At 39.8% G+C, this 144,179-nt stretch overlaps 2 non-coding genes and 1 pseudogene across 2 annotated transcripts; 1 reads left to right on the forward strand and 2 right to left on the reverse strand.

The window, feature by feature from the left end:
- The first annotated feature begins 2,752 nt into the window (after positions 1-2,752).
- LOC148581320 (uncharacterized) lies at positions 2,753-91,688 on the forward strand (annotated as a pseudogene).
- On the reverse strand, positions 49,860-49,966 carry LOC148581321 (small nucleolar RNA R71). Its single transcript, XR_015896600.1, has one exon. It is a non-coding gene; the product is annotated as a small nucleolar RNA R71 (small nucleolar RNA).
- Positions 77,531-77,638, reverse strand: LOC148581322 (small nucleolar RNA R71). The gene has a single exon (XR_015895660.1). It is a non-coding gene; the product is annotated as a small nucleolar RNA R71 (small nucleolar RNA).
- Positions 91,689-144,179: the final 52,491 nt, after the last annotated feature.

Consider the following 144,179-nt stretch of genomic DNA (forward strand, 5'->3'; position numbering starts at 1 on the left):
TAGTTACTACTACACCTAATGTTTACAAATTTAGAGCATAGACACTTGTTTAATTTAAAGCTTCAACTTACAACTACTCTAGTGAAGGTTTTGAATTGAATGATTGGTTTTATTTATGTTACCCTTGAGATGATTTCTCTTATGAAAATACATGAAGCATGTCTATAGATGTCAGAACGACATACATTTAACTATTTCTCAATCAATCTCATAATGTGTGTCAGGGACACTGAAAGATGCCAAAGGAGTCGCCATCTCTAAGATTCCTTTACCTTATCATCTTGCCTTGCTCTTTATCAACATTTTCCTGAGGATCTTGGGATATTAGCATGCGCGCTTTTTTGCTTCCATCGGTCCCATCCCCATCCCAGTGTGTTTACAGGGCAATTTTAACTTTTAAAGTTGCTGCTTGTTTTCATAAGCTATATTATACACTGTTATAAGATAATTTGTTAGTTAAATCTTATTATATAATAATTATATGTTGTCCCTTTTTCTTTGGTTAATGGACACATGTGTGGTAACTCATGGTTTGGACTAATACCATTTTGACTGTGTTTACGAGATGTGTTGTTTATATGTTTAAAATTGGAGGTAAGTCAAAGAATGAATAATGGTTTGAATATTACAATATGGAGTATATTAACTTATTAAATATGGTTTGAATGTTACTTAATTTTGTTTTCTTTAGAAGCTCTATATTGTTATTCTTCTCTCAACATGGGACAAAGGATTTGAGATTTTACTTTGTTAATTATTAGGTCCAACAAGTGATATAATTGTAACTATTTTTTGAAGAAATTGTTGAGGGACTCCAAACAAAATTCTTTCGGCAGAAGAAATCATGTGAAGATAAAAATAATCATTTTATTTCTTCTTATTACTTTTTTGTTTGTTTCCTTCTTACATGATTTTAATTTCATTAATTGTTAGTGCTGATGATGTTATTAATTAATAGTATTTATTTAATAGAGCAGATCTCATATGAGAAGATAGCCACTAATAATAATAATAACAGAGGCATAATTTTATACTTCACCAATTTCTTGCTATTGCTTTTGAACAAAGTTTGTTGAGGTAAGATAAGAATTATGATATCATTTTTAATATTAGTTTTAATTATTTGTTTGGCTTTAAATGCAAGTGGGTTTTTTGGTTCCATTCTTTAGGCTGGGTTGCCAGTAGACCACACTGGTGTATGCCTTGTGTAAATAAAATTTCAAATTAATTCTATTAACAAATCTGTTGTGAACTTATGCACCTTTATTCACAACAAATACGTTGGTATTAGAGGATTAGCAGTTGAGATTTGAGAATAAGAATTTGTAAGAGAGAATTTGTAACATTTGTCAATTTTGTAACTTCATTCGTAAAAAACTTGTAACTTAATAATAATTTTTTGTGACAGGTTAAGAAATGAGTGAGAATCAATGGAGACTAGATGTAACTCATAACTAGATGTTCATTATCTCTTATATATGAGCTATGTTCCTCTAGTTAGATGTGGTTAGAGCGTTAAGTTGTGTTTCTACTAATTTTATCTATCATTTTAAATTACCTCAACTTTATTTATAACAATCAGAACCAGCTTTAATTGAAGGAGCTTAAAGTCTCCTGCTGAAATTGCACTGAGGAATTGATTGGTTGGTTGCATCATTTTGAAGTACATTTTCCTTTTCTATAATATTTTGAAAGGTGATAATCAGTTTCATTTAGGACTTTAGAAGTTCTTTTTACCAGCATATTCTTCTTATTTTATACACACTGTGTCTTATCTTTCTTCCACTTGCATCACCTTTCTTAATCATAGCTAACTCGACTTGTTGGGATAATGCTCGATATTCTTTAGTCCTCTATTACTAACTATATTAGTGTACCGTTATACTTAATTTTTATGCCTCTCATAACTAGAACTTTTTTATCTTAGCGTATTAAGTATTAACAAGCACTAGTATTTTTTATTAGATGCTTGTCGCAATAACATATGTATAATGTTATTTTAAAAAATATAATATATATGTTGAAGAGTATTTTAAGAAAGAAAATTAAGTATAAGTGAGAATCATTTATGCTATTAGGTTGAACATGTCCTGATCCATAATCATTTATGCTAGCTTTTTTTGTTAGAGAGGCCGAGTTGTTGAACACAAAACAAATGTTTTTTGGATTTTTAATTTAGTAGTATAGAATTAAAAGATTGAGAGAAAAGGTAGAAAGCTGGGTCTAAAACCTTTTTTTACTGCTTTTGTTTGCTTGAGATCGTATACAACTGTAATGTAAAAGCATATCTCCCAACTCTATCTATATAGCTAAAGTGAGTTCAACCTCATATATTGTTTTCCCCTTAATTCATTATTCTTGTTCTATATCTATGCTTATTTATCTATCATAGTTATGTTGTACTTAATAACTGATGCTTTTATTCTTGAGTTTGAGGACTAGTTGTTACTCTAGCTTGGAAAATTCAATATTGAACTGGGTACTGATTTTATTTCTGATTTTATTATGCATTTGCTTAGGTTTCTTCTATTTTTGGGATTAAAGTGGGTACTAATTTTTCTCTCACCAGTTTCTTGCTATTGCTTTTCAACAAGCGCTTGTTGAGGTAAGATAATAATTATATCCTGTTTTGTTTTAAATATGTTAGAAGTCAATTATAGCTTTGTATTTTATTATGTTAGAAGTCCCATATATATTTTTTAGTAGTACACGTCTAGTAATTTTTTTTCTACTTGAAGTTTAACTAGAAACAATGGATAAATCTTGGATTGCTAAGCCACGAAACTCAGATGAATACATAGTCGGTCTAAAAAACTTCTTGGATTTTGCATTTCAACATAGAGTAATTGAGAATAGTAAGATAATATGTCCATGTCCAAGTTGTGGGTTTCGCAAATGGCATGCTCAAAAAGATGTTAGAGATAATTTACTTTACAAACCATTCCTTAAGAATTATGTTGTATGGAACTTTCATGGCGAGAAAGAAGTAACCGAATTCTCAACAAGTGCACATGTCATGCGCGAGACATTGGCAACTGAACATCCCCTAGATAACATGGTAAATGATGCTTTCTGGATACATATGGATTAGGAGAGCAGTGAAGATTCAGGCACGGAAGATTTTGTAAACGATGAGCCAAGAGAAAATTGTAGAGACTTTAATGAGTTTCTCAAGGAAGGCAATCAAAAGCTACAGGAAGGAAGCGACTTCACAAAGCTAGAATTCATAGTCAAATTGTATCATATTAAAGTCTTGTGTGGACTAAGTGACAAGGCCATTACCATGATACTTGATTTGGTAAGGGATGCTTTTAGTTGTGTGAATTTGCTTACGACTTTTGATCAGGCAAAGAAACTAATTCGAAAACTAAGTCTTGACTATGTTAAGATAGATGCTTGCCCCAATGATTGTATGTTGTTCGAGGATGAAGACCCAAACAACATCCAACAAACATGCAGTCATTGTGGTGCTTCTAGGTGGAATTCTAAGAAGAAGAAGAAGAAAAAGCAAGCTGCCAAGGTTTTGAGATACTTTCCGTTGAAACCAAGGTTGCAAAGATTGTTCATGTGTCGTAAAACTGCAGAGCATATGTTATGACATGCAACAACGAAGGGAGAAAATGACAAAATGGTGCATCCAAGGGATGGTGAGGCGTGGAAGACTTTTGATTTGACACACAGAGAGTTTGGATTGCAACCTAGAAATGTTCGCTTAGGACTTGCTAGTGATGGTTTCAATCCTTATAGATCAATGAGTTCTACTAATAGCATTTGGCCTGTGTTTCTGATTCCATATAATCTTCCTCCTTGGATGTGTATGAAACATACTTTCTTTATCCTGTCAATGGTTATACCAGGCAATCATAGTCCCGGAAATAATATAGACATATATCTTAAACCACTTGTCAGAGAGTTAAAAGAATTATGGGATGAGGGTGTGAAAATTTATGATGCATCAGAACATAAAATGTTTAAGATTCATGCAGCTCTTACATGGACAGTTAGTGATTTTCCTGGCCTAAGCATGCTCTCTGGATGGAACACATATACTGGTTTGGCTTGCCCAACTTATAATTTTGATGTAAAACCTTGTTATCTTAATCATAGTAAAAAATGGTGTTATATAGGTCATCGACATTTTCTTGGTAGACAACATCGATTCAGGTTAAGTAGAGTTCATTTTGATGGACACACAAAAGAACGTGATCCCCTGGCTAAATTATCAGGATCTGAAATTCTAGCACAAGTAGAAAATCTTGATGTTACATTCGAGAAGAAAGAAAAGTTGAACAAGAAAGGAAAAAGAGGTAGGCAGGAAACTATGCAGTGGAGAAAGAGAAGCATCTTTTTTGAACTTCCATATTGGAAAACCAACTTGTTGCGTCATAACCTTGACTTTATGCACATTGAGAAAAATGTATGCGATAATATTTTGTATACTTTGCTCAATGAGAAATCTAAAGCAAAAGATAATCTCAATGCCCGAAAAGATCTACAAGACATGGGGATAAGGCGTGATCTTTGGCCAGATGATAATGAAAAATATCACCTTGCTTTGTATTCACTAACACGAGATGCTAAAAAGGTCTTTCTTGCAACTTTGAAGAATGTTAGGGTGCCCGATGGTTACTCAAGTAATATATCTCGATGTATTGATGAGGCACAACAAAAAATCATTGGACTTAAAAGTCATGACTGTCATATTTTGATTGAGCAGTTGCTGCCACTAGCAATCCGTAATGTGCTACCAAACCAAGTTACCTCAGTTTTAATTAAGTTCTGCTCATTTTTTAGAATTCTTTGTGGTAAGAGTCTAAGTTGTACAGAACTTGATAAGCTCCAAGATCACATTGTGATTACTCTTTGCCATTTGGAAATGTTATTTCCTCCATCATTCTTTACCATTATGGTGCATCTAACAGTCCATCTTGTTGAGGAAGCAAAACTTGGGGGTCAGTCCATTACCGATACATGTATCCCATCGAAAGGTACAATAATGCTTTCCCTTTTTAAAATAAAAATCATTTGATGAAATTGTAGTACACTGACAATTCATCCATATAGGAAATTGGGACACTTGAAGTCCTTTGTACGAAATAAAGCACATCCAAAAGGTTCTATTGCTGAGGGTTATTTAGCTAAAGAGTCTCGTACTTTTTGTTCTCGGTATATTGATGACATGGAGACTAGATTTAACAGGCCTAGTCGTCTTTGTTATGATCCCTCTTATGAAATGTCTTCAGTCTTGCCCAAGTTAGGTACTCCACATGGAGGTCATTCAAACTTCAATTTAACTAAAATAGAGAAGTTGCAAGCTCATCGTTATGTGGTTTACAATCGCGAAGGTGTGAAACTATATATCAACGCCTTTAGAGACCACATTAGGAGAACTTTAAAAGGAAGAAGACTCTCACCTACAGAGATAGAAAATAAAGTTAATAAAGACTTTGTTGATTGGTTTCAAGCATTGGTAAGTGAAAATTCATACTTTATAAAGTATACATTGTATATTAGTCAACTAAATAATCTTGACGGATACTTTTTGTTTTACTTCGTAGAGTGTGAATTTAGATAATCCATACGAAATGTCAACTGATATAAAGTTTCTTGCACGAGGCCCAATGATGAATGCAAAGAGATTTTCTGTTTATGACATCAATGGGTATAGATTTCGAACTTTGACTAGAGAATTTGGTCTTAAGACACAAAATAGTGGATTATTCTTAGTCTCTATCACACCCTGCATTGCAAGTATTGCTGATAGAAATATGAGACAAGCAAATTTGCCATATTATGGCAAGTTAGAAGATATAATTGAACTTAACTACTGTTCATGCCCGAATCCAAGATGTGCGACCCGGGCTGATTGACGACAAGTCGACTGACCTGTTTAGACCAGGATTATCCAACCTCTTTGTAAAAGAGGTCGGCCAAATCACTACAGAGGCCCAAGAAGGCCCAGACAAAGGAACACGGCCCAAATCTAAAAGCAGCCAAAGCCTAGAAAGATAAGGACGGTTCCCCTAAAGATAAGATGACTTCACTCAAAGATAAGATAAGATAACTATCTTATCTCCAGAAAAGATCACTCTACAACATTATAAATACACTGGAGTACCCATGTATAACTCATACTCTGATTCTACAAAAAACCTACTTAATACCCTTGCTAACTTAAGCATCGGAGGCCCTTGCAGGTACCACCACCCTCCGGTGACAAAGGATCAACAGCATCGCCAGTTCAACAAGTCAGACACGACATCTTCGGCCACCGCCCACAAGTCAGACACGTCATCTTCGACCAGCATAGAAGATCTCATCCGAGATCGACCTACAGTTTCAGGTAACCCTCGGAACTTTGGCGCTGTTGCCGGGGAACCTGGAAGTTATCCCATCATCATGGCGGACAACCTTGACAATGACCACAATTTTGATTTGGAAAACATAACACCACATAAGAACACAGATGTCACACCAGACGATGCTTCTCAGCCTAACAAAGACAAAAATTCACCAAACACAGGAGTCATGGAGGCACTTCAATATCGCCTAAAACAACTCGAAAAAGAGGTCGAATATCAACGAGAAGCCGAGAGAGACCTACGAAGGGAAGCTAGGCGACGCTGAAAATTAGAAGACAAGCTCCTAAAGCTTGAAGCCGATCTCAAAGCTAAAACAACTCGAGCCAGCCACGAAGATAGCCCCCGCAAAGACCAAGACCCATTCACCAAAGAGATCATGAAGGCCAAAATACCAAAAGACTTCAAACCCCCTGACATGACTCCGTATGACGGCACATCAGATTCCAGCCATCATCTCAGTAATTTCAAAAGTAGAATGTATCTCACCGATGCCTCAGACGCAATTTAATGCAAAGCCTTCCCGACTACCTTAACGAAGACAGCAATTAAATGGTTTGACAATCTGCCCCCTAGGTCCATCTCAAGCTTTGACGACTTAGCCAAGAAGTTTCTAGCCAGATTCTCCATCCAGAAGGACAAAACTAAACACGCCCCAAGCCTATTAGGGATCAAGCAAGGAGATCGGAAAAGCCTTTGCAGCTACATGGAAAGATTCAACAAAGCATGTCTGTACATACAAAGTTTGCCAACAGAAGCAGCCATTATGGGTCTCGTCAATGGCTTACGAGAGGGATCTTTTAGTCACTCCATATCGAAAAAATATCCCACATCTCTGAATGAAGTGCAAAAACGAGCAGAGAAATACATCAACATGGAGGAAAACTCTCGACTAGGAGAGACCTCAAAGTCCGGATTCTCCTACTCCTCCCGAGATAAGGATAAAGAGTCCAAGAGAAAAGAAGATCAGCATGGAGAAAAGATCAAGAAATACCACAATTACACCCCTCTTCGAGTGTCTCTTGTAGATGTCTATCGAGAAGTATGCCATACTGAAAAGATACCCCCATCTCGCCCACTCAAAAGCAAGAAAGGAGGAGGAAATCGGACAGAATACTGTGAATACCATTGAATCTATGGACATCCCACCAACGAGTGCTTCGATTTGAAGAATGTCATAGAAAAATTGGTAAGAGAGGGGAGACTAGATCGGTACTTAGCCAGCAAAACAGATGAGCTAAAAAAAAGAAGAAGGGACGAAGAGGTCGGACGAACTGAACGACCACCTCGTACCCCGGAGAGACATGTCCACATGATACATGGAGGATTTGCAGGAGGAGGAATCTCCAAATCATCTTGCAAAAGACATCTTAAAGAAGTATATCATGTCGAAGGAAGAAAAGGAGCACCCGACCTCCCTACTATCACTTTCACTAAAGAGGACGCAGCTGGCATCATCTCGGGACATGATGATCCCATGGTCATCACTATCATATTGGCCAACGCTAATCTCCACCACACACTGGTGGACCAGGGAAGCTCGGCTGACATATTGTTCAAAACCGCCTTCGACAAACTCGGCCTAGAGGAAAAAGAACTAAGAGCATATCCGAACAGTTTATTTGGGCTAGGAGACACTCCAATCTAACCACTTGCATACATCTCACTGTACACAATCTTTGGAAAAGGAAACCGGTCAAGGACGCTCAACAAAGACTACATCGTGGTCGACGTGAGTACAACCTATAATGCCTTGATAGATCGGACAACACTAAATCAGCTCGGCATAGTAGTCTCGACTCCACATCTGTGCATGAAGTTTCCAACCACAGAAGGGATCGCTACGATAAAAGCAGACCAAAAAATAGCGCACCGCTATTACAACAAAAGTCTGAACCTCAGAGGCAAAGTAGAAGAAATCCACACCATCGAACTCGAGGGAGTTCGAGGGCAGGAAGAACTTCGTCCACAACCTGAAGGCGAGATAGAAAAAGTCCATATCGGAGATGTCCCAGATAAAACAACTGTTCCGAGGGTTACCTGAAACTGTAGACTGATCTTAGACGAGATCTTCTGTGCTGGTCGGAGCTGACGTGTCCGACTGGTAGATGGTGGCCAAAACGGTTGTATCCAACTTGTTGGACTGGCTATGCTGTTGATCCTTCGTCACCGGAGGGTAGTGGTACCTGAAAAGGACTCCGATGCTTAAGTTAGCAAGGGTATTAAGCAAGTTTTTTAGTAGAATCAGAGTATGAGTTATAGCTGGGTACTCCAGTGTATTTATAATGGTGTGGAGTGACCTTTCTGGAGATAAGATAGTTATTTTATCTTATCTTATCTTATCTTTGTGCAAGGTCATATTATCTTTAAGGGAACCGCCCTTATCTCTATAGGCTTTGGGCTGCCTTTGGATTTGGGTCGTGTTCCTTTATCTGGGCTCTTTATTGGGCTTTCCTGGCAATTTGGCCGAGCTCTTTGAGAAGAGGTCGGATAGTCTGACCTGAAGAGGTCGGTCGTCTTGTCGCTAAAACATCCCGGGTCGGACAGCTCGACCCAGGGTATGAACAGTGCCCCTGCTCGAGCTCGGTCCTTTTTGTGGTCGAGTCTTAGTTTTAGGACTTCGATCCTTCTCTGGTGAGGCTGAACTCGAGCATTTTGTCGACTTCATTGAAGCTTTCGAATGTGAAGTATTTTCCTCTTCGTTTTCTTCTAAAAGCGTGCGCTTTTGTGTTTAGCGTTCTTGTCTTGGGAATGCGCGAGGATTTAATATCCTCATTAATTGATTTTAATGCCCCGTTTCTCTTCTTCATTTATTTTGAATTTTACACTCAAAAAATGGTTTTCTCTTTCTCTGTAACTTCCCCTCTTTTCTCTCTGTCTTTCTGTTTTGCATTTTCGCATTTTTCTCTGCGACGCTTGTTTGGTACTTTGCTGGTGCTTTGCTTGAGAGGCGTTTTCCAGATTTGTCGCTCCGGCTTTCAACTTTCTTCAGAGCTTTCTCCTTTTTCTTTAGGTTGGCTTCTTGTTTCTTTTACTTCCCTCATAAAAGTATAATTTTTGCTTGATTACATTGTTTGAAAAGCTTGAACCTTTTCGTGTTTTGGTGCCTGCCTGCCATTGTGATGTATCTTTCTGGCTTATGTATGCTTTGGTATTTCTTCTGATGATTAGGGCTAATCTTAGGGCTTTGCATTTTTTCTGTATTACTACCTGATTTTGTGGCTTCTGTGGGATAATGGCTTGTTTGTTTCTGGGAAAGGTTGCATCTTTGATGATTTTCCTTGGTATATTTGTTGTTTGGTTGTTCTTTGTAGACTGAGACTGTAGTTGCGAGGTAGCTTTAGCAATCCTTTTTTCTCTTCGGAGTGTTGATTGGGAGGGAGTTTTTCTCTGTTGTGATAGCTTTGTAGAGAACGATGGTCTTTTTGGTGGTCTTGCTCTGACTTGCGTCTTTTTGCTTAGAGTCTTTTGCTAGGTTGTTTCAGTTTCTGTAGGTTTTCTTGAGTCTTTTGCTCTGTGTTACTATCTCCAAAGGATGCCCCTGGGCCTTGCTGGGTGTCTTGGGGCTTTTCTTTTACTGTTTGTATTGCTCTGGATCATGTTGTCCGAGTTGTTTTGATATCGCCCAGGCTATTTTTTGGTTAGTAATCTATTTTTCTTTCTTGTTTGTAGGACTAGTTGACCCATGTCGTCTCGCAAAAATATTGTCGAGACCTCTTTCAGAGTCCCTGAGGGTATGTCGAACTGGCTGGACTCCCTCGTGTTGATGTGTGTTTCTGTGGTAAATTCTGAATTCTGTGTGGAGCTGAGAAAACATCACAGAATTTGTAGTAATCGGGAGCAGGAGAAAAATTATGAGCTAGTAGCACCTGATTCTGATGAGAGGGTCTGTTTCCCGACTTTAGTCCAGGGAGAACGTCCTTTCTTTTATGCCTATGACTATTTTTTAGTCAAATGAGTATTACTTTTCCCTTTACTCCCTTTGAAACCAATTTGTTGTGGTCATGCAATGTGTCTCCATCCCAACTTCATCCAAATTCATGGGATTTTGTTAAGATTTTCCAGTTGTTGTGTCAGGAATTGGATGTTAAGCCCTCTCAAACTCTCTTTCTTTACCTTTTCATTTTGACTAAGCCTGGGATTTTTGCCAAAAAGAAAGCTTCCTGGGTTTCTTTTCGGTCTGCCCAAGGAAAGAAAGTTTTTTCGATGTATGATGAGTCTTTTAGAGACTTCAAGAATTATTTCTTTAAGGTTCGAGCTGTTGAAGGAGCTCGTCCCTTTTTTCTGGATGAGAACGACGAGCCCGCCTTTCTCTTAGAGTGGCAAAAGAATGTTGTAGTGTCGAGGTATACGTGGGAGATGTTGGATGAGGTCGAACAGGCCTTTGTTAACGTGTTGGAGGAGAACTGCAGACAACCTCCTTATCTTGACACAAAAAGGTTTTTAGGGGATCCTTCGCTTCTCCGAGCTGAGCTAGGTAGTGGTTGTCTTATCTTGTTTTTGTTTTGTTTCCTTTTTGTCGAGCTTTATTCTTTTTCTCTTAATTTGTAACAATCTTTGTGTTTTTTTTAGAGATGGTGAAAAACAGTGACTCTATGAAGGCCTTTAAGAAGGCGAGAAAAGCTACTGCTGCTCAGAACATCTCGGCGAAGGTGGCCAGGGAGGGGTCCTCTCAGGTTCAGTCGAAGCCATCCGTACCGAGCTCTCTTGGACCGAGGAGGATGATCCCTACTCCTCGGGTTCATTTGGTGGACCCTCCACAGGCTTCATTCACTACCTCTGGCGCTCCTCCTCCGAAAAAGCAGAAGACAGCTGAGCCCTTTAACCTTGATACCCCTGAATTCGATGCTGTTGAGTTCGTCGACCAGCACATCGGTCCTTATGGTACCGTCCCTACTGACGATGTTTCTCTTCTTCGCCATCTGAATTTTATTACTCGAAGTAGTATCAAGATGGCACACATGGGGGGCTTTATATCGGACTGTCCAGGATCTTCCCATTCACGCTACAAAGGCCTTTATGGAGAAGGCCAAGTTGGAGTTCGATCGGATGAAGGGTTTGAAGGAGGAGCTTGAGGTGAAGGTGACCAAGTTGGAGAAAGAGTTGGAAGGTGAAAAGGCTAGTTCTATTGCCTTGGCGGCTTCTGCGAAGTTGGCTGAAGACACGGCGTTGAAGCACAAGGAGAGCTACGTCACGACTTATAGGGAAATGATGCGTCTCAGGGATGATTTAGAGTCTGCCTGAGCTGATTATGCCAAGCTCCAGGGTCACCAAGTAGGCAGCGTAAATGCTGCTTATGAGAACCTGAAGGAGCAGGTTTGGGTGATAGAAGGGAATTGTCGTGTCGGTATAGAATTTCACAATTGAAATCTCGTTGCAAGTATAGTTCTACACCAATAAACAATCCTCTCAATCAAAAATTTGATTGTCACAAAGAACAAACCCCAAATAAGAAATAACCGGAGTATTTTGGACTTCGGGTCGTCTCACGAAGAGTTGCAATGAAGTGATCAATTATTGGCTATGAAGATCAAGGGGGGCTTGGTTGATAAGTGGACAAGAAAATAAATGACAAGAAAGTAAATTAAGCAAGTAATTAAAGAAAGCAATTAATAAAGAGAGACATTCATGGCAATGGATTGAGGTCATAGGCTTTCTATCCTAGTCATGCATGATTAATTCATCTTATTTAGTTAACTCACACATCGGGAGAATGTCAAACAAGACTAATTAATCATGTCACAAATATAAACAAGAATTTATCTCATTACGTCAACTCCAACAAATAGGGAGAAAGTCTAACGAGACTAGCTAATATCAATCCAAAAGTCCTAACCAACTTACTAATTAAACTAGCAAAAGATTAGCGTCAATGGAAACAATATTCCATAAGTCCTAATCAACTCACTAATTTAATTAGCAAAAGGTTAGCATCAATGGAAACAATACTAGCTAACAACTCTAGATCACCAACATAAGTTGGGTTTTCATGACTCAAGATTACCCAATCACTCTTTCCAAGCCAAGAATGCTCAAAATCTACTCTAACATCCTTCCAAGCATTTTATCAAACACTTGGAAGGCATAAAAGGAAAGCATAATAAATGGCAAGAAATAGTAAAATCTACCAACTACAATTTGCAAGGAAAGTAAAATCTCAACTTAAATCAACAATAAAAACAACATCAAACATAAAATTGCATTAAAGAAAATTAAGATCCAACAATTGTTCATAAACATAAAAGAGGACAAAATAAAGGGAATGACAAGTAAAAATAGAAGAGTAGAGATGTAACAACAAGAAATTAAAAAGGAGGAACTAAATCAAAACAAGAATTAAAACTTGGATTTAAGAAAATTAAACCTAAACTACCCTAAATTCTAGAGAGAAGGGAGAGCTTCTCTCTCTAGAATTCTACCCTAAAACATGATGAAAACTAAAACTATGACTACTTGCCTCCATTCCCCCTTCAATCCTTGGGTTCAATAGCATCAGAAATGGGTTGGATTGGGCCCAAAATGAGCTGTAAAATCGCTGGGGACGATTTCATAAAAGTGGGCCACAGACAGCATCGGCGAAGTGTAAAATCGCTGGGGGCGATTTCATAAAAGTGGCCCAAAATGAGCTGCAAAGTGCGCGTGCGCGCTCCTGAACGCGAAGCAACATATGGCAAAATTTATATCATTTCGAAGCCCCGGATATTAGCTTTCCAACGCAACTAGAACCGCCTCATTTGAACCTCTGTAGCTCGAGTTATGGTCGATTGAGTGCGAAGAGGTCGGACTTGACAGCTTTACAGTTCCTTCATTTCTTCATGAGCTCTCCCACTTTGCATGCTTTTCTCCTCATTTCTTCCATCCGATACTTGCCTTATGAATATGAAATCACTCAACAAACATATCAAGGCATCGAATGGAATTAAAGTGAGTTAAATTTAGCTATTTTAAGGCCTAAAAAGCATGTTTTCACATTTAAGCACAAATCAAGAGAGAATTACAAAACCATGCTATTTCATTGAATAAATGTGAGAAAAGGTGATAAAATCCCCCAAAATAAGCACAAGATAAACCACGAAATCGGGGTTTATCAAATCTCCCCACACTTAAACTAAGCATGTCCTCATGCTAAAATCAAGAGAGAACAAAGGGTATCAACATTTATTCAATGTAAATAAACTATATGCAACCTAAACTATAAGAATGCAACTAAATGCAAAATGATTCTACCTACTTGGTTAAAAATAATCAATCTCCAAGAGCATGTATGAACAAGTAGGGCAAAGGTCATATGACGACTCACGAATCCTACCAATTCAAATATAAAAATGAAGTACAAGTAGACTTGCAAAAAGAACGCTCATGAAAGCCGGAAACAAGGAATTGAGCATCGAACCCTCACCGGAAGTGTATCCGCTCTAGTCGCTCTAGTGTATAGGGTCGATCACTCAATTCTCTTCTAATCATGCTTTCTATGATTTGTTTTTCTTCTAACAATCAACAATTATTCAATGTATGCATACATTCATCATGAGGACTTATTCATAGGTTGTAATGGGGCTAGGGTAAAGGTAAGGATGCATATGGTCAAGTGAGCTTGAAATTTGTGTCTTTGATTAGCCTAAGCTCTCACCTAACACATGTAACAACCTATACAATTCTAATAAACAACCTAGCTACCCATGATTCCTACTTTTTCACATACTCATGCATCCTCTTTAATTCACATTCCATATGCATTAATTTTTATTGAACTTTACTTTGGGGCATTTTTGTCCCCTTTTTATTGTATTCTTTTCCTATATATTTTTCTTTTTTTTATTATTTTTTTTATACATTTTTTTTATCAAATTTTTTTTAGTATATACAAATGTATCAATGCATATGGTTTTACATATAGTGCATGAATATGTACCCAATTCCCAATATTTTTAACAGAAATAAAAATTACACTTTTACCTCAACCAATGTCCCAAGTTTCCCATACCCAAATGATAAACACTTTCACTAGCCTAAGCTAATCAAAAATCCAAATTAAGGACATTTATTATTTTTCACTTAGGGGTAATGATGTGCTATAATTAAGAACAAAAGGGATTAAATAGGCTCAAATTTGGCTAACAATGGTTGATGAAAGGTAGGTTATTTGGATAAGTGAGCTAAATGAAATGATGGCCTCAATCATATAAATGCATGTATACATGGAATAATGGACATAAAGAATCAAACAAATCAAAGATTACAATCATAGAAAGAGAACAATGCACACAAGAATGGAAATAAGTGGTTATATGATGTAACCACACAATTAAGCTCAAAATTCACATGCTTGTGTTCTTAGCTCAAAAACCATGTTCCAAAATAAATTCTTCAAGCAAGTTTGTCACAAAATTTTTTTTTTCAAATTGGTGGGGTGCCCTAAAAACAGTTTTCTTGGAAAAGAAATCATCACCCTAACCAAGTAGTCCTAACATAAAAAAAATTGCTCAAATATGTACAAATTTTAACTATCATGCAACCTATCATGCAATGCAACAACTAATCTAACAATGACAAAAATTAAAATTTGGTGTTAAAAAAGGAAGTTGTTACCCATGGAGGTCGGTCGGACGACCTCCCCACACTTAGAAATTTGCACCGTCCTCGGTGCATGCAAAGAAGAGCAAGGTGGACGGGTTGCTACAACTGATGATTTTTTTTCAAAAGGTTGTGCGGGTGAACTTGTTTGTTGCCCCATTTAGAAGCCCTTCCATTCTTTTCCTTCTTGGTGGCCAACCTAAAAGGAAAGAAAAAGAAAGAAAATTATGCCTACAATAAAGATAGCGAAGCAAGTAGAACATAGGCAGGGGCTAATGCTAAATAAGAGTAAGGTTCTCACCACATGTTAGCTACGCATGTAAGTGAGAAACAATATAGGTAAAGGGCATATCAATTAATACTTGATGCAAGAGTGAAGTCAAAGCATAGGTACATGAGATGAAAAACATGTTGCATCAAGCTTAATCAACAATCGACACGAACAAGATTAGTGATAAGCATGAGAGCATTTGGTCCCATCCTAACTCAACGATAATAAGGTATAAAAATAAAGGATCATGAGTTAGGAAGGACTAAAGCACTAATCTTTTGTGTAGAGCAAATATTACAATTAATGTCAAACAAGTCACAAAGCACCAAGATTAACCAAGAAATTCTCAACAATTGAATATAAGAATCCAACACCATTATTAAAATAAGAAACGTAGAAAATAAAAGGAAAAACAAGTTACAAAAAAAATAAAAAAATAAAATTAAAATGCAATGCATGAAAACAAGGAAATGCAATAAAAGAAAATGGAAGAAAAGAAAAGAAAAAAAAATTTTTAATTTTTTTTAATAATAATTTTTTTTCTTTTTATATTTTTAAAAGAAAGAAAAAAATTTTTTCAAGAGAGGAAGAAGAAAGAAAGAAAAAGGAAAGAAGAAAGAAGGATAAAGGAGAAAGGAGAAAAACATGGTGCAAATCCGCGCATATGCGCCATGCGTGCTTAGGCACGGATGCAGCACGGACAATCCGCGCGCACGCGCCATGCGTGCTTGGGCGCGGAGGCAGCAAAAACAATCCGCGCGCGCGCGCCATGCGTGCTAAGGCGCGGATGCGACAGGGACAATCGGCGCGTGCGCGTGCCATGAATGCTTACGCGCGGATCACCTGGCACAAAGTAGGCATAAAGTGGGCACAACTCTCTGGTTTTTGTACCAGGAGTGTGATATGCACCACCCGTGCGCGCGCACTGCGCGCTTGGGCGCCGATTCCCATTTTTTTTTTTTTTAAAGAAGCACAAACACAGAATTTAATACTCTCCTAATCTATAAACATTCTAAAGCAAGCAAAATTCAAATTTAACAACAAATCTTTTTGTTTTTTTTTGTTTTTGAAAAATTTTCAAATACACTAAAAACAAAACTTATACTACAAGCAAAATGCAATCTAACTACAACTATTCTAAGCAAAGCATGAATGCAATAAACAACCTACCAACAAAAGCAAAATGCATAAGAGTATATAAAATAAGAAAAACTACCTACAATGGCAACTCCAATCACTTATTGACCAAATCTAAAAGAGAGTGGAAAGAGTTTACCATGGTGGGGTGTCTCCCACCTAGCACTTTTAGTTTAAGTCCTTAAGTTGGACATTTGGGAGGCTCCTTGTCATGGTGGCTTATGCTTGTATTCATCCTTGATCTTCCAAGAATGCTTGCTCCTCAATTGGTTGTCAGAATTTCCAACCATTTCCACCAAGCTTGGGTGAGATTCTTCCCAAGATATGAGCTCCCAAAATTGATCCTCATATATTCCCAGATCCCAAATCTTGTTTTTGCACCCATCTTCAAGTTGATCATCATAGCTCTAATTGGGTGGTTTAGCCTTGGAATTCTCAAAGAAGCCTCCAAACAACTTCCTAGACCCATGAAATTTGGTTCTACACCAACCATTTCCATTCAAATTTGAGCATGCAACCATTATGAACTTAGAGTAATGTTTCCAACCACTACACAACTCTCTCTTACTCTTAACTCCACAAAGAGCTCTAAGTTGACCATCATTTTCAATCAAACCATATTCAAGTGAGAATGTGAAGCTTAGGGATAAGAATTTTACCCACTTGAATGTTGTATTGGATGGTGACTTAGGAAGGGATGTCTCCAATGATCTTTCAAGCTCCACTCCCTTGTATTCTTCCTTGATTACCTCCACCTCTTTACAACTTTTCTTAACTTCAACCTCTTCCTCTTGGTGGCTTGCTTCCAATTCAATTTCTTCTTTATTTCTCACCAAGGGCATGAGAGGTTGTGCATCTTCTTCTTTGATCTCCATGTCAAGCCCAATGGAAGAGGGTTCAACAACTTCCACAAAATCATCAACAATGTTACTTGGTGTGGAAGTGTTCTCAAGTTTGAAATTCACCTCTTGTTCAACTTCCTCTAACTCTTCAACCACTTCTTCTTCTTTAACAATCTCTCCCTCCTCCACTTGTTGTAAGACATACCCCATCTCCTTGTCCTCATGTTGAGATTCTAAAATCTCCTTCATGCTCCTTTCTTCGGTTGATTTCTCACACTCATCCGTGGAGATGCTTTGCTTGTTGCATGAGTCCCATGAGTCCAAGTTGGCTTTAATTTTGGCAAGGTTAGCCTCAATAGCTTCATAATTCCTCCTTTGGGCTTCCTCTTGCTCCTTTTGATGGATTATTGCTTGAAGCCGATCCATTTCTTCCTTGAGATGATCCATTGACTCTTTGATGGATGGATGTGGGTGTTCTTCCTTGGAGGGTTGTGGTGAAAAGGGAAATTCATTATGTGGTTGAAAGTTATCATATATGAGAGGTGATTCATCTTGGTAAGGGTAGTGAGGTGGTGGTTCTTGAGGGTATTGGTGGTGGAATTGGGGTGGTTCTTCATATGGTTCATATGGTTCACAAGGTGGTTGGTATGGTGGATATGGGTTGGGGTCATATAGAGGTGGTTGGTGAAAAGGGGCTTGTGAGTAAGGTGGTTCAAAATCATGTTGAGGAGGTGGTTCAAAGGCATATGGTGGTGGTTGTTGACAATCATAATAAGGGTCCCCATATCCATTAGATTGATATGCATTAGGATGAGAGTTATACCCATAAGAATCCGGAGGGGGTTGTTGCCAAGAAGGTTGATCAATCCCTTGAGGCTCCTCCCATCTTTGATTGTTCCATCCTTGATGCGTATTGTCATTATAGTCCCCATTTCCTACAACATAATTTGAGCCAAAATCATAGCCAAAGTGATGAGAATTCATGATAGCAAATAAAAACAAAAGCTAACAAAAATAAGCAACTAGTCCTAAGGCTAACAAAAACTAACAAATAAGCAAAAGGCAAACATATTCACAATATTCACAATAGCCAACAATATAACACCAGTGCAACTCCCCGGCAACGGCGCCATTTTGATAGAAGGGAATTGTCGTGTCGGTATAGAATTTCACAATTGAAATCTCGTTGCAAGTATAGTTCTACACCAACAAACAATCCTCTCAATCAAAAATTTGATTGTCACAAAGAACAAACCCCAAATAAGAAATAACCGGAGTATTTTGGACTCCGGGTCGTCTCACGAAGAGTTGCAATGAAGTGATCAATTATTGGCTATGAAGATCAAGGGGGGTTTGGTTGATAAGTGGACAAGAAAATAAATGACAAGAAAGTAAATTAAGCAAGTAATTAAAGAAAGCAATTAATAAAGAGAGACATTCATGGCAATGGATTGAGGTCATAGGCTTTCTATCCTAGTCATGCATGATTAATTCATCTTATTTAGTTAACTCACACATCGGGAGAATGTCAAACAAGACTAATTAATCATGTCACAAATATAAACAAGAATTTATCTCATTACGTCAACTCCAACAAATAGGGAGAAAGTCTAACGTGACTAGCTAATCTCAATCCAAAAGTCCTAACCAACTTACTAATTAAACTAGCAAAAGATTAGCGTCAATGGAAACAATATTCCATAAGTCCTAATCAACTCACTAATTTAATTAGCAAAAGGTTAGCGTCAATGGAAACAATACTAGCTAACAACTCTAGATCACCAACATAAGTTGGGTTTTCATGACTCAAGATTACCCAATCACTCTTTCCAAGCCAAGAATGCTCAAAATCTACTCTAACATCCTTCCAAGCATTTTATCAAACACTTGGAAGGCATAAAAGGAAAGCATAATAAATGGCAAGAAATAGTAAAATCTACCAACTACAATTTGCAAGGAAAGTAAAATCTCAACTCAAATCAACAATAAAAACAACATCAAACATAAAATTGCATTAAAGAAAATTAAGATCCAACAATTGTTCATAAACATAAAAGAGGACAAAATAAAGGGAATGACAAGTAAAAATAGAAGAGTAGAGATGTAACAACAAGAAATTAAAAAGGAGGAACTAAATCAAAACAAGAATTAAAACTTGGATTTAAGAAAATTAAACCTAAACTACCCAAAATTCTAGAGAGAAGGGAGAGCTTCTCTCTCTAGAATTCTACCCTAAAACATGATGAAAACTAAAACTATGACTACTTGCCTCCATTCCCCCTTCAATACTTGGGTTCAATAGCATCAGAAATGGGTTGGATTGGGCCCAAAATGAGCTGCAAAATCGCTGGGGGCGATTTCATAAAAGTGGGCCACGGATAGCATCGGCGTGCGCGCGCAAAGTGTGCGTGCGCTCCCCTGAACGCGAAGCAACATATGGCAAAATTTATATCATTTCGAAGCCCCGGATGTTAGCTTTCCAACGCAACTGGAACCGCCTCATTTGGACCTCTGTAGCTCGAGTTATGGTCGATTGAGTGCAAAGAGGTCGGACTTGACAGCTTTACGGTTCCTTCATTTCTTCATGAGTTCTCCCACTTTGCATGCTTTTCTCCTCATTTTTTCCATCTGATACTTGCCTTATGAACATGAAATCACTCAACAAACATATCAAGGCATCGAATGGAATTAAAGTGAGTTAAATTTAGCTATTTTAAGGCCTAAAAAGCATGTTTTCACATTTAAGCACAAATTAAGGGAGAATTACAAAACCATGCTATTTCATTGAATAAATGTGAGAAAAGGTGATAAAATCCCCCAAAATAAGCACAAGATAAACCACAAAATCGGGGTTTATCATTGGGTTCTTGCACCCGAGCTCGACCTTACTCTCTTCAGCTTAGACAACGTTGTGAAGGATGGCAAAACTGTCCCTGATAACCCTGATGATGATGATGTCGAACCTCCTTCTGTGCCTGCCGCCAAAGCTTCTGTTGTGCCGACTTCTTCACCTCCTGCAGCTTTTCATCCCGAGTCGGATCCTGATTGTCAAATCTTGAACCGGGATGATGGGACGGTGGATGCGGTGCCCCTTCAGACTCGATCTCCTTCGCCCCGAGATGCTACCATTGGAGAATCCTTGAACCCCATGTAGTTTTATGAAATTTTGGATGTGTATGGCCCGGTCTGTGGGTCTTCAAACTCTTTTCGATTTGTAGTTTTGTTGTTTTGTTTTCTAAACACTTTGAGTTGCTTTGCTGTTAGCAACTTTATTTTGGGAGAACAAAGTATTTTCTTGGGCTTCTTTGAGGTCGACTTTGGGTGGCCTCTTTGAGCTTTGTTAATATTATAACTTTGTTTCTTTTCATGACATGTTGGTCTGCATCTGTCTGGTATCTTTTAGGTTTTTGGGGGTGTTGGAGCCGTGTTGTCCGACCTCTTGTGATTGCCTTTGTATTTTCATACTTGTGGCTTAATTCTTTTGAGGTTGTGGATGTTTGGGTCCAACTTGTATGTCGACTTTCTTACTTCGGCCTGAAGTTGTTCTTAGTAATCCATTTTGTTTGGACCTTTGTTAGGTCTCTTGTTGGGGATAACGTTTTAGTTTTTTAAACCGCCTTCATCGTGTCGGTCTCTGATGAGCAGATAATTTATACGCTTTTTGGCATTGTTTTTAGTATGTTTTTAGTATATTTTAATTAGTTTTTATTATATTTTTATTAGTTTTTATTTAAAAATCACATTTCTGGACTTTACTATGAGTTTGTGTATTTTTCTGTGATTTTAAGTATTTTCTGGCTGAAATTGAGGGACCTGAAAAAGGACTGCAGATGCTGTTGGATTCTGACCTCCCTGTACTCGAAGTGGATTTTCTAGAGCTACAGAAGCCCGATTGGCGCGCTATGAATTGCGTTGGAAAGTAGATATCCTGGGCTTTCCAGCAATATATAATAGTCCATACTTTGTCCGATATTTGGTGGCCCAAACTGGCGTTCCAAGTCAGCTCAAGAATTCTGGCGTTTAACTCCAAAACTGGCACAAAAGCTGGAGTTAAACGCCCAAACTGGCACAAAAGCTGGCGTTTAACTCCAAGAAATGTCTCTACACATGGAAGCTTCAATGCTCAGCCCAAGCACACACCAAGTAGGCCCGGAAGAAGATTTCTGCATTAATTACTGATTTCTGTAAACCCTAGGCTACTAGTTCTCTATAAATAGGACCTTATACTATTGTACTTTTAATCTTTGATAAGTCTTAGGCTATCTTAGACACGTTTGAAGGCTGGCCATTCGGCCATGCCTAGACCTTGTTCTTATATATTCTCAACGGTGGAGTTTCTACACACCATAGATTAAGGTGTGGAGCTCTGCTGTTCTTCATGAATTAATGCAAAGTACTACTGTTTTTCTATTCAATTCACGCCTACTTCTTCTCTAAGATATTCATTCGTTCTTCAACTTGATGAATGTGATGATCCGTGACACTCATCATCATTCTCACCTATGAACATGTGCCTAACAACCACCTCTGTTCCACTAGCAATGGCTTGAATGCGTATCTCTTGGGTTTCTAATCTAAGATTGGAACCTTCGTGGTATAGGCTAGAATTATTGGCGGCCATTCCTGAGATCCGGAACGTCTAAACCTTGTCTGTGGTATTCTGAGTAGGATCTGGGAAGGGATGACTGTGACGAGCTTCAAACTCGCGATTGTTGGGCGTGTGACAGACGCAAAAGGATCAAGGGATCCTATTCCAACATGATCGAGAACCGACAGATGATTAGCCGTGCGGTGACAGCACATTTGGAACATTTTCACTAAGAGGACGGGAAGTAGCCATTGACAACAGTGATTCCCAATATAAAGCTTGCCATGGAAAGGAGTATGAATGATTGGAAGAAGGCAATAGGAAAGCAGAGGTTCAGGAGGAACAAAGCATCTTCATACGCTTATCTGAAATTCCAACCGAAGAATTACATAAGTATCTCTATCTTTATTTTATGTTTTATTTATCTTTTAATTATCAATCCTCCATAACCATTTGAATCCGCCTGACTGAGATTTACAAGATGACTATAGCTTGCTTCAAGCCGACAATCTCCATGGGATCGACCCTTACTCACGTAAGGTATTACTTGGACGACCCAGTGAACTTGCTGGTTAGTTGTGCGGAATTGTGACAAAGTGTGATTCACGTTTAAGAGCTCCAAGTCCTTTGGCACCATTGTTGATGATCACAATTTCGCATACCAAGTTTTTGGCGCCGTTGCCGGGGATTGTTCGAGTTTGGACAACTGACGGTTCATCTTGTTGCTTAGATTAGGTACTTTTCAGAATTTTTAAGAATGGATTCTAGAGTTTCAAGGTGATGTTCTTATCATCAGAAAAGCTGATTGATTCTCATCAATTTAGCTGCTGAATGTAATGTCCTGCTGAAACTTGGCCAAACATGTCTAATCTTTTAGACTGAAGCTTTAGACTAACAATGCATGATTCTTGGAATTCTTCTTAAAAGTTTTGATTCTCTTTATTTTCTTTTCCATATAATTTTCGAAAATCACAAAAAAATGTATAAAACCATAAAAATCAAAAATATTTTATGTTTCTTGTTTGAGTCTAGAATCAATTTTTAAGTTTGGTGTCAATTGCATGTTTTTATTCTTCTTGCATTTTTCGAATATATGCATTATGTTCTTCATTGATCTTCAAGTTGTTCTTGATGATTTCAGTGCTCTGATCTTTAAATTCTCTTGTTTTGTGTGTTTTGTTGTTTTTCTTATGCATTCTCAATTTGTTAAAGCCTCTAATACAAAATTTCTAAGTTTGGTGTCTTGCATGCATTGTTCATTTGATCTTAGTTGCATTTTTTTTATTTCTCATCATTAAAAAAAATTCAAAAATATTTTCAAAATTGTGTCTTTTCAAGCTAATAATACAGAGAATTGAAGATTCAGAACATTCAGCAGAGGAATCAAACAGAAAAAGCTGGGCGTTCAAAACGCCCAGTGAAGAAGGAAAACTGGCGTTTAAACGCCAGCCAGGGTACCTGGCTGGGCGTTTAACGCCCAAAAAGGTAGGATTTTGGGCGTTAAACGCCAGGATGACACTAGAGGGAAGATTTTGTTTTTAATTTAGATTTTTTTCAAATCTTCATAATTTTTCAAAATCAAATCTTTTTCAAATAATATCTTTTCAATCATATCTCTTCAAAATCAATTTCTTTCCGTTTTTTTTATTACTATTTTCGAAAATCCTTGCTAAAATTAATAATTTACTTCAAAATTTTCAAGTTGTTACTTGCCTATTAAGAAAGGATCAAATTTTAAATTTTAAGAATCATATCTTCTAAATTCTTGTTAGTCAAGTAATCAACTTTAATTTTAAAATTTTCTTTTTTTTAAATTGATTTTCAATCATATATTCTCAATCATATCTTTTCAATCGCATCTTTTTCAAAATTAATTTTCAATCATATCTTTTTAATTTCTAACTTCAAAATCTTTTTCAAAAATCACTTAATTTCTTTCCCAATTTTAGTTTTCAAAAATCATCAACTAATTTTTCAAAATCTTTTACTTTATTCTTCCCCTCTTCTCACATCCTTCTATTTAAAGGACTAACACTCTTCCTCAAGGTGCAATTCGAACTCCCTCCTTCTTTATATGTTCGAATTCTCTTCTATCTACCTCCTCCTTCTATTCTTATTTTCCTCTGACACCTCAAGGAATCTCTATACTGTGACATAGAGGATTCCCTACTTTCTTGTTCTCTTCTCTTTCATATGAGCAGGAACAAAGATAAAGGCATACTTGTTCAAGCTGATCCTGAACCTGAAAGGACCTTGAAGAGAAAGCTAAGAGAAGCTAAAGAACATCTCTCTTTAGAGGGCCTAACAGAGCTTTTCAAGGAAAAAGAAACCATGGCAACCGAAAACAACAATACCAACAATGCAAGGAAGGTGCTTGGTGACTTTACTGCACCTACTCCCGACTTCTATGGTAGAAGCATCTCAATCCCTGCCATTGGAGCAAACAACTTTGAGCTTAAGCCTCAATTAGTTTCTCTAATGCAACAGAGTTGCAAGTTTCATGGACTTCCATTGGAAGATCCTCATCAGTTCTTAGCTGAATTCTTGCAAATCTGTGACACTGTCAAGACCAATGGGGTTGACCCTGAAGTCTACAGACTTATGCTTTTTCCTTTTGCCGTAAGAGACAGAGCTAGGACATGGTTGGATTCACAACCTAAAAAAAGCCTGAACTCTTGGGAAAATCTAGTCAATACCTTCTTGGCAAAGTTCTTTTCACCTCAAAAATTGAGCAAGCTTAGAGTGGAAGTCCAAACCTTCAGACAAAAGGAAAGAGAATCCCTCTATGAAGCCTGAAAAAGATACAAGCAATTGATCAGAAGATGTCCTTCCGACATGCTTTCTGAATGGAGCATCATAGGTATTTTCTATGATGGTCTGTCTGAAATATCCAAGATGTCATTGGATAGCTCTGCTGGAGGATCTCTTCATCTGAAGAAGACGCCTGCAGAAGCTCAGGAACTCATTGAAATGGTTGCAAATAACCAATTCAAGTACACTTCTAAAAGGAATCCTGTGAATAATGGGACAAATCAGAAGAAAGGAGTTCTTGAAATTGATACTCTGAATGCTATATTGGCTCAGAATAAAATATTGACTTAGCAAGTCAATATGATTTCTCAGAGTCAGTCTGGAATGCAAGCTGCACCAGGTAGTACTAAGGAAGCTTTCTCTGAAGAAGAAGCTTATGATCCTGAGAACCCAGCAATGGAAGAGGTGAATTACATGGGAGAACCCTATGAAAAAACCTATAATCCTTCATGGAGAAATCATCCAAATCTCTCATGGAAAGATCAACAGAGACCTCAACAAGGTTTCAACAACAATAATGGTGGAAGAAACAGGTTTAGCAATAGCAAGCCTTTTCTATCATCTTCTCAGCAACAGACAGAGAACTCTAAGCAAAGCCATTCTGACTTAGCAACCATTGTCTCTGATCTAATTAAAACCACTCAAAGTTTCATGACTGAAACAAGGTCCTCCATTAGAAATTTAGAGGCACAAGTGGGTCAGCTGAGTAAGAAAATTACTGAACTCCCTCCTAGTACTCTCCCAAGCAATACAGAAGAGAATCCAAAGAGAGAGTGCAAGGCCATAAATATGTCTCACATGGCCGAACCTAGAGAGGAGGAAGAGGCAGTGATCTCCACTGAGGAAGACCTCAATGGATGTTCACTGGCCTCCATGGAGTTCCCTGATAAGGAACCATGGGAATCTGAGGCTCATACTGAGACTATAGAGATTCCATTGAATTTACTTCTGCCATTCATGAGCTCTGATGAGTATTCTTCCTCTGAAGAGGATGAAGATGTTACTGAAGAGCAAGTTGCTAAGTACCTTGGAGCAATCATGAAGCTAAATGCCAAGTTGTTTGGTAATGAGACTTGGGAGGATGAACCTCCATTGCTCACCAAAGAACTGGATGACTTGACTAGGCAGAAATTACCTCTGAAGAGACAAGACCCTGGAAAATTCTCAATCCCTTGTACCATAGGCACCATGACCTTTGAGAAGGCTCTATGTGACCTAGGGTCAAGTATAAACCTCATGCCTCTCTCTGTAATGGAGAAGCTAGGGATCATTGAGGTACAAGCTGCAAGAATCTCACTGGAGATGGCAGACAATTCAAAGAAACAGGCTTATGGACTTGTAGAGGATGTCTTGGTAAAGGTTGAAGGCCACTACATCCCTGCTGACTTCATAATCCTAGAGACTGGGAAGTGTATGGATGAATCCATCATCCTTGGCAGACCCTTCTTAGCCACAGCAAAAGGTGTGATTGATGTTGACAGAGGAGAATTGATCATTCAAGTGAATGGAGACTCCCTTGTGTTTAAAGCTCAAGGATATCCCTCTGTCACCATGGAGAGGAAGCATGAAGAGCTTCTCTCAATACAGAGTCAAACAGAGCCCCCACAGTCAAACTCTAAGTTTGGTGTTGGGAGGCCACAACCAAACTTTAAGTTTGGTGTTGAACCCCCACATTCAAACTCTAAGTTTGGTGTTGGGAGGTTTCAACATTACTCTGAACATCTGTGAGGCTCCATGAGAGCCACTGTCAAGCTATTGACATTAAAGAAGCGCTTGTTGTGAGGTAACCCAATTTTTACTTATCTATGTTAAATTTCTATTTTCTTTTGTTATTTTATGTTTTCTGTAGGTTGATGATCATGAGAAGTCACAAAAATAATTGAAAAAGTAAAAAAAGAAGGAAAAACAGAATGAAAAATAAAACACCCTGGAGGAGAAACTTACTGGCATTTAAACGCCAGTAAGGGTAGCAGAATGGGCGTTAAACTCCCAGTCTGGCACCATTCTGGGCGTTTAACGCCAAAAATGGGCACCAGACTGGAATTTAACGCCAGGAATCGGTAAGAAGCTGGCGTTAAATGCCAGAAATGGGCAGCAGCCTGGCATTTAACGCCAGGATTGGCAACAAGGGGCGTTTTGCACGCCACATGGTGCAGGGATGAGAAATCCTTGACACCTCAGGATCTGTGGACCCCACAGGATCCCCACCTACCCCACCTCTCTCTCTCTCTTCTTCACCCATTCACCAATCACCTCAATACCTCTTCCCTAAAAACCCCTCACCTATCAAATCCCACCATTCTCTTCACCACTCACATCCATCCTTCATATCACTCCACCTACCTCACCATTCAAATTCAAACCACTTTCCCACCCAAACCCACCCATAATGGCCGAACCACACCCCCCTCTCCACTCCTATATAAACCCATCTTCACTCCTTCATTTTCACACAACCTAAACACTACCCATCCCCCTTGGCCGAAACACAAAGCCCCCTCTGTTTCGGGGGTTACCTGAAACTGGAGGTCGATCTCGGATGAGATCTTCGGTACTGGTCGGAGATGATGTGTCTGGCTGGCTGGTGGCGGCCGGAGCTGTTGTGTCCGACTTGTTGGACTTGTTGCACTGCTGATCCTTGGCCACCGGAGGGTAGGGGGTACCTGCAAGAGACTCCGATGCTTAAGTTAGCACGGGTATTAAGCAGGTTTTATGTAGAATCAGAGTATGAGTTATACCTGGGTGCTCCAGTGTATTTATAGTAGTGTGGGCTGACCTTTCTGATAAGATAAGTTAGTTATCTTATCTTATCTTATCCTGTTTTGGATGAAGTCAGCTTATCTTCAAGGGAATCGCCTTTATCTCTATAAGCTGGGATTGCCTTTGGATTTGGGTCGTGTTCCTCTATTTGGGCCCTTTATTGGGCTTTCCTGTCGATATGGCCGAGTTCTTTGTAACAAAGTTGGTCCGCTTGACCTTAACAGGTCGGTCGTTGCATCGCAGGTCGGATAGCTCGACCCAGGGTATGAACAGTGCCCCTGCTTGAGCTCGGTCTTCTTTGTCGAGGTCGAGTCCTTGACTTCGGTCCTTCTCGTAGCGAAGCCGAACTCAAGCATTTTGTCGACTTCTTTTGTAGCAGCTTTTGAATGTAGAACGTTTTTCCTCTACAGGCACGCGCTTTTATATTGGTGCTTTGGGAACGTGCGAGGGTTTAATGCCTTTTAATTTTAGCATTAATTGCCCCGTTTCCTTTTGGCTCTTTATTTTAATTTTGAAAACCCAGAAACGATTTCTCTTCTTTCGCCCTTTTCATAACTTCTTCGCATTTTTCCCTTCATTCTCTCGCTTTCAACTTTTCTTTGTGTTGCGGCCTTTGTTTGATTTTTCTGAAGCCTCTGCCTGGAGTTCGTGGTTTCGCGTTTCAGCCCAACGACGTTTTTTTTTTTTGCTCGTGTCTTTTCTTTTGCTTCGAGGTAGTGATTCCAGATTTCGCCATCCCTCTTCACCTTCCCTGAAGTCTTGCTGCCTTTTCAGGTTGGTACTAACTTTCTTGCTTCTTTCACAGCTTCATCTTTAGTTTTTTGGTGAAGCTTTTGCTTTTGCATGTTTTGAAAGTTTGAACCTTTTCGTGATTTTGCATCTGTTTGTCGCTGTAAATGCGTTTTTCTTGGCTTTCTTTTGTGTGTTCCTCTGGTATTTCCATCGAGGCTTTATATGGTTTTTGTTTGTTGCTTCTGATTTTTTACTATCTGGTAGAAACTCTGCATCCGTTCCTTGCTTTGCTTGATTGCTTTTTGTCTGATTTCTCAAAAGTTCGTACCTTTGATGATTTCCATTTGACGTGTTTTGATGTTTTGGGAATGCTTTTTGCTTGGTTGACTGTGATGACTTATGCTTCTGGAAATGCTTGCTTGTTTGAAGTATTTTTCTTATTTGTAAGATGCTGGGGTGAGAGCTGTAGATTTTCCTGGAAACCTTGCTTTGTTACTGCCTCCAAAGGATGCCCCAAGATTTTGGTTTGAGTCTTGGGGTTTTCCTTTTCTGTGTGATCACCTGCATCGTATTGAGTTGTTTTCTCCCTTGTCTGAGATGTTTTTAGTAATCCCCTCTTCTTTTCTTACTTGTAGGATTAGTTGGCCTCATGTCTTCTCGCAATAACATTGTAGAGATGTCTTCCAGAGTTCCCGAGGGGATGTCCGATTAGCTGGACTCCCTTATTTTGTTGTGTGTTTCTATTGTGGATGCTGAATTTTGCACAGAGCTGAGGAAGCGCCATAGGATTTGTGCTAACAGTGCCTGCGAGGGTGATTATGAGCTTGTTGCTCCTGATTCCGATGAGAGAGTTTGTTTTCCGACTTCTGTCGAGGGGGAGCGTCCCTCTTTCTATGCTTATGAATACTTCTTCAGCCAATTGAATGTTACTTTCCCTTTTACTGCTTTTGAAACTGACTTGTTGTGGTCCTGCAATATTGCTCCGTCCCAGCTTCATCCAAACTCTTGGGGTTTTATCAAAATATTTCAACTTCTTTGTCAGGAGTTGGACATAACACCTTCTGAAACTCTTTTCCTTTATCTTTTTGTCTCGGCCAAACCTGGAGGTTCCTCCAAAAAGAAAGCTTCCTGGGTCTCTTTCAGGTCGGCCCAGGGGCATAAAGTTTTTGCCATGTATGATGAGTCGTTTAAAGATTTTAAGAACTATTTCTTTCGAGTCCGTGCCGTTGAGGGGGTTCGCCCCTTTTTTCTTGATGAAAATGATGAGCCTGCTTTTCCTCTAGAGTGGCAAAAGAATGTAAGAGTGCCACGTTACACATGGGAAATGCTTAGTGAGGTTGAGCGGGCCTTTGTAGTTGTTCTTGAAGATTTGTGGGGGAAGCCACCCCACCTGGACACGAAGAGATTTTTTAGTGATCCATCTTTGGTTCGGGCTGCTTTGGGTACTGCCTGATTTATTTTTATACTTGCTCCCGAGCTTTGTTTCTCCTGTGTTGTAAGTTGTCTTTGTTTTTTGTGTTTTTCAGAGATGTCGAAGAATAATGATTCTATGAGAGCCTATAAGAAGGCGAAGAAGGCGACCGCTGCTTTAAATATCTCGGCCAAGGCGGCCGGAGAGGGGTCTTCTCAGCCTCTAGTTAAACCTCCTATACCGGGTTCTCTCGGGCCGAGGAGAGCAATTCCTACTCCTCGGGTCCGTCTGGTCGATCCTCCACAATCTTCCATTGCAGCTTCCGGTGCCCCTCCTAGTAAAAAGCAAAGAACAACTGAGCCTTTCAACCTTGATGCTCCTGACTTTGATGCGGTTGAGTTTGTAGATCAACAAATCGGCCCTTATGGTGTTCTTCCTATGGACGATGTGTCGATTCTTCATCATTTTGATTATATCACCCGGAGTGGTATCAAGTTGGCACATATGGGGGCGGCCCTATATCGAACTGCTCAAAGCCTTCCTCTCCATGCCACTAAAACTTTTATGGAGGAGACCAAACAGGAGTTTGATCGGATGAAGGACTTGAAGGGGGAGCTTGAAGTAAGGGTGGCCAGGTTGGAGAAAGACTTGGAAAATGAAAAGGCTATTTCTACCTCCCTGGCTGGTTCTCTGAAACTGGCCGAGGACACGGCTATGCAGCATAAGGATAGTTATTTGACGTCTTACCGAGAGGTGTTACGTCTGAGAGAAGAGTTGGAGAATGCCCGGGAGAATTATTCCGAACTCCAAGGTCATCTTGTTGGCAGTGTAACTGCTGCCTATGAGAACCTGAATGAACAAGTTCGGGTTATTGCTCCCGAGGCCGACCTGACCCTCTTTAGCTTGGAGAACGTTGTCAGGGATGGCAAGGTTGTCCCTGATGACGAGGATGAGGATGATGTCAATCCTCCCCCTGTAACCTCTACCAAGGTGTCGACTTCTGCTGCCCCTGCCGAGGTTGGTCCTCCCGCTTCTGATCCCAACTGCCAGATCTTGAACCGGGATGACGGTACTGTAGATGCCATTCCTCTCCAGACTCGGCCTCCGTCTCCTCGGCCTGATGCTGCTAAAAAATCTTCTGACCCTTAGCTTTATCTTTATTCTGGATATGTAGTTAGCCCGGCTTGTGGGCTTTTTTAAACTCTTTATGTTTTGTTAGTTTGCTGACACTTTCCCGTTGCTTGCCTAGCAACTTTTGTTTTTTATGAAAAACAAATGGTAGCATGCTTTAGCTTTTTTGAGATAGATTTTGGTGGCCTCTGAGGCTATTATAACCTTGTGGATGATATTGCACTTTTTGTGCTTGACTTTGGTATCTCTTTTTCTGCGAATATTGGAACCTTGCGGCTTAACCTTTTTTGGATTGCTTTGTACTTTGTATCTTGAATCCTTTGTGGTTGTGACTAGGTAGGTCTAACTTGCTTTTTGGTTCATTCTCGCTTCGGCTTGCATTTCTGACGATTTGTAGCCGATTTCTTCAAGTTAGTCCTCCGATTTGTTTTCGCAGTCCTTTTTTAAGTTATTTTTGTAATCCTCTTTCTTGGATCTTTGTCCGATCTCTTTCAGGGATTACTTTTATAACTTTTTAGTTGTAGGAGTCCGACTTGGTTATATCGGTCTCCTTTAAGTTATTTGTAGTCCTCTTTCTTGGATCTTTGTCAGATCTCTTTCAGGGACTGCTTTGATAACTTTTAAGTAGTAGAAGTCCGACTTGGTTATATAGGTCTCCTTTAAGTTATTCATAGCCCTCTTTCTTGGATCTTTGTTCGATCTCTTTCAGGGACTACTTTGATAACTTTTAAGTAATAGGAGTCCGACTTAGTTATATCGGTCTCCTTTAAGTTATTCGTAGTCCTCTTTCTTGGATCTTTGTCAGATCTCTTTCAGGGACTACTTTGATAACTTTTAAGCGGTAGGAGTCCGACTTGGTTATATCGGTCTCCTTTAAGTTATTTGTAGTCCTCTTTCTTGGATCTTTGTCAGATCTCTTTCAGGGACTACTTTGATAACTTTTAGGTGGTAGGAGTCCGACTTGGTTATATCGGTCTCCTTTAAGTTATTCGTAGCCCTCTTTCTTGGATCTTTGTCAGATCTCTTTCAGGGACTACTTTGATAACTTTCCATTTTGGGCCGACTTTGTCAGGTCGAGCCCTTCTAAGTTAAAGTAATCCTCTTTAATAGGGTTGGCCAGACCTCTTTCCAGGGTTTACTTATAACTTGGGTTGACTTGGTCTGACTTCTCGACGTCGGCCAGTCTTTAAGTTATTATTTTAGCAATCCGTAAGACCTCGTCAGGTTCTTTCTTGGATCACTTTCGATAACTTCTTACATTATTCTGTGTTCATCTTTGCCGATTTGTAGAAAGTGGTTGTCATCTCTAGATCGTCCTTTGGGTGAATCGCGTTTTCACCTTTATCGGACGGTTGTCTTTATCGTGATCCTGCAGTGAAATTGTTTTTCACTTTCTGCCGATCTGTTGCTTTATAATCGGACGATGAATGCTTCAGATTAATGCGTCTTGAAATCTTTGTAGGATATCTAAAATATATTTTATTTAAAGGAAAAGTGCGAATATATACATATGGGGTTGTCTGAGTCTCAACTTGGTGCCTCATTAAAAAGCCTTTTCAGGAAAAAGAGTGCGTCTAATGATGAGATCTTTTATCTTTTCTAACTGTAGTACCTTCTGAGGTTGCAGGCGTGCCATGACCTGGGAAGCTCTCGTCCATCGAGTTCAAACAGTCTGTAGTAGCCCTTTCCAAGTACTTCTACAATTCGGTAGGGTCCTTTCCAGTTTGCTGTCAGCTTTCCCTCTCCTGGTCGAGTTGTTCCGATATCATTTCGGATTAGGATGAGATCATTTTCTGTGAATTTTCTCGGCACTACCCTTTGATTATATCTAGAAGCCATTCGGCGTTTTAGAGCTTCTTCCCTGATCCGAGCTCTTTCTTGGATTTCGGGTAACAAGTCGAGCTCTTCCCTCTGAAGTTGGAAGTTTGCTTCCTCATTGTAGTGAACTACTCTGAGCGCCCCTTCCTCAATCTCTATTGGAATCATCGCCTCTGTTCCGTATGCTAATCGGAAGGGGGATTCCTTCGTGGTGGAATGTGGCGTTGTTCGATATGCCCACAGGACCTGTGGGAGCTCTTCTGCCCAGGCTCCCTTTGCATCTTGTAATCTCCGTTTTAATCCAGCCAATATGACTTTGTTAGCAGCTTCAGCCTGCCCATTGGCTTGTGGATATTCGACGGAGGTGTACTGGTGCTTTATATTCAAGTCGGCTACTAGTTTTCTAAAGCATGCATCTGTGAATTGGGTGCCATTGTCTGTGGTTATTGAATATGGAACCCCGAACCTTGTGACAATGCTTCGATATAAGAATTTCCGGCTTCTTTGAGCGGTGGCATTGGCTAGGGGCTCTGCCTCGATCCACTTTGTAAAGTAATCTACTCCCACTATGAGAAATTTAACTTGTCCTGATCCCTGTGGGAAGGGGCCGAGAAGATCGAGTCCCCATTTTGCAAATGGCCAAGGCGAAGTCACGCTGATGAGCTCCTCTGGCGGGGCGATGTGAAAGTTGGCATGTTTTTGACATGGTGGACATGTCTTTACAAATTCTGTGGCTTCTTTCTGTAGAGTTGGCCAATAAAATCCCGCCCGGAGTACTTTTTTGGCGAGAGCTCGTGCTCCGAGATGATTGCCACAAATGCCGCTGTGTATTTCTTCTAGCACTTCCCTTGTGTTAGAGGTCGGCACGCATTTTAGTAAAGGTATTGAGATACCTCTTTTGTACAGAGTGTTGTTTATGATGGTATAGTACTGTGCCTCCCTTTTTAACTTCTTTGCCTCCTTTTCTTCTGCGGGGAGTGTTCCTTCTTTGAGGTAGTTGATTATGGGGGTCATCCATCCTTGGTCCTGACTTGTTATGGCCAGGATTTTTTCCTCTTCCGAGATTGACGGGTTTTGCAACATTTCCTGAATGAGGCTTCTATTGTTGCCCCCTGGTTTGGTGCTGGCTAGTTTTGAGAGTGCATCAGCTCGGGCATTTTGTTCGCGGGGTATGTGGCAGATCTTATATTCCTCAATTTATCCGAGTAGTTCCTTGGTTTTATCCAAATATTTTTTTATGGTGGGGTCTTTGGCTTGGTAGCTCCCTGTTATTTGTGATGTGACCACTTGTGAATCGCTATAAATGTTGAGTTTTTGAGCTCCGACCTCTTTAGCCAGCTTCAAACCAGCTAATAATGCTTCATATTCCGCTTGGTTATTGGAGGACGGGAACCCGAACTTGAGGGAGAGCTCAACTTGGGTTCCTTGGTTGCTTTCTATTATCACGCCTGCGCCGCTTCCAGTTTTATTTGAGGAACCGTCCACGTAGAGATTCCATTCTTTGGGAGTTTCTAGGGTATCTGTGAATTCTGCGATGAAGTCGGCCAGATACTGTGATTTGATGGCCATCCAGCTTCATATTGGAGGTCGAATTCTGACAACTCGACTGCCCATTGTAGAATTCTGCCTGCTAAATCTGTTTTCTGTAATATTCCTTTTATGGGCTGGTTAGTTCTAACCTTAATGGTGTGAGCCTAGAAGTACGGGCGGAGTCGTCGAGATGTTAGGATGAGAGTATAGGCAAAATTTTCTATTTTCTAGTAGTTCAGCTCGGATCCCTGTAGTGCTTTGCTAATGAAGTAGACGGGTTGTTGCCCATTTTTGTCTTCTCTGACTACTGCTGAGGCTATCGCCTGGCTTCCTACTGCGAGATATAATATGAGTGGTTCTCCTTCTCGTGGTCGAGATAGGATAGGTGGCCGTCCTAAGAACTCCTTGAAGTCTCGGAAAGCTTGCTCACATTCTGTCGTCCATTCGAACTGTTTTCCCTTTCTTAAAGTAGCATAGAAGGGGAGAGATCTTATCGCAGCTCCTGCTAAGAATCGGGATAGGGCGGCCAGTCTCCCGTTGAGTTGTTGTACTTATTTGACACAGGTTGGGCTTTTCATGTTGAGTATAGCTTGACATTTGTCTGGATTTGCTTCAATTCCCCTTTGTGTGAGCATGAAGCCCAAGAATTTGCCTGCTTCAACTGCGAAGGTGCATTTTACGGGGTTGAGTCGCATGTTATGCTTCCTTATAGTGTCAAACACTTGAGCCAGGTCGGACAATAATGTATCTTCGCTTTGTGTTTTTATCAACATGTCGTCCACATAGACTTCCATGATTTTTTCGATGTGATCTGAGAAGACTTTATTCATTAGCCTTTGATAAGTAGCTCCCGTGTTCTTGAGACCGAAAGGCATCACGATGTAGCAGTAGTTCGCCTTTGGTGTTAAGAACGAGGTCTTTTCTTGATCTGGTGGATACATGGGGATTTGGTTGTATCCCGAATAGGCGTCCATAAACGAGAGGTATCTATATCCGGAAGAAGCATCTACCAGAGCGTCAATACTTGGGAGTGGGTATGGATCTTTTGGGCAGGCTTTGTTGAGATCGGTGTAATCGGTACACATGCGCCACTTCCCGTTTGATTTTTTCACCAAGACGACGTTGGCTAGCCGTAGTGGGTACTTGACTTCTCTTATGAATCCTGCCTCCAGTAATGTTTGTACTTGTTCTTCCACAGCTTGGGATCATTCTGGTCCGAGTTTTCTTCGCTTCTGCTGCACCGGCCGAGATCCTGGATAGACCGCCAACTTGTGGCACATTAGCTTAGGGTCTATGCCTGGCATGTCTGCGGCTTTCCATGCGAAGAGGTCGACATTATCTCGTAAGAATTGTATCAGTATTTCTTTTGAGTCTCCTCTTAGGACCGTGCCGATATTAGTCGTTTTGTCCGAAGTGTCTCCAATCTGAACCTTCTCTACCTCACCTTCCGGGTGCGGACGGAGTTCTTCTCGATGCTGAGCTCTGCCAAGCTCAACGGTATGAAACTCTTCTCCTCTACCTTTGAGGTTTAAGCTCTCGTTATAACAGCGACGTGCCATCTTTTGATCTGCTTTTATCGTGGCTATCCCCTCTGTAGTTGGGAATTTCATGCATAGATACGGAGTTGAGACTATTGCGCCGAGTTGATTGAGTGTTGTCCGACCTATGAGAGCATTGTAGGCCGAACTTACGTCGACCACAATGTAGTCTATTTTGAGGGTCCTAGATTGGTTCCCTTTTCCAAAAGTAGTGTGTAGCGATACGTATCCCAGCGGTTGTATCGGAGTGTCTCCTAGTCCAAACAGATTGTTCGAATATGCTCTAAGTTCCTTTTCGTCTAAGCCGAGCTTGTCGAAGGCTATTTTGAATAAGATGTTTGCAGAACTCCCTTGGTCTACTAGTGTGCGGTGTAGATTGGCATTTGCCAGTATAATAGTGATGACCATGGGATCGTCATGTCCCGAGATGATGCCGGATGCGTCCTCTTTAGTAAATGTTATCGCCGGGATGTCGGGTGCTTCCTCCTTTCCCTCAACATGATATACTTCTTTGAAATATCTCTTTCGGGATGATTTGGAGATCCCTCGCCCTGCGAATCCGCTGTGTATCATGTGGACGTGTCTTTCTGGTGTCCGAGGTGACCGTTCAGCTCGTCCATCATCTTCGTCTCTCTGTCTTTTTCTTTGGTCATCATCTCGGGTGGCCAGAAATCGATCTAATTTTCCATCTCTTACCAATTTTTCTATGATATTTTTCAAGTCGAAGCACTCGTTGGTAGAGTGCCCTCGAATTCGATGGTATTCACAATATTCCTCCGGTTTCCTCCTCCCCTTTTGCCTTTGAGTGGCCGCGCTGGGGGGATTTTTTCTGTATGGCAGACTTCTTTGTACACGTCGACCAGGGATGCTTTGAGAGGAGTGTAGTTGTGGTATTTTTTGATTTTCTCACCCTGTCGATCTTCTTTCCTTTTGGAGTCCTTGTCTTTGTCTCGGTAGGAGGTTCCGAATTTTGAGGTTTCTCCTAGCCGAGCGTTTTCTTCCATGTTGATGTATTTTTCTGCTCGCTCCTGTACTTCGTCTAAGGAGGTGGGATACTTTTTTGATATAGATTGGCTGAATGGTCCCTCTCGTAAGCCATTAATAAGCCCCATGATGGCAGCCTCTGTTGGTAAACTTTGTATGTCCATGCATGTTTTGTTGAATCTTTCCATGTAGTTGCGGAGGCTCTCCCGATCTCCTTGCTTGATCCCTAGTAAGCTGGGTGCGTGCTTGGCCTTATCTTTCTGGATGGAGAATCTGGCCAGGAACTTTTTGGCCAGGTCGTCGAAGTTTGAGATGGACTTCGGAGGTAAGTTGTCGAACCATCTGATCGCCGTTTTTGTAAGAGTTGTCAGAAAAGCTTTGTAGCGAACGGCATCTGAGGCATCGGTAAGGTACATTCTGCTTCTAAAATTGCTGAGATGATGGTTGGGATCTGCAGTGCCTTCATACAAAACCATATCCGGGAGCTTGAACTCCTTTGGGATTTTGGTCTTCATGATTTCCCTGGTGTATGGATCCTGTTCTTTGCGTGAATTTTCCTCAGGAGTGGTCTGAGGAGCTTTTGATTTGAGGTCGGCCTCTAACTGTTGTAGTTTTTCTTCTAGTTCTCGACGTCGCCGTACCTCTCTTTGTAGATCCTTTCCGATCTCTCGTTGTTGCTGGGTTTCTCTCTCAAGTTGCTTTAAGCGATCTTGAAGTGCTTCCATGGCTCCCGGATTTGATGAGTTTTTGTTCCCGTTGGGTTCCGGAGTATCCTTTAGCGTAGTGTTCGCATTCTTGTGCGGTGTTCTGTTCTCCAGATCAGAATCGTGGTCGTTGTCATGGCCGTCCGCTATGGTTTTGGGATGACTTTCAGGTTCCCCGGCAACGGCGCCAATGTTCCGGGGGTTACCTGAAACTGGAGGTCGATCTCGGATGAGATCTTCGGTACTGGTCGGAGATGATGTGTCCGGCTGGCTGGTGGCGGCCGGAGCTGTTGTGTCCGACTTGTTGGACTTGCCGCACTGCTGATCCTTGGCCACCAGAGGGTGGGGGGTACCTGCAAGAGACTCCGATGCTTAAGTTAGCACGGGTATTAAGCAGGTTTTATGTAGAATCAGAGTATGAGTTATACCTGGGTGCTCCAGTGTATTTATAGTAGTGTGGGCTGACCTTTCTAATAAGATAAGTTAGTTATCTTATCTTATCTTATCCTGTTTTGGATGAAGTTAGCTTATCTTCAAGGGAACCGCCTTTATCTCTATAGGCTGGGATTGCCTTTGGATTTGGGTCGTGTTCCTCTATTCCTGTCGACATGGCCGAGTTCTTTGTAACGAAGTCGGTCCGCTTGACCTTAACAGGTTGGTCGCTGCATCGTTGATCATCCCAGGTCGGATAGCTCGACCCAGGGTATGAACACCCTCCATCTCCTCTGTTTCTTCTTCTTCTACTCTCTTCTTTCTTATTTTGCTCGAGGACGAGCAAACCTTCTAAGTTTAGTGTGGTAAAAGCTAAAGCTTTTTTTGTTTTTCTATAACCATTAATGGCACCAAAGGCTGGAGAAACCTCTAGAAAGAGAAAAGGGAAGGCAAAAGCTTCCACCTCCGAGTCATGGGAGATGGAGAGATTTCTCTCAAGGGTGCATCAAGACCACTTCTATAAAGTTGTGGCCAAGAAGAAGGTGACCCCCGAGGTCCCTTTTAAGCTCAAAAAGGGCAAATATCTAGAGATCCGACATGAGATCCGAAGAAGAGGTTGGGAAGTTCTCACCAACCCCATTCAACAAGTCGGAATCTTAATGGTTCAAGAGTTCTATGCCAATGCATGGATCACCAAGAACCATGATCAAAGTGTGAACCCGGACCCTAAGAATTGGCTTACAATGGTCCGGGGGAAATACTTAGATTTTAGTCCGGAAAATGTAAGGTTGGCGTTCAACTTGCCCATGATGCAAGAAGATGCACACCCATACACTAGAAGGGTCAACTTTGATCAAAGGTTGGACCAATTCCTCATGGACATATGTGAAGAGGGCGCTCAATGGAAGAGAGATTCAAGAGGGAAACCGGTTCAACTAAGAAGGCATGACCTCAAGCCCGTGGCTAGGGGATGGTTGGAGTTCATCCAACGCTCAGTCATTCCTACTAGCAACCGGTCTGAAGTTACTATAGACCGGGCTATCATGATTCATAGCATCATGATTAGAGAGGAAGTAGAAGTTCATGAGGTTATATCCCAAGAACTCTACAAGGTAGCAGACAAGTCCTCTACTATGGCAAGGTTAGCCTTCCCTCATCTCATTTGTCACCTCTGCAATTCAGCTGGAATTGACATAGAGGAAAACATCCTCATTGATGAGAACAAGCCCATCACTAAGAAAAGGATGGAGCAAACAAGAGATCCTACTCATGGACAAGAGCATGAGGAAACTCCTCATCATGAATCCCTGAGATGCCTCAAGGGATGCATTTTCCTCCACAAAACTATTGGGAGCAAATCAACACCTCCCTAGGAAAATTAAGTTCCAACATGAGACAACTAAGGGTGGAGCACCAAGAGCATTCCATCCTCCTCCATGAAATTAGAGAAGACCAAAGAACCATGAGAGAGGAGCAACAAAGGCAAGGAAGAGACATTGAGGAGCTCAAGCACTCCATAAGATCTTCAAGAGGAAGAACAAGCCGCCATCACTAAGGTGGACCTGTTCTTTAATTTTCTTGTTCTTTATTTTCTATTTTTCGAAAATTGTACTTTATGTTTATTTATGTTTGTGTCTTTATTACATGATCATTAGTGTCTTAGTGTCTATGCCTTGAAGTTATGAAAATGAATCCATCACCTTTCTTAAATGAAAAGCGTTTTTAATTGAAAAAGAAAAAGAAGTGCATGAATTTCGAATTTTAAAACAGTTTAGTTATTTTGATGTGGTGGCAATACTATTATTTTTCTGAATGAATGCTTGAACAGTGCATATTTTTGAATTTGATTGTTCATGAATGTTAAAATTGTTGGCTCTTGAAAGAATGATGGGAAGAGGAGAAATGTTATCTGATGATCTGAAAAATCATAAAATTGATTCTTGAAGCAAGAAAAAGCAGTGAAAAGCTTGCAGAAAAAAAAGGATATATGCGAAAAAAAATAGAGAAAAGCAAAAGAAAGAAAAAAGAAAAGCAAGCAGAAAAAGCCAATAACCCTTTAAACCAAAAGGCAAGGGTGATAAAAAGGATCCAAGGCTTTGAGCATCAGTGGATAGGAGGGCCCACAGGAATAAAATCCTGGCCTAAGCGGCTCAACCAAGCTGTCCCTAACCATGTGCTTGTGGCGTGAAGGTGTCAAGTGAAAACTTGAGACTGAGCGGTTAAAGTCGAGGTCCAAAGCAAAAAGAAGAGTGTGCTTAAGAACCCTGGACACCTCTAATTGGGGACTCTAGCAAAGCTAAGTCACAATCTGAAAAGGTTCACCCAGTTATGTGTCTGTGGCATTTATGTATCCGGTGGTAATACTGGAAAACAAAGTGCTTAGGGTCACGGCCAAGACTCATAAAGTAGCTGTGTTCAAGAATCAACATACTTAACTAGGAGAATCAATAACACTATCTAGATTCTGAGTTCCTATAAAAGCCAATCATTCTGAACTTCAAAGGATAAAGTGAGATGCCAAAACTGTTCAGAAGCAAAAAGCTAAAAGCCCCGCTCATCTAATTAATACTGATCTTCATAGATGTTTTTGGAATTCATTGTATATTCTCTTCTTTTTATCCTATTTTATTTTCAGTTGCTTGGGGACAAGCAACAATTTAAGTTTGGTGTTGTGATGAGCGGATAATTTATATGCTTTTTGGCATTGTTTTTAGTATATTTTAATTAGTTTTTATTATATTTTTATTAGTTTTTATTTAAAAATCACATTTCTGGACTTTACTATGAGTTTGTGTGTTTTTCTATGATTTCAGGTATTTTCTGGCTGAAATTGAGGGACCTGAGCAAAAATCTGATTCAGAGGCTGAAAAAGGACTGCAGATGCTATTAGATTCTGACCTCTCTGCACTCGAAGTAGATTTTCTGGAGCTACAGATGCCTAATTGGCGTGCTCTCAATTGCGTTAGAAAGTAGACATTCTGGGCTTTCCAGCAATACATAATAGTCCATACTTTGCCCGAGATTTGATGGTCCGAACCGGCGTTTCAAGTCAGCTCAAGAATTCTGGCGTTTAACTCGAAAACCGGCACAAAAGCTGGAGTTAAACGCCCAAACTGGCAAAAAAGCTGGCGTGTAACTCCAAGAAATGTCTCTACACATGGAAGCTTCAATGCTCAGCCCAAGCACACATCAAGTGGGCCCGAAAGAAGATTTCTGCATTAATTACTGATTTCTGTAATCCCTAGGCTACTAGTTCTCTATAAATAGGACCTTATACTATTGTACTTTTAATCTTTGATAAGTCTTAGGCTATCTTAGACACGTTTGAAGGCTGGCCATTCGGCCATGCCTAGACCTTGTTCTTATGTATTCTCAACGGTGGAGTTTCTACACACCATAGATTAAGGTGTGGAGCTCTGCTGTTCTTCATGAATTAATGCAAAGTACTACTATTTTTCTATTCAATTCACGCCTACTTCTTCTCTAAGATATTCATTTGTTCTTCAACTTGATGAATGTGATGATCTGTGACACTCATCATCATTCTCACCTATGAACATGTGCCTGACAACCACCTCTGTTCTACTAGCAATGGCTTGAATGCGTATCTCTTGGGTTTCTAATCTAAGATTGGAACCTTCGTGGTATAGGCTAGAATTATTGGCGTCCATTCCTGAGATCTGGAACGTCTAAGCCTTGTCTGTGGTATTCTGAGTAGGATCTGGGAAGGGATGACTGTGACGAGCTTCAAACTCGCGATTGTTGGGCGTGTGACAGACGCAAAAGGATCAATGGATCCTATTCCAACATGATCGAGAACCGACAGATGATTAGCCGTGCAGTGACAGCGCATTTGGAACGTTTTCACTGAGAGGACGGGAAGTAGCCATTGACAACGGTGATGCCCAAAATAAAGCTTGCCATGGAAAGGAGTATGAATGATTGGAAGAAGGCAATAGGAAAGCAGAGGTTCAGGAGGAACAAAGCATCTTCATACGCTTATCTGAAATTCCAACCGAAGAATTACATAAGTATCTCTATCTTTATTTTATGTTTTATTTATCTTTTAATTATCAATCCTCCATAACCATTTGAATCCGCCTGACTGAGATTTACAAGATGACAATAGCTTGCTTCAAGCCGACAATCTCCGTGGGATCGACCCTTACTCACGTAAGGTATTACTTGGACGACCCAGTGCACTTGCTGGTTAGTTGTGCGGAATTGTGACAAAGTGTGATTCACGTTTAAGAGCTCCAAGTCCTTTGGCGCCATTGTTGATGATCACAATTTCGCATACCAGTCTCTTCTAAGTTATTTCTAGTAATCCTCTTTTTGGACCTTTGTCAGGTCTCTTTTAGGGATTACTTTTTATAACTTGTTTGTGGGGGCCGACTTCATCACGTTGGTCTCTTCTAAATTATTTCTAGTAATCCTCTTTTGGACCTTTGTCAGGTCTCTTTTAGGGATTACTTTTTATAACTTGTTTGTGGGAGGCTGACTTCATCATGTCGATCTCTTCTAAGTTTATTTCTAGTAATCCTCTTTTTGGACCTTTGTCAGGTCTCTTTTAGGGATTACTTTTTATAACTTATTTGTGGGAGGCCGACTTCATCATGTCGGTCTCTTCTAAGTTATTTCTAGTAATCCTCTTTTTGGACCTTTATCAGGTCTCTTTTAGGGATTACTTTTTATAACTTGTTTGTGGGAGGCCGACTTCATCATGTTGGTCTCTTCTAAGTTATTTCTCGAAATCCTCTTTTTAAGGCTGGCCAGACCTCTTTCCAGGGATTGACTTTTATAACTTTGGTTATTGTGGTCAACCGGTCTGACTTCTTTATGTCGGCCTGTCTTTTAAGTTATTTTTAGCAACCCATTTTATTAAGACCTCGTCAGGTCCTTTCTATGGATCACTTTCGATAACTTCTTGCATTATTCTATTTTTGTCGCTTTTTCATCTTTGCCGATTTTGTCAAAGTTAGGTTTGATCCTTGTTTGGTCGACCTTTTGATGAATTCAGTTTTCATCTTCTTGGGTCTTTATTATGGTCGGACAATGAATTTGATCTTCACTTTTTACCGATCTTGTAGCTTTATAATCGGGCAATGAATTTTCTAGCGTTTCAAACTAATGCGTCTTGAGATTTTGTAGAAAATCTAAAAAACTTTATTCAAAAGAAAATGCAGATATATACATGTGGGTGTTTTATCCCTCTAAGTCGGACAATTTGTAGATCTTGGCTTGGCACCTCATTAAAAAACCTTTTCAGGAAAAAGAGTGTGCCTCATCCTAAGATCTTTATTACCTCTAACTATAGTACCTTCTTAGGTTGCAGGCGTGCCATGACCTTGGAAGCTCTCGCCCTTCGAGTTCGGATAGTCTGTAGTAGCCCTTTCCAAGTACTTCTATGACTCGGTAGGGTACTTTCCAGTTTGCTGCCAGCTTTCCTTCTCCAGGTCGAGTTGTTCCGATATCATTTCGGATTAGGATGAGGTCGTTCTCGAAAAAACCTCGTGGCACTACCTTTTGATTGTATCTTGAAGCCATTCGATGTTTTAATGCCTCTTCCCTGATCCGATCTCTTTCTCAGATTTTTGGAAGTAGGTCGAGTTCTTCCCTTTGAAGTTGGGAGTTGGCTTCTTCATTATAGTGGATCATTCTGGGCGACCCTTCTTCGACCTCCACTGGGATCATTGCCTCTATTCCGTAAGCTAATCGGAAGGGTGATTCTTTTGTGGTAGAGTGTGGTATTGTTCGGTATGCCCATAGGACTTGTGGGAGCTCTTCAGCTCAGGCTCCCTTTACGTCTTGTAATATCCGTTTTAGCCCAGCCAATATGACTTTGTTGGCAGCTTCGGCTTGTCCATTGGCCTGGGGATGTTCTACAGAAGTGAATTGGTGTTTTATGTTCAAGTCGGCTACTAACTATCTAAAGCCTGCATCTGTGAATTGGGTGCCATTGTCCGTGGTGATGGAGTATGGAACCCCGAACCTTGTGAAAATGTTTCTATATAGGAATTTTTGACTTCTTTGAGCAGTGACATTAGCTAGAGGTTCTACCTCGATCCATTTTGTGAAATAGTCTACCCCTACTATGAGGAATTTGACTTGTCCTGATCCCTGAGGGAAAGGTCCGAGAAGGTCGAGTCCCCATTTTGCGAATGGCCAGGGTGAGGTTACACTGATGAGCTCCTCTGGCGGGGCGATGTGAAAGTTGGCATGTTTCTGACATGGTGGACATGTCTTTACGAACTCTGTGGCTTCTTTTTGTAGAGTTGGCCAATAAAATCCGACCCGGAGTACTTTTTTGGTAAGTGCCTGTGCTCCAAGATGATTGCCACAGATGCCACTGTATACTTCTTCTAAAACTTCCTTTGTGTTGGAAGTCGGCACACATTTTAATAATGGTATTGAAATCCCTCTTTTGTATAGAGTATTATTTATGATAGTGTAGTATTGTGCCTCCCTTTTTAACCTCTTTGCCTCCTTCTTATCTGTGGGGAGTGTTCCTGTTTTGAGGTAGTTAATTGTGGGAGTCATCCATCCTTGATCCAGACCTGTTATGGCTAGGACTTTTTCTTCTTCCGAGATTGACGGGTTCTGCAGCATTTCCTGGATGAGGCTTCTATTGTTGCCCCTTGGTTTAGTGCTGGCTAGTTTTGAGAGTGCATCAGCTCGGGCATTCTGTTCTCGGGGTATATGGCGGACCTCATATTCCCCGAATTGTCCGAGTTGTTCCCTGGTTTTGTCCAAGTACTTTTTCATGGTGGGATCCTTGGCTTGGTAGCTCCCTGCTATTTATGAAGTGACCACCTGTGAGTCGCTGAAGATGATGAGCTTTTGAGCTCCAACCTCTTTAGCCAGCTTCAAACCAGCTAGTGCCTCATACTCAGCTTGGTTATTTGAGGAAGGAAACCCGAATTTGAGGGAAAGTTCGATTTGGATTCCCTGATCGCTTTCAATAATCACACCCGCGCCGCTTCCAGTTTTGTTTGAGGAATCGTCTACATAGACATTCCATTCTGTAGGAATTTTCGGGGAGTCTGTAAATTCTACAATGAAGTCAGCCAAATATTGGGATTTGATGGCTGTCTGAGCTTCATATTGAAGGTCAAATTCAGACAACTCGACTGCCTATTGTAAGATTCTTCCTGCTAAATCTGTTTTCTGCAGAATGCCTTTTATTGGCTGATTGGTCCGAACCTTGATACTGTGGGCTTGGAAATATGGACGAAGTCATCGAGATGTTAATTTGAGAGCATAAGCGAATTTTTCTATTTTTTGGTAGTTCAGCTCGGATCCTTGTAGTGCCTTGCTAATGAAGTATACAGGTTGTTGTCCACTGTCGTTTTCTCGGACCAATGCTGAGGCTACTGCCCGACTTCCTACTGCGAGATATAATACAAGAGGTTCTCCTTCCCGTGGCCGAGTTAGGATAGGAGGTTGTCCCAGAAACCTTTTGAAATCTTGGAAGGCCTGCTCGCACTATGTTGTCCATTCGAACCTCTTTCCCTTTCTTAGAGTGGCGTAAAAGGGGAGAGATCTTATTGCCGATCCAGCTAAAAATCTGGACAAGGCTGCCAACCTTCCATTGAGTTATTGTATCTCTTTGACACAAGTCGGGCTTTTCATGTCGAGTATGGCCCGGCATTTATCCGGATTTGCCTCGATTCCTCTTTGTGTGAGCATAAAACCCAAGAATTTGCCAGCTTCTACTGCGAATGTGCATTTTGCAGGATTAAGTCGCATACCATGCCTTCTTATAGTGTTGAACACTTGGGTGAGGTTGGATAGTAACGTCTCTTCACTTTGTGTCTTTATTAACATGTCGTCCACATAGACTTCTGTTCATACCCTGGGTCGAGCTACCCGACCTGGGATGACTGGCGACAAAGCGACCGACCTCTTCAGGTCAGGCTACCCGACCTCTTCTCAAGGAGGTCGGCCAAATCAACAGGAGAGCCCAATAAAGGGCCCAAACAGAGGAACACGATCCAAATCCACAGGCCGTACGAGCCTATAGAGATAAAGGCGGTTCCCTTGAAGATAAGCTGACCTCAACTCAAAAGATAAAGATAAGATAAAGATAACTAACTTATCTTATCTAAAAAGGTCACTATCACACCATTATAAATACACTGGAGCACCCAGGTTTAACTCATACTCTGATTCTATGTAAAAACCTGCTTAATACCTGTGCTAACTTAAGCATCGGAGTCTCTTGAAGGTACCCCCCACCCTCCGGTGGCCAAGGATCAGTAGTGCAGCAAGTCCAATAAGTCGGATACAACAACTCCGGCCGTCATCGGCCAGCCGGACACGTTATCTCCGACCAGTATGGAAGATCTCGTCCGAGATCGACCTCCAGTTTCAGGTAACCCTCGGAACATTGGCGCCGTTGCCGGGGAACCTGGAAGTCAACCCATCACCATGGCGGACAACCATAACAACGACCACGATTCAGGTCTGGAAGAGAGAACGCCACACAAGAATGCGGATGTCACACTACAAGACACTCCGGAGATCAACAAAGACAACGACTCACTAAATTCAGGGGCAATAGAAGCGCTCCTAGATCGCCTAAAACAACTGGAAAAAGAAACTCAACAACGGGAAATCGGAAGGGATCTACAAAGAGAGATGCGGCGACGTCGGGAGTTGGAAGAAAAACTACAGCAATTAGAAACCGATCTCAAATTAAAAGCTCCCCGGGCCAATCTTGAAGAAAACTCACGCAAAGAGCAAGACCCGTTCACCAGGGAAATCATGAAAACCAAAATTCCAAAAGACTTCAAACTCCCGGATATGACCCTGTATGATGGCACCACGGATCCCAACCACCACCTCAGTAACTTCAGAAGCAGAATGTACCTCACCGACGCCCCAGATGTTATTCGCTGCAAAGCCTTCCCAACAACTCTCACAAAGACAGCCATTCAATGGTTCGAAAACCTACCCCCAAAGTCCATCTCAAGCTTTGACGATCTAGCTAAAAAATTCCTAGCCAGATTCTCCATTCAGAAAGATAAAGCCAAGCACGTCCCCAGTTTACTAGGGATCAAACAAGGAGATCGGGAGAGCCTCCGCAACTATATGGAGAGATTCAACAAAACATGCATGGACATACAAAGTTTACCCACAGAGGCCGCCATCATGGGACTCATCAACGGCCTACGAGAAGGACCCTTCAGCCAATCTATATCAAAAAGGTATCCGACCTCCTTGGATGAAGTGCAGGAACGAGCAGAAAAATACATCAATATGGAAGAAAACGCTCGGTTAAGAGAGACCTCAAAATCGGGGGCCCCCTACCGAGACAGAGACAAGAAATCCAAGAGGAAAGAAGATCTGATGCCAGGGCATCTTGGCCAATTTCACTGACCTTTTCTTTACTGTTTTTAGGTTATTTTCATGCATTCTCTTAGGAAATAAGCTAGTTTTGGGTAGATATTCACTTACACCTTGATTCAAGCATACATTGTGCATTTTACATTATTTCATGAAAAGGGGAATTTGAGTCAACGTTAGTGACACTTAACATTGTCACTAACGTTGGCAAATGCTCATAAGTGGCCACGTTAGAGTCCACGTTAACTTAGTTAACGTGGCCTCTAACGTTAAAAGGGGGGAAGAAACGCCAACGTTAGTTACATTCAACATTGTCACTAACGTTGGCCTAAGGAGAAACATACCACGTTAACTCCCACGTTAACTTGGTTAACGTGGGAGCTAACGTTGGAAGCAACTACACAACCCCCCAAGGAGCCAGGTTAACTTCCACGTGGAAGCTAACGTTGATGAGTGAAAGAAATGCCAACGTTAGTGACATTCAACATTGTCACTAACGTTGAGGATGGCTAAGCATGGCCACGTTAGAAGCCACGTTAACCTAGTTAACGTGGACTCTAACGTGAGACATAGGGGCACCTTGGAACGTTAGTGACAATGTTGAGTGTCACTAAAATTCTCGAAGGATGGCAAGCCCACGTTAAAGAGCCACGTTAACTAAGTTAACGTGGGCTCTAACGTGGGAACAAAGGGGTCTTTTCAAAGTTATTGGGAATGTTAAGTCTCAATAACGTGTGCGAAGGACTTAGAGGCAACGTTAGTGGCAACGTTTGTGCCACTAACGTTGAAGTTAACGTGGCTTTTACTTAGGAACGTTAGTGAGAAAGTTGATTGTCACTAACGTTCTCGAACTCATATTTTTACTAAATGTTAACACCCCTAACATCTTGAGCTAAAGTCTCTGTGCACTTCACACTTTCTCTCTGCAAGTAAAGCCAAGCCCAAATGAAGAAGAGAACTGCTTCAAACTCAAGATCCAAAGGCCCAAGACTTGAAGAGCCAACTAGAAGCTGAGAAAAGTAGTATATATAGGAGTAGCTTTGAATTGTTTAGGGAGTTCTAAAAAGAGGGGAAAAAGAGAACTACTCTCTGTATTTTACCTTCTCTGCATTCTTCTAGTTTTATGATGTATTCTCCATCTTTGTTTTCATTTTCTAGAGCTATGAACAACTAAACCCCTTTCATTGGGTTAGGGAGCTCTGTTGTAATTTGATGGATCAATACTAATTTTCATTATTCTTCTTCTATCTTTTCTCTTGATTTTACTTGAAAGCTTTCGATCTTCATCCAATTGAGTAGTTATCTTGGAAAAGAAGCTATTCAAACTTAGTTCTCTTCTGAACCTTGAAAGAGGAATGAAGAGATCAAGCTAGAAATACTTTCTCATGCTGGACCAAATTGGGTTTGGATGGGTATGTGACTATAACCCTCTCAATGCTTGATTTGGGAAATGCATGTGGTATAATCAGTGACCATACTTCATCTCTTCTCATGAGCAATTGACCAAGGAATTGGCTATTGATCAAGATTTGAGAGATTGAATTGCAAGAAATTGTAATTCAATCAATTAAGATTGCCAAGGAGATCAATGAGTGCATTGATTGAGGAAGAGATGAAAATGAACTTGATCCGGAGAATTGCAACATCTCCTGAGCCCAATGAACTCTCCATCTCTGATCTTACCCATTCTCTTTAATTTCTGCCATTTACTTTTATGAGCAAATCCCCCATTCCCATTTACAATTCTGCAATTTACTTTCAGTCATTTACTTCCAGTCCTTTAATTCTAGCATTTACTTTTCTGTTATTTACATTTCCGCCATTTTATTTTCTACAGCTCTCAACCCAAATTCTAGATTCGCTCAACTAGAACATTCTTCTAATTAAAGTTGCTTGATCAATCAATCCATGTGGGACTCGACCTCACTCTATTGTGAGTTTTTACTTGACGACAAATTCGGTACACTTGCCGAAGGAAATTTGTTGAGAGACAGTTTCCACCCGCATCAAGTTTATGGTGCCGTTGCCGGGGATTGATTGTGCATCAACAATGATTAAATTGGAAGATCACTAGATTGAGCATTTTTATTTTGTGAATTTCATTTTTTGTTTGAGTGATTTACTTTCTGTTTTAGTTAAACTTTTTCCCTTCCCCCTCTACTCTTTTGTTTTTCTTTGTTATTTTCAAATTCTATTTGCTAACCCACTAACTGTTTGATATATTGCATCACCCACAACTAACAGTAATTCTGACAAAAATACTTTCTGCACCTATCTTTTCTTGCTTGCACTTGATGGTTGTATGACAGGGAGAAGAAGCGGGGCTTCAACTTCCTTCGATTCTGAACCTGAGAGGACCCTCCTTAGATTAAGGAGGGAGGCAAGAGGAAAGAAAGTGGTTGGTGCTGAGGAAGAAGAGGAATTCTTTGAACCAAACATGGAAGACAACATGGAAAACCATCATGAAAGGAGGATCACAACCACGGGGGATGAGGTAGAGCAAATCATGCTGGGGAGGATAGAAGAGTTTTGGGCTCTTACATCAATCCAAACCCAGGAAATTGTGGAAGTAGCATCCAAAAGCCAACAATCCATGTCAACAACTTTGAACTTAAACCACAGCTCATCACCCTTGTTCAGAACAACTGTTCGTTTGGAGGAGGTGTTCAAGAAGACCCCAATCTTTATTTAACCACCTTCCTAAGAATATGTGACACAGTGAAGTCTAATGGTGTTCATCCTGACGCCTATAGACTGCTCTTATTTCCATTCTCACTCAGGGACAAAGCAGCCAAGTGGCTGGAATCTTTCCCAAGGGAAAGCTTGACAACTTGGGAAGACGTGGTGAACAAATTCTTAGCAAGATTTTACCCTCCTCAACGAATCAATAGGCTGAGAGTTGAGGTCCAAACTTTCAGGCAACAAGATGGTGAGACTCTATATGAAGCATGGGAGAGGTTTAAAGACCTAACAAGGAGGTGCCCACCAGATATGTTCAACAAATGGGTGCAGCTGCACATTTTCTATGAAGGGCTCTCTTATGAGTCAAAGAAGGCCGTAGACCATTCATCAGGAGGATCTTTGAACAAGAAGAAGACTATTGAGGAAGCCATAGATGTTATTGAAACAGTAGCAGAGAACGACTACTTCTATGCTTCCGAAAGAGGGAACACAAGAGGAGTAATGGAGCTAAACAATGTAGATGCTCTGTTGGCCCAAAACAAGCTCATTACCCAACAGCTGGCTAACCTTACCAAGAAGATGGAGAGGAACCAAGTAGCAGCAATCTCCACTTCATCAACAACCCAAGAAGGAGTGAATGAAGAAGCAGAGGGTAGTCAGGAGCAAGCCAACTACATTGGGAATTCACCAAGGCAAAACTATGATCCATACTCCAAGACCTACAACCCTGGATGGAGAAACCACCCAAACTTTGGGTGGGGAAGTCAGCAAGATCAAAACCAAGACCAGAGATGTTACAACTCCAACAACAATGCAGCTCACCAACAATTCACACAAAGGACATCTCAACACCCCCACAACAACACTTCTCCACAAGCCTATCAAAACCAAAACAGCACATCTGCTCTGAATCAACCATCACTTGATGACAAGCTCTCTAAGATTGAAACCTTACTTGAAGGAATATGCCAAGAGATTCAAGAAAATAAGGTGTTCAAAGAGGAGGTGCGAGCCAATATTAAGAACCAGGGAGAGACCATTAGGAAGCTGGAATTCCAAGTGGGATGTTTAACTGAGAAGATTCCCAAACCTACTGATGGCTTCCCAAGTGACACGGAGAAAAACCCCAAAGGAGAGCAAAGAAAGTAAGATGGGAAGATTGCAAAATGGTCACTACAAGTGATCAAGAGACTGAAGACAAGCAAGACAAACTTTTCGAACAACCTGAAGATAACTCAACAAAGGAGGAGGATAGAGATCACCAAGAACCAGAAATCTCACAACAAGAGCTGCTGAAGCTCTATGCACCCTTCCCTCAACTGCTCAATGGTGATGTGGGAAAGAGAATATACTCAAGGTTCCTAGACCTGTTTGCATCTCTGCATGTAAACATACCATTCATCAAGGCAATTCAACAAATGCCTGCATTCATCAAGTATATGAAGGAACTTCTTCCCAGGAAAAGCTCACTCAAAGGAGGCCAGACTATAGTGATGAACAAGGAATGTAGTGCCATTATTCAACCTGAGTTGCCTACAAAAAGAAGAGACCCAGGGAGTTTTCACATCCCTTGTGCCATAGGTAAAACTATGTTCGATAGAGCACTATGTGATCTGGGGGCCAGCATCAACTTACTGCCCTTATCCCTGGTGAAGAGGCTGCAGATCAATGAGATAATGCCCACAGATGTAATCATCAGACTGGCTGACAAAACTCAAAAGCAAGCAATAGGAGTGGTGGAAAATGTGTTGCTAAAGGTTGGGAAATACTTTCTCCCAACAGACTTTGTCATCCTGGACATGGAAGAGAGTCACACTCACCCAATCATATTGGGAAGACCATTCCTAGCTACGGCCAGAGCACTTATCGATGTAGAGAAAGGGGAGCTAATATTGAGAATCCATGATGAACGACTCAGCTTCAATGTTTTCAAACTCTCACAAGAAACAGATCAAGAGGACAAGGAACTAAGCACAAATGATAATGAGACACTGAAAGAGGAGACAAGCACTGAAGCACAGCCAGTTCATTCTGAGATCCCCTTAATTGATAAACAAGGAAAACAGCAATTGCCATAGCTCAAGGAAAAATTGGAGGAACCTAAACCTCTAGAGGCAGGTAAAGAAAGCATCACAACTCCTTTAGAAAAAGAGGTCACCGAGGGCAAGGCAATCTCAAAAGAAACAAAGAAGAAGGTACCAAGGAGGTGGAGGAACAAGAAGATCCCTACGGAAGACTTCTCTCCAGGGGATAGAGTTGTCTCAGCTTACTTCCCAGATATTACCCCTAATCTCCCCACTGTACCATCTCAGTTACCTAAGGTCTTCACTATCAACAGAGTTCTTTCCCTGGAACATGTAGAAATCATTGATCCAACCAATGGATATAAGTCCACAGCAAGAGGGGAGGACTTTAAGCACTACCAACCACCCTGATGAGGGAAAAACGTCAAGCTAATGACGCTAAAGAAGCGCTTCATGGGAGGCAACCCATGTTTTATATGTTTTTAAAAAATAGTAAAAAAAAAGCAATATTCATAAATTCTAACCCAAACTTGGTGATGTCCTTATTGTGCAGTATATAGTGAGGAACAAGTTTGGTGTTCAAAGCAAACCAAGATGCATGCTAATCTTGGGAGCTTTGAACAAAATTTTTCATCACAATGCTTCAAACTAAGTTTGGTGTCACCCCATGGTGCCACCAAAATGCATAAAGGGACACACACTTAGTTAGTTAATTATAGCCGTAAAGGCTAAATTGTCTTTTTGATATTATGTCTCACTTTCCTTATGTTATCTTTATAGGAAAAGAAAAGAAGCATTAAAAGGGATGGATTGGACAACTAAACAAAGAAGGATCGGACACTACAAAAGGAAGGGCTACACACTTGTTCTAAAAAGGGAATACATTGGAAAATGTTGCCATGCAACATTGGAAAAATGGAACCCCTGAAAGACCGAGCAATCTCATTCATAAAGTGATGATCCTTGTCTTTTATCCATGCATCTCCCCAACCGTCCATCAAGTAACCACTCCATCAATCCACACCCTCCATTCTCTCACAACTTCTCTATATAAATGACCCTTGTTCCGTACCCACCTTCATTGTCATTACCCAATCTTCACCACTCTCCATTTTGGTACAAGACACTCCCTACCCCATTAAAAACCTTTTTCCCACCTCACTCTCTTCATTGCAATAAAACCCTAAACAACCAAAAATCTCCACAACTTTGCCACCTTCACATATTAACTATCATTCATGGTGTCTTCGGGTTCTAAAAGAAGGAAGGGAAAGGAACCCATGGAAGAACACCCATATGATGAAAAGAGATTTAGAAGCTTGCATCATGCATTGCAATACGGGTGGATGGTTGATAAGGAAATTATTTATGAGCTGGGATTTCAAGTTAAAAAGACTGAGTGCCCCGAAATCACAGAGAAGATAGAAAGGAGAAGATGGGAGCTCCTCACTGACCCGATCATTAAGGTGAATGCAAACCTCATAAGAGAATTTTATGCAAATGCGGTTCGATATGATAAGAAGGATGAGTCTTATACAAGCTTTGTGAGAGGAAAGATGGTGGACTTTGGTCCCATGAGTGTCATGAGGGCATTAAAGTTACGGTCTATACAGTTTGAAGAAGAAAGCTATCACTCAAGATTGGACAACCCCAATTATGACCAGATTCTGCAAGATATTTGTGTACCAGGAGCTGACTAGGAAAGGGGTGCGGGAAATAAACCAAAGTTCATCAAGAGAACAGATCTCACTCCTGAAGCCAAGGGGTGGTTTGAGCTAGTGAGAAGGTCTATTCTCCCAGCTGCAAACAACTCGGAGGTGAATGTCAAGAGAGCCACAATGGTGCACTGTATACTGAAGGGAAGAGAAATCAAGGTCCATGAACTCATAGCTGAAGGTATTAGAAAGATGGCAGAGAAAAGCGACTCAAGAGGAACGTTAGGTTACCCCAGCACTATTTACCGAATATGCAAGAAAGCTGGGGTGGTTTTTGAAGATGAGAACCCCATGTGGATAAAGGAAGGCATCCCAATAACTGTACGAAGGATGAATGCTGCAGCATCCCCTTTGCCTCAACGGAAGCAAAGGAAGAGGACAGCCCCTCAAGTAGTGGAAGGACAAGTCTTAGAGGGTCAAGCACAACAGACCTTGGACATGCACCAATTGCAGGAAGCCATTGATGGCTTGTCTAGACAATATTTGGAAAGCCAAGGAGCACAGAAAGAGCTTCAACTACAGATGATGGGGCAGCAAGAGGAAGCACTCTCAAGATGGATGACTCAGCAAGGTGAGTGGCAAAGGCAAATGATGGAACAACAACTAAGTCAAGGATAACAATGGGGAGAAACATTCAACAGGATGGAACAAAGGCAAAACGAGCAACAAGAATCCATCCAGAGGCTAATCAACATCCAAGCACATCAAAGGGCACACATACATGAGATGCATCGAAGACAAATAGAACAGGCAGAACTATTAGACGAGCAAAGGGCATTCGCAGAAGGAGTTTACATGAGCGAGACAGGACATCACATAAACACTCAAGCCAGGCTCGGATACTTAGTGGGACAGCTGCCAATACTGCATCCAAGAATAGCCAGGTATGAAGAAATGAAGGATGAATTAGCACGAGAGGAAAGACAAAGGGTGGAAGAGAGTCATGAGTCAGTGAGGAAGGCACTTGAGGATTGGAAGCAAGCAAGATTGGCACGGATGCAAGGAAATGCAAGAGGAAACAAGGAGGACAAGTAAGGAAAAGAGCATGGACATCCACAACATTAAAAGGTGGTGGAGTTCCTTCTTTATTCCACCTTTCTCTGTGTTTTAAATAAGGAAGATCTTGTATGAAATAGAACTTGCTTCCATGTTATGTTTAAATCTTTTTAAATTCTGTCTTTTAAGTTTTCTTTCTGAATAGGTGTATGTGTGCTAGTCTTTATGTCACTGCATCCTCCTTAACTTACTTGTATGCTTGTCCCTTTAAATCAAATGAAGAGAGAATGTTTATGTTTCAAAAGACCAGAGTGGAGTTCATACTATGGAGTACATTCATGAGTTTGTGGTATGATCATAAGTTAGCTAAGTTGGTTCAACCATAAGGTGGGATGACAACTATCTGGCCTGAATACTTTGCTTTGAATATACTCATGAGACTAAGTATATGACAAGATCCTAATAAGAGAAAGAGAAAAGAATAATGAAAGTGGAAAAATAAAAGAAAAAAGAGTAAGTAATAAGGCTAGGCACCAATGGTTTTGATCTTAAGATATGTGTCTGTGGTGTTCCTGTGTGAGGGATCTACTTGGATGAATAAGCTCTTAGGGGTGCTTTATCACTTGGTAACTTGGGTTAACTAACCCGGGATTATCAGCTGAAAGTCCATTATCAAGAGTAACCCTCACCACAGAGCATTTAGTAACCCAAAGAGGTACTGGACACCAAGGTCTCAAGAAGGAAAATAAATGAACTATATGCCTGTGGTGTGTATGTATGGGGGAGAGACTTGAGGGAGTAAGTCCTTAGGGGTGCTTCAACACCTAGCACCTTGAACCAACTGGTTTGGGAGTGTTAGCTGAAAGCTTATCTTAAAAAGTTGCCCCCTTACAGAGCACTTAGCCTAAGAACACCAATAAGCTCTGAAATGACAATAAAGGGATCAATGAATAAAAGTCTCATGGGATGTAAGCAAAGTGAGTGTTTTAGGACATGATAAAGGTCTGAAAGCTAGTAAAGGAATGAACCTAAGTTGCTATGCATGAAACCACCATAAAATCAGTGATATGACTTCCACAAGAATGACTCATCTCTCTTGGCATTCCATTCATCATTCTCTTGTTCCAGTACTTGCTTAGGGACAAGCAAGCTTTAAGTTTGGTGTTGTGATGCCAGGGAATCTTGGCCAGTTTCACTGACCTTTTCTTTACTGTTTTTAGGTTAGTTTCATGCATTCCCTTAGGAAATAAGCTAGTTTTGGGTAGATATTCACTTACACCTTGATTCAAGCATACATTGTGCATTTTACATTATTTTATGAGGATTTTGCATGAGTTTAGTGACAAATTATATGTTGCATTGCCCATGACTTGGACTAGAACTTTGATGCACTCTATTGCTTGATTTCAGGACCAAAGGAAGCAAGGAATGGGAGGTAACTTGCAAAGTTAATGAGAAAAGTGATTGCCAATAACGCTCTCGAAGCCATCATTGACCAAGTTAAGAGTCACGTTAACTAAGTTAACGTGAACTCTAACGTGGAGAGGGGAAGTTGAGCCAACGTTAGTGACACTTAACATTGTCACTAACGTTGGCAAATGCTCATAAGTGGCCACGTTAGAGTGCACGTTAACTTAGTTAACGTGGCCTCTAACGTTAAAAGGGGGGAAGAAATGCCAACGTTAGTGACATTCAACATTGTCACTAACGTTGGCCTAAGGAGAAACATACCACGTTAACTCCCACGTTAACTTGGTTAACGTGGGAGCTAATGTAAGAAGCAAGAGTGGTCGACAACGTTAGTGACACCCAACATTGTCGCTAACGTTGGAAGCAACCACACAACCCCCCCAAGGAGCCACGTTAACTTCCACGTGGAAGCTAACATTGATGAGTGAAAGAAACGCCAACGTTAGTGACATTCAACATTGTCACTAACGTTGAGGATGGCTAAGCATGGCCACGTTAGAAGCCACGTTAACCTAGTTAACGTGGACTCTAACGTGAGACATAGGGGCACCTTGGAACGTTAGTGACAATGTTGAGTGTTACTAACGTTCTCGAAGGATGGCAAGCCCACGTTAAAGAGCCACGTTAACTAAGTTAATGTGGGCTCTAACGTGGGAACAAAGGGGTCTTTTCAAAGTTATTGGGAATGTTAAGTCTCAATAACGTGTGCGAAGGACTTAGAGGCAACGTTAGTGGCAACATTTGTGCCACTAACGTTGAAGTTAACGTGGCTTTCACTTAGGAACGTTAGTGAGAAAGTTGATTGTCACTAACGTTCTCGAACTTATATTTTCACTAAACGTTAACACCCCTAACGTCCTGAGCTAAAGTCTCTGCCCACTTCACACTTTCTCTCTGCAAGTAAAGCCAAGCCCAAATGAAGAAGAGAACTGCTTCAAACTCAAGATCCAAAGGCCCAAGACTTGAAGAGCCAACTAGAAGCTGAGAAAAGTAGTATATATAGGAGTAGCTTTGAATTTTTTAGGGAGTTCTAAAAAGAGGGGAAAAAGAGAACTACTCTCTGTATTTTACCTTCTCTGCATTCTTCTAGTTTTATGATGTATTCTCCATCTTTGTTTTCATTTTCTAGAGCTTTGAACAACTAAACCCCTTTCATTGGGTTAGGGAGCTCTGTTGTAATTTGATGGATCAATACTAATTTTCATTATTCTTCTTCTATCTTTTCTCTTGATTTTACTTGAAAGCTTTCGATCTTCATCCAATTGAGTAGTTATCTTGGAAAAGAAGCTATTCAAACTTAGATCTCTTCTGAACCTTGAAAGAAGAATGAAGAGATCAAGCTAGAAATGCTTTCTCATGCTGGACCAAATTGGGTTTGGATGGGTATGTGACTATAACCCTCTCAATACTTGATTTGGGAAATGCATATGGTATAATCAGTGACCATACTTCATCTCTTCTCATGAGCAATTGACCAAGGAATTGGCTATTGATCAAGGTTTGAGAGATTGAATTGCAAGAAATTGTAATTCAATCAATTAAGATTGCCAAGGAGATCAACGAGTGCATTGATTGAGGAAGAGATGAAAATGAACTTGATCCGGAGAATTGCAACATCTCCTGAGCACAATGAACTCCCCATCTCTGATCTTACCCATTCTCTTTAATTTCTGCCATTTACTTTTATGAGCAAATTCCCCATTCCCATTTACAATTCTGCAATTTACCTTCAGTCATTTACTTCCAGTCCTTTAATTCTAGCATTTACTTTTCTGTTATTTACATTCCCGCCATTTTATTTTCTGCAACTCTCAACCCAAATTCTGGATTCGCTCAACTAGAACATTCTTCTAATTAAAGTTGCTTGATCAATCAATCCCTGTGGGATTCGACCTCACTCTATTGTGAGTTTTTACTTGACGACAAATTCGGTACACTTGCCGAAGGAAATTTGTTGAGAGACAGTTTCCACCCGCATCAAGATCGACAAGGGGAGAAAATCAAAAAGTACCATAATTACACTCCTCTCAGGGCATCCCTGGTCGAGATATACAAAGAAGTATACCATACAGAAAAAATCCCCCCAGCACGGCCACTCAAAGGCAAAAAGGGAGGAGGAAACCGGAAAGAATATTGTGAATACCACCGAGTCCGAGGACACTCTACAAACGAATGTTTCGACTTAAAAAATATCATAGAAAAATTAGTGAGAGAAGGAAAGTTAGATCGATTCCTGGCCACCCGAGATGATGATCAAAGAAAGAGAGGAAGAGATGAGGATACTGAACGAACAGAACGATCACCTCGGACACCAGAAAGACATGTCCACATGATACATGGCGGATTCACAGCAGGTGGGATCTCCAAATCCTCTCGCAAAAGATATCTCAAAGAAGTATATCATGTCGAAGGAAAGGAGGAAGCACTCAACATCCCAGCAATAACATTCACTAAAGAGGATGCATCCGGCGTCATCGCAGGACACGACGATCCCATGGTCATCACCATCATATTAGCAAACGCCAACCTACACCGCACCTTAATAGACCAAGGGAGTTCTGCCGACATCTTATTCAAAACAGCCTTTGATAAACTCGGCTTGGAGGAAAAAGAACTTCAAGCATATCCAAACAGTCTGTTTGGACCAGGAGACACCCCGGTTCGACCACTAGGATACATACCACTACACACAACCTTCGGAAGAGGGAACCAATCCAGGACCCTCAAAATAGATTACATTGTGGTCGACGTAAGTTCAGCTTACAATGCTCTCATAGGTCGGACAACACTCAACGAACTCGGCGCGATAGTTTCGACCCCACACCTATGTATGAATTCTCAACACCAAAGGGGATAGCCACGATAAAAGCAGATCAAAAAATGGCACGTTGCTGTTACAACGAAAGCCTAAACCTCAGAGGCAAATGAGAAGAGTTCCACACAATCGAGCTGGGCGGAGTTCAACGACGAGAAGAACTTCATCCCCAGCCAGAGGGTGAGATAGAAAAGATTCAGATCGGGGACACCTCGGAAAAAATAACCAATATCGGCACAATCCTAAAAGGAGACTCAAAGGAATTACTAATACAGTTCCTGCGAGATAATGTCGATCTCTTTGCATGAAAAGCCGTAGATATGCCTGGCATAGATCCTAAGCTGATGTGTCATAAGTTGGCGATCTATCCAGGATCTCGACCGGTACAGCAAAGACGAAGAAAACTTGGGCCAGAACGATCCTAGGCTGTGGAAGAACAAGTACATGCACTACTGGAAGCAGGATTCATAAGAGAAGTCAAATACCCACTATGGCTAGCCAACGTTGTCTTGGTGAAAAAATCAGATGGGAAGTGGCGAATGTGCACCGATTACACCGATCTCAACAAGGCTTGTCCAAAGGACCCTTACCCACTCCCAAATATCGACGCTCTGGTAGACGCTTCCTCCGGATATAAATATCTCTCGTTTATAGATGCATACTCGGGATACAATCAGATCCCCATGTATCCACCAGATCAAGAAAAGACCTCGTTCCTAACACCGAAAGCAAACTACTGCTACATTGTGATGCCTTTCGGTCTCAAGAACGCGGGAGCTACTTATCAAAGGCTAATGAATAAAGTCTTCTCGGATCACATCGGAAAGATCATGGAAGTCTACGTCGACGACATGTTAATAAAAACACAAAGTGAAGAGACATTATTGTCCGACCTGGCCCAAGTATTCGACACCATAAGGAAGCATGACATGCGACTCAATCCAGCAAAATGCACCTTTGCGGTAGAAGCAGGCAAATTCTTAGGTTTCATGCTCACACAAAGAGGAATTGAAGCAAATCCGGACAAATGTCAGGCCATACTCAACATGAAGAGCCCAACCTGTGTCAAAGAAGTGCAGCAACTCAACGGGAGATTGGCAGCCCTATCCCGATTCTTAGTAGGAGCTGCGATAAGATCTCTCCCCTTCTATGCTACTTTAAGAAAGGGAAGGCAGTTCGAGTGGACGACAGAATGTGAGCAAGCCTTCCAAGACTTTAAAAAGTTCTTAGGATAGCCACCTATCCTCTCCCGACCACAAAAAGGAGAACCACTCATATTATATCTCGCAGTAGGAAGCCGGGCAGTAGCGTCAGCACTAGTCAGAGAAGACGAAGACGGACAACAACCCGTCTACTTCATTAATAAAGCACTACAGGGATCCGAGCTGAACTACCAGAAAATAGAAAAATTTGCATATACTCTCATTCTAACATCTAGACGACTCCGCCTTTACTTCCAGGCCCACACCATCAAAGTTCGCACCAACCAGCCCTTGAAAGGAATATTGCAGAAAACAGATTTAGCAGGTAGAATTCTACAATGGGCAGTCGAGTTGTCAGAGTTCGACCTCCAATATGAAGCTTGGACGGCCATTAAGTCACAATATCTGGCCGATTTTATCGCAGAATTCACAGATGCCCTAAAAACCCTCACAGAGTGGAATCTCTATGTGGACGGTTCTTCAAATAAAACTAGAAGCGGTGCAGGAGTGATAATAGAAAGCAACCAGGGAACCCAAGTTGAGCTCTCCCTCAAGTTCGGGTTCCCGGCTTCGAATAACCAAGCAGAATACGAAGCACTGCTAGCTGGTTTGAAGCTGGCTGAAGAAGTTGGAGCTTGGAAACTCAACATCTACAGCGATTAACAAGTTGTCACATCACAAATAACAGGGAGCTACCAAGCCAAAGATCCCACCATGAAAAGGTATTTAGATAAGACCAAGCAACAACTCAGACAAATCGGGGAATATAAGATATACCACATACCCCGAGAACAAAATGCCCGAGCTGACGCACTCTCGAAACTAGCCAGCACCAAACCAGGGGGCAACAATAGAAGCCTCATCCAGGAAATGTTACAGAACCCGTCAATCTCAGAAGAGGAAAAAGTCCTAGCCATAACAAACCAGGACCAAGGATGGATGACTCCCAAAATTAACTACCTCAGAGTAGGAACACTCTCCACAGAAGAAAAAGAGGCAAAAAGGCTAAAAAGGGAGGCACAGTACTACACCATTATAAACAACATCCTGTACAAAAGGGGGATCTCAGTACCATTACTGAAATGCGTACCGACCTCCCACACAAAGGAAGTGTTAGAAGAAGTACACGGCGGCATTTGTGGCAATCACCTCGGAGCACGAGCTCTAGCCAAAAAAGTGCTCCGGGCGGGGTTTTATTGGCCAACTCTACAGAAAGAAGCTACAGAATTTGTAAAGACATGCTCACCATGTCAGAAACACACCAACTTTCACATTGCCCCACCAGAAGAGCTCATCAGTGTAACTTTCCCTTGGCCGTTTGCAAGGTGGGGGCTCGACCTTCTTGGCCCCTTCCCCCAGGGGTCAGGACAAGTTAAATTTCTCATAGTAGGGGTAGAATATTTCACAAAATGTATTGAGGCAGAGCCCCTAGCCAATGCCACCGCTCAAAGAAGCTGGAAATTCCTATATAGAAACATTGTCACAAGGTTTGAGGTTCCACACTCTATCACCACGGACAATGGCACCCAATTCACAGACACAGGCTTCAGGAGACTAGTAGCCGACTTAAATATAAAGCACCAATTCACCTCTGTCGAACACCCTCAAGCCAATGGACAGGCCAAAGCCACCAACAAAGTCATATTGGCTGGGTTGAAACGGAGACTACAAGATGCAAAGGGAGCTTGGGCCGAAGAACTTCCACAAGTCCTATGGGCATATCGAATAATGCCACACTCCACCACAAATGAATCACCATTTCGACTAGCATATGGAGTGGAGGCAATGATCCCAGTAGAGATCGAGGAAGGGTCATCCAGAGTGGTCCACTACAACGAAGAAGCCAACTCCCAAATTTAGAGGGAAGAACTCGACCTACTACCTGAAATTCAAGAAAGAGCCCGGATCAGGAAAGAAGCACTAAAACGACGGATGGCTTTCAGATATAATCAAAGGGTAGTGCCGAGAAGTTTCGCAGAGAATGATCTCATCTTAATCTGAAATGATATCGGAACAACTCAACCAGGAGAAGGAAAGTTGACAGCAAACTGGAAAGGACCCTACCGAGTTGTAGAAGTACTCGGGAAGGGCTATTACAGACTGTCCGAACTCAACGGACGAGAGCTTCCCAGGTCATGGCATGCTTGCAACCTAAGAAGGTACTACAGTTAGCAAGGTAACAGATCTCATTATTGGATGCACTCTTTTTCCTGAAAAAGTTTTTTTAATGAGGCACCAAGTTGAGACCCAGACACTATCCGACCTGAAGGGATGAAAAAATTCCCACATGTATATATTTTGCACTTTTACTTCGAATAAAGTTTATTTAGATATTTCTACAAGAATTCAAGACGCATTAATCTGAAGAATTCATCGTCCGATTATAAAGCGACAGGTCGGCAGAAAGTGAAAAACAATTTCACTGCACGACCACGATAAAGACAAACCGTCTGATAAAGGTGAAAGCGCGATTCACCCAAAGGACGATCTAAAGATGCCAACCACTTTCTACAAATTGGCAAAAATGAACACAGAATAATGTAAGAAGTTATCGAAAGCAATCCAAAAAAGAACCTGACGAGGTCTTATGGATAGCTAAAATAATAACTTAAAGACTGGCCGACGTCCAGAAGTCGGACTAAGTCAACCCAAGTTATAAGTAAACCCTGGAAAGAGGTCTGGCCAACCCTATTAAAGAGGATTACTTTAACTTAGAAGGTCTCGACCTAACAAAGTCAGCCCAAAATAAAAAGGGTTATAAAAGTAATCCTTGAAAGAGACCTGATAAAGGTCCAAGAAAGATTATTACAAAAATAACCTAGAAAGAGATCGACCTAACGAAGTCGGTCTCCTACAACGAAAAGTTACAAAAGTAATCCCTGAAAGAGACCTGACCAAGGTCCAAGAAAGAGGATTACGAAGTAACTTAGAAGAGATCGACACAAAGAAGTCGGTCTCCTACAACGAAATGTTAGAAAAGTAATCCCTGAAAGAGAACTGACAAAGGTCCAAGAAAGAGGATTACGAAGTAACTTAGAAGAGATCGACATAAAGAAGTCGGTCTCCTACAACGGAAAGTTATAAAAGTAATCCCTAAAAAAGACTTGACAAAGGTCCAAAAAAGAGGATTACGAAGTAACTTAGAAGAGATCAACACAAAGAAGTCGGTCTCCTACAACGGAAAGTTATAAAAGTAATCCCTGAAAGAGACCTGACAAAGGTCCAAGAAAGAGGATTATGAAGTAACTTAGAAGAGATCAACATAAAGAAGTCGGTCTCCCACAAATCGGTTATAAAAGTAATCTCTAAAAGAGACCTGACCAAGGTCCAAAAAGGAAGATTACTCTAAATACTTGAAAAAGATCGACATCGGTCGACTACTTGGAAAAAGATAAAGAAGTCGGGCATGGATTGTTAAATCGGATCCACACATCGACAACAAGCCCTCAAAGAAGCCAAGATAGGCGCAAGCAAATGTGACGTAAAAGCCTCAGGGTCAGACCCAAAAGCTCAGAAGCTATTCGTTGTGTTTTTAAATAATGTTGCTAAACAAGCAACCAGAAAGAGTGTCAATAAAATAAACTAAAGAGTTTTAAAGCCCACAAGCCGGGCCAACTACAAAAATATCCAACATAAATCAGCTAAAGGTTAGAAGGCTTCTTAGCAGCATCAGTCTGAGGAGAAGGAGGGCGAGCCTGGAGGGGAACAGCATCCACAGTACCATCGTCCCAGTTTAAAATCTGACAGTCAGGATCAGAAGCAGGAGGGTCGACCTTGGCAGGAGGAACAATAGGCGCTGACGCCTTGGCAGAAGACACAGGGAGGGGATCGACCTCATCATCATCATCCCCATCATCAGGGACAATCTTGCCATCCCTGACAATGTTGTCCAAGCTAAAGGGAGTGAGATCGGCTTCGGGAGTAATAAACCGAACTTGCTCCTTCAAGTTCTCGTAAGCAGCAGTCACACTGCCAACGAGATGACTTTGGAGCTCAGAATAATCTTCCCGGACACTGTCGAGCTCCCCCCTCAGACGCAACATCTCCCAATAGGATGTAACGTAACTATCCTTGTGCATCATGGCTGTGTCCTCAGCCAACCTCAAAGAAGCTGCCAGTGATTGAGAACTCGCCTTCTCGTTCTCTAAGTCCTTCTCCAGTTTGGCTACCTTTACCTCAAGTTTCTCCTTCAACTCCCTCATCCGATCAAACTCTTGTTTTGCCTCCTCCATAAATGCTTTAGTGGCATGGAGAGGGAGATTCTGAGCAGTCCGATATATGGCGGCCGCCATAGACGCCATCTTTACGTGATTTTGGGCCTTAAATTCCAAGTGATGGAGGATGGACACATCATCCGTAGAGAGGGAGCCATAAGGACCGATTTGTTGATCCACAAACTCAATGGCATTGAAATCAGGAGCATCAAGGTCAAAGGGCTCGGCTGTTTTTTGTTTTTATTGGGAGGAGCAACAGATGGAGCGGCCGAAGTAGGGTGAGGATCCACCAAACGGACTCGGGGTGTAGGGACCATCTTCTTCACCCCAGGAGAACTCGGCACTGATGGCTTCTCGCGGATTTGGGAGGACCCCTCCCCAGCCGCCTTGGCCGCAATATTCCTAGCAACAGTCGCCCTCTACGCCCTCTTAAAAGCTTTCATAGCTTCATTATTCTTCATTGTCTCTGCAAATAAAACAGAAGTCAAGCTACAAGTCGGATAAGTCAGAAAGACAGCTACAAGCAACATAAACAGATAAACACAAGATACCCAGTTCAGTTTGAAGAAGAGAAGGATTGTTTAGAAATTTCTGTGTCGAGATGGGGAGGATGACCCCAGTGATCTTCCAAGACAGTCACGAAGGCTCGTTTAGCCTCATCCAGCGTTTCCCACGCATATCTAGAGACCCTCACATCTTTTTGCCATTCCAAGGGAAAAGCAGGTTCGTCATTTTCATCCAGAAAAAAGGGGCGAGCTCCTTCAACAGCTCGAACTTTGAAAAAGTAGTTTTTAAAATCACAGAACGACTCGTCAAACATGGAAAAGACCTTCTTTCCCTGGGTGGAACGGAAGGAGACCCAAGCTGACTTCTTTTTTACCACACCGGGCTTAGTCAAGACAAACAAATAGAAAAAGAGAGATTGGGAAGCAGGAATACTAAAACCATTGCACAACAATTGGAAAATTTTTATGAAACCCCAGGAATTGGGGTGAAGTTGAGAGGGGGCAACATTACAGGACCATAACAGATCGGTTTCAAATGGAGTAAAAGGAAGGGTGATACCCAGCGGACCGAAGAAAAAATCATAAACATAAAAGAAGGGGCGATCATCAATAACCCGAGTAGAAAAGCAGACTCTTTCATCAGAAGAGGGAGGGACAAGCTCATAGTTCTTCTCATCACTGGAATTACTACAAACACTATGAAACTGTCTAAGCTGTGCACAAAATTCAGAATCAACCAGAGAGACACACATAAGAACCATCGAGTCCACCCAATTGGCTATACCCTCAGGAACCCGGGAAGGCATCTCTACAACGTTATTTCAGGAAGACATGAGGCCAACTAAACCCTACAAAAGAAAAGAAGAACGAATTACTCAAAAACATCTCGGCGGGCGAATACACAGAAAAAGGAAGCCCCAAGACTCAAACTAAAACTCCTGGGGCATCCTTTGGAGGCAGTAACAAGGTGAGGTATCAAGAAAAATCTACTTACGTCCCGGCATCCCGCAAACAAGAATAGAAGACCTCAAAACAGCAAGCATTTTTCATAGGAGAAAGACAAAACACAAACAAAACAGAAAATTATCTTCCTACAGTCTATCAGCAAGAAACAACAGCAAACATACCAGGCAAAAATCATCAAAGATGCAACCTTTTTTCAGAATCAAACAAAATTATCATTCCCAAAGCTTCAAAATCAAAAGCATTTCACAACATGCAAAAACCCTAAAGGTATCAAGCAACAGGAAAAGCAACAAAGACCATGCAAAATATGAAGAAACTACGAAACGCACAGTGATCAGGCACAGCAGAAAGTAGAAAGATCCAAACTTTTCCCAACTAAGATAAAAACTTTCTCAAAACAGGCATAAAAATGACAGAGGAGGAAAAATCGAACCTGGAAAATAGAAGAAAACCTCGAAAGAAAGCTGAAGAGCAAGAAGCGATAGAGCCACCCTTCGAACGGAAAAAATTCGCCGGAAGAAGACAGAAGGAGAAACCCAGAATCACTCCTTTTCCACAGAAAGCAGTAGAAGAGCAGGCGTCGCAGGAAGAAACTATGAAACGCTAAGGAAAAACAGAAAATGAGAGAGTAAAGGGAGAAGTTACGAAGAGAAACGAAGAAGAGAAACCATTTCTGATGACAAAATTCAAAATAAAACCAAGGGAAACGGGGCATTTGAAGTCAATTAATGAGGGTATTAAACCCTCGCACGTTTCCAAAGCGCCGATATAAAAGCGCGCACTTTTAAAGGAAAACGTTCCACATTCAAAAAGACTCTACAAAGAAAGAAATCGACAAAATGCTTGAGTTCGGCTTCGCCAGAGAAGGACAGAAGTCAAAGACTCGACCTCAGCAAAAAGACCGAGCTCAAGCAGGGGCATTGTTCATACCCTGGGTCGAGCTACCTGACCTGGGATGACTGGTGGTGCACGAAATTGTGATCTCCAGGCTCGAACAAATCCTGGTAATGGCTCCAAAGCTTGGTGCTCTGATCTTAATTCATGATTGTCACAACTTCGATACAACTAACCAGCAAGTGCACTGGGTCGTCCAAGTAATACCTTACGTGAGTAAGGGTCGAATCCCACGGAGAATGTTGGTATGAAGCAAGCTATGGTCACCTTGTAAATCTCAGTCAGGCAGATATAAAGTGATAATGGTGTTTTTGAATATTATATAATAAAATAGAGATAGAGATACTTATGTAAATCATTGGTAGGAATTTCAGATAAGCGAATGGAGATGCTTTTCGTTCCTCTGAACCTCTGCTTTCCTGCTATCTTCATCCAATCAGTCTTACTCCTTTCTATGGCTGGCTTTATGCAAGGGCATCACCGTTGTCAGTGGCTACATCCCCTCCTCTCAGTGAATAATATGCTCACGCACCCTGTCACGGCACGGCTATTCATCTGTCGGTTCTCGATCATGCTGGAATAGGATTCACCCTCCTTTTGCGTCTGTCACTAACGCCCAACAATCGCGAGTTTGAAGCTCGTCACAGTCATTCAATCATTGAATCCTACTCAGAATACCACAGACAAGGTTTAGACCTTCCGAGTTCTCTTGAATGCCGCCATCATTCTAGCTTACGCCACGAAGATTCTGGTTAGGAGATCTAAGAGATATTCATTCTAGCTTAATTCATGTAGAACAGAAGTGTTTGTCAGGCACGCGTTCATAAGGGAGAAGGATGATGAGCGTCACACATAATCATCACCTTCATCACGTTCTTGGGTGCGAATGGATATCTTAGAAGAGAAATAAGAAGAATTGAATAAAAAACAGTAGTACTTTGCATTAATCTTTGAGGAACAGCAGAGCTCCACACCTTAATCTATGGAGTGTAGAAACTCTACCGTTGAAAATACATAAGTGAAGGTCCAGGCATGGCCGAGATGGCCAGCCCCCTAAAACGTGATCAATAGTCTCCTAAGATGAACAATGGATTAAAACTGAGACCAAAGATTCCTAATACAATAGTAAGAGGTCCTATTTATAATAAACTAGCTACTAGGGTTTACATGAGTAAGTAATTGATGCATAAATCCACTTCCTGGGCCCACTTGGTGTGTGTTTGGGCTGAGCCTGAGTGTTACACGTGCAGAGGCCATTTGTGGAGTTGAACGCCAGTTTCTGTGCCAGTTTGGGCGTTCAACTCTGGTTTTGGATCCTTTTCTGGCGCTGGACGCCAGATTTGGGCAGAAGGCTGGCGTTGAACGCCAGTTTACGTCGTCAATTCTTGGCCAAAGTATGGACTATTATATATTGCTGGAAAGCCCTGGATGTCTACTTTCCAACGCAATTGGAAGCGCGCCATTTCGAGTTCTGTAGCTCCAGAAAATCCACTTTGAGTGCAGGGAGGTCAGAATCCAACAGCATCAGCAGTCCTTTTTCAACCTCTGAATCTGATTTCTGCTCAAGTCCCTCAATTTCAGCCAGAAAATACCTGAAATCACAGAAAAACACACAAACTCATAGTAAAGTCCAAAAATGTGAATTTATCATAAAAACTAATGAAAACATCCCTAAAAGTAACTAGATCCTACTAAAGACATACTAAAAACAATGCCAAAAAGCGTATAAATTATCCGCTCATCAACTGGCGACAAAGCGACCGACCTCTTCAGGTCAGGCTACCCGACCTCTTCTCAAGGAGGTTGGCCAAATCAACAGGAGAGCCCAATAAAGGGCCCAAACAGAGGAACACGACCCAAATCCACAGGCCGTACGAGCTTATAGAGATAAAGGCGGTTCCCTTGAAGATAAGCTGACCTCAACTCAAAAGATAAAGATAACTAACTTATCTTATCTAAAAAGGTCACTATCACACCATTATAAATACACTGGAGCACCCAGGTATAACTCATACTCTGATTCTATGTAAAAACCTGCTTAATATCCGTGCTAACTTAAGCATCGGAGTCTCTTGCAGGTACCCCCCCACCCTCCGGTGGCCAAGGATCAGTAGTGCAGCAAGTCCAACAAGTTGAATACAACAGCTCCGGCTGTCATCAGCCAACCGGACACGTTATCTCCGACCAGTACGGAAGATCTCGTCCGAGATCGACCTCCAGTTTCAGGTAACCCTCGGAACAACTTCCATGATTTTTCCGATGTGATCTATAAAGACCTTATTCATTAATCTCTGATAAGTAGCTCCTGTGTTTTTAAGTCCGAAAGGCATGACTATGTAGCAGTAGTTTGCTTTTGGGGTTAAGAATGAAGTTTTTTCTTGGTCGGACAGGTACATCGGGATTTGATTGTATCCTGAATATGCATCCATAAACGAGAGGTATTTATATTCAGAGGAGGCATCCACCAAAGCGTCGATACTTGGGAGTGGGTAAGGATCTTTAAGGCAAGCTTTGTTGAGATCAGTGTAGTCGGTGCACATCCGCCACTTCCCATTTGATTTCTTCACCAAGACGACGTTAGCTAGCCATAGTGGGTACTTGACTTCTCTTATGAATCCTACCTCCAGTAGAGCTTGTACCTGCTCTTCCATAGCTTGGGATCGTTCTGGTCCGAGCTTTCTATGTTTCTGTTGTACTGGCTGAGATCCTGGGTAGACTGCTAGCTTGTGGCACATTAACTTGGGGTCTATGCCTGGCATGTCTACAGCCTTCCATGCAAAGAGGTCGACGTTATCTTGTAAGAATTGTACGAGTGATTCCTTTGTGTCTCCTTTTAGGATTGTACCGATATTGGTTGTTTTGTCCGGGATATCTCCGATCTGGACTTTTTCTACTTTACCTTCGGGTTGTAGGTGGAGTTCTTCTCGCCTCTGAACTCCACCGAGTTCGATAGTGTGGAATTCTTCTCCTCTGCCTCTGAGGTTTAGACTTTTGTTGTAGCAGCGGCGCGCCGTCTTCTGGTCTGCCTTTATTGTAGCTATCCCTTCTGTAGTTGGGAACTTCATGCATAGATGTGGAGTCAAGACTACTGCGCCGAGCTGATTTAATGTTGTCTGACCTATTAAGGCATTATAAGATGAACTCACGTCGACCACGATGTAGTCTATCTTGAGTGTTCTTGACTGGTTTCTTTTTCCAAAGGTCGTGTGTAGTGAGTTGTATCCAAGTGGCTGAACTGGAGTGTCTCCTAGTCCGAACAGGCTGTTCGGATATGCTCTGAGTTCTTTTTCTTCCAGGTCGAGTTTGTCAAAGGTAGTTTTGAACAAGATGTCGGCGGAGCTTCCTTGGTCTATCAGTGTGCAGTGGAGATTTGCGTTTGCTAGTATGATAGTGATAACCATGGGATCGTCATGTCCTGAGATGATGCCAGATGCATCCTCTTTGGTAAAAGTAATTATGAGGATGTCGGGTGCTTCCTCTGTTCCCTCGACGTGATATACTTCTTTAAGATATCTTTTGCGAGATGATCTGGAGATCCCTCCTCCCACAAATCATCCGTGTATCATGTGGACATGTCTCTCGGGCGTACGAGGTGGTCGTTCAGCCCGTCCGACATCTTCATCCCTTCTTCTTTTTCTGGGATCGTCTGCTCGGTTCGCTAAATACCGATCTAACTTTTCTTCTCTTACCAGTTTTTCTATGATATTTTTTAGGTCGAAACATTCATTGGTGGAATGTCCATAGATTCGATGATATTCACAATATTCAGCCCGGTTTCCTCCTCTTTTTTTGCTTTTAAGTGGTCGAGCTGGAGGTATCTTTTCGGTATGGCATACTTCTCTGTAGAGATCCACAAGGGACACTCGAAGAGGGGTGTAATTGTGGTATTTTTTGATCTTTTCCCCATGTTGATATTCTTTCTTTTTGGACTCTTTCTCCTTATCTCGGGAAGAGTAGGAGAATCCGGTTTTTGAGGTCTCTCCTAGTCGAGATTTTTCCTCCATGTTGATGTACTTCTCTGCTCGTTCTTGTACTTCGTTCAGAGATGTGGGATGTTTTTTTGATATAGATTGGCTAAAAGGTCCCTCTCGCAAGCCATTAATGACACCCATAATAGCGGCCTCTGTTGGTAGACTTTGTATGTCCAGACATGCTTTATTGAATCTTTTCATGTAGCTACGGAGACTTTTCCGATCTCCTTGCTTGATTTCTAATAAACTTGGGGCGTGCTTAGCTTTGTCTTTCTGGATGGAGAACCTGGCTAGAAACATCTTGGCTAAGTCGTCGAAGCTGGAGATGGACCTAGGGGGTAGGTTGTCAAAACATTTAATTGCCATCTTTGTTAAAGTAGTCGGGAAGGCTTTGCAACGGACTGCATCTGAGGTGTCAATAAGGTACATTCGACTTCTAAAATTGCTAAGATGATAACTAGGATCTGCTGTGCCATCGAATAAAGTTATGTTGGGAAGTTTGAAGTCCTTTGGGATTTTGGTCCTCATGATCTCCTTGGTGAATGGGTCTTGATCCTTATGGGAGCTATCTTCGTGACCGGATCGAGTAGTTTTGGCTTTGAGATCTGCTTCGAGTTTTAGGAGCTTGTCTTCTAACTCGCGGCGTCGCGTAACTTCCCTCCGTAAGTCTCTCCCCGCTTCTCGTTGATGCTCCACCTCTTTTTCAAGCTATTTTAAGTGATCTTGAAGTGCCTCCACGACTCCCGTATTTGGTGAATTCTTGTCGTTGTTAGGTTGAGGAATAACTTTTGGTGTGGTATCCACATTTTTGTTCGGCGTCCGGTCTTCTAGATCAGAGTCGTGATCGTTGTCATGGTCGTCCGCCATGGTGATGGGATGACTTCCAGGTCCCCGGCAACGGTGCCAATGTTCCGAGGGTTACCTGAAACTGTAGACTGATTTCGGACGAGATCTTCTATGCTGGTCAGAGCTGACGTGTCTGGCTGGTGGATGGTGGCCGAAACGTTTGTATCCGACTTGTTGGACTGGCTATGCTGCTGATCCTTCGTCACCGGAGGGTGGTGGTACCTACAAGGGACTCCGATGCTTAAGTTAGCAAGGGTATTAAGCAGGTTTTTTAGTAGAATCAGAGTATGAGTTATAGCTGGGTGCTCCAGTGTATTTATAATGGTGTGGATTGACCTTTTTGGAGATAAGATAGTTATTTTATCTTATCTTATCTTATCTTTGTGCGAGGTCATCTTATCTTTAAGGGAACCACCCTTATCTCTATAGGCTTTGGGCTGCCTTTGGATTTGGGTCGTGTTCCTCTATCTGGGCCCTTTATTGGGCTTTCCTGGCAATTTGGCCGAGCTCTTTGAGAAGAGGTCGGATAGTTTGACCTAAAGAGGTCGGTCCTCTTGTCGCTAAAACATCCCGGGTCGGACAGCTCGACCCAGGGTATGAACAACAACCAATATTGGCACAATCCTAAAAGGAGACGTAAAGGAGTCCCTCATACAGTTCTTAAGAGATAATGTCAACCTCTTCACATGGAAGGCCACAGACATGCCGGGCATAGACCCCAAACTAATGTGCCACAAACTGGCAGTATATCCAGGATCTCAGCTAGTACAGCAGAGACGTAGAAAGCTCGGACCAGAAAGATCCCAAGCTGTGGAAGAACAGGTGCAAGCTCTACTAGAGGCAGGATTCATAAGAGAAGTCAAATACCCACTATGGCTAGCCAACGTCGTCCTAGTAAAGAAATCAAATGGAAAGTGGCAGATGTGCACCGACTATACCGATCTCAACAAAGCTTGCCCAAAAGATTCACATCCACTCCCAAGTATCGACACCCTAGTGGATGCTTACTCCGGTTACAAATACCTCTCGTTTATGGATGCTTATTCGGGATACAATCAAATCCTGATGTATCCACCCGATCAAGAAAAAAACCTCATTCTTAACCCCAAGAGCAAACTACTGCTACATCGTCATGCCATTCGGACTCAAAAATGCAGGAGCCACGTATCAAAGATTAATGAACAAGGTCTTCGCAGACCATATCGAGAAACTTATGGAGGTATATGTGGACGACATGTTAGTGAAAACATAAAGCGAGGAGACATTACTATCCGACCCCGCCCAAGTTTTCAAAACCATACGTAAGCATGGAATGAGACTTAATCCAGCAAAATGCACCTTCGCAGTAGAAGCCGGCAAATTTCTGGGATTCATGCTCACACAAAGAGGAATAGAAGCAAACCTGGACAAGTGCCAGGTCATAATCGACATGAAAAGCCCGAGCTGTGTTACAGAGGTGTAACAACTCAATGAAAGATTGGCAGCCTTGTCCAGATTTCTAGCCAGATCAGTAATAAGATCTCTCCCCTTCTACGCCACTCTAAGGAAGGGAAAGAGGTTTGAATGGACAACGGAGTGCGAGCAGGCTTTCCAGGATTTCAAAAGGTTCCTGGTACAACCACCTATTCTAACTCAGCCACGGGAAGGAGAACCACTTGTATTGTACCTCGCTGTAGGAAATCGGGCAGTAGCCTCAGCACTGGTCAGAGAGGACGAAAGTGGACAACAACCTATATACTTCATCAGCAAAGCACTACAAGGGTCCGAACTGAACTACCAAAAAATAGAAAAATTTGCCTATGTTCTCATACTAACATCTCGACGACTTCGCCCATATTTTCAAGCCCACATCATCAAGGTTCGGACTAACCAGCCCATTAAAGGCATTTTACAGAAAACAGATTTGGCGAGAAGAATCTTACAGTGGGCAGTCGAGTTGTCTGAATTCGACATTCAATATGAAGCTCGAACAGCCATCAAATCACAGTACCTGGCCGACTTTATTGCAGAGTTTACTGACACCCTGAAAATCTCTACAGAATGGAATCTCTATGTAGACAGCTACTTGATGAGCGGATAATTTATACGCTTTTTGACATTGTTTTTAGTATATTTTTAGTAGGATCTAGTTACTTTTAGGGATGTTTTCATTAGTTTTTGTTAAATTCACATTTCTGGACTTTACTATGAGTTTGTGTGTTTTTCTGTGATTTCAGGTATTTTCTGGCTGAAATTGAGGGACTTGAGCAAAAATCAGATTCAGAGGTTGAAGAAGGACTGCTGATGCTGTTGGATTCTGACCTCCCTGCACTCAAAGTGGATTTTCTGGAGCTACCGAACTCGAAATGGCGCGCTTCCAATTGCGTTGGAAAATAGACATCTAAGGCTTTCCAGCAATATATAATAGTCCATACTTTGGCCAAGAATAAACGACGTAAACTGGCGTTCAACGCCAGCTTTCTGCCCAAATCTGGCGTCCAGCGCCAGAAAAGGAGCCAAAACCAGAGTTGAACGCCCAAACTGGCACAAAAGCTGGCGTTCAACTCCAAGAAGGACCTCTACACGTGCAACACTCAAGCTCAGCCCAAGCACACACCAAGTGGGCCCCGGAAGTGGATTTATGCATCAATTACTTACTTCTGTAAACCCTAGTAGCTAGTTTATTATAAATAAGACCTTTCACTATTGTATTAGACGTCTTTTTGACCATCTTTGATCAGTTGTATGCTATCTTAGATCACGTTTGAGGGCTGGCCTCTCGGCCATGCCTGGACTTTCACTTATGTATTTTTAACGGTAGAGTTTCTACACTCCATAGATTAAGGTGTGGAGCTCTGCTTTTCCTCAAAGATTAATGCAAAGTACTACTGTTTTCTATTCAATTCATCTTGTTTCGCTTCTAAGATATTCATTCATACTTCAATCTGAATGTGATGAACGTGACAATCATCATCATTCCCTATGAACGCGTGCCTGACAACCACTTCCGTTCTACATTAGATTGAATGAGTATCTCTTAGATCTCCTAACTAGAATCTTCGTGGCGTAAGCTAGAATGATGGCAGCATTCAAGAGAATCCAGAAGGTCTAAACTTTGTCTGTGGTATTCCAAGTAGGATTCAATGAATAAATGACTGTGACGAGATCCAAACTCGCGATTGCGGGGCGTTAGTGACAGACGCAAAAGGATAGTAAATCCTATTCCAGCATGATCGAGAACCGACAGATGAATAGCCGTGCCGTGACAGGGTGCGTTGACCATTTTCAATGAGAGGATAAGATGAAGCCATTGACAAGGGTGATGCCTCCATACGATTAGCCGTGCCGTGACAGGGCATTGGATCATTTTCCCGAGAGATGACCAAAAGTAGCCATTGACAGTGGTGATGTATCACATAAAGCCAGCCATGGAAAGGAGTAAGACTGATTGGATGAAGATAGCAAGAAAGCAAAGGTTCAGAGGAACGAAAGCATCTCCATTCGCTTATCTGAAATTCTCACCAATGAATTACATAAGTATTTCTATCCCTATTCTATTAATTATTATTCGAAAACACCATTATCAATTTATATCTGCCTAACTAAGGTATTACTTGGACGACCCAGTGCACTTGCTGGTCAGTTGTGCGAAGTTGTGAACCGTGGTTTTGGCATCATGTTTTTGGCGTCATTACCAGGGAAAGAAAGAGCGATGAATTTTACATAAGCAAAGTGTAATCACGATTCCGCATACCAAGTTTTTGGCGCCGTTGCCGGGGATTGTTTGAGTTTTTGGCAAGCTTTTGGTCCGGTAACATCAGTGCCAAGTTTGATCCGGCAACAGCACCAAGTTTTTGGCGCCGTTGCCGGGGATTGTTCGAGTTTGGACAACTGACGGTTCATCCGGTTGCTCAGATTAGGTAATTTTCTTTTTTGTTTTGTTTTCAAAAAAAAAATTTTCAAAAATCTTTCAAAAATTTTTCTTTTGTTTTCGAAAAAAATAAAAAAAATATAATGTTTTCAAAAATAAATTATTCTATGACTTCAAAATTTTTAAGAATGAATTCTAGTGTTTCATGAAGCATGTGAAGCCTGGCTGGCTGTAAAGCCATGTCTAAATTCGTTTGGACTAAGGCTTCCAAACCATCAGCATAGAGGCAAGTTACATATTTGATAAGTAATGAGCAGTATATTCTGATATCTTTCTAAAGCTTGGCTGGCTAGTGAGCCATGTCTAATTCCTGGACTGAAGCTTTAGACTAAGAATGCAAGATTCTTGGAATTCATATTAAAAATTTTGGAATCCTTATTTTTCTTTTTCATAATAATTTTCGAAAATAATACAAAAAAATTATAAAATCATAAAAATCAAAAATATTTTTTGTTTCTTGTTTGAGTCTTGAGTCATATCATAAGTTTGGTGTCAATTGCATGTGCATCTTGCATTTTTCGAAAATTCATGCATTCATAGTGTTCTTCATGATCTTCAAGTTGTTCTTGGTAAGTCTTCTTGTTTGATCTTTGCATTTGCATGTTTTGTATCTTTTCTTGTTTTACATGTGCATTTTTCGTTTCTTAGAGTCTAAACATGAAAGATTTCTAAGTTTGGTGTCTTACATGTTTTCTTTGCATCAAAAAATTTTTCAAAAATATGTTCTTGATGTTCATCTTGACATTCAAAGTCTTCTTGGTGTTCATCTTGATATTCATATCATTCATGCATGCATTCATTGTTTTGATTCAAAATTTTCATGCATTGAGTCTTTTTGTTGTTTTTCTTTCTCATCATAAAAATTCAAAAATAAAAAAAAATATCTTTCCCTTGTTCTCTCATCAAATTCGAAAATTTGGATTGACTTTTTCAAAAATTTTTAAAATCAAATTGTTTCTCATGAGTCAAATCAAATTTTCAATTTGAAAATCTTATCTTTTTCAAAATCTTTTTCAAAAATCAAATCTTTTTCAAAATTCTTAGTTATTTTCGAAAATTCCAAAAATATTTTTCAAAAATCTTTTTCTTATTTTTATACCAAATTTTCGAAAATAACAATAACAATTAATGTTTTGATTCAAAAATTTCAAGTTTGTTACTTACTTGTTAAGAAAGATTCAAACATTGAGTTCTAGAATCATATCTTGTGATTTCTTATGAATCAAGTCATTAATTGTGATTTTAAAAATCAAATCTTTTTTCAAAAACTAATTTCTATCATATCTTTTCAAAAATATCTTCTCATCTTATCTTTTTCAAAAATCTAATTTCAAAATATCTTTTCCAACTTCCTAACTTCTTATCTTTTCAAAATTTGTTTCAACTAACTAACTAACTTTTTGTTTTTTTCTTAACTTTTTCAAAACCACCTAACTAACTCTCTCTCTCTCTAATTTTCGAAAATATATCCCCTCTTTTTTAAAAATTTCTTTTTTATTAACTAATTATTTTTATTTTTGATTTTAAAAAAAATTTCGAAAAAAATACTAACCTTTTTCAAAAACTATTTTCGAAAATCACTAACTCTTTTTCAAAAATTATTTTCGAAAATTCTCCCTCTCCCATCTTATTCTATTTATTTATTCATTTACTAACATCTCATCTCACATCTCTGCCCTCCTCACAGTTGTGTTTCTTTCTTTACATCACATTCTTTGTCTCCCTCTTTTCTTCCACTCACAAAGGGATCCCTATACTGTGGTATAAAGGATCTATATTATTATTATTATTTTTTTGTGCCCTCTTCTTTGTCATATGAGCAGGAGCAAGGACAAGAATATTCTTGTTGAAGCAGATCCAGAACCTGAAAGGACTCTGAAGAGAAAACTAAGAGAAGCTAAATTACAACAATCCAGAGATAACCTTTCAAAAATTTTCGAACAGGAAGAGGAGATGGCAGCCGAAAATAATAATAATGCAAGGAGGATGCTTGGTGACTTTACTGCACCTAATTCCAATTTATATGGAAGAAGCATCTCCATTCCTGCCATTGGAGCAAACAACTTTGAGCTGAAACCTCAATTAGTTTCTCTGATGCAGCAGAACTGCAAGTTTCATGGACTTCCATCTGAAGATCCTTTTCAGTTCTTAACTGAATTGTTGCAGATCTGTGATACTGTTAAGACTAATGGAGTAGATCCTGAAGTCTACAGGCTCATGCTTTTCCCTTTTGCTGTAAGAGACAGAGCTAGAGTATGGTTGGACTCTCAACCTAAGGATAGCCTGAACTCTTGGGATAAGCTGGTCAAGGCCTTCCTAGCCAAGTTCTTTCCTCCTCAAAAGCTGAGCAAGCTTAGAGTGAATGTTCAAACCTTCAGATAGAAAGAAGGTGAATCCCTCTATGAAGCTTGGGAGAGATACAAAGGACTGACCAAAAAGTGTCCTTCTGACATGCTTTCAGAATGGACCATCCTGGATATATTCTATGATGGTCTGTCTGAGTTATCTAAGATGTCATTGGATACCTCTGCAGGTGGATCCATTCACCTGAAGAAAACGCCTGCAGAAGCTCAAGAACTCATTGACATGATTGCAAATAACCAATTCATGTACACTTTTGAAAGGAATCCTGTGAATAATGGGACGCCTATGAAGAAGGGAGTTCTTGAGATTGATACTCTGAATGCCATATTGGCTCAGAATAAAATATTGACTCAGCAAGTCAATATGATTTCTCAGAGTCTGAATGGAATGCAAGCTGCATCCAACAGTACTCAAGAGGCTTCTTATGCAGAAGAAGCTTATGATCTTGAGAACCCTGCAATAGCAGAGGTAAATTATTTAGGTGAACCTTATGGAAACACCTATAACTCATCATGGAGAAATCATCCAAATTTCTCATGGAAGGATCAAAAGCCTCAACAAGGCTTTAATAATGGTGGAAGAAACAAGTTTAGCAATAGCAAGCCTTTTCCATCATCCACTCAGCAACAGACAGAGAACTCTGAACAAAATACTTCTAATTTAGCAAACTTAGTCTCTGATCTATCTAAGGCCACTATAAGTTTCATGAATGAAACAAGATCTTCCATTAGAAATCTGGAAGCACAAGTGGGCCAGCTGAGTAAAAGGATCACTGAAATCCCTCCTAGTACTCTCCCAAGCAATACAGAAGAGAATCCAAAAGGAGAGTGCAAGGCCATTGACATAAGCACCATGGCCGAACCCAAAGAAGAAGAGGAGGACGTGAATCCCAAAGAGAAAGACCTCCTGGGACGTCCAGTGGTCAATAAGGAGCTTCCCTCTGAGGAACCAAAGGACTCTGAGGCTCATCTAGAGACCATAGAGATTCCATTGAACCTCCTTATGCCCTTCATGAGCTCTGATGAGTATTCCTCTTCTGAAGAGAATGAGGATGTTACTGAAGAGCAAACTGCCAAGTTTCTTGGTGCAATCATGAAGCTGAATGCCAAATTATTTGGCATTGATACTTGGGAAGTTGAACCTCCCTTGTTCATCAATGAACTAAGTGATCTGGATCAAGTGACATTGCCTCAGAAGAGACAGGATCCTGGAAAGTTCATAATACCCTGTACCATAGGCACCATGATCTTTAAGGCTCTATGTGACCTTAGTTCAGGAATAAACCTCATGCCCCTCTCTGTAATAGAGAAACTGGGAATCTATGGGGTGCAAGCTGCTAAAATCTCATTAGAGATGGCAGACAATTCAAGAAAACAGGCATATGGACAAGTAGAGGACGTGTTAGTAAAGGTTGAAGGCCTTTACATCCCTGCTGATTTCATAGTCCTGGATACTGGAAAGGAAGAGGATGAATCCATCATCCTAGGAAGACCTTTCCTGGCCACAGCAAGAGCTGTGATTGATGTTGACAGAGGTGAACTAGTCCTTCAATGGAATGAGGACTCCCTTGTGTTTAAAACTCAAGGATCTCCCTCTGCAACCATGGAGAGGAAGCATGAAAAGCTTCTCTCAAAGCAGAGTCAACCCAAGCCCCCACAGTCAAACTCTAAGTTTGGTGTTGGGAGGCCACAACCAAACTCTAAGTTTGGTGTTGAACTCCCATATCCAAACTCTAAGTTTGGTGTTGGAGAGTCTCAACAATGCTCTGAACATCTGTGAGGCTCCATGAGAGCCCACTGTCAAGCTATTGACATTAAAGAAGCACTTGTTGGGAGGCAACCCAATTTCTATTTATCTAACTATATTTTTCTTAGTTATATGTCTCTATAGGTTCATGATCATGTGGAGTCACAAAATAAACAAAAAAATCAAAAACAGAATCAAAAACAGCAGAAGAAAAATCACACCCTGGAGGAGCATCTGTCTGGCGTTCAACGCCAGAACAGAGCATGGTTCTGGCGCTGAACACCCAAAATGGGCAGCATCCTGGCACTGAACGCCCAGAACAAGCATGGTTCTGGCGTTCAACACCAGACATGGCAACAAATGGGCATTGAACGCCCAAAATGGGCACCAACCTGGCGCTGAACGCCCAGAGTTGTGTGCAAGGGCATTTTACATGCCTAAATTGGTGCAGGGATGTAAATGCCTTGACACCTCAGGATCTGTGGACCCCACAGGATCCCCACCTACCTCATCATCTCTCTTTCCATTCATGATCATCCCTTCTGTTTTCCATTTACCACTCACATCCATACACCCACTACCTTCAAAATTCAACATCTCTCTCCCACCCAATCCCACCCATATGGCCGAATACACACATCCATCCATCTCCTTCATATCTTCTTCTTCTTCTTCTGTTCTTTCTTCTTTTGCTCGAGGGCGAGCAACATTCTAAGTTTGGTGTGGTAAAAGCATAGCTTTTTTGTTTTTTTCCATAACCATTGATGGCACCTAAGGCCAGAGAAACCTCTAGAAAGAGGAAAGGGAAGACAAAAGCTTCAATCAAGGGTCTATAGCTCAGTGGTAGAACATTTGACTGCAAATCAAGAGATCCCTGAGATACCTCAGGGGATACATTTTCTTCCACACAATTATTGGAAGCAACTAAGGGTGGAACATCAAGAGCACTCCATCATCCTTCATGAAATCAGAGAAGATCTAAAAGCAATGAAGGAGGAGCAACAAAGACAAGGAAGAGACATAGAAGAGCTCAAGGACATCATTGGTTCCTCAAGAAGGAAACGCCACCATTACTAAGGTGGATTCATTCCTTGTTCTTATTTCTTCTGTTTTTCGTTTTCTATGTTATGTGCTTATCTATGTTTGTGTCTTCATTACATGATCATTAGTAGTTAGTAACTTTGTCTTAAAGTTATGAATGTCCTATGAATCCATCACCTCTCTTAAATGAAAAATGTTTTAATTCAAAAGAACAAGAAGTACATGAGTTTCAAATTTATCCTTGAACTTAGCTTAATTATATTAATGTGGTGACAATGCTTCTTGTTTTCTGAATGTATGCTTGAACAATGCATATATCTTTTGAAGTTGTTGTTTAAGAATGTTAAATATGTTGGCTCTTGAAAGAATGATGACTAGGAGACATGTTATTTGATAATCTGAAAAATCATAAAAATGATTCTTGAAGCAAGAAAAAGCAGCAAAGAACAAAGCTTGCAGAAAAAAAAATAGGCAAAAAAAAAGAAAAAGAAAAAGAAAAAGCAAGCAGAAAAAGCCAAAAGCTCTTAAAACCAAGAGGCAAGAGCAAAAAGCCAATAACCCTTAAAACCAAAAGGCAAGGGTAAATAAAAAGGATCCCAAGGCTTTGAGCATCAGTGGATAGGAGGGCCTAAAGGAATAAAATCCTGGTCTAAGCGGCTAAACCAAGCTGTCCCTAACCATGTGCTTGTGGCGTGTAGGTGTCAAGTGAAAACTTGAGACTGAGCGGTTAAAGTCAAGGTCCAAAGCAAAAAAAGAGTGTGCTTAAGAACCCTGGACACCTCTAATTGGGGACTTTAGCAAAGCTGAGTCACAATCTGAAAAGGTTCACCCAATTATGTGTCTGTGGCATTTATGTATCCGGTAGTAATACTGGAAAACAAAGTGCTTAGGGCCACGGCCAAGACTCATAAAGAAGCTGTGTTCAAGAATCATCATACTGAACTAGGAGAATCAATAACACTATCTGAACTCTGAGTTCCTATAGATGCCAATCATTCTGAACCTCAATGGATAGAGTGAGATGCCAAAACTATTCAAGAGGCAAAAAGCTATAAGTCCCGCTCATATGATTGAAGCTCTGTTTCATTGATAGTTTGGAATTTATAGTATATTCTCTTCTTTTTATCCTAAGTGATTTTCAGTTGCTTGGGGACAAGCAACAATTTAAGTTTGGTGTTGTGATGAGCGGATAATTTATACGCTTTTTGACATTGTTTTTAGTATGTTTTTAGTAGGATCTAGTTACTTTTAGGGATGTTTTCATTAGTTTTTATGTTAAATTCACATTTCTGGACTTTACTATGAGTTTGTGTATTTTTCTGTGATTTCAGGTATTTTCTGGCTGAAATTGAGGGACTTGAGCAAAAATCAGATTCAGAGGTTGAAGAAGGACTGCTGATGCTGTTGGATTCTGACCTCCCTGCACCCAAAGTGGATTTTCTGGAGCTACAGAACTCGAAATGGCGCGCTTCGAATTGCGTTGGAAAATAGACATCCAGGGCTTTCCAGAAATATATAATAGTCCATACTTTGGCCAAGAATAGACGACGTAAACTGGTGTTCAACGCCAGCTTTCTGCCCAAATCTGGCATCCAGCGCCAGAAAAGGAGCCAAAACCAGAGTTGAACGCCCAAACTGGCACAAAAGCTGGCGTTCAAAGATTAATGAACAAGGTCTTCGCAGACCATATCGGGAAACTTATGGAGGTATATGTGGACGACATGTTAGTGAAAACATAAAGCGAGGAGACATTACTATCCGACCCCGCCCAAGTTTTCAAAACCATACGTAAGCATGGAATGAGACTTAATCCAGCAAAATACACCTTCGCAGTAGAAGCCAGCAAATTTCTGGGATTCATGCTCACAAAAAGAGGAATAGAAGCAAACCCGGACAAGTGCCAGGTCATAATCGACATGAAAAGCCCGAGCTGTGTTACAGAGGTGCAACAACTCAACGAAAGATTGGCAGCCTTGTCCAGATTTCTAGCCAGATCAGCAATAAGATCTCTCCCCTTCTACGCCACTCTAAGGAAGGGAAAGAGGTTTGAATGGACAACGGAGTGCGAGCAGGCTTTCCAGGATTTCAAAAGGTTCCTGGTACAACCACCTATTCTAACTCAGCCACGGGAAGGAGAACCACTTGTATTGTACCTCGCTGTAGGAAATCGGGCAGTAGCCTCAGCACTGGTCAGAGAGGATGAAAGTGGACAACAACCTATATACTTCATCAGCAAAGCACTACAAGGGTCCGAACTGAACTACCAAAAAATAGAAAAATTTGCCTATGTTCTCATACTAACATCTCGACGACTTCGCCCATATTTTCAAGCCCACATCATCAAGGTTCGGACTAACCATCCCATTAAAGGCATTTTACAGAAAACAGATTTGGCGAGAAGAATCTTACAGTGGGCAGTCGAGTTGTCTGAATTCGACATTCAATATGAAGCTCGAACAGCCATCAAATCACAGTACCTGGCCGACTTTATTGCAGAGTTTACTGACACCCCGAAAATCTCTACAGAATGGAATCTCTACGTAGACAGCTCCTTGATGAGCGGATAATTTATACGCTTTTTGACATTGTTTTTAGTATGTTTTTAGTAGGATCTAGTTACTTTTAGGGATGTTTTCATTAGTTTTTATGTTAAATTCACATTTCTGGACTTTACTATGAGTTTGTGCGTTTTTCTGTGATTTCAGGTATTTTCTGGCTGAAATTGAGGGACTTGAGCAAAAATCAGATTCAGAGGTTGAAGAAGGACTGCTGATGCTGTTGGATTCTGACCTTCCTGCACTCAAAGTGGATTTTCTGGAGCTACCGAACTCGAAATGGCGCGCTTCCAATTGCGTTGGAAAATAGACATCCAGGACTTTCCAGCAATATATAATTGTCCATACTTTGGCCAAGAATAGATGACGTAAACTGGCGTTCAACGCCAGCTTTCTGCCCAAATCTGGCGTCCAGCGCCAGAAAAGGAGCCAAAACCAGAGTTGAACGCCCAAACTGGCACAAAAGCTGGCGTTCAACTCCAAGAAGGACCTCTACACGTGCAACACTCAAGCTCAGCCCAAGCACACACCAAGTGGGCCCTGGAAGTGGATTTATGCATCAATTACTTACTTCTGTAAACCCTAGTAGCTAGTTTATTATAAATAAGACCTTTCACTATTGTATTAGACGTCTTTTTGACCATCTTTGATCAGTTGTATGCTATCTTAGATCATGTTTGAGGGCTGGCCTCTCGGCCATGCCTGGACTTTCACTTATGTATTTTTAACGGTAGAGTTTCTACACTCCATAGATTAAGGTGTGGAGCTCTGCTGTTCCTCAAAGATTAATGCAAAGTACTACTATTTTCTATTCAATTCATCTTGTTTCGCTTCTAAGATATTCATTCGTACTTCAATCTGAATGTGATGAACGTGACAATCATCATCATTCCCTATGAACGCGTGCCTGACAACCACTTCCGTTCTACATTAGATTGAATGAGTATCTCTTAGATCTCCTAACCAGAATCTTCGTGGCGTAAGCTAGAATGATGGCGGCATTCAAGAGAATCCGAAAGGTCTAAACCTTGTCTGTGGTATTCCAAGTAGGATTCAATGAATGAATGACTGTGACGAGCTCCAAACTCGCGATTGCGGGGCGTTAGTGACAGACGCAAAGGATAGTAAATCCTATTCCAGCATGATCGAGAACCGACAGATGAATAGCCGTGCCGTGACAGGGTGCGTTGACCATTTTCACTGAGAGGATAAGATGAAGCCATTGACAAGGGTGATGCCTCCAGACGATTAGCCGTGCCGTGACAGGGCATTGGATCATTTTCCCGAGAGATGACCGAAAGTAGCCATTGACAGTGGTGATGTATCACATAAAGCCATCCATGGAAATGAGTAAGACTGATTGGATGAAGATAGCAGGAAAGCAGAGGTTCAGAGGAACGAAAGCATCTACATTCGCTTATCTGAAATTCTCACCAATGAATTACATAAGTATTTCTATCCCTATTCTATTAATTATTATTCGAAAACACCATTATCAATTTATATATGTCTAACTGAGATTTGCAAGGTGACCATAGCTTGCTTCATACCAACAATCTCCGTGGGATTCGACCCTTACTCACGTAAGGTATTACTTGGACGACCCAGTGCACTTGCTGGTCAGTTGTGCGAAGTTGTGAACCGTGGTTTTGGCATCATGTTTTTGGCGCCATTACCAGGGAAAGAAAGAGCAATGAACTTTACATAAGCAAAGTGTAATCACAATTTCTGCGCACCACTCCTCTAACAAAACCGAGAGCGGAGCAGGCGTGATAATAGAAAGCAATCAGGGAACCCAAATTGAACTCTCCCTAATGTTCGAGTTCCCTGCTTCAAACAATCAGGTCAAATATGAGGTATTACTAGCTGGTTTGAAGCTGGCTAAGGAGGTTGGAGCTCAAAAACTTATCATCTTCAGTGACTCACAAGTAGTCACCTCACAAATAGCAGGGAGCTACGAAGCCAAGGATCCCACCATGAAAAAGTACTTGGACAAATCCAGGGAATAGCTCGGACAACTCGGGGAATATGAGGTCCGCCACATACCTCGGGGACAGAATGTTCGAGCTGATGCACTCTCAAAACTAGCCAGCACCAAACCAGCGGGCAACAATAGAAGCCTCATCCAAGAAATACTGCAGAACCCGTCAATTTCGGAAGAAGAAAAGGTCCTAGCCATAACAAGTCTGGGTCAAGGATGGATGACTCCCATAATTAACTATCTCAAAATAGAAACACTCCCTGCAGATAAGAATGAGGCGAATAGGTTAAAACGGGAGGCACAATACTACACCATTATAAACAATACTCTATACAAGAGAGGGATTTTAACACCACTGTTAAAATGTGTGCCGACTTCCAACACAAAGGAAGTTTTAGAAGAAATACACAGTGGCATCTATGGCAATCATCTCGGAGCACAAGCTCTCACCAAAAAAGTACTTCGAGGCGGATTCTATAGGCCGACTTTACAAAAGGAAGCAACAGAGTTCGTAAAGACATGTCCACCATGTCAGAAACATGCTAATTTCCACATCGTCCCACCAGAGGAACTCATTCGTGTAACCTCACTCTGGCCATTTGCAAAATGGGGACTCGACTTCCTTGGGCCCTTCCCTCAAGGATCAGGACAGGTCAAGTTCTTCATCGTAGGGGTAGACTATTTCACAAAGTGGATTGAGGCAGAGCCCCTAGCTAACGCCACTGCTCAAAGAAGTCGAAAATTCCTATATAGAAACATTGTCACAAGGTTTGGGGTTCTATACTCCATTATCACAGACAAAGGCACTCAATTCACAGACGCAGGCTTCAAAAAATTGGTGGCTGACTTGAAAATAAAGCACCAATTCACGTCCGTAGAACACCCCCAAGCCAACGAACAGGCAGAAGCCGCCAATAAAGTTATATTAGCCGGGCTAAAACGGAGATTACAGGATGCAAAGGGAGCTGGGCTGAAGAGTTCCTACAAGTCCTATGGGCATATCGGGCAACTCCACACTCCACGACAGGGGAGTCACCTTTCCGACTAGCTTATGGAATGGAGGCAATGATCCCAGTAGAAATTGAAGAAGGGTCCCCTAGAACGATCTTCTACAGTGAAGAGGCCAACTCCCAACTTCAAAAAGAAGAGCTCGACTTACTTTCAAAAATACGGGAAAGAGCTCAGATCAGGGAGGAGGCGCTAAAACGTCGAATGGCCTCAAGATACAATAAAAAGGTAGTACAACGAAGTTTTGCCAACAACGACCTCATCCTAATCTGAAATGATATTGGAACAAGTCGACCTGGAGAGGGAAAACTCGCGGCAAACTGGAAGGGACCCTACCGAGTCATAGAAGTACTTGGAAATGGCTACTATAGGCTGTCTGAACTCGAAGGGCGAGAGCTGCCAAGGTCATGGCATGCCTGCAACCTAAGAAGGTATTATAGTTAGGAGGTAATAAAGATCTTAGGATAAAGTGCACTCTTTTTCCTGAAAAAGTTTTTTAACGAGGCACCGAGCCAAGATCTATGAACTACCTGACTTAGAAAGATAAAGCACCCACATGTATATATTTGCATATTTTCTATTTTGAATAAAGTTTTTTCAGATTTTCTACAAATCTTCTTTATCAAGATGTATTAATCTGAAACGCAAGAATTCATCACCCGATTATAAAGCTACAGATCGGCAAAAGTGAAAATCAAAACTCACTGCTCGATCATGATAAAGCCGGCGAAGATGAAAACCGAATTCATCAAAGGTCAGGCCAAGCGAGGATTAAAATCGGCAAGATGAAAAGCGACAAAAACAGAATAATGCAAGAAGTTATAAAAAGCGATCCATGAATAGAGACCTGACGAGGTCTGAAACAAAAAATGGACTGCTAGAAATAACTTAAAATGGACCGACATAAAAGAAGTTGGACCAGATCAAAGCGACAAAAAGTTATAAAAAGTAACCCATAGAAAAGAGTCCTGGCCAGCCCTTAAAATGGATTACTAGAAATAACTTAGAAGAGACCGACATGATGAAGTCGGCCCAACAAAACTACAAAAAGTTATAAAAGTAATCCATAAAAAGAGATCTGACAAGGTCCAAATAAAATGGATTACTAGAAATAACTTAATTAGAAGAGACCGACATGTTGATGTCGGCCCAACAAAACTACAAAAAGTTATAAAAAGTAACTCATAAAAAGAGACCTGACAAGGTCCAAATAAAATGGATTAGTAGAAATAACTTAGAAGAGACCGACATGAAGAAGTCGGCCCAAACCAACTAAAGCTATAAAAAGGTAATCCACAAAGAGAGACCTGGCAGGGGTCCAACTAAAAAATGGATTACCAAAAATAGCTTAGAAGGGACCGACATGAAGAAGTCGGATCAAAACAACAGAGTTATAAAAAGTAAATCCCAAGGGATTACTAAAAATAATTCGCAAAGAAATCGACCAACAGAAGGCGTGCGCTATAAGGGACTTAAGTCGGACCCAGAAAGCCATAACCTCAATAAAATCAATCTGCAAGTATTCTACTAAAGAATGCGAAGAAAAATAGTTGAACAAAGCTAGCCTCGACTAAAGCAGGAAATAAAGCACAAAGGCAATCAAAAGAGGTCAGACAGCAAAACTCCAACACTCTAAAGATTCCTGAAAAGTGTCAAGAAGATGCAAACAAACATATAACAAAGCTACTATAAATCGAAAAGCCACCTAAAAAGGCGACTTCAAGAATTGAAAGGGCATTTGTTTTTCTAAATAAATTGCTAAGGAAAGCAACTAAAAAATCCAAGTCAACCAAAACACAAACAAGAGTTCAAAAGCCCACAGACTGGGCTATACACAATACATCAAGAAAGACTATAAAGGATTCAAAGACTCCCCAGTAGCAGTATCTCGGGGTGAAGGAGGACGAGTCTGAAGGGGAATTGCATCTACAGTCCCATCATCCCAGTTCAAGATCTGGACATCAGGGTCAGAGTCGGGCTGGCCGACCTCAGTAGTAGGAGTTGAAGAAGCCGGGGTAGCAGAGGCTTTTGCAAATGGCACAGGAGGAGGGTCTACATCTACATCGTCATCATCCGGGCCATCAGGGACAATCTTACCATCTTCTACAATGTTGTCCAAGCTGAATAGGGTGAGGTCGAGCTCGGGCGCAAGAACTCGAACCTGAGCCTTCAAATTCTCATAAGCAGCATTCATGCTACCTACAAGATGGCCCTGGAGCTCGGTATAGTCGGCCTGAGCAGATTTCAACCTCTCCCTGAGCTCTATCATCTCGCCATAGGCCAGGACATAGCTCTCCTTATGCTTATGCGCCATCTCCTCAGCCAGATTTGCAGAAGCCACCGCAGCAGTAGCCCGAGTCTTCTCATCCTCCAACTCCTTTTCCAGTTTAGCCACCTTCACCTCGAGATCCTCCTTTAACCCCTTGATCCTGTCATATTCTGACTTAGCCTCTTCTATAAAAGCCTTTGTCGTGTGGACTGGAACATCCTGGGCAGTTCGAAATAATGCTGCCAACATGTGTGCCATTTTTATACCGCTCCGAGTAATGAAGTCCAAATGACGAAGGATGGATACATGGTCAATAGGAACAACACCATAAGGAGCAATTTGTTGATCAACAAACTCGACAGCATCAAAGTCGGGGGCATCCATATTGAAAGGCTCAACAGTCCTCTGTCTTTTTGGAGGAGGGATGGCAGTAGGAGAAGAGGTAGTAGCAGAAGCCTGGGGAGGATCAACCAAGTGGACTTGAGGAGTAGGAATCATCTTCCTTGGCCCAGAAGTGCTCGATATCGGCTTTTTAGGAGGAACCTGGGAAGATCCTTCCCCAGCCCCCTTTGTCGAGATGTTCTGGGCTGCTGTAGCCTTTCTTGCCTTCTTGAAGGCCTTCATGGAGTCATTGTTCTAATCATCTCTGAACATGCACAGCTCGACAAAATAAACAAGTACAACAAGATGCAAAAGAAGTCGACCACTACCCAGCTCAGCTCGGAGAAGTGAGGGATTTCCTAGAAATCTCTTTGTATCAAGATGAGGAGGCTGCCCCCAGTTCTCTTCCAACATAGTTACAAAGGCTTGATCGACTTCATCCAACATCTCTCAAGTTTATCTAGATACCACTACATTCTTTTGCCATTCTAAAGGAAAGCTGGGCTCGCTATTCTCATCCAAAAAGAAAGGCCGGGCTCCTTCAACAGCTCAGACCTTGAAAAAATAGTTCTTGAAATCGCAAAAAGACTCATCATACATTGAAAAAACTTTCTTTCCCTGGGTAGCTCAGAAAGATACCCAAGCAGCCTTCTTCTTAGCCACCCCGGGTTTAGTCAAAACAAAGAGGTAAAGAAAAAAGGGTTTGAGATGGTTTAACACCCAACTCTTGACACAGTAATTGAAAAATCTTAAGGAAACCCCACAAATTCGGATGAAGCTGGGATGGAGATACATTGCACGACCATAACAAATTGGTCTCAAAAGGAGTAAAAGGAAAAGTAATGTTCAGCTGGCTGAAAAAATAGTCATAGACATAGAAGAAGGGACGCTCCCCCCGGAACGAGGTCGGGAAACAAACCCTCTCATCAGGATCAGGTGCTACTAGCTCATAATTTTTCTCTTGTTCCTGCCTACTACAAATCCTGTGATGTTTCCTCAGCTCTACACAATACTCAGCATTTACCACAGAGATACACATCAACACGAGGGAGTCCAGCTAATCCGACATGCTCTCGGGGACTCTGGAAGAGGTCTCGACAATGTTTTTGCGAGACAACATGGGTCAACTAATCCTACAGTAAGAAAAAGAAAATGGATTACTAACCAAAACATCTCAGACAAATATGGATACAACTCGGGCTAAAGCATACAAACAGTAAAAGGAGACCCCAGGACTCACACCAAGGTCCAGGGGTACCCTTTGGAGGCAACAACGGAGTAAGGGTTCAAAAGAATGCGACCTATGTCCCGACATCCCTCAAACAAGAAAACAACCCTCCTTTGACAGTGACATTCCACAAGAGAAAACACAAAATAATCTATCAAAGTCATCACCTTTTATAGCCTATCAGCAAAAGCGAAATAATCAAACATCAAAGCATGCAAAGGAGAAATCATCAAGGGCGCAACCTTTCTCAGAATCAAACGGTTCGGCATTTCAAAGGGGAAATCATCAAAGGCGCAAATCAAGAAAGATACAATCAGAGATAATACCAACATTCAAAACCCTAACCAGCAGGAAGCACAAAAAAGTTATGCACATCAAAGAAACTCTTAAAGCACACATTTGATTAGATTCACGACAAAGGCAGAAAAAGATTCAAGCTTTCTAAACACGAAACCAAGCAAAGATAAAAAATTTTCAAACATAAAATAGTGCGAAAAGAAAGCAGAAGAAAAAAGGACCAACCTGTAAAGTAAGAAGGTAATGAAGACGAAAACAAACAGCAAGCTCACACTGGCAATCACCTCCGAGAAAAGCGCGAAAATGGTTAAAAACTGGGGAGTAAGCGAAAATGGAGAAGTCACAGACGAGCCAAAAAATGCAAGAAGGAAGAAAGTTGCAGTGAAGCAAAAAGAGGAGAAGCGGAGAAAAGAAACTCTTTGAACAAATTTGAAAAGAAGTAGAAGCAAAGGAAACGGTGAAGAGGGAGGTTAATAAGCAATTAAAACCCTCGCACGTTACCAAGACAGTGCGAAAATGTGCGCTACAAGGAAAAACGTTCCGCATTTAAAGCTACTAAATTGAAGTCCTACAAAAAAAAACAACAAATCCAACAAAAATGCTCGAGCTCGTCTTCTCAAGAAGAGGTCGAAAGACCAAAAGGACACAACCTCAAAAGGAAGACCACACTTAAGCAGGGGCACTGTTCATGCCCGGATCCGAGATGTGCGACCCGGGCTGATTGACGACAAGTCGACCGACCTGTTCAGACCAGGATTATCCGACCTCTTTGTAAAAGAGGTCAGCCAAATCACTACAGAGGCCCAAGAAGGCCAGACAAAGGAACACGTCCCAAATCTAAAGGTAGCCAAAGCCTAGAAAGATAAGGACGGTTCCCCTAAAGATGAGATGACTTCACTCAAAGATAAGATAAGATAACTATCTCATCTCCAGAAAATATCACTCTACAACATTATAAATGCACTGGAGTACCCAGGTATAACTCATACTCTGATTCTACAAAAACCCTGCTTAATACCCTTGCTAACTTAAGCATCGGAGTCTCTTGCAGGTACCACCACCCTCCGGTGACAAAGGATCAACAGCATCGCCAGTTCAACAAGTCGGACACGACAGCTCTGGCCACCGCCCACAAGTCAGAAACGTCATCTCCGACCAGCATAGAAGATCTCGTCCGAGATCGACCTACAGTTTCAGGTAACCCTCGGAACAACTACCATGGACAATTTGCTGTTGTTCTTTTTAAATGCAAATGGTCTGATACTACTAGGGACAGAGGTTATAAAAAAGACCATTGGAATTTCAATTGCGTCAATTTCGATAAATTAATTCACATGGGTGAGCGTGAAGAACATGAACCTTATATTGAAGCATCTCAAGCACAAATGGTGTATTATGTTGATGATATGGTAAATAAAGGGTGGAGTATTGCTGTGCATGTCAAGCCAAGGGATATATATGACATGGGTCAAGGAAATGAAGATGTAGTGTACGAAAATGAGCCGTATCAAGAGCATGAACTTGAACAATTATTTGACCCCAATAATGAGTACATCCAATTAGCTACCAATTTATTAGATAGCGATGCTATTGAAGATAATATAGCTACTAACTTGGCAAGAGATATGTTTGAATGAAAATTTGTACAAAATTTTACCAAAGGTAACATTTTAAGCTTTTTATTTATTATGCATGCATTTGTGTGTATAGAAAGGAAATAGTGTTTGATTGGTGATTTTTTTCTGTGTTTGATTGGTGATTCGTTTGCAAAACTCTTCTGTTTGTAGCAGTGGTGGGAGTTCTTCTGATCTGAGAGAACGAGGATGTCGAAACTCTTAAGAAGCTTTGGGAGGAGACAACATTTTATGACAAACAATGGCAAGCAACTTGGCAGGAGGATGAGAACTCAAGCACTTCCAAAAAAGAGTAGTTGAATTAATGTTTCCTAGTTCTTCCTACCCTCATCTGTCTCTTAATATATTGCTCTATAGAGACTAGTCAAAAACAATGGCAGGAATATGAATTTGACATTGTATTAAATTCCAACTCTCATATTAGTGCAGAAGAATTACCCATATAGATTTTGTACGTTCGGAATGCAAGAATTTTTTGTTGTGTCCTTGAAATTGTTATTAGACTGAGAAGTTCACTTCATTCGATTCCTAGAAAGTAATAGTGCTGAGGCAAATTCTTCAATGGACCATTAAATTTTTGAGTTATATAATCTTAGACGAAATGGTGGAGCAGAACCAGAAGCAAATTGCTCATAGAAAATTTATTGATACATTTGGCCAGAGAACATCTCAATATAGAGGTGTTACAAGGTTGGTGCTTTTGTTGCTGTTAAAAACACTAGTGTTTGAACAATAATAGGTTCAATGATTTGCATATATAATTGCTTTCTTATTTATAAATTTTTATTAAATTATTTAGGCATAGGTGGACTGGTAGATATGAAGCTCATCTATGTTCAAACTGGTCCTTTTAATGTCACTGAACTATTTCTTTCAGGATATTGTGAGGCTCAATCCCTGCTTGGACTTTCTCTCCGAGGTTGGCCCTTACAAGATTATGGATGAAATATTGTAGCCAATTTTAGAGGTAGTAACGTCGGCATTGGAGGAGATGAACTTGTCAAAGGACACTATAATAAAGAGACAAAGAACTGTGTAAGGACTTGTTATTTATACTGCTTGAAGTCATGTATCAAGTGCCTTGAGAAGGAATACAGAGCTCTTTGTCAAGTATAGCATCTTTTGTTTTTTGTAAAATTAGCTTTACTGTTTTCTTTTATTCAGAGTTTATATATTTACTTATTCTGCTGAATTAAAACTATATGCTTGTATGTTTGTATCATTTCATTTGTTCCCTTTCAGACTTTTATTTCTTGTTGAATTTTGTGCATCTCGAATGGATAATTTGATGTTGCAGCTTATAAAAGATACAAGTTGATTCATGAAAGAAGACATTTTCTTTGTATATTTTTTATTTTATTCCTTCTATTTTTAATTTGAGAATATGTAAATGAGATGAGATTAATGAATGTTTAGGGTTTTAACTTGAGATTAATGAATGATTTGAAATTAAAAATAAATAACTACAAAATTTGTGGAGGTTTGAAAACCTCACAAAATAGTTAATTTGTGGGGGTTTTAAACTGCCACAAAAATGATTTAAAACTGTCACAAAAGTTCAATATAAAACCTTCACTAAACACACACAAAACCCCCACTAAATAGATTGTGGAGGTTTTTAAAAATCTCCTGCAAAAATTCTTGTGGCACCTCAAATTTTGGGGGGTTTTGGAGACTCTACAAATCATTTGATGGGGGTTATAAACCTCCACAAAAAAAAAAAAAAAACAGCCACAAATAAACAAAAGTCTTGTAATGAAATACTGTGCTGGTTGAGTGGATTTGCATTCACACAGACAAGAGTTAAGAGCAGGGACGGACCGAGGTTCACATAAAGGGGGGCATTTGCCCCCAGTAAATTTGAAAAAAAAGTAATAATTATATATATGTATATATATTTGCCCTTAATATAATTATATTTTTTTTTAACAAAAATTTATAAAATTTTATTTCGAGATTTATATTAAAATAATTTTTGTTTAAGTTTAACATGTAACAATATTTATTTTATTAAACTTGATTTAATATCACAATTTAAAATAAGTAAATAAATTAACTCAATAAAAAATAATTAACAATGATAACATAAATTTTTAAATTAATCAATCAGTTAATTATCAAACTAAAATTTTCTAAATATAAACAAAATTATGAGTATCTTTTTTATCTTCAAAAATTAGTTGAGATAAAAAAAATAGTATCTATCTATTAATTGATATTCTTTATTTTAAAATTATATAGTACTTTTATTTTATCTCTTAAATAATTTTGTTTGTAACAACTATTTTAGATTAAAAAGTATTTTATGTTATAAATATCATAACAAAAAAACTTTTTAATTGAATAAGAGGTAATTAATATTTGAAAATTATAATGAGTAGTAGGATAATTGTTTAAAAATATTGAAGTTAATTTGATATATTAAAATATATATTTTTTTACACTGTCATTTAATTATATTTATTTTTTTAGATAACTATTTACATGATGAATGTAAAAAGTAGTTTTTTTTAATTATAATATATAATTGCGTAAAATTTTTAATCAGACAGTATATCAAAATTAAATAAAAAATATATAAATAATTAATTATTTAAAAAAAAGAGAAAATAATTATAAATTAAATTTTTATTATTTTATATAAATATATTTTTCATATACAAATTTAGTTTTTTTTTGTATTTATATATAATTTCAATTTCAAATTATAAATACTAGTATATTAATAGGCACTAATGTGCCAATTGATTCATTCTTTTATCATTAAATGTGTATAAAAATTAATAGAAGTAAAATTAATAAAGATGACAAATTCTCTCTAATTTAATTAAAATGTTTTAAGATCAAGATTTAAAAATAAAAAAACATAAAATTATACATAATGAATAGTATTTTAAGAATGAAAGTGTTCATTAATTTTTTTTATTTCATATCTCCAATATATTTTTAGCATAATTAACAATATTTAACAAAATTTATTTTAGTATATATATTTTTTGCCCCCACTCTTAAAATTTTCTGGGTCCGTCACTGGTTAAGAGTATATGTATCCCATCAAAACTTAGCTAATAGCTATCATCATCAATCACATTATCATGAATTTAGTGTATGCTTCTCTATCAAATTCCATTACACTGAAACTCACCAAACACTTCCTGTCTATATATTTGAAGTATATTTTTCATTGCTAAATATGAGTTGTAACTCACTAAATTCATGCTCTTGCCGTATGTAATAGCTTAATTAACATTTAACAATGCTCTTTATTCCCCATAAAGAATGTGCATTCCTTTTCAAATGCCATTGCAAATTTTATTAAATAACAAGTACTAGTTTGACATGCAAAAGTTATTTATTGTGAAATAACAATCCAAAATCGTAGAGTATATTATTTCAAGACAAAGTATTTATTAAGTTTATACATGAAAAGTTAGGCTAAATTTATCTATTAACACGGCTCCATTCAATTAATTAAATTAAACTATCAATAAACATAAAAGGCAATTATTTAAAATCAGCATTTGTTCTTCTTAAACAATTGGTCTATACTCATTCGCTGAATTTGGTGCTAAAACCAGCATTTGTTCTTCTTAAACATTTGGATTATATTCGAATAATATATATACCTTATAGTAACATAAAATTAAGAGAAGGCTTTCTTGAGCAGTGAAAAGACGAAGACTACTACAGAAGGCTCTAAGTTATTGTTTAGCACCTCTTTGCTTTTAGTGATCTCAAATATCTCTCCTTCCCTCTCTTTCAGTGCCATCTACATTGTTCACCATATAACTAACTAACATATCTATGGAATAAATGCAGGATTTGGTGTTTATTGCTTACCTTATGATTATTCTGCTACTATTGAGTATAGTTTGACCCTATACAATAGAACTTATTTTATAAAAAATCGGGTAATCAAAGGTACTATTACTGTAGCTCACATCTCCTTGTCTGAATAAGTGACACGTGCTTACAAAATTATTGTCTTCGACTAGTTTTCATAAACTAAAAAGCAAATTCAGATTGGCTTTAAAATCATCCTGAATTGGGAGGAGAGAAAAAATATTAGCATATATAGAAAAGTATTGTGAAAATTTTTTGATTTAGCAAAATTTTTTTGATTTAGGTAGTTATTAGTGCCTTGTTTCTTTAGTTCTAAGTTTGCTATATTGCTATATAAATAACTACTCACTCTAAATCTTTGACACACATTAATAACAAGTTTCTTTTAGCATTTTCTTCTTTCAATCTTCAAATATTTCTCTCTTTCTCTCTCTTTTGTCTTCCTTACACTTACATTATTAAGCTGAAGCTATGCTTTGCCATTTTTCTCCCTTTTTTTTCAGGTGAATAAATTTATACTGATAAAAAAATATAATTGGATGGCACTTTTAATTGTGTTTGCAGAGTGTAGAGTGCAGACATAAAGTCTCATCATTATTCTGCTACTAACATATAAAAATTTTTTTTAGTATATTTCTAATTGCTTACACAAACTACATCAGCTAATTCTACTTTAACTTCTATATCCATCATCCCTCAAAAATTCAATTATAAAACCTCTAAATTCACACATTATTTAAATAATCCATTGGATTATTAAAATTACCAGCAGAATGCACAGGTGATATTTATATGTTGTTGTTATATGAGAAGCAGATGAATCAGAAGCTATCCGTAACTCCCAAAATAAAACGACAAACCCCAACTAAGGGATCTCTAGAAGTAACCACACAAAGATCATCAAACTTTAAAGCAATAATTGATAAATTAAAACCAAGTTATGGAGGAATTGCAACATACCAAGAGAAATTGTAGCGAAAGGGGGGCCAAGACGACTACGAGCGAAACGAAGGTGTGGGACTAACTGCAAGACGGTGACGAGTCAGGGAGTGACGAAGACAAATCCCGGGACCTGCTGTGTCTACCGCCAGGGACGACGAGAGCACGAATGGTGCACGATCGCTACCGAGTGCTAGACCGGAGACAGTGAGAGATATCAAAACGAAGAGAGTGTCGATGAGCACGACACCAGAGACAGTGAGAGAGACTAGAGCCAAGAGAGGAGAGAGCTTGGGCGACAGAGCACGCGGTGAGCCACAGAGTTCGAGCTTGACATTAAGGGAGGGGACTTAGGATTGCTGAACGATTATGGTCTGATTATGTAAATGGGCCGAATTAAACAGGGTCTGATGCGTATGGTCTGGACAATTAGGTTTATTGATGTTATTATAAAGACCTTTTTTTTTCTTTAATCTTTTAACTATTAAACCGTAAGCATCCTTAAAAAAAGAGTTTTACGGTAACTTTAACGGACTAAATCTGATGGTAGGCTTGTATACTCCAAAAATATCAATAAATGATAGGGGTATTTGCGGTGCGGTTTGAATAAATTTTGAGTTAAAAAATTCATCCGATTCGAACACTAATTTTACTTGCGGTGCGGGTTAAATTGGATGATTTTTAAAAAAAAATCCGATCCGACCCGATCCAATTTCAAGCGGTTTGGATTGAATTGGATTTACGATTTCATAAATTAAAAAAAAATTAAATACATATAACAAATCCCAACATCAAATTTTAAATAACCAATAATAACATAACAAGTATCAACAATATCTTAAAAAGCCAACGATAATTGATGGAAGGCCAAAAGTAGGTTTGGAATTTCTCAAGATAGAATATCTCTGTTGCAAGTATAGTCCAAACCCAACAATTGACCAACATCAAATTTTAATTCAAAGATGTCACAATCAACACAAATAACCAAGAGTATTTAAACTTCCGGGTCGTTCTCCCTAGGAATTGCAATTAAGTGTCATATTATTGGCTATGAGGGAGTTGGGATTATGATTGCAAGTGACAAGAAAATTAAAAGGCAAGAAAGTGAATAAGCATGCAAGGGAATTAAAACTCAAAGCAAATCAATTGAAAATGGAATGCAAGTGGCAAAAAGGACTCTTGGCAAGGATTGGGAAACTGAGGATTCTTATCCTAGTTATGGACCACAAACATGGTAATTGTGTAGAATTAATCCCAATCAGTCTATCCTAACATTGAGGATAAGTCAAAAGGGCATAATTGATCTCAATCCATAAGTCCTAGTCAACTCACTAATTAGCTTAGTGAAAGACTAGCGTTAGTGGAAACCAAACCAGTTAACAATCCTAATCACAATGTAGAATGGACATCCATGACTCAAGTTCACCTAATTACCCAATTCCTAACCAAGAGTGTGAAAAACTATACAAAAATTAGAAGAGACATTTATCAAACACCTAGCATGCATAAAAGGGAAAATATCATAATTACAATAAAAATAAATTCTATAACAACCAATTGCAATAAAATGATAATAATAACTCAAATAAGTATCGAAGAAGCATAAAATATCAAAATTAAATTAAATGAATTAAAAGTAACAAGAGTGTTCATAAACTAGAAATGACAAAATTGAGAAAATAACAAAAGAAATGAAGAGGATCAAGACATGAAAGCATAAAAAGATAAATGAAACTATACTAAAATAAGAATTAAAGACTAAAATTAAAGAGAAACTAAGACAAAAACCCTAAATTTTAGAGAGAAGTGGGAGCTTCTTTATCTAGAAAACTAACTAAAACATGTAAAAACCTAAACCTAATTACTCCCCCTTCATCCCTCTTCAATTTGGCTTGAAATAGCTTCAGAAATGAGTTGGATTGGGCTCTGGAAGCCCAAAAATCGCTGCCAGCGAATTGCATTCAATGAGGTCACGTGCTGGGACTTGTGCGTACGCACACCCAAACTCCATGTCCACTATGACAAATTGTATATCATTTTGAAGCCCCGGATGTTAGCTTTCAATGCCACTGGAACCGCCTCATTTGGACTTCTGTAGCTCAAGTTATGATCAATTTAGTACAAAGAGGTCATGATTAACAACTTTCTAAATCCTTCCTTTCTTGAATTCTTCCACTTTGCATGCTTTCCTTCCTCTTTCTCAAGCCATTCTTGCCTTCAAAACCTTAAATCACTCAAACAAACATATCAAGGCATCGAATGGGAGAAAAGTGAATTAAAATTGGCAATTTAAGCATGAAAAGCATGTTTTTCACAATTAAGCACAATTAAAAAAGAATTCACAAAAGCATGCTATTTCAATGAATAAATGCAAAAAAAGTCAATAAAATCCACCCATATAGAGCAAATAAATACCATAAAATGCAGATTCATCAATAATATAACAATAGAAATAAAATTATAGATGAGTTAAATTAAATAAATAAATAAACAAATAAATAATATTTTAAACATAAAATATTTATTAAATAATAATAAGGGCAATTTACCCAAATAAATAAATTGAGTGAATCCTTTACCTAAATGCACAAAATGAAAACTTGTTACGTGCATGTGCATTTTTACTATTATGTAAACCGTGGTAGCCAACCACGGTTTCTAATTTCTACGTAAACCGTTGCTACCAGGGACGGATTATGGTTGGAACACATTAGGCATAAATCGTGGTAGCCTCCCACGGTTTATGAAGAGAATTCGTTGAACATAAACCCTTCTAGCTTCCCACGGTTTATGAAGAGAATGGCTTCAACGTAAACCCCCCTAGCTTCCCAAGGTTTACATGTTAGGTAGTATAAATACATAAACAAACATATAAAAGTGATTCAATTAAACATATAAAATAAATGGACTTACTCAGATGAATTTAGTACACTAAACAAACATGTCGACATTCATTGACTTAACCAACCTTACATTACTCAAATTAAGAGTGCCTAATACAACTTAAACAACAACGACGACCCAATAAACCAGTGGCGGAGCTTAGTTCAGACAATGGGGCCATGGCCCCCCAAACTTTTTATAAAAAACTTAGTAGTACTTTTTCAAAAGATACTTGAAGAGGGAGAAAACGGAGTTGCTGGCTGATGCTAAGGGTGTGATTGCGGCTACTGAGGAGACAATGAGGGCTCAGGCTTTAGTGCTGGCTCCAGGTGTGGATGTGTCCGTGATGGGAGCTTTCAAGACTGTTCGTGATGGCCAGATTGTCGACTTCGAGTGGCTTTCTATCTTTGTTTTTTGAATTTCATTTGGAACTGTGTTTTGAATGTTTTGGATGGCCATGGGCCGTGTAATTGCTACTTCATAATATCGGACATCATTTAATGATATTTTCGGCCGTTCGTGCCTCCTTTGTATATTCCATTTTATGGTATTTTTTGGCCGTTCGGGCCTTTTTGGTATATTTCATTTTAAGCTATTCCGTTTGTGTGTTTTATTTGTTTCCTCAGACCGCCGTTTGGTCGGGTTTATCGTGGATATCCGTGTGTTGGGCCTGGGGGGTGATCGGTCCCCCAGTCGTGGCCATGTCTTTGTTCCGTATTTGGGACATTTAGAAAGATAGAAATAGCTTTTAATGGAATTTTATTGATGGTTGGGCCTCGTTAAAACCCTCCGTCTTTGGGGAAAAAAAGTACCCAGGATTGATACTTAAGCGAAAATTAAAATTTAAGAGTCGTAAAATGGGAAGATAGGTAAAGAAGAGACATAAACAATAAAGAGAAAAGGGGTGACCTAGTTAGGTCGGCCTAAGTGTAGTATCGCCGTAAGTTGGTGGCGTTCCATGTCCTTGGGACTTCATTGCCGTTAAGCCGTTCAAGTTTATATGCTCCCTTTCCGATTACAGCCTTGATTCTGTATGGTCCTTCCCAGTTGGGAGTGAGTTTCCCTTCTCCTGGGGTTGGGGGACCGATGTCGTTTCGTCGTAGGACGAGGTCTTCGGTTGCAAAGTCTCGTCGGACGACGCCATGGTTGTATCTTAAGCTGATTCTTTGTTTTAGGGCTAGCTCTTTGATATGAGCTATGCTTCTTTCTTCGTCAATGAGGTCTCGTTCTGCTTCCTCATCATTACCTCCGACCGTTTTTCTGGGGCTTGGGTCTCCGATTTCTACCAGGATGATCGCCTCCACACCGTATGTTAATCGGAAAGGTGTTTCTCCCGTGGTCGTTTGAGGTGTGGTTCGGTATGACCATAGGACCGATCCGAGTTCGTCGGCCCATAGTCCTTTGGCTTTGTCGAGCCGCTTCTTGAGTCCTTTGACGATTATTTTGTTCGCGGATTCCACCTGTCCGTTTGTTTGGGGGTGTTCTACCGAGCTGAAACGGTGAGATACACGTAGCCCTTCTAAAAATTCTCTGAACTTTTTGTTAGCAAATTGGGTTCCGTTGTCCGAGATAACGATCTCGGGGATCCCGAATCGGGTGATGATCTGTCGCCAGAGGAATTTTCGGCATTGGGTTGCCGTTATAGAGGCCAGGGGTTCGGCTTCGATCCATTTGGTGTAGTAGTCTATGGCGACGATGAGATACCTGAGTTGATCGGGTGCCGTAGGGAAGGGCCCGACGAGGTCGATCCCCCAAGTGCCGAATGGCCGTTCTGCCGATATGATGCTGAGCTGGTGAGGGGCGGCTTGGTGGATATTGGCGTGACTTTGGCATTTGTCGCAGTTTTTAACTATCTGTATGGAATCCGGATAACCGTGGGCCAGAAGTAGCCTGCCCTGATGACTTTTTGGGCTAATGTTTTACCTCCGACGTGGTGGCCGCAGCAACCTTCGTCGATTTCGCGGAGTATGTACTCCGTGTCCCCGGGTTCGACGCATTTGAGCAGAGGTTGCGAGAATCCACGTTTGTATAGTTGTCCTGCGATAACGGTATAGTTGGCGGCTTCCCTTTTTATTCTTTTTCCCTCTTTGGGGTCTGGCGGCAGTGTTCCGTCGAGGAGGTACTGCAGGATAGGGTAGGTCCAAGATCCCTGGTTCGAGAATGTCAGATGAGCGTTGGTTGTCGTTGACACCGAGGGCGACGTAACAACTTCCTGAATTTGCGATTTGTTACCGTGTCCTGGTTTGGTACTGGCTAGTTTGGAAAGTAGGTCTGCCTTGGCGTTTCATTCCCTAGGAACGTGTTGTATGGTAACGTGCTCGAATCCTTCTTTCAGTTTGTTTACCTTGGCGAGGTATTGTTGGAGTAGGGGATCTCGTGTCTGGTAGTCTCCGTTAATTTGGGAACTGACTACCTGTGAATCGGTATTTACCTCTAGGACCTTTGCTCCGACTTCCCAGGCTAGGGCTAGGCCTGCCAAGAGGGCCTCATATTCTGCTTGGTTGTTCGATACTGGAAATTTGTATCGTACTGATTGTTTGATTACGACTCCATTCTGACTCTCGAGAATGACTCCGGCACCTCCGGAGGTGACGTTCGATGAGCCGTCAACATGTAGTTTCCATGATTCGGGGGTGGAGTTTCCTGGGGTCATCTCGGCGATATTGATGGACCATGCTAGCATTCTTCCCGCTAGGTCGGGTTTTTGTAGTACTTGTTTGACCGCCTGGTCGGTTCGGACCGTCACGGGGTGGGCCTGGAAGTATTGTCGCAGGTGCCGGGAAGCCGTGAGGAGTGCGAAAGCTAATTTTTCTAGACGTGAGTAGCGAGTTTTTGCTTCTTGCAAGACTTTGCTTATGAAGTAGATAGGTTCTTGTTCCTTTCTCTTGTTTTCGCGGATGAGCGCCGCTGCGAGTGCTTCTTCAGTTATGGAGAGGTATAGGTACATGGTTTCTCCTGTTTGAGGTTTAGCGAGAACCGGTGGTTCTGCTAAGACTCTTTTGAAGTGTTGGAATGCTTCTTCGCATTTTGCTTCCCAGTTGAAAGGGGCTCCTTTCTTCATTAACTTAAAGAAGGGTATTGATTTTTGTGCCGATGCTCCGAGGAAGCGGGATAACGCTGTGAGCCGTCCGGTGAGCTTTTGGATGTCGTTAAGGTTTTTAGGGTTTGTCATTTCAAGGATGGCATGACATTTTTCCAGGTTGGCTTCGACTCCGCGTTGCGTGATCATAAAGCCGAGGAACTTTCCCGCCTCTATTTCGAAGGCACATTTTGTTGGATTGAGTCGCATCTGGTGTTTCCGTAGGGTGTTCATTATGAGGTTAAGGTCGCTGACGAGTTGTTCGCCTGACTCGGTCTTGGCGAGCATGTCATCTATGTAGACTGCTAGTTTGCTTCCGAACAGATTCTGAAATATCTTGTTGACGAGTCTTTGGTAAGTGGCTCCGGCATTTTTTAGGCCGAAGGGCATTACCGTGTAACAATATGTCCCTTCTGGGGTGATGAATGCTGTTTTTTCTTCGTCAGGTCGGTGCATCGGAATCTGGTTGTAGCCGGAGTATGCGTCCATGAAGCTGAGGTATCGATGGCCGGATGCGGTATCTACTAATCCGTCGATGTTTGGTAGGGGAAAGGCGTCTTTTGGGCAGGCTTTATTGAGGTCTGTGTAGTCGACGCACATTCGCCATTTTCCGTTAGATTTTTTGACCAGTACGACGTTGGCTAGCCAGGTCGTGTAAGGGAGTTCCCTTATGAAGTTGGCTTCGAGTAAGGCTTTGACTTGCTTCTTGACTTCGGCGGTTCAGTCTGGTGACATTTTTCGTCTTCTTTGTGCTACGGGTTTAGCTTTGGGGTCCACGGCTAACCGGTGGGACATTAGGTCGGGGTTTATTCCCGGCATGTCGGTTGGTGTGAACGCGAATAGGTCTCTATTTTGCTTCAGGAGTTGGGAAAGATCCTCTTTAAGATCGTATGGGAGGTTCCTGTTGATGAAGGTGTATTCCTCTTTGGTTGGCCCTATTTGTAGTTTTTCCATGTCGCCTTCTGGCTCTGGCCTGGGTTGGCCGTCTTGTCGAGCGTCCAGGTCGGCTAGGAATATTCCGGCCGCATCTCGGGATTTCTTCCGTAGGGCTAGGCTGGTGTTGTCGCACTCGCTGCGACTTCTCTGTCTCCGTGGATAGTACCGATCGAGCCGTCGTCGGTTGTGAACTTCATGAGGAGGTATTTGGTAAAGATGACAGTGGAAAAGTCATTGATTATTTTTCTTCCGAGGATGACGTTGTAGGCTGTGGAGTCTTTGAGGACCATGAATTCGGCTAGGATTATCTTCCTTTGGTTACCTGTCCCTATGGTGATGGGGAGGGTGATCGAGCCGTCTGGTTTAAGGAAGTTATCTCCGAGTCCCGTGACACCATTGCGGTGTGTTTAGAGGTTGTCGTTGTGGAGTTCGAGCTTGTCGAAGGCTCCCTGGAAAAGGATGTTTGAGTCTGCCCCGGTGTCTACCAGTATCCTTCGTACTAGTCCTGTTCCGATCCTTGCTGAGATGACGAAAGGGGCGTCTTTAGCCGAGGTGCCGTGCTGACAATCCTCGGGTAGGATGGTTATCGTATTGTCAGCCAAGGTGGTAGGGGCTTGGTTTCTGACAGCCATGACCTTGAGATCTTTTTTCAATGTTGATTTTGACTTGCCCGTTATGTCTTTGCCTGTGATGACGTTTACTATGATGGTTGGGTCTTCTTCTGGGTTTTCCCTAGGGGGTTCTTTTTGCGCTCTTGGGTTGCGCCCTTCTCTTTCACCAACCGATCCTCCATGCGATCCCATCGCCACCACCTTCCGAACCTCCTCAATCCCAGTAGAAAGCACAAGTAATATACAATGCAAGTAACTCACAAGTATAAGCATATAAAGTAATTAATTCAGATAGTAATTAGGCATGTTATTCAACTAAGCAAACCATTACAAGTAAACAAAGCATACAAACAGGTAGAAAACAATATTTCAATGGTTTTCAGAAAATATTTTCAGTATGCAGAGATCCATCGTCTCAATCCGAGTCCTCGACTCCTCTCAACCACTGTCCCTTTCATAACTCAATTTTCCAATGTCAAAGGTTCATCATTCCGTATCTCATATATCACTCATCCTCCACCCAACGTCAAATCATTCTCAGCACGCCAGAAACCTAAGCCTTCGTTTTCTAATTTATCATAAAATCGTGCTCTAAAACCTTAAGTTACATCCCCTATTCCAATACTCAAAGTTAAGCCCATAAGTTTTAAAATGGTGTCTTAGAAGCTTACAACCATGTTGGGAAGGTAGAATAGTTGAAAATAATTAAAATTTTGAGAAACAGGATGTGTGCGGCCGCACAAGGGTCTGTGCGTGTGCACACTCCTGAGGGTTTTGAAAAGACCGACTTCGTTAGGTCGATCTCTTCTAAGTTATTTTTGTAATCCTCTTTCTTGGACCTTTGTCAGGTCTCTTTCAGGGATTACTTTTATAACTTTGTTTGCTATAGGAGACCGACTTCGTTAGGTCGATCTCTTCTAAGTTATTTTTGTAATCCTCTTTCTTGGACCTTTGTCAGGTCTCTTTTAGGGATTACTTTTATAAATTTGTTTGCTGTAGGAGACCGACTTCGTTAGGTCGATCTCTTCTAAGTTATTTTTGTAATCCTCTTTCTTGGACCTTTGTCAGGTCTCTTTCAGGGATTACTTTTTTAACTTTGTTTGCTGTAGGAGACCAACTTCGTTAGGTTTTCAAAAAATCACTTAATTTCTTTCCCAATCTTAGTTTTCGAAAATCATTTACCAAATTTTCAAAATTTCTTTTAATTATTTCAAAATCTTTTTACTTTAATTTCGAAAATTCTTCCTCTCTTCCCAAATCCTTCTATTTAAAGGACTAACACTTCTCCATTATCAGCAATTCGAACTCTGTCCCTCTTGATAAGTTTGAATTCTCTCTTCTCTACCTCATCCTTCTATTTTTATTTTCCTCTGACACCTCAAGGAATCTCTATACTGTGACATAGAGGATTCCCTATTTTCTTCTCCTCTCTTTTCATATGAGCAGGAACAAGGACAAAGGCATTCTTGTTGAAGCTGATCCTGAACCTGAAAGGACCTTGAAGAGAAAGCTAAAAGAAGCTAAAGTACAACTCTCTATAGAGGACCTAACAGAAACTTTCAAACAAGAAGAAGCCATGGCAGCCGAAAACAACAACAATGCCAACAATGCAAGGAATGTGCTTGGTGACTTTACTGCACCTACTCCCGACTTCTATGGGAGAAGCATCTCAATCCCTGCCATTGGAGCAAACAACTTTGAGCTTAAGCCTCAATTAGTTTCTCTGATGCAACAGAATTGCAAGTTTCATGGACTTCCATTGAAAGATCCTCATCAGTTCTTAGCTAAATTCTTGTAAATCTGTGACACTGTTAAGACCAATGGGGTTGATCCCAGTAAAGGGTTTTGTTGCCGCCTGTTCTTTCTTTGAGTTGTCGGGCTTTTGGAATGATGGCTCGATCTGCGATCTGGTAGTATATCTCGGTAATTGGTGCTGTCAGGGGCGTGTAATTAGAGAATTTGCCGATTCTTGGTGGTCGGTTTGTGTTTGTCAGTTTGGGGTGGTCCCTTTGATTTTCTTTAGGTGGTGGGTTATGTCGGGGCGCCAAGTTGCCGTGTTGGGCGTTGCCGTGTTGTCATTTATTGGCGGCGACGACTTGGCTGACTTCCTCGTCATTGATGTAATCTTTGGCGACGTTCTGGATCTCGTGCATGGTCCATACTGGTTTGGTGGTGAGGTGTTTGAGAAACTTCGTTCATGAGCCCGTTGGTTAGGCAGAGGCTTGCGACGGAATCTGTGAGTCCGTCGACCATTAAGCATTCATCGTTGAAGCGGTCGAGGTATTTCCTTGTGGATTCTTCTTGTTTTTGCGTGACCCCAAGTAGGCTGATGGGGTGTTTGGCTTTAGTGATTCTGGTCGTGAACTGGGCCATGAACTTTCGCGTTATGTCGTGGAAACTGGCTATGGATCCGTTTGGGAGGGCGTTGAACCATTTGATTGCCGGTCCTGCTAGGGTTACCAGGAAGGCCCTGCATCAGACCGCGTCGGCTGCTCCTTCTAAGTTCATCCTGGCCTCGAAGGCCGTTAGATGCTCCTGGAGATCTTTGGTTCCGTCGTACTTCATGTCGGTGGGTTTGTCGAAACCTTTAGGGAGTTTTGCTCTTAAAATCCTTTCTGTGAAAGGTGTGGCTCCCATTATTGTGTGGTCGTTTCTTGTGCGCTTGGTATCTCGGTGTCGCCGATCTTCGTTCGAGTCGTGCTGACGACTCAGATCACGGGAAGCGCTGCGGTTGTGCCTTTTGCTGTGTCGCCGTTCTGGCGATTTCTCTCGTCCGTGGTTGCGTGAGGTGCTGCGACCATTTCTTCTGTCGTGTCGCCGAGTTGGCGACCTTCCATGGCGAGATTTTGATCGGGAAGTTGCATGGCTTCCGTGTTCGTTGTTGTGTCTTTCCTTGGTGGCCAATTTGCCTTCGAGTTCCTGGACCCGGAGGCAGAGGTCTTGAATGATTTGTGCCGCTTTGTCCCCTGTTTTCTGGGGGTGTCGCGGTTCCGTGATATGATCGTTCATGTGGTGGATAGTGCTTGCTATCCTGCCTTGGTTTATGACCTCCTGGTGTTCTGGGGTCGGATGGAGCGGTCGAGAGTCATCCCGGCCTGAGGAGGTTTCTTCCAGTACGTCTCCCATTCCGGCTTTGGACGGCGCAATTTCCCACAGACGGCGCCAATGTACAAGATGTCTCTGGTACGGGTTGAAGGATGGATCGGGAACCTGCAGGTCGAGGCGAAGACCGGGTCGCGTGACTGGAGCGATGGGGGGAGGTACCTGCAAAGACACTCCGACGCTCAAGACAGAATGGATCTGAGAGGTGTAAAGTGTGTGGAATGAATGAATACCTGGAGGGACCTGGGTCTTCTATTTATAGGTGATAGTGAATATCTTATCTTATCTTTATTTGGCTAAGATAAGGAAGACGTTTGAATTCGAAAGTTGGTTAGGAGCTCTAGAGAGGGCCGGTTTCGGGCCTTCTAGAAAAGAGAGGCGGGTCGGACCCGGGAATCCGGGTTCGGGTCTAATCCTGGGTCCGGGATCCGTAACATTGACCTATAAGTTTGTAACAGTGTTGGAGATTTGGTCCGTGTTCCAACATATCTGCTATTTGTTGACGTCAACAGTATGGTAATGGTGATAACAAAGTAGTTCGAAAGAGGTTAATTACCGTGTGATTACTAATGAGAATTGCTGTGACAACTGTGGCCACCCACACAGTAACAAAGTCCCTTGAGCAGATAAGTGAAAAATCAGGAGACGATAGACAGAGATAACTCTAGGTTCCAGACAGGATGGCGTAGAAAACAGTACTGCCGTGAAGAAGAAGGTGGGCCACCGAAAGGCGTTTTCGCCGTGAGAATAAATTCATAGCGCGCGCTCTCTCTCTAATCTAATTTGAATTTTTCCAACATTGATAATTGATTAATATAAATTAATTAAATAATAATTTATTATGTTGTTACAAGCAATTTTTCTACAGGTCTACTAAAACCGAACCAACATGGTTTTTTAACAATGAAGAAGCACATATAATTAGATTGTTTGCTTACTCATTGATTGTCTGTTCAATCAACATTGATTTTTATCCACACAATCTTTTAATGAAAATACTATTTAGTCTTTACTATTTATGGTTTGAAAAGAAAGGTGGATAATAAGAATATTTTTTAAAAAATTATTTATTATTTTTTGAGCATATATTTAAATAGATCTTTAAGAAATTTCGCATCGTTTTGTTTTCAAAAATTTTTTATTATATACAGATTTTTGAACATTATAAAGTAAGATATATAGGTCATTTTATCATACTTTTGAGTATTTATTTATTCTAATAAAAATAATGGGTCTGACTAAAGTAAAGACTTATATATCCTATTTTTATAACGTTTAAGGACTTCGATGTAGTAAGATTTTCTTGGGGACCAAAACGTCCGAAACAAAATTCTTTAAGAACCAATGTGCATATATACTCTTATTTTTTTAAAAAATATTTGTGTGTTAATGAAGAATTAAAAAGAATTTAGAATGATATTTTTATTATTTTGTTGATTATAAACTATTTTTGTCTCAACAAATTACATATTAATATAAATACATAAATTGATCTTTGAATTTTTATAACATTAAATAATTTAGTACATAATTACTAATTAACATATATCTAATTTTGAGCAACAAATTAATTTGTGATTTTTTTATGAAAAATAACTCAATACAATAATGGATAAATATTTAAAGGATTTATTTTAAGGGAGTTTTTAAGATTTTTAGTGATAAAATTCATATCAATTCATGTTCTAAATTTAATCTCATAAAAAACAAATTGATGCTAATTTTTAGTTGCAAGAATAAACGTGCTAAAATAATTAAAAATAATATAAAATTTTAAATGAACTAAGACTAAGTATTGGAGAAGTAAATTTTATTTTAAATTTCAAATCCTTATTTATGATATATAGTCTCACAAATATTTTTATAAAATCTAAAATAGAATTTAAATTAGAACTAGTATTAGAAATGCTCTAATGTACAGTTAATTATAATTAAGTGCACTTTAAATGAAATCATACTTTATTTTAAATAAAAATTATACTTAATACTTAATTACAATCGAAATACCATTCTTAACTTTAAATTAGACTTCTTATTTTTATTAAAACAAAAATATTTCAATAACTAATAAAATTATAATTATTAACATTTAGTAAATATTTAATTTAATTATAAATGTAAAAAATTGTCTAATATTTTAGATTTGAATTAACTGTTTAATTAATTAATATTTTTAATATGATTTGTTTTATTATAATTTATTTATATTTAGATATACAAATTATAACTTATTTTTCAGTTTTTTTTTTATTTTTATCATTGAAGAAAAAAATTAAGTAAATTTACTAGTAAAAATATTAACCTAAAGATATATTGATATTTTTAAATTTGAACCCATGATTTAGTTTAACACGGTTCAATAAACTATAATTAAAATCAGACCAAATTAAAAAGCAAATTATGATTTGGGACACTTATTTCTACAATTGTCACGGCAATTCTCATTAATAATCACATCGTGGTTAACCTCTTTTGAATTATTTTATTATAACCATTATCATACTGTTGAGGTCGACAAATAGTAGATATTTTAAAATACCGATCAAATCTCCAACACCGTTATAAGTAAAAAATAATATGTTCAAATCAATTCATATTCTAAATTTGTGACATTCGGCACTAATGAAAAGGACAAAATCATTGCCATTAAAAAAGTTGGTAAAGATTTTTCTATCTTCATTGATAATATGTTTTTGGTTGATGGTTTGAAGCATAATATTTTAGTCATTAGTCAACTTTGTGATTTGGGCTATTGGGTTATCTTCAAAAAGTTAGAATGCTTAGTTGTGAATGAATTTTTTTTTGTGATATGCTATTTGTTGCTAATAGATGCGATAATGTGTATGATCTCAGGATTTATGACATTCGGCGATGATAGAAAGGATAAAATTATTGCCATTGAAAAAGTTAGTAAACATTTTTCTACATTCATTGATAATATTATTTTGGTTGATGGTTTGAGGCATAATCTTCTAAATATTTGTCAACTTTGTGATTTGGGCTATTGGGTTATCTTCAAAAAGTTAGAATGCTTAGTTGTGAATGAAATTTCTGGTGATGTGTTGTTTGTTGCTAATAGATGCGATAATGTGTATGATCTCACTCTATATAAACTAAAAGGACAAAATGTAGCTTGCTTTTTTTCTATGGATTTAGAAAAATGGCTTTGGCACAAGTGATTGAGACATGCAAGCATGTTACAAATCTTTAAGCTAGTAAAAAATGATTTACTTAGATGTCTTTCTAAGATTAAGTTTGATAAAGATATCACTTGTGATGCTTGTCAAATGAAAAAACAAACCAAAAGCTCTTTTAAAAAGAAGATATCTCAACTAAAAGACCTTTGGAGTTGCTACATATTGATCTTTTTGGATCTACTAGAACTCAAAGTCTTGGAGAAAAATACTATGGCTTAGTTATTGTTGATGACTTCATAAGATTTGGTTGAGTTTTCTTTCTTACTTATAATAACGATGCATTTTCAGCATTCAAAATTTTTTGCAAAAATGTTCAAGACGAAAAAGATCTAAAAATTGCTTCTATTAGAAGTGATCATGGAAAGAAATTTAAAAATCATTATTTTTAATTTTTTTTGTGATGAACTTGGTATCTCATGTAACACCCGACCACACAGAGCCTTATGCTTAAGTCATAAGACAGAGGTGGCGAGGTATTACGACCTCCAAAATAAAATTTAGTAATTGTAGTATTGTGAAAGATGTTTATAACTATGAGCCTTTGAAGAAAAAGGGTAAAACAAAATCGTAACTTGAAAGCGCAACACTTCGATCGGTAAAATGACGTAACGGATAAAGGATAAGCTAACGCAAGAATATATTCAAAGAGTGCCAAGGTCCGATTATCAAAACTCAAAATCCGGTTTGCGAAAAAAACCGATCTGAGCATAGAAGTATATGCATATATGTAAAGTAAGAAACCCAAGGGAAACCCCAAGGACAAAGTCTCAAAACCTATTCTCCAAAACAACCTCTAAGAGGAGTCAAAATAGTATATTTATATACATTATTTAGTGGAGATAAAAGTTTCTAAGTGAAAACATAAAACCAAAGTAAAGTCCCGAGAATCAAGGATCTTTGCTAATCTAGAAGTCTCCAGCATGCCTCAGCGAGAAGCCTCACGTCCTACATCTAAAAACCACAAAATCCACATGGGTGAGAACCGGAGATTCTTTGTATGGTAACAGTACCCACATATCTAACATGTAATGTCCTAGAAAAGCCGAAGGCAATCCTAGAACTTCCACCAGATAATTCAAAGCTTATAAACATACTAAACCATAAATGGCAACTGACTAAAGATCTTCAGTCTAACTAACATTTCCCTTTCTAAATCCTGCAGACCTCCCAACCACCAACAGTAATATAATATGGCAAACACAATTATATCAGATAAGAAGATATACAGATATAAAGCAGATATGATATTTAGACAATTAGCAGGTAATATGCAGTCAATTAGGCAATTCCAAACAATTCACATAGTATGCATATGATGAATGCCTGTCCTAATGGTTGATAATAGCATCTGTCGGTTATATAGCCAACCCGACAAGTCCTGGTAGCTAACCATTGGACTGTTCCTTTGTCGTGCATCCCCAACTCGAGTTATTCACAACATAAGCCATAATTCATATCCAACACCCTCACTGGTGTATATTCACGGGGGTGAGCTCATCTGGAACTTTCCCAGTGTCTGGCTACACTTACGATATAGAGTCAGCAGAGTATCGAGTCTCCACTTGGAGCATATGGTGGCTAGCCATTGCTTTCTCCCAGGAAAACTCGTATCTCAAATAGTGGAAGTGCAACATTCACATTTCATTCAATACACATATATGCAAACATACTCATCCATAATTCAATAATAGCTCAGCCCTAACACGGCAATATCTCAGCCATTCGGCTCATAATACAATCCATAACCAGCCAATTCATTAACAATTACAGCCCTTCGACTCATGGCATATCAAGCACTTCCACATTCATCCTCCGTATCTCATACAATGATCCTTGATCATCATTCATCATTCATCATTAATTCTCCCATTTCTTCATCCACAAGTTACCATATTGGCTAGCATTTCTCATTGCTAGGCATATCATCAAGTTTTAAGACATAAGGAGTGAGATCGGAGGCTTAAAAGTATGAAATTTGGCTTTGAAAACTCAAAAATCAACTTTCGGGTGAAAACAGGGGCACGCGTGCGCGTCGCCCACGAGCACGCGTGTAAGGCAGCAAGATACAGCGACGCGTACGCGTCTCCCCATGCGCACGCATGGATGGAAGAAAAGCCAGGCGACGCCTGCGCGTCAGCCATGCGTACACGTGGGTGCGTTTTGTGCCCCAGGCACAAAACCAGCACAACTCAGGCATAACTCTCGGGAATTTTGGCTGGGCAACTGATTTAGCTCATCGACATATACGCGTGGGCCACGTGCACATGTGGGTAGTGAAAATTTGAAAATGATGCGTGCGCGTCGGCCACGCATACGCGTGGGAGTGCGTTCTGCAAAAAATTTTACTAAGTTAAAAAGCTGCAGAATTCACAAATCCCACCCCTAATCTTCCGACGGGCATAACTTCTCCGTTTTAAATTATTTTTCACCCGTTCTTCAAACGCCATAACCACCCCGGATCCAATTTCATTTCTAAATAAATTTGGCACAAAACGGGAATCCGGAGTCCAAGTTACGCTTCATCAATGTATGCCCAAAAACCACATTTTCATACAAAACCACAAAGTGCCATTTTCAAAACAACCCAATTCCACCCTTTCTAAAATCAAGGAAAACATACCAAAAATCAACTCAAGGCTCCTTAACTCATACATTAACATTCTTATCGAGTTCACAAAATCACCATCCCACCATTTTAATCCATCTCAATCAAATAGATCAATATCAAACACATTTCATGTCATATACTCTTCCTCATCCCAATTTCCAACAACACCATATCCAATCAACCATCATTGCATACAATCAATATCACCTCCACCATCAACATGGATTTTCACCCACAATTCAATCTCAACCAATCATTAATCATATATCAAAACATGCTTATCTCTCATGCATCGCACCATCAAAACATCAATATTCACAATTACATATATGACCACACAATATGTCTCAACCATTCAACCACATCAACAATTCAATTCCTATCTTAGGGCCTCTTGCCTAATTTTTCACACCACATTATATTTTAGATACAGGAAACCGAGACCATACCTTAGTCGATTTTCCCGCTCAATCCGGAGCACTTCTAAACCACTTTTTCACAAGCTCACCAAACTCCAACATCTCCAAGAACATATTTTAGCACACCAAAGTCCTTTTCCAAGCTTTCTAAAATCTTAATCAAGCTTCAATATTCACATACACACTACCTAAGCCACAATTATCACATTCAAACACAACAACTCAATACCCAACATCATAAATCAACGAATTCCACTAGGGTTGAGAATCTTACCACACTCAAGGGTTCAAGGAGACAAGGTTACTGTTCTCCTTCAAGCTAGTTTGGTCCTAAAACATCAAAGAGCCCAAAATCTCAACACTTTTTCCCATTAAATTCGAATTTAAGGCTGAGAAAACTGGACTAATTTCGTGGCTTACCTCAAGAATAAAGTAGTGGATTTTGTAGAGCTCATCGCGGTGAATGCGTGGTCGCAAACGATGTGGCAATTAGAGCTCTGGATCAAAAGTTATGGTGGTTTGAAGATTAAGCAAAGGTAGAACTTTGAGAGAGTATTCTTCCCTTCCCTTTCACCATTTCAGCGTTCTTGAGTGTTTAGTGAGGAGAGAGAATGCTATTTTTAGGGTTTTAGGTTTAGTTTGGTTGGGCCAAGGGCCCAGTATGGGTCCAGTTGGCCCGGTTTGGCCCGTTCGGTCCAATCTTGGGCCGATTTCTATAAAATAGGTATCGAAATTCTCGTTTCAATCTCCTCTATCATATTAAGCCATAAAAATCACATTTTTGGCTTTCTAAAATAAATTCTCATTTATGAGCTAATTAGTCATTAATTAACCGGGTTTTACATTCTACCCACCTAATTGGGAATTTTGCCCACAAAATTCAAATCCAGTTACCTGAGAATAAGTGCGGATAGTCAGTTCACATCTCCGACTCAAGTTCCCAAGTGTTCTCCTCAACACCGACTCGACTCCATGCCATTTTGACTAACGGAACCTCTTTTTCACGCAACCATTTGATACTAGTATCGTCAATTTTGACCGGAGTCACCAGAAGCATCAAATCTTCTTTTAACTTAACAGATTCAGGTTCTAACACATGACTAGCATCAGGATTATACTTCCAAAGCTGCGACACATAAAATACGTCGTGTAGGTTCAAAAGGTGGAGTGGTAGAGCCATCCAATACGCCACCGGTCTAACCCTCTCCAGGATCTGAAACGGACCAAAGTACCGAGGATTCAACTTCTTTGCTTTAATTGCCATTCCCACTCCCGTGGTTGGAGTAACTTTAAGGAAAACATGGTCTCCTTCCTCAAATTTCAAGGCCTTTCGCCTCTGATCGGCGTAACTTTTCTGACGACTCTATGCAGTGAGTATCCTATCTCAGATTTTCTTGACTTGTTCAGTGGTTTCAGCTATCATCTCCGGCCCCAATAAGCTTTTCTCCCCAGCTTCATACCAACATAGCGGAGATTGACATTTCCTCCCATATAAGGCCTCATACGGAGCCATTCCTATGCTCGCATGGTAGGTATTATTGTATGCAAATTCCACTAGTGGCATATACCTATCCCAACTCGCCGGTTGGTCCAAAACACAAGCCCTCAACATATCCTCTAGTGTTTGGATCGTCCTCTCAGATTGACCATCTGTCTAAGGATGGTAAGCCGTACTTAAGCTTAATCGGGTTCCGAAAGCCTTTTGAAATGTACCACAGAATCTTGAAGTGAAACGAGGATCTGTATCAGAGATTATAGTCGTAGGCACACCATGAAGTCTCACAATCTCCTTTATGTACAAGCGTGCTAACTCCTCAAGAGTGTAGTTCATCCGAATGGGTAGGAAGTGAGCTGACTTCGTCAGTCGGTCCACAATCACCCAGATAGCATCAAAACCGGCCCTAGTCCTTGGCAATCCCGACACAAAGTCCATCGCAATACTTTCCCACTTCCATTACGGAACTTCTAGAGGTTGCAACGTCCCAGAGGGTCTCTGGTGTTTGATCTTTACTTTCTGACAGGTTAAACACTTTGAAACATATTCCGCCACATCATTCTTCATACCCGGCCACCAAAACATCGCCTTTAGATCATGGTACATCTTAGTACTCCCCAGGTGAATAGAGAATCTGCTTTTGTGTGCTTCCTTCAAGATATCTTGTCGTAAAGTGCCAACATCCGGCACAATGATCCTATCCTTGAATCTCCATAGCCCATCCTGATCCTCTGACACTCTCCACCGCTTTCCTTGCTCAATAGCTTGTAACATGTCATCGTTTTCATGAGCCTTTAGGAGTTTGGATTTAAAGTCACTTGAGATCTGCAATCGACTCAAACATAGAGTTCCAGATACTTCTTGAACACCAATCTTCAGACTCTCGAATGCCTTGAGTAACTTCACTTCTTGAAGCATCATCCAAGCAGTGTACAATGACTTCCGACTTAATGCATCCGCCACTACAGTAGCTTTCCCCGGATGGTAACTCAACTAAAAGTCGTAGTCCTTCAGTAATTCTATCCACCTCTTCTGCCGCATATTGAGCTCTTTCTGATCAAAGAGGTATTTCAAGCTCTTGTGATTAGAGAAGACTCGGAACTTAACCCCATAGAGGTAATGCCTCCACATCTTTAACGCAAACACAACCGTAGCAAGTTCCAAATCGTACGTAGGGTAGTTAACTTCATGAGGTCTCAATTGTCATGAGGCATACGCCACCACATTACGATGCTGCATCAGCACGCACCCTAGATCCTTCAGTGAGGCATCACAGTACACCTCAAATGATTCATTTGGCTTAAGTAACACCAACACAGGCGCGGTGGTCAAATTTTGCTTCAACGCCTGAAAGCTCTCCTCACACTCAGGAGTCCAAACGAACGGCGCATCCTTGCGGGGTTAACTTTGTCAATGGCAAAGCTATTTGCGAAAAGCCTTTGATGAATCTTTGGTAGTAGTCAGCTAAGCCCAGAAAACTCCTTATCTCAGTTACTGAGGTTGGTTGCCTCCATTTCATCACTGCTTCCAGCTTAGAAGGATCTACAGCTATCCCCTGTTTACTCACCACGTGACCCAGAAACTTCACCTCACTCTTCTAGAATTCACATTTAGACAGTTTCACATAGAGTTTCTTTTCCTTCAGTATCTGCAACACGGTCTTCAAGTGCTCTGCATGCTCCTCTTCCGTCTTAGAGTAAATCAGTATGTCATCAATGAAGACAACAATGAATTTATCCAGAAACGGGCGGAAGACTTTGTTCATATAATCCATAAATACTGCAAGAGCGTTTGTCAACCCAAAAGACACCACAGTGTACTCGTAATGACCATAACGAGTCCTGAAAGCGGTTTTAGGGATGTCCTCACCCTTTACCCTTATTTGGTGATAACCGGATCGCAAGTCAATCTTGGAGAAAACCCCAGCTCCTGGTAACTAGTCCATGAGATCATCAATCCTTGGCAGGGGGTACTTATTCTTTATTGTGACCTTATTCAGTTACCTGTAATCCACACAAAGTCGCATACTCCCATCTTTCTTTTTTACCAGTAACACTGGCGCATCCCACGGAGAAACAGTTGGTTGGATAAAGTCCTTACCCAACAGATCCTCTAGCTGAGACTTTAGCTCGGCCATTTTCAGCGGATGTGTCGAGCAAAACATGGTTCTTAGATAACCAGTCCAAACCCATGATAAGATCAAGACCAGACATCGGCAAATAGATTAAATCATGAACAAAATCACGTTGCTGGACCCTAAATGAAACTTGCGGGCATGCTAGCCTAGTTATTATGGCTTCATGGGTGACATTATACACCTTTAGGTCATAACCTAAGACTACAATCTTCAATCCTAACTCACTAGCTTTTTCGAATGCAATGAATGAATGTGTTGCTCCCGAATCAAATAAAGCATTTAAAATTTGACCAGCCATTTCATAGTTACCTCGGATAAGTGTCTCGGATCCCTCGGCACATATAGCTAAGGTGGTGAACACCCGACCAGACTGCTGTGCTTTCCCCGCACCTTGCTTCTGCTTCTCTGGACAGTTTGTGGCTTTATGCCCCGACTTACCACAAGAATAGCACAAGCCCCATCCAGCTTTGCACAGGGCTCCCGGATGGTGACTCCCGCACCTAGCACAAGCTTGCTCATTCTGAGGCTGCTTCCTAAATCTTTTCCCTTGTGAGTTGTTGTTTGGCCTCCTGAAAGAGCCTCTCCACTTGAAAGGCAGACCTCTAGGAGCAAAGCTCTTTCCATGGTTCTGTGGGAATGGTCTCCTATGGCTTCCTCTCTCCGCAGCTGCCTTCTTCACATACTCCTCAGCAACCTTGCTCTTGTTCACCAACTCTGAGAAAGTCCTGATCTCCATTGGTCCCACTGATATAAAGATATCGCTCAGAAGTCCTCCTTCATACTTAATGCACTTCCATTCCTCAAAGTCTCCCGAAGCTCCCTGACACATACGGGAAAACCTGAATAGCTCCTCAAACTTGTCGGTATACTCAGATACGGACATAACACCCTACTTCAGCTGCAGTAACTCTAGTTCGTTGGCCGTCCTAGCAGAATTCGGAAAGTACTTCTTATAGAACTCATCCTGAAAGGCATCCCAGGTGATAGGGTCATCACCCTGCTGCAGGAGACGTCGGACTCCTTGCCACCAATGCAATGCTTCCCCAGTGAGCAGATAGGTAGCAAACTCAACACACTGCCCTTCAGGTACCATCTGCACTTGCAATGCTCGCTCCATAGCCTGAAACCAGGTATCGTCTTCAGTCAGGCTAGTGGTTCCCTTGAACTTAGGTGGATTAACCTTCATGAAGGTTGCCAGTGTCATCGGGCCCTGAGCTCCACTTCCGTTATTCCCATGGTTGTTCATCTGTTGCCCAAGGGCCACAGTAGTGGCCTGCATAGCAGCATCCATATTCTCCAACGCCGCTATAAAATCTACCGGGTTATTCGGGTTGGCTCCCGGTCCCTGAGTACTAGTACGACCTCTCCCACGACCTCGACCACGTCCACGAGGCGCCATCTAGTTCCTATACACACCAAACAATTGATATCAAGTTGATCAGTCTCAATATCGAAAGTCTAGTGCTTCAAAGTCCCAAATGCATGCTCATGAACGTTTATGCCAGGTATATCAGTTAGATATTCTAATAGCACATAAACACACATACAGAGAATGCACAGAAGCATAGTCAGTCCGTCCCTCAAGCTCTATAGGATCGAACTGCTCTGATACCAAAATGTAACACCCTACCACACAGAGCCTTATGCTTAAGTCATAAGACAGAGGTGGCGAGGTATTACGACCTCTAAAATAAAATTTAGTAATTGTAGTATTGTGAAAGATGTTTATAACTATGAGCCTTTGAAGAAAAAGGGTAAAACAAAATCGTAACTCAAAAGCGCAATACTCCGATCGGTAAAATAACGTAACGGATAAAGGATAAGCTAACATAAGAATATATTCAAAGAGTGCCAAGATACAATTATCAAAACTCAAAATCCGGTAGAAAACCGATCCGACCATAGAAGTATATACATATATGTAAAGTAAGAAACCCAAGGGAAACCCCAAGGACAAACTCTCAAAACCTATTCTCCAAAATAACCTCTAAGAGGAGTCAAAATAGTATATTTATATACATTATTTAGTGGAGATAAAAGTATCTAAGTGAAAACATAAAATCAAAGTAAAGTCCCGAGAATCAAGGATCTTCGCTAATCCATAAGTCTCTAGCATGCCTCAGCGAGAAGCCTCACCTCCTGCATCTGAAAACCACAAAACCCGCATGGGTGAGAACCAGAGGTTCTCAGTATGGTAACAGTACCCACATATCTAACATGTAATGTCCTGGAAAAGTCGAAGGCAATCCTAGAACTTCCACCAGATAATTCAAAGCTTATAAACAGACTAAACCATAAATGGCAACTGACTAAAGATCTTCAGTCTAACTAACATTCTCCTTTCCAAATCTTGCATACCTCCCAACCACCAACAGTAATATAATATGGCAAACACAATTATATCAGACAAGAAGATATACAGATAGGAAGCAGATATGACATTTAGACAATTAGCAGGTATTATGCAGTCAATTAGGCAATTCCAAACAATTCACATAGTATGCATATGATGAATGCCTGTCCTAATGGCTGGTGATATAATCTGTCGATTATATAGCCAACCCAACAAGTCTTGATAGCTAATCATTGGACTGTTCCTCTGTCGTGCATCCCCAACTCGAGTTATTCACAACATAAGTCATAATTCATATCCAACACCCTCACTGGTGTATATTCACGGGGGCGAGCTCATCCGGAACTTTTCTAGTGTCCGGCCACACTTACGACATAGGGTCAGCAGAGTATCGAGTCTTCACCTGGAGCACATGGTGGCTAGCCACTACTATCTCCCAGGAAAACTCGTATCTCAGATAGTGGAAGTGTAACATTCACATTTCATTCAATATGCATATATGCAAACATACGCAGCCATAATTCAATAATAGCCAGTCGTAACTCAACAATATCTCAGCCATTCAGCTCATAATACAATCCATAACCAGCCAATTCATTAACAATTACAGCCCCTTGGCTCATGGCATATCAAGTACTTCCACATTCATCCTCCGTATCTCATACAATGATCCTTGATCATCATTCATCATTAATTCTTCCCTTTCTTCATCCACAAGTTACCACATTGGCTAGCCCTTCTCATTGCTAGGCATATAATCAAGTTTTAAGACATAAGGGGTGATATCGGAGGCTTAAAAGTATGAAATTTGGCTTGGAAAACTCAAAAATCAACTTTGGGGTAAAAATAGGGTCACGCGTGCGCGTCTCCCACGCGCACGCGTGGAAGGTAGCAAGATACAGCAATGCGTACGCGTCTCCCCACGTGCACACGTGGATGGAAGAAAATTCAAGCGATGCCTGCGCATCAGCCATGCGTACGCGTGGGTGCGTTTTCTGCCCTAGGCACAAAACCAGCACAACTCAGGCACAACTCTCAGAAATTTTGGTTGGGCAACTGATTTAGCTTATCGACACGTACGCGTGAACCACGCGCACGCGGGGGTAGTGAAAATTTAAAAATGACGCGTGCGCGTCGGCTACGCATACGCGTGAGAGTGCATTCTGCCAAAAATTTTACTAAGTTAAAAAGCTGCAGAATTCACAGATTCAACCTCCAATCTTCTAACGGGCATAACTTTTCCATTTCAAATCATTTTTCATTCGTTCTTCGAACGGCATAACAACCTCGGATCCAATTTCATTTCGAAACAAATTTCGTATAAAATAGGGATCTGGAGTCCAAGTTACGCTCCATCAAAGGAAGCACAAAAACCACATTTTTATACAAAACCACAAAGTGCCATTTTCAAAACAACCCAATTCCACCCTTTTTAAAATCAAGGAAAACATACCAAAAATCAACTCAAGCCTCCTTAACTCATACGTTAACATTCTTATCAAGTTCACAAAATCACCATCCCACCATTTTAATCCATCTCAATCAAATAGATCAATATCAAACACATTTCATGTCATATACTCTTCCTCATCCCAATTTCCAACAACACCATATTCAATCAACCTCATTGCATACAATCAATATCACCTCCACCATCAACATGGATTTTCACCCACAATTCAATCTCAACCAATCATTAATCATATATTAAAACATGCTTATCTCTCATGCATCACACCATCAAAACATCAATATTCACAATTACATATATGATCACACAATATGTCTCAACCATTCAATCACATCAACAATTCAATTCCTATCTTAGGGCCTCTAGCCTAAGTTTTCACACCACATTACATTTTAGATACAGGAAACCGAGACCATACCTTAGCCAATTTTTCCGCTCAATCCGGAGCACTTCCAAACCACTTTTTCACAAGCTCGCCAAGCTCCAACACCTCCAAGAACATATTTTTAGCACACCAAAGCCCTTTTCCAAGCTTTCCAAAATCTCAATCAAGCTTCAATATTCACATACACACTACCTAAGCCACAATTATCACATTCAAACACAACAACTCAATACCCAACATCATAAATCAACGAATTTCACTAGGGTTGAGAATCTTACCACACCCAAGGGTTCAAGGAGAAAAGGTTACTCTTCTCCTTCAAGCTAGTTGGATCCTATAACATCAAAGAGCCTAAAATCTCAACACTTTTTCCATTAAATTAGAATTTAAGGCTGAGAAAATTGGACTAATTTCGTGGCTTACCTCAAGAACAAAGTAGTGAATTTTGTAGAGCTCGTCGCGGTGAACACGTGGCTGCAAATGGTGCGGCAATCGGAGCTCCCGATCAAAAGTTATGGTGGTTTGAAGATCAAGCAAGGGTAGAACTTTGAGAGAGTGTTCTTCCCTTTCCTTTCACCATTTCAGCATTCTTGAGTGTTTAGTGAGGAGAGATAGTGCTGTTTTTCGGGTTTTAGGTTTAGTTTGGTTGGGGCAAGGGCCCAATATGGGTCCGGTTGGCCCGGTTTGGCCCGTTCAGTCCAATCTTGGGCCGATTTCTATAAAATAGGTATCGAAATTCTCCTTTCAATCTCCCTATCGTATTAAGCCATAAAAATCACATTTTTGGCTTTCTAAAATAAATTCTCATTTATGGGCTAATTAGTCATTAATTAACCGGGTTTTACATCTCACACAGTTTATCTTGTCCTAAAACATCTTAACAAAATAGTGTTGTGAAAAGAAAAAATAGAAGCCTTCAAGAAATTGCTAGAACAATGAATTGTAAAAGTGATGTACCAAAATATTTTTTGGTTGAAGTTGTAAATACAGCCTGCTATATTTTAAATAGAATCATCATTTGAAAGTTTTTTAAAAAAATCCCTTATGAGCTTTAAAAGAAAACTCCTCCAAATCTTAAATACTTCTACATTTTTAGATATAAATGCTTTGTTTTGAAAACAAAAGATAATTTGCAAAAATTTGATCTAAAGACATATGAATGTATTTTTGTTGGATATTCAATTTTTAGCAAATCCTATAGGGTGCGTGTAGTTCAAAGATTAAATTTTATTACCAAGAATATCATTCCTAGGAATATAATACCTAGGAATGAGATTAATTGGAATATAAGATTCCTATGTTTGGTTATAAAATTTAATGCTTTGGAATGTTATGTAATAATCCTAGGAATGAATAAATTTTTGTTTGGTTGAGTTTAAATTTCTTACTCATATTATGTAATATGTCAAAATTACCCTTATTCATTCAAATTAAAATATTAATGACTAAAAATTAAATATAAAGCTAATTAAATATTATTTTTTTACACTGATTTTTTTAATTTACAAAATATCTCTAATAATAAATATGTTTAGCTAAAATTATTATTGATTTCAATTTTTTTTAAATTTACTAAAATATCCTTAATATAAAAGATCTTTAGTTAAATTATTATTGATTCTATTTTTTTTTAAATTTACTAAAATACCGCTAATATTAAATATGTTCAACTAAAATTATTATTGATTCTAATTTTTTAAAATTTACTTAAATATCTCTAATAACAAATATGTTTAACTAAAATTATTATTTATTCAAAATTTTTAAAATTTACTAAAATACTCCTAATATCAAATATCTTTAGTTAAATTATTATTGATTCTAAATTTTTTTAAATTTACTAAAATACTTATCTAAATTTCTAAAAATTTCATAATTCATAATTCATCTCATAATCCATAGTTGAACTTATATAAAATAAATCTCAACGATTCTGGCCACATATGTATTAAAAAGATTTACTATTATCCAAAAAGTTAAATTACACAGTTGGTCCCTATACTTTTGGTGAAATTACAAATTAGTCCTTACACTTTAAAAGTTTGTAATTGGGTCCCTAAAGATAATTAAAATTTGTAATTTAGTCCTCGCCGTTCAAAAAGTGTTTGATTTAATAGAATATTCTCAGAATATTCTCTATTTTGAACATGTGACCTGCACATGTTTGCAATAGGGACCAATTTGCAACTTTAGTGAAAGTATGAGGACCAACCGTGTAATTTAACCATTTGAAAATGACCAAAAACTCCCTAGACTATCTAAATCCACCCTACCCCTCCCCAGCTCTCTCACTCTCACTTTCTCACTTTCCAAAATGGCACCCCAATCCCAACGCTCTCTGTCTCTCACCTCAGCTCACCATCATCGTGCCTCTCGCCTCCGTCACCACGCCGAATTCACTAATAAATTGAGTTGCTATTTTTGTGTTGATTTGTTGCTATTTTTTTCTTAGACATTAAATTGTTCGCTTTGAGCATGCTTGGGATTAGAATTGTTCTCTTTCATTTATCGTCGGTGTTCAGTATTGGAATTGGAAGATAAGAAAAAGTTGTCGGATGAGAGAGGTGAGATTGAGAAAGGAGGCGAGACTTGACTCGTGAGCACAAATGTGGTGGATCCGACATAGCGACGGTGAACCGAGGTGAGAGATAGAGAGCGGTGGGGTTCGGGTGTCATTTTAGAAAGTGAGAAAGTGAGAGTGAGAGAGTTGGGGAGGGACGGGGTAGGTTCAAATAGCCTAGGGAGTTTTTGGTCACTCCAAATGATTAAATTACACAGTTGGTCCCATACTTTCACTAAAATTACAAATTGGTCCCTATTGTCAAACATGTGCAAGTCACATGTTCAAAATAAAGAATATTCTGAGAATATTCTGTTAAATCAAACACTTTTTGAACGGCGGGGACTAAATTGCAAATTTTAATTCTCTTTAGGGACCCAATTATAAACTTTTAAAGTGTAGGGACTAATTTGCAATTTCACTGAAAGTGTAGGGACCAACTGTGTAATTTAACCTATCCAAAATAAAGTTACAAGAAAATCTCAAAAGTTAAAACTTACTAGCAGGCATACATGCACAACTCTTGTACAAGAACGGAAAAACATCAATAAAATGGAATCAATGTCATAATAGACAGCCTCATACACAGAAAAATGAACACAATTATCGAGCGTGATATCTTCTCCTCCATTGGTTCCACATTTCTTGTGCAAGTTGATCCCACCATCTACCCCAAGCATCGCTCGTCTCAATATAGTGGATCATCCCACCATCTACTCCAAGCATATTTTGATCTACTATCTCATCAATAGGATCCACAACCATCACTCTTCTAATGTGATTATGCAAAAGGCAACATGCAGTTATAACTCTTCCTTGTATCTTGATAGGATAAAATGACCTTCCCCTTAAAATTTTCCATCTTGCTTTCAATACTCCAAATGCTCTTTCAGTGACATTTCTAGCTTGTGAATATTTCATATTAAAAAGTTCTTGGGTTGTACTGGGTTGATTATGTGGATTGAACTCACTCAAATGATATTTTTTTACCTCTATAAGGTGCCAAAAATCTTTCACAATTCATGTATCTAATATCACATAAGTAGTAATGAACTAGTGTGACATATAAAATTAAACAAAATTAATGAAAGATCAAATGGTTACTTTGATAACATACTAAACTCTCAATAAAATACCTTGGGGAACACTAAACCCATTGCGAAATAGTGCATCTCGCAATACCCTAGAATCCGCAGCTGAACCCTCCCAACCCGCCAATACATAGATAAATTGCATATCGGGAGTAATTGTAACAACCTACCACACAGAGCTTTATGCTTAAGCCATAAAACAGAGGTGGTGTGGTATTACGACCCCTAAAATAAAATATATACATATAATAGCAGCAGAAATATAATAAATGAGGAGCCTTGAAAAACAGGTGAAACAAAATCGCGAAAATAAAAGCGCCACGCTCAGGAAACGAGATTACTTACGTGAGACGAAAACTATAGTTCATAAGTATAAATAAACAAAAGGTAGGAATAGAGGGTCAAGGATACGAAATAACAAGCTCCTAACCTAGCCTGCAAAGCTAAGGCTGGCCGGAGAATATTTACATATACATATACATATCCCAAAACCCAAAATACATAGCCAAAATTCTAGCTCTCCATAAACTTCTAGGCGGATCAAAATAAACAAGTTGTTTGGAGAGAGTTAATTACATATATATACATAAGCTATACATCAAAATAAACCCAAAAACTACTCCGCTTCAAAAGTCCAGATGCCTAGCGAGGTGCCTCTCGACCTGCATCTGAATAAGTAACACAATATGGGGTGAGAACTGGAGGTTCTCAGCATGGTAAAGGTGCTACGCACATAAGATATAAGGTCTTGGAAATGCCAGAGACAATCCTAGAATACTGACACTCAGATTATAAAGCTTAAATTACTAAACAGAAACCATAAAAAGGGTAGTCATCTAGGGAATTCTAAGCCTAGCTTAAACTTAAACTTAATACTAAGCCCTTTCACCTTTCCTCCATATTCGGTGAGTTTACAATGACAGACAAACAGACAATTTCAAGCATAGTAGAAAACAAGTAGTGCAAGTAGCAAATATGATAGTTAACATAATATATTCAATTAGACATTCCCAAATAATGCATATCAAACAAATCAGACAATGTGCACATGATGTATGCCTGTCCTATAGCTGATGAGGCTCATCTGTCGGTTATCAAGCTAACTCGACAAGTCTGGTTTGCTAAACCATGGACTTTTCCCCGACGCGCATCCCCAAGAGTCTATGCATAGTTTTTTCTCAAATATATAAAATTGCTCAATGGGGTCAACCTTCTCGGGAGTTTAGAGTGCTCGGTCACATCTTACGTCGTAGGGTCAACAGAGTATCGAGTTTTGATCTGGAACACGTGGTGGCAAGACACAGTACTTAACCCAGGAAAACTCGTATCTCAGATCAATTGAGTGTATAATGCCAAATAATGTTCATAATCATTGTAACTTTTCCATAATCATATCATATAGGCCATAGTGTCATATACACTCCAAATATACTCATTTTCATACTTACTTCACCACTTTTCCTACTTTACTTCGCCCCAAAGTTATCTCAATTTCCTATCTCCATCTTACTACTAGAGCTCACACTATAATTTGAGGCTAAAAGGATGAAAATAGAGGTTTAGAAGTTTGAAGTTTGACTTAAAAACACGAAAATTTATTTTCACTGGAAGAGGGGCCATGCATACGCGTGGGCCACGCGTACGCGTGGGCATGAAAAATCCCCACTCACGTACGCAAGCTCCCTGCTCGCGCACGCGTGAATCCCAACCCGAAAGGGTTTGTCGCGTCGCGAGCAGTTGGACACGTACGCAAATACCAAGTCACTCGTACGCGTGGGCCACGCGTACGCGTGGGCATGAAAAATTCTTACTTGCGTACGCAAGCTCCGTGCTCGTGTACGCATGAATCCCAACCCGAAAGGGTTGGTTACGTCATGAGCAGCTGGATGCGTACGCAAATACCGGGTCACGCGTACTCATGGGCCACGCGTACGCATGAGTGTACATTTTTCCAAAAATTTTGCTAAGTTTGAAAAAGCTGCAGAATTTCCAATTTCAATCCCAAACTTCCGACGCAGATAACTTTTCCATCTTAAATCATTTTTCTTCCGTTCTTTGAACGATGTAAACTTCACAGACCAAATTTTTGTATAAAATAAGTTTGAAACCATTTGGGAGTCTGGAAGCCAAGTTATGTCTCTCCAAAGTTTGGACAAAACTAATTTTTCACAAAACCTCAAAACCTCAATTTTCATTAAACCAAACCAAATTCCCACTACTTATACATATATCCAGCACAACCACACTTTATAACATTCCAATACATTACCACTAAGCACTCATCACATAAAAAACTATCATACTTCCATTTTTACCTAATTCACACCTTAAACTTCTTACTTCCATCAACAAAATCACTAACATGTTGTCATACATATATATAATCAATATCACCAATTTATCAACAATATCAAAGCACCAAAGAAGCGTTATATCCCCATCATAACCATAATCACCAACACATGTTTAACTCTCATCATCAATCAATATCATAATTACTAGACATTCAATACACATAATCATTCCAGCTTATCCTATGGTCCTCTAGCCTAAGTTTTCACACGACATTATATATTAAAGTACGCGAAACCTAAACCATACATTGGCCGATTTTTACGTATTTCTGAAACACCACTAAGGTACCCAAAAGGTCCAAAATCACCCAAACAAAAGCACTCAACCTCCACCAAGCTCCAAATCTTACGATTCAAGCTCCAACATATACATATACACACCTAATACATATATACAACACATATACACCCAAATTCAATACCCAATACACAAATTTAAGAATAACTAGGGTTGAGGATCCTTACCATACCCACGGACCAAACAGACTAAGCCAACAAATTTCGCAAGCTAAATTGAACCTATAGCATCAAAGCCAACAAATTCTCAACATGTATGCTCAAGGTTTTCGAAAATCAAAGGGGTAGAGCAACAGGGGTGATAGAATAGCTTACCTATGAAATTGTTCCAGTAGAATCGTAGAGCTCGATGCTGTGGACGCGTGGCCACAAATGGTGCAGCAATCAAAGCTCGTATTGAGAAGTTATGGTGGTTTGATCACAAGGTTAGGCTTTAAGTTCTTCTTCCCTTCTCCAAGAGTGTTTCCACCGTGCATGAAGTGAGAGAGGAGGGGAAGCTGTGTTTGCTTGTGTACTGTTGACCTGGAGTTGAGCCTTGGGTCTATTTTGGGCCCTGTTCAACCGGTTCGACTCGTTCGGCCCAATCTTGGGCCGAATTCTTTGAAATTGGTATCAAAATTCTCGTTTAATGAGCTCTATCCTAATTTAATATAAAATTCATATTTATAATTTTATTTATTAAAATTTAATTTATTAACTAATTATTTACTAATTTAAGAGAATTTACAGCAACCACTCCAAACACATTGGTTGTTATGTCACCTTTTCTATTTCGATATCTAGGCTTATTAGCCTCAAGGACATTGACTTTGATATGAGTACCATCTAAGCCTCCTAGGCAATTCTAAAATGCAAAAAAAATCAATTAACTTAATACTAAAGCACACCAAGCATATTAGGTTTAATAATATTAATAAGATAAATTACCTTGAACCATTTCCATCGTTCATCCATTCTATCCTGGCTAAGTGGTTGAGGTTTTGTAAAACCCGATTAATTAATGAATAATTAACCCACAAATTAAAATTTATTCTAGAGAATTAAAAATGTAATTTTTATGGTTTAAAGTGCTAGAGAAAATTAAAACGAGAATTTTGACACCAATTTTCAAGAAATCGGCCCAAGATTGAGCCGAACGGACTAAACTGATCGAACCGAACCCAAACCGGGCCGTGGGCCCCACCCACTCACTTAATAAAGTGAGTTCAGATCTTCTCTCTCCCTTCTTGCGTGCTAAACATGCTGCTGGGCAGCCATGGAAGAGAGGAACACTTCCAAAAACATAAACCCTTGGTTAGCTTCAATCTTTGATAACTTTTGATCCGGAGCTCCGATTGACGCACCGTTTACGGCCACGTGACCACAGCGTCAAACTCTACAAAGCCCATAACTTTATTCAAGAGGTAAGACATGATTTCAGTTCAGTTTCCTCATCCCTTGAATTCAAATTTTTGGATAAAAAGTATTGAGATTTTGGGCTCTTTGATGTTATAGGATCCAAATAGCTTGAAGGGAAGGCTTAGTCTAGCCTCTTTAATCCTTGGATAAGGTAAGGAAACTCTAAACCCTTGTGGTTCGTCCAATTTCATGTGCCCTAGTGTTAAAAGTTTCTCAATTGTATGAACTAGTTGAGTTTATGTTGAATTAGAGTTTAAATTGTCAAATTGGAGCTTGATTGAAGTCTTGGAAAGGCTTGGAGTGGGCTTTTGGTGCTGGAAGGTCCATTTGAATGGTGTTGGAGCCTTGAAGGTTTGAGGAAAGTGAAGATTAGAGGTGTTCCGGGTTGAGCGGGGAATCGGCTAAGGTATGGTTTTGGTTTCATGTATCTAAAATATAATGTAATGTGAAAACTTGGGCTAGTGACCCTAGGATAGAGATTGAATTGTTGATGTGTGGAATGGTTGAGATGGATTGCATTATTATGTATGTGGTTAGTGATTTTGGAGTTTTGATGAGATTTTGTATGCAAGATATGTATGCCTTGGTGTATGTTTGATGGTTAGTGAAATGGAGTTGTTGTTAGTACCATGATGATGGTGAAATTGATGATGAAATTGTCATAAGAAATTGATGAAGTGTTTTGTATGTTGTGAAAATTTGAGATATTAAATGTTGTTGAAATTGAATGTTGAATGTGTGTTGAGATTGAATTATTGAATTGTGGATTGGATTGGGGAGTTGGGATATGCTTGATGTGAATGGTTGAGTTTTGATTGGTGTAAAAGGGTTATTTGTGGCACAAAAGGTATGTTACGAAGTATATTGGAGCTTGGTGTGGCTTAGGTTTAGTTTTGGTTGGAAATTGTGATAAGTTGAGGATTTAGTGAAATTGTGTAAGAATGAATTTTTGATGAACTTCAACGGATCATATCTTGAGCTACCATTTTTTAAATTTAATGCATTTTATATCAATTGAAAGATAATTTGACAAGCTTTAAAATGGTTTAAATTTTGTGGAAAACTGAATTCTGTGAAGAGAGATATGATCGTTGAAATTTGGGTCCTGAAATCTGAATTCTGTGAATTCTACAGAATTTGTGATTTCTGGTTTGTGTGCGCATGCACACCCTGTGGATTTCTGAACCTGTGCACACACACACACTTGTGTGTACGCACACACAGGGAAGTGGCTATGGCTAGGAGCGCTAGCGCGTCTTGTGCGCGCACACAATCAATGACGTTTTGCGAGCTGTGCGTGCGCACAGCCCTGTGCAGACACACACGTTGGGAATGACGTTCTGTTGATGGCACTGGCACGCCTTGTGCGCGCACTCAACAATGGAAAATTTTCTTTCTGTGCGTGCGCACAGCTCTGTGCGTACGCACACGACCCTATTCTTTTATAAAGCTTTTGTTTTTAAGTCTTTCACTTTCCCAACAAGCTTGTAACCTTCCAAGACGTTGTTGCATGCTTATAAACCCCTATTTTCATCCTTTAAATCTGAAATCAATATAAAATGCCTAGTGGATGAGAGGAAGCTAGGGAAGAGGATAACTTGTGGATGAAGAAAGGGGATATAATGAGGAGTTATGACTAATGATGATGTTATGAGTTATTAAGGAGGATGGTGGAGTGTTGTGTATGATATGAGCCGAATGGCTGTGTGTAAAGGATGATTATGCATTGGTTATTAATGATTATGAATGAGATATAAAGATAATGAAATCGAGATTGATTGTGATGTGCCTCCGGATAAGACGCAGTGGTGTTAACCGCTTGCTCCGGGTAAGAGGCGAGAACATCGGGTAAGATGCAGTGGTGTTATCCACTTGCTCCGGGTATGAATTAAGAATGAGTGGATGAATGAATGAATGGTAATGATAATGAAAGTGTGTTTCTGTATGTGACTTCGGGTAAGATGCAGTGATGCTATCCACTTGCTCCGGGAAAGTCCAAGGCTTCGGGTAAGACGCAAGGGCTGTGTTCTGTTGCCGCTTGCTCTGGGCCAAAAATGTAACACTGCCTGGGTAAGAGGCAGGGTGAAGTTGTCCCCTGATCCAGGTCTGCGGGTAAGATGCAAGGGTTGTGGCGTTGCTCCGTGTTTGGTGTTCTGTCCAATGGTTAGCTACCAGGACATGTCGGGTTGGCTTTGCCACCGACAGATGAGACTCATCAGCGACTAGGACAGGCATGCATCATATGCATCTATATGTCTTGTTTAGATTGCCTAAGTGATTGCATAATTAAATGCTACTTGATTATCTGATCTATTTGAATCTTATTTGTGATTTCTCTGTTTGTAATAATTGTATTTGTTGCATTTGGTTCCGTTGGTGGTTGGAAGGTTTGGAGGAGTTGGAAAGGGGAGTTTTAGATAGCTTTGAAGACCCTTAGCTAGTTGCCTGTTTTATCTTTATGGTTTAGTTATGTTTTAAGCTTTAATTATCCGTTGAAAGTTCTAGGATTGCCTTCAGCCTTCCCAGGACATTATATGTTAGATATATGGGCACTGTTACCATACTGAGAACCTCCGGTTCTCACCTATGCGGGTTTTGTGGTTTTCAGATGCAGGACAGGCAGCACCTCGCTGAAGCATGTTGGAAGCTTCTGATGTTGCGAAGATCTTTATCTTTTGGGTTTATTTTTATTTTTTGTATTTGCTTAGATACTTATTATCTCCACATATTATATATATGTTGTATTAATTCCTCTTGGAGGTGATTTTTAGAGATTCAGGTTTTGTAACTCTGTATTTTGGGTTTTCTTTTAGGTTTTCCTATATATATATCCATATATGTATAACTATGTGCTCGGACCGATTTATCTTCGTGAGCCGAGTCTTGGGTTTTGTTACATGTATTTTTGAACTCTTGGTATATTAACTCCTTAGCTTGTTCTACCTTGCGCCATCTGCTTTATCGCTTCGTGAGCGTTACGCTGTTCGACTTAACAATTTTTGTTTTATCCTTTTCTTCAAAGGCTTCTAGTTATAAACTTTTTTCACTATATTATATAATAAATTTTATTTTTAGAGGTTGTAGCATCTCGCCACCTCTGTTTTGCATCTTAGGTGTAAAGCTCTGTGTGGTAGAGTGTTACAGGTTTCTTCAGTAAGAGATTATGACATCTCAAAATAGCAAGCAATACATCATTAAACCGCCTACTAATTCTTTCTTCAGATCTCACAAATTGTCTCTTTATTACTCTAATTTTGACGTCATATGCTATAATATGTAAAAACATGGCAACCATTTCTTCTACACCCATATTCCTACTTGGTTCTAACCTTTCAACTTCTTTAAGCATGTTACACAATGCATGAAAGGTACGCCTATCCATTCTTGTATTTTCTATACATGCTAGATCACTAAAATAAATAATCCTATCGACACTAACATCCCTTACTACTTGCCTACTATAACTATCATTCTATTTTCTTTTCTTTTTTCTCAATTGCAATATAATCAAAACATAGCAAATCATTAACAACTTAACCATAAAGTCATTCATTAATTCAAAATGTAAAATCAAGTAAGCAATAACTCTCATCTTCTATTTGGGATCCATTCTGTAAGAAAAAAAAAGAAAAAACCATTAAAATATTTAGTTAGAAGACATTTAAACTTTGTAAATCAATTCAAGTATGCAATACATAATACAAATCATACATAAAGCTTGTGCATCCATTTTTCGATACATAAAGCAACACATTTTTTTTTGCTACAGAACCTAAGTACAAATACAGGGGTAAAATACTTATATTCAAACCAAACATTTTGATAACATATCTTGCTTTAATTCATGTTATATACTTTTATATGTGCATATTTATGTGAACTTTGAGTGTTCTAAAAGAAATAGGCACACTAACATTACTCACTCAAAATTTAGAAGATTATGGATATTATATTAGATCTTGTTTTTCATTTCATATCATGTGCACATGTTTAAATGAACTTAGTCTAAGTTCTGGAACAAAGAATATAATGCAAAAAATTAAAATCATACAAGAAGAAAGAATCAAAGAGAAGGTAGAGATCTATCTTCTGTTGTTTATTAACAAATCAAAATTCAGTTTTACCTTAGGCCTAGTCTTATATAGACTGTCTTCAAATTGAAAACAAATTAAAAACTTATATAACATGTTGCTGCTTTTCTCTGATAAGAGGCAAAGAAATCTTTAATTTCTAATGGAATGTAGCTACTACTATTTATGGACTCTAATAAAAATAAAATCTGATTTGATTATTGGAGATAAAAAATACCAACAAATTAAGTAGACCTATAAATCACATATATGTAAATTGCTCCAAACGGCTTACCATATATATCAAGGAATTAATAATTGACATAGAATATTGATGTACATAAGAATTAAGAGAAATTAAGTATGTTCATTATTTTCTTAAAAAAGATGTAGTTTCAATATTTCTTTCAATTTATTCATATGTGAATTTAGGAAATTACCTAACATATTATTCCATCATAGCATCAGATCCTATAAGACCCCATATTTTTGAAAATTTAATAATAAATTATTTTACGATTTATTCTATTTATTTAAGATTATATTTTTTTAGAGAATTTTATAATAATCACCGGTGATGGAGCCATCGTCACCGACGCGGGGGAAGACCGGAGCTGAAGGAGAGAACCACGTGAGGAGGGAGAGTTGCCGCTGCCGAAGACGTGAGCTAGAGGAGCTGCATCCAGCCACCGCTGTTGCGCCAGTTACCGCCGCTGATGCAGATGGAGGCCGTTGCTGTCGTTGTGCATGTCATCGCTGGAGGCCCAGAATGCAATGGAGAGGAGGAAGCCGTACTGGGTTCGCAGTCACTGCCGTGTGTTCTGTCGTCCGCTGCTGGCACCGCCACCACAGCCGTTGTTTCCGGTAACCGCCGGTGGAATCCTTGTCTCCTCGGTAAGCATTTCATTCTTGAGCCTCTTGAAATAAATATTATGTTATAGCCTATTAGAGTTTCTGAGGTTTTTGTAACGTAGGGTCGACTTCCAGTTATCTCGAGTCGTGATTGAAGCTGCCGCTACTGCGTGCTAGGAGAAAAGGGACTTTTGATGCATTTTATAGCTTTTTGGTTTCGACAATTGAGGTAAGGGTGTTTTCCTAAATTTATTTTACATCTAAGAGTTGTTATAAATTGATATTAAAGCGAAAAATATATTTATTCTATGATTACGTAAATGTTGTGGATTGAATTGAATTATTTGGTGTAATGAAATTGTTTGCTTGATTGAGCTATTAACTGATTGAGGTGGCTGGAGATTGTGGATCTTAATTGAGTAAATGAAAGTTGGTTAAATTTTAAATCACTTAGTTGATGGTTTGAATATTTGGATTTCGTTTATTTTATTAAGTTGAGTTTGGTGTGGTTGTGATAATAATTTATTCAAAACGATTGGATTTGGTTTCTTGCTGCTTTATCAAAAATGATTTGATTTTGGAAGCGATTTGACATTACAAATGAATTGATAGTTAGAAATCTGAATTTTATGTTTATTTGGAAAATGATTTGGTTTTGAGCCTGTTGAAAAAGATTTGAGAAAATGGTTTGGATGAGAACCGAGAAGGGTGGCAAAGTCCGAATTTTAGAGGAGGTGCTGCCGAAATTCTTATAAAACTTTAAAACTTTGTTTAAAGCTTATTTAAAAGGAAATATGATTTTAAGAATATTATTTGATTTCAAATTATTATGGAAAGAGTCTTGTTTTCAATTCGATTTATTAAGAAAAGTATGTTTTAAATTCAATCTTTTGAGGAGAAATTTTGTTATAAGTTATGATTTGAGTTCGGTTTGTTAAGAAGAAGAAAGAAATGGAAAAGAGAACACGACACGTGTGATTTATGAAATGATTAAAAGGTCACGAGAGGGTGACGGAAAGTAAGTGGTTAAGGTGTTGATGTGAAAATGTTAAGTCGTGGGCTTTATGTGTGAATGATTGTGCGGGGATGCCCGTGTATATGGAATGGCTTCCAGGAGAAAGGAGCACATGCTTCAGCTGGAGAATCAGTGCCTGCAAGTACTTGCAGAGGTTATGTTCAGCATACTTCAGCTGAAGAATCAACGCCTGCAAAGGTTTGGGACCTTGCAGAGGTTATGCCGCTGGAATACCTTATCTGACTTGAGAGTCGGATTGCATCGGGTGCGAGTCGAAACTGACAAATGAGCTCATTACATGCGTTAGGGATAGACGTACATCATGTTGTATTTGTGTGCTTTGTTTGGGTGTGCTTAAGTGTTTTAGTTTGCTTGTTTGATAAATTTTGTTTAACTGGTAACTGTTCTGTATATGTGTTTGCCTTGAATTTGATTGTGTTTGTGATTGATTATGTTGAGATTGAGTTTCGATGGTGAATTATTTTTATTTGGGCCAGAGGCCAAGATTTGGTTATGTTTGGGCCGGAGGCCATGATTGACTGGATTAGAGATAAGTTTTGGTTAAAATGTTATTTTATATGGAATTTTTGTAAGAGAAATATGAATCTTAGATTTGAATAACAAATTGATAACCACTATGTTTTGAAAATAGTTTTTAATTATAATATCTTCTTACGAAAACTCTCAAAACCCTCTTCTGAGAATCCTTTCGAGGATGATGTTCTCACCCCCTACAGACTTCTCCTTTCAGGGAACAGACGAAAAATCTCATGAAGAATTTTTGAGTCCAGCTTATGCGATATGGATGTATTAGTTCAGTTATTATTTATTCTTTCCTCGCCATTAATATTATAATTTTGTAAGAGGGATAGGAGTTATATGATTTGTATGTATATAATATGTATAAATTATTTGAGTAGGAAGTTTTGGTTATGTATATGCTTGTTTGTTTTATTATAAAAGTATTTTTCCGGTTTTTATAATAGTGACACTATTTTGAGTTAAAGGCTCATATTTTATTATTAAGTACATGAAGTCATCGTAGTACCGCTTGCTATCAGAGTGGCGTAGCCGGAAGCGTGACATTCTGATAGTGAGGGTGTTACAAATCCTATCTGTAACTCAATGATTTACATGCTTTTGAACTGAAAGTTGTTATTTAAAGTATATGGGACTCTTTTGAATTTTTTTTTTTTGCATTTGGTGTGAGATTCAACTATGGATAACCTTCCCCATACATATAAATATTTGCTTCATCGTTTAAAAATTTTTAAAAAATATATATAAATTCTTCTTACAGAAATTTATATGCAGTGAAAATAAACAAATGCATGTCCCATCCAGCACATATATTTCTCAAACTGTAAACAAAAGCAAGCTCAAAAGCCATTGAAATTTCTTCTACCATACAAATAAAAAAGAATAAAAATTTATCATTTCCTGCAATAAAATTATAAAAGCTATATCCAAGTTACCAGTCTAACAAACCGATTTTACTTTGTAAGAAAAAGACTATTCACAAGATGGTCCAAAATGGGCAAATGGCTTTACACATTCCAAGAAAAACTTGGGTATATAGTTAAATAAGTGTTGTCATCAATTTATCCACAAACAAAAAATCTACGATATCTAGTATAAGAAACATAAAGCCACAGAGCAGAAGAGGGCATCTCATTCGCTCTTTCAAAAAATCATAGTAACTTTATACTAAAAGAATGATAAGCAAAATTAAAAGAAAATAAATTAAAAATATTACAATATTTTCAGCTCTACCGTAAGAGACTGTGAACCTTAGCAATTGCATGTTTGACATCCACTACAAGCAACTGCAATCCAATCAAAATCATGATTATACTGGCAGCACATAAAAGAATATTAAATAGTATACTATATATTAATAATAAGATTAACAAAACCAATATGAACCCTTGAACCTAATCACAACCTCCAAGGAAAAAAAGCACCATTTTTCATGAAAATGAAGAACAATGAGACACTGAATTGAATAGTGAAGTTTATAAGTAGTACAATAGGTTTGGAATCCTTAAAAAATCATAGGAACAGAGTACACAAATAAAATCATAACATAAAAAATTCATCAAAGGAAGATTTAAAAAACAAAAAGAAAAACCTTAATTAGTCTTAGTGTGTGTATTTCATTTATATCTGACAACAATTAACCATGGGGGCAACAACAGGCAAAAGAAATTTACATCATTCATGTCTGTATTCAACATTTTCAAATCAAACAACAGGCACAGAGCTAACATGTACAAGTATATATGCCATATTCAATTTTTCAAACCTAGCACAAACTTTCATGTGAATAAATTATAGCACAAATAGAATTCAGGAAAAAAATAAATAACAAATAAAAAAAATCCAAACATAAACAATGTCAAACCACAAGTTCTAGCCAAAAGCTATATAGCGCTAACAGTTTAAAATTCTTACCTGAAGAAGAAGATTCTGTGCTTGAAAAAGATGAACAAGGTTGCACAACTCGAACAGACGTGAGGAGGGAGACGACACGAATAGGAAGCACAACTCGAACAGACGCGGAGGCGAGAGACGCGTGAGCAACCAAGCTTAGACGGAGGAGAGAGGCCAAACGCGACCACACAACACGAAGGATCCAAACAGAGTCGCGACGATGGCGGCAAAAATGCAGTGGCGGTGAACTCAGGTGAGCTGTGATGATGAACACGAACGCGAACAATTTTCTTCTAGAATAAGGAGCACGATGGTCATGCAAATCCAAAGCGGTGGCGAGGTGGCGCCGACGCCGGTGGAGCCTCCATGAATTTGAGAAAAAATCTCGCTAGGGTTTGGTTTCTGGAGGAGTGGCTCTCTGTTAGGGTTTCATTTTTTTTAAATGAGTTAGAAAAAAATCTGAAAAGAAGGGTTAGAGTTAAATTAACAAGGATATTTTGGTCTTTTTACTTTGTTATACACATTCCATTTCTATTGGAATTAAAGATAACCAAGGGAAAGATGGGAATGAAATTGGTGGGATTTTGATTCCAAGGAATAAAAGTTACCTAGGAATAATTTTTTAAACTTTGAAACAAACATGGGAATAAGATATTCCCATCTAAACATTCCTGGGAATACTCCAATATTCCCCCAACCACACACACTCATAGAGTGTATCACAAAGACTCTAGGATTGTTGACAAAACCATATATGTTATATTTTGTGATGCTAATTCTATTTCAAGTGTTTTGAAAGATGTTAATGCACTGAGAACACCAGAAATGAAGCCCAAGTACATGAAAAATCAGAATCACTACAACTTGTTTCTAAAATTGGTATAATAGATAATTCTGTAGGAGACAATTTTATTTTATCTTCTGCAACTGCAGAATATTTTGGAAGTATTAGCAACTCTGAACTAATTTATTCAGAATCTGCTCCTAAATCTTCCAAACCTCAAGAATAAAAATTCCTGAAGAACTATCCACAAGATTTTATCATTGGAGATCTATCACAAGGTGTCACAACAACATCTTCCTCCAGAAGAAGGATGGAGAAAATAATTTGGCACTAATTTCTCAAATTAAATCTTAAAATGTGAATGAAACCCTTGGTGACCCTTCTTGGGTCAAGACCATGAAAAAGGAGCTGCAACAATTTGAGAAGAATAATGTGTGGGCACTTGTACCTGATTCAAAAGGAAAGAAAGCAACGAGAACCAAGTGGATATTTAGAAATAAGTTGGAAGAAGATAGAAGCATGGTTAGGAACAAGCCGAGATTGGTGGCTCAAGGATATGATCAAGAAGAAGGAATTTATTTTGATGAATCCTTTGCACTAGTGGCTCAAATGGAAGCAATAAGATTTCTCATTTCATATGCTGCTCATTGTGGTTTTAAGCTTTTTTTCAAATGGATGTGTGATGCTCGGATTATTGTACGGTTTAGAATTTCACAAATGAAATCTCGTTGCAAGTATAGTTCTAAACCAACAAAGAATCCTCACATGCAAAAATATTGGTTGTCACAAGTACAAACCCCAAATGAAAATTAACCGAAGTATTTAAACCTCGGGTCGTCTCACAAGGAATTGCAATGAAGTGTTTAATTATTGGCTATGAAGGTGCAAGGGGGTTTGATTTGGTAATTAGCAATAAAGTAAATGACAAGAAAGTAAATGATAAGGACTAATAAAATAAATGGGAAAGAACTCTTGGCTAGACATAGGTAATTGAGATCACCATCCTTGTCTACAAACCACACATTGACAATTATGAGAGGCCAAACTATTAAGTCTACTTCCAAAAGCTTTAAGTATGTAATATCTACTCCTAAGCTTGAAGTACGTGATGACATGTCATCATGTCATGTTTTTCTATGCTTTTTCCTTTGGTTTCAATAGGTTTTATGCACTTTCTTGAGCCATAAGCAAGCCAATTTGGTAGATTTTCATGTTTCCTTTGATTTAATCAACCATGTATGAATTCATGCTATTTCATGAGGTTTTATACTATAATTGTTACATATTATGAAAGAATGAATATCTCATGATTTTAAGCATAGCTTTGATGTGTTTGGTTGATTAATGATAGGTGAAGAAAGCTTGGAGAAAGGTTGAAGAAAGAAGGAATAGCTAGGAGTAAAGAGAAGACAATGGAATAAGTGAAATTGAACCAGGAAGCAAAACGCTGGACCTAAAGTTAGCCTCAAACTTTTGCACAAACTTTTGGGTGAAAAGTTTGCGCCAACGTTAGCCCCTAACTTTGAGGCTAACGTTGGCACATGAAAATTCTCCCTGGGCACCAAAAGTTTGCGCCAACGTTAGCTCCCTAACTTTGAGGCTAACGTTGGCATGAAGAAAACCTCCCTGGGCACCAAAAGTTTGCGCCAACGTTAGCCCCCTAACTTTGAGGCTAACGTTGGCATGAAGAAAACCTCCCTGGGCACCAAAAGTTTGCGCCAACGTTAGCCCCCTAACTTGGTGGCTAATGTTGGCACATGAAAAATACAAGGGGAGGAGCAAAAGTTTGCGCCAACGTTAGCCTCTAACTTTTGGGCTAACGTTGGCGCCACACACCACAACAGCTTGAAGGGGTATACTTCCAACAAAAATAACTTGAGCTACAGAGCTCCAAATGAGATGATTCAAGAAGCATTGGAAAGTAGGAATCAAGAGCTTTCCAAGCATATATGGCACTGCATGGTGAACACTAAAATTGAGGGAGAAAACTGCCCCGCAATGTGCATAAACGAACATGGTGGCAACCTGCAGTGAGGCCAACTGACCTCTGCACCTTCAACGGAGTATAACTCGAGCTGTAGAGCTCCAATTGATGTGCTTCCAAAGGCATTGGAAAGTAGACATTCAGGGCTTTCCAACAATGTATAATAGTATGGGGTAGACAATACGTTTGAGCCTCCAGAACTGGCGTTTTTGCCAACGTTTGAGGCAAACATTACCTCAAACGCTGCACACCAAAGCCAGCGACCATGCCCTCTTCAAATGATCATAACTTGAGTTGTAGATGTCCAATTGAAATGATTCTAAGTGGGTTAGAAAGCTGACATTCAGAGCTTTCCAACCATATATGATAGTCTATATTGGGCATAAAATTGACAACATGACAAGAGGACAAAGTTGGCGCCATAAATGTGTATAAGGGAGGCCAATGTTGGAGCAAAAGTTAGACCCCTAACTTTTGCCCCAACGTGGATAGCAGCAAATTTTGTGGGCTGATATGAAAAGTTAGACCAAAAGTTAGACCCTAACTTTTGCTCTAACTTTTGCACCAACTTTTGCAAACTCAACCCGGTTCAATTCGGTTCCTCTTCAAACTCCAAGAGCAATCAACCAAGGCCTTTATCAACCCAATTCCATCAAGAGCAAGGGCCCAATAGACACCACTCAAAGGCACAAGAGATAGTTAGAATAGAAATTTCATTTTTGAATTTCATTTTCATTTTGTAAAAATGCCTATAAATAGGCATCTGTTTCATATTTGTGAGGAGGCTGGCTCTGCTAGAGCATTAGGAGTAGAGTAGAATAGAAAATCCCCTTTGATAAACTTTTAATTTTCTGCAATTGTCATTTTCTAATATTGAATTCAGTTTATGAAATCTCAGTTTCTACAATTCTCTGCTACACTTTTCTTTCCTGCAAGTTTAATTTTCGGCAATTGGTCTGAGTTCAAATTTACTGCTTCCATTTAACTTTCCAGCACCCAGCCCCTTTACGTTTAATGCAATTTATATTTCTTGGCATTTAAGATTCTTGCAATTTACATTTCTTGCTCTTTAAGCTTCCGCCCATTTACATTCTGCAACTTTAATTTCCCTGCAATTTTTACCTTCTGTTGCTCAACTTCACACAATTCACTCTATGTTAGCTTGACTAAACTAATCACCCACTAAAGTTTCTTGATCCATCAATCCCTGTGGGATCAACCTCACTCTAAGTGAGTTATTACTACTTGATGCGACCCGGTGCACTTGCCGGTTAGATTTGTGTGTTTTGGAGAAATTCGTTTCTCCACAAAAATATCCCATCAAGTTTTTGGCGCCGTTGCCGGAGATTGATTAGATCAACAATGATTAAGTGGGTGAGAAGTCTAGATCAAGTATTTTCTTTATTTTTGTTTTCTGTTTCAAAGTGAAACCAAGGTGTTTGAGTTTTTGCCTCACTAAGAAATTCTCATCTCTGATATGAGTAATTTCAATTTTCCTTGGTTGTGTGTTTTACAAAACTCAAATGGAGTTCAACTTATCTTATGATCAAACAAATTTTATGGGATATCACCCACCATCACCAATCTCTAATGGTGGCTGGGAATATCACCAAGAAAATACCAATTCTGAGCACTCCAAGTCATGGAGCTATGCTTCAGAACCACAGGATGAGAAAGGAAATTATATGGGATATTTTCCTCCACCACAAAATGATGCAAGTCATGATTCTAATGGTGGCTGGGAAGGGAATTCTAATGCTCCACATGATATTCATCCGAAGATATCATCACTTGACCACGCTTCAACAGAAAGCCTCTGTCAAAACTCATCACCCACACAAACTTCCATGAACCAAAGCCTCTCAAAGATTGAGTCCATGCTCAAAAGATTTGCGGAGGAGGAAGAGAAATAGCATAAAGAACTAGAAAACTCCCTCAAAAATATGGAAGTGATGGCAGGCCAATTGTTGAATGCAAGGAAGGAGAAAATGGAAAAACAAGAATGCAAGGTCCCTGTGTCAAGTGAAATTGCAAAAAAGGAAGAGGTGGTGAAAGTAGTGGAACCTGAAACTGCTCTTGAGGTGATAAAGGAACATGAACATTCACAACCCTCACAAACTTCTCTTGAATCTGTGATCGAAAAATATGACGAGGAGATGAAGAAATGTTGGGAAGATCAACAAACCTCCCCCATGATAGAGCTATTAAAACAAATGTTGGGTGCAAAGAAAGGAGTGGAGGAACATGAAAGTGAGGAAGTCATACCAGAGAATTCACACTCAAGTGAAGCAGAAAATCACATGAAGGAAGGGCTCGTGGAACCACCAATACAAGAGGCCCTGAATGAAGAAATCACTCCAATAATCACACAGTAACCATGTCTTGACATCCAAGAAGTGAAGGCAATTAACAAAAGCACCAAGAAGAAGATTGTGACCAAGACACCAAGGAAAACATTCATGAGAAGGTCAACTGCAAACAATCATCCCCCTGATCCAGCAAGCAAGATCAATCAAGCCAATTTCACAAGGAAGCTTGCTGAGGAGAGACCAAGACAGGGGGCACTAGCTGAAACTTCTCCTCCTTTGAAGTCATTTCTCTTAACAAATTGGAAGAAAAGGAAGAAAGTAAAGAACAGGTAGACAGTAGGTACAATTCTTCTCCTTGCTTTGTTTAAATTTCAATAAATTGGCATATGATTACATTCTAAGTTTGGTGTTGCCCTGCAACAAACTATTTTCCATCTTCATGGATGATTGCATCAATTTTACATGAAAGTGACACACCAAGATTCTAAGTTTGGTGTGCCACCTATTTTTCTATGCAAATCAATCCAGCAACATCACTTGTCTGCATAATCATATTGCCTTTTACAGTGTTATTTTTCTTCTTAGTTGGATAATTTTTGTTTTCCCTTTGTTTCATTTATTTACTTGTTTTTAATGCTTTCCTCCATTAACTGTTTTTGTTAATACATCACCAAGACATCCTTATTCATAACAGACTCATCATTTGGTGATTGTATTTAACATATAACAGTTTCTTTTGTTTAGTTTAGTTCAAATAAATTGACATATGGTTGCATTCTAAGTTTGGTGTTGCTAGGCAACAAAATTTGGTTCCAATTCTTACAAGATACTTGCATTAATTCCAAGTGAAAGTGTCACACTAAGTTTGGTGTGCCACTTATCTTTTACGCAATGTATTGTGCACACCTTCTTATCTATGCAATCATAATGTCTCTGTCTCTTATGCCTTGATTATTATCTTTAATTTTGCTTGCTTGAAACACATATACTACTAACATTCCTTGTGTAAGACATTCATGATCCATCTTAGCCCCATAGCCACGGTTCTAATAGTTTCTTAAAGATGAGCAAGCATTCTGAGTTTGGTATGGGAAGGAGGAGAATGGGAGGAAATTGACAACAATAGAGAAGATGAACTACAAGGTTGTAAAGTTCCTTTTCCTCTCATTTGTTCCAAGCACTATAAACTGCATGATTGTCTTTACCTTCTCTGTATGCATGTGTGTATGAAAAGGCATAGTTTGATTTCTAAATTGCAACATGGTGCTATGTCATTATGATTACCAACTTGAGTTTTGTGAATTCAAAAGCAACAAAGTGTCATGATCATAAACAAACAAGGCATTAAAGAAGATTTTAGCATGTGCATAAAAGTATTGGTAAGCTAGTATGTTTGATTGTTGCTTAATTGCATTAGATTTTATTTAATTGAAGTTTTCATCTAGGACATTTTGTGAAATCTTTTGAAAATCATGAAAACCTTGAAGAAGCAAATGCAAAAATAAAGCAAGAAAAGAAAAAGGGAAAGAATGAGAAAGCTGAAGGCTCTGAGTACCAATGGCAATTCATTTGTTAAGTACTTGTGGTGTTTATGTATCAAGCCAAATGATTGAAAACAAAACACTTAGAAGTCAAGGTTAGGCTCAAAGTGCAAAAGCACTCCCTCAAAGCTCATGGCTCTGAGCATCAATGATTAGAGAGTCAAGTAAAGAAAAGAAAAATGGGCTTAATGAAGTCCTCTAATCAAATGCTTGTGGTGCTTATGTATCAAGTGGTAATACTTGAAAACAAAGCATTTAGAAGTCGTAGCTTTGTTATCAACTCATGGGGCAAAGCACCCAAAAGGAGAAGCTAAATAAAAAAAATCAAAAGCTTGTTTCAAGGAAGAA

Source organism: Arachis ipaensis, chromosome B10 (genome assembly GCF_059453495.1).
Source record: "Arachis ipaensis isolate K30076 ecotype BB chromosome B10, ASM5945349v1, whole genome shotgun sequence".
Lineage (NCBI taxonomy): Eukaryota > Viridiplantae > Streptophyta > Magnoliopsida > Fabales > Fabaceae > Arachis > Arachis ipaensis.